This window comes from Leuresthes tenuis, unplaced genomic scaffold, assembly GCF_036924035.1.
Source record: "Leuresthes tenuis unplaced genomic scaffold, fLeuTen1.0.hap1 SCAF_16, whole genome shotgun sequence".
NCBI classification, from domain to species: domain Eukaryota; kingdom Metazoa; phylum Chordata; class Actinopteri; order Atheriniformes; family Atherinopsidae; genus Leuresthes; species Leuresthes tenuis.
The window spans coordinates 28,882,895-29,027,073 of record NW_027325370.1 but is presented as its reverse complement, the minus strand read 5'-3'; the positions used below and the strand labels follow the sequence as shown (position 1 = coordinate 29,027,073).

Genomic DNA, 144,179 nt, shown 5'->3' with positions numbered 1-144,179 from the left:
TATGCCGCTTCCTGTTCAGTTCATGCGAAAAGGCCAGGCCAAATTCATTGACACTCAGTGTTGGAATGTTGCTATTCCAGCAATCTCAGTGAGAAGGGATATATGCAGAGGATGTTTGACCAATGAATATTTCAAAACCCAACATTTGAACTATCTAAGTAACTTCTAACTGTCATGTATGGTGAGGTTAGGTGCGTGGCGTGGCGTGGAAAAGTTGGACCCGGATGCAGATATTTCAAAGTAAAACTGGATTTATTTAAACAAAAAAAAACAACACAAGTCGCAGCTGAGCTGACTTAAAAAAAACTTAACTATAACTATGACTATGAAATAAAAACTTGACTATGACAAAACAAACAAATACCTGACTATGAACTATGACTGTGGATGAAGACCATGACTAAACCTGCCATGAGTAAGAACAACTCGGACAAACCTGAAACATGAATGACGGTGAGGATCTGAGTGCATGGGGTAACCTAGAAACTAAATACTGAAGGGAGGTGATTAGTGATGGAGTGCAGCTGAGGGGGAAAGCACAGGTGAAGTGAGTGAACTTATGACCAAGAGCGACTGAGGGAAAACAGCAAAACTAATGACTTAACAGAACTTAACACATAACAAAACAAACAGACATGACATAAGGAAACTATGGAAAAACTAATGATATAACCAGAAACTTAACCTAATAAAATTAACAGACATGACAGAGCCCCCCCCCCAAGGATGGATCCCAGACATCCCTAAACCTGGGTGAAAGGAGGGGGCTCGGAAGGAGTAACCAAAAGAACAAGAGTCTCCAAAACAAAAATGTCCAGACTGGGTCTGGCAGACGGCCAGACCACCAGCGACGTCGGACCTGGAGACGGTCTGGTGGACGACCAGACAACCAGTGACGTAGGGCCTGGAGCCTGAGACGGACTGGCGGACGACCAGACATCCGGCGACATGGGGCCCGGAGGCGGAGACGATCTGGCGGACGACCAGACATCCGGCAACGTGGAGGCGAGCCCCCCTGGGCCCCTTGCAGAGCAGGGACTGGCACAGCAAGAGACTGTGGTCCTGGAGACTGTGGCGACTGTGGCACTTGAGACTGTGGCGACTGTGGCACTGGCGACTAAGGCCCTGGCGACTGTGGCAACTGTGGCCCTGGAGACTGTGGCGACTGTGGCACTGGCGACTAAGGCCCTGGCGACTGTGGCAACTGTGGCCCTGGAGACTGTGGCGACTGTGGCCCTGGAGACTAAGGCCCTGGCGACTGTGGCGACTGTGGAAACTGTGGCCCTGGAGACTGTGGCACTGGCGACTAAGGCCCTGGCGACTGTGGCGACTGTGGCCCTGGAGACTGTGGCACTGGCGACTAAGGCCCTGGCGACTGTAGCAACTGTGGCCCTGGAGACTGTGGCGACTGTGGCCCTGGAGACTATGGAGGCTGTGGCGACTGTGGCACTGGCGACTAAGGCCCTGGCGACTGTGGCAACTGTGGCCCTGGAGACTGTGGCGACTGTGGCACTGGCGACTAAGGCCCTGGCGACTGTGGCAACTGTGGCCCTGGAGACTGTGGCGACTGTGGCCCTGGAGACTAAGGCCCTGGCGACTGTGGCGACTGTGGAAACTGTGGCCCTGGAGACTGTGGCACTGGCGACTAAGGCCCTGGCGACTGTGGCGACTGTGGCCCTGGAGACTGTGGCACTGGCGACTAAGGCCCTGGCGACTGTAGCAACTGTGGCCCTGGAGACTATGGAGGCTGTGGCCCTGGAAACTCTGGAGCCGGTCAGACAATGAGGGTGCAGTAGCACCTTTTTTTCTCAAACAATAAAACACATTTATGTGTATTCAAAAATAATCTACTCAAATCTAATCAAAACTCATATTCCACTTCCAAAACACAAATATAACACTTTTGTGGATATCACAATAGACAACAGTTTTCAAACATCCTTTAAGCATTTAATGAACAAAAACAGTGTTAATGGCTTCATTTTTCTCAAAGACAACCTCTTTATATACTTATGTGAGCTATTGTATATTATAAAGACGTGAAGAATAAAAAGCACCTATTATTGTGAGATATGGTTCTGCCTACTGCTGTTAATCCTTGTTGAGCCATAAAATAATAACATCCAAAGTCCTAACTTTGTTCCCAACTAGTAAATACATTGTAACCTGCATATTCTTCAACTATAGTCATAGAACAGTACTAACACCTAGTGGTTGCAGAAAGCAAATGCAGAACGTAAACATCTTACAATGCAATCAACCCACAGCATTTCACAAACTATTAACTTGATGGGGGTAAGGGAAAGCCCTGGATGGTGGATCACCTCCAAAAAAAATGTACCTTATCCAGTTAAGTCTTAAAATCATAAAAGAACCAGAATAAAAATGGAGGTGATGAGTTATGGTTGATGGGGTGAAAATAATTATATTATTATTGAAAAGAAGAAACTGAAGAGGCTTTGTTTGTTGGAAACCCATGTTCTAATTTATGATCAGAAGCGGAGGGACAACTGGTTGAAAATGGCTCCTGGTATATTAAAAATTATGGTGAGGGGTCAGAGACTGGGACTCCGAGGGATAAGGTAAGAAATTGAGAGGGGTCTGGCTGCAGATCTGCATTGCCAGGACCCTTCGTTGCAGACCTGCACTTTGAGGTCTCCTGTACTGTGAGGACCGGAAGTTGATTCGGAGCCTTTAAAATTAAAAGCGAGTATACCAGAAGCACGTATTTTTCGTTCCCAGTGTGAAGTGGTAAAGTGACAACAACTTTTATTCACTAGAATGTTACGTTGCACACTATATATTTCCCTGTAAAGTTATATTAATTTGAAAGATTAAGGTTTTTAACTTTTGGGTAGTTTTTAGCATTGTTATCGTATCGATAGTGCTCACTTAAATGTGTCATTTTCCTACTCAAAGACCAAGAAAACTGAGTTATATCATATCAGATCAGATTTGCAACTTTAACCTAAATGTAGCCCCGATACTGAAGAAACATTTGTACACTTTACACTTAAACATCAGTTTTTCCACTTAAGGAGCCCTTCTATACATGGATGGCTGTGATTGGCTTCACTCTGTGAAGCCTCACATGAATTAACATTTGCTAAATGGTTCAGTCAGTTTGAGGATGGTCCTTGGTCTCAGAGGTTGTGAGTTCAAGCTGCAACTGATGCTATGCACATTGTAATGTCATCTGTCTTGTTGTCTTCCTATTCTCATGCTTGTTGCCAGAGTTGTCTAAAATTGCCTGGCCCTGACCATTGCTGTGCAGCAGCTGTAATTTTAATTGTTTTACCTTTTTTACCAATTACTATAACCATGGAAAAATGTTTGCCAATTGGCCCGAGGTGTCAAAAGCCCTTCTGGCAGGTGAGGTACCACCTTTTTTTAGATTGAAGAAGCGAATGGTTGATGACATGACTGAGGTCAGTTTGCAGTGCTTTTTTTTCTCAATCTTTATTAGTAGTTTTCAGTAAATCTTTTGTCAAGTTTTCCCTCCCTTGACGATGTTTGAGAACTGACTTTGTGACGTTTGCTTGTATTTAATGCAAAAATAATACTTGTTTAGGCTAAAGAGGCAGAAAGAAACTGCTGCTCCAGTTGTACAGGAGGTGGAGGCAACTGAAGAAGAGGTAGGCTTGATCTCTATCATCTCCATTCAATGTTGTTAAATTTTGTGAGATGACCTTTCATGCTCTGACAAAAAAGCTGACTTTTTTTTTCTTTAGACCAGTGCGGTGGTCCGAGTGGTACATCACTGCAAAAAAAGCAGAATGGGTGCAGGCTAATAGCACTTATTTGCAGCCAGAGTGGAGATCCCTGAGATTGTAAGCATGAACAGCACACAAACTGAGGAGGCTGCACAGGAAATGGCAAAGCTGTTTGATGACACCATGGATCCAAATGAGGAGGACAAAGAATCAATTGACTCTTCTGTGAAGAGATAATGGACAAAAGACTTGGCATACTGTGATTACAAAGAGCCTGAATTATAAGAAAAAAACAAAGAAAATCGACCATTTTATTGGTCAAGTGTAAATTGTGGAGAAAGGTGGTTATTGATGATCACTATATATGATGATCAATAGGAGAGTCTCCGCATGTAGTCAGTCAGTTCTGTAGAAACCAATCAGAAAGACTCAAACTGCATTTGTCCGTGTCGAGTATTCATGGAGCCTTTTCCATATGAATCTGCTCATTCTGCAATAAAAACACACAAGAAAAACAAAAAGACATTTGAAAGTTTGTTTTGTGTCTACTATTTTCTTCTGTAAGAGAGGTTATTGGTTATCTGGGTCATGTAACTAACTATTCAGTAATTCACTTTGAATACACAAAGCTAAGTTCATTTAAAATCCTAAACCCTCACACCCTCCATTGGCAAATCCATGCCGTCCGACAGCACAAGTTAAGAACATAACACAAACAATATTAATAGAATATTATTAGAATATAGAATATAATATTATAATTGCAAACACACATAAGATTTGCCTAACATGTTTTTGGACAGTGGGAGGAAGTCGGAGTACCTGGAGAGAACACTTTGAATTCAAATTCCGTGCATTTTTTTTAATATTACTTTTTCTATTTGAAATTTAAATTTTCATATAATTTAATGCTGGGATAGGCTCCAACCCAGTCCCCCTCACACCCACAGCCACATGACCTTAAAATGAATTAAGTAGGTACTGAAAATGGATGGGTGTTTTTTTTATTATTATTCACACAGATAATATTGATTGATAAATAATTTAACAAAACTTTATATTTTCTTTCAAATGATCAATAGCTTCCACAGCATAATGATAAGGTCTTTTTTCTGCCTCCTGTCAAAATTGACATACCAAAATTAAATGGAGTATACATTTACAACTTCAAGGGCTGTATGTATAATCTTGGTCTCAAAAGAAAGCTAAGACATGTGAGAGTACAACAGAAGTGTCAGAATCAAGCTATATGTTACTGGGTCAGTAACTTAGAGTGAAAACCACCTTTGAATCATAGGATAGTAGCCCAAATCATCTATAAATTAGTAAAGTTGTTGGCAGAGCAGCGCGTTACAGCGGTTACTCGTTGTGAACCCAGTTGTATAATACCCAGTTGTATAATATGGAGGAAAAAGACAAGAGACGTTCTGTTCCTTTTCAGGGGATTCACACACTGCATCTCAAATCAGCTGCATGCAGGAGGACTTATATTAACCACGTCCATCAGACAGGTGGCTTGTCAATGTCCATCATGAATTAAATCACAAATAATGTTTGCTCATCATGAATGAAAACAAATAAACATTCAATAATTGAGAGCACCATTTAACAAAAGTCATATCTAATGAGTACCTGCAAAAGTAGATCCTAAGCAGTTTAACACAGGTATGTCCAGGTGGCACCATATATGCCATTTGATCTTTCTCAGGTACCAGACTGGAAAACTAATGATATTTCACTGATATATCTCTGTAGTTTTTCACTCATTTTGAAAATCCACCAAGACCTCTATGCATTCTATACAGTGCATCCTTGAAAGTCTAATAAGGCGGTTCGCAATACATTGGTCAATTTTGATGGTCTATCAACCAGTCAGAATCAGGAAAATTGAGGAATTGCGTCAAATTTATTTGTATAGCACATTTCATGTACAAAACAACTCAAAGTGATTTATATAAAATAAAAGCATTGTAGTGGGGAGCAGAAAAGCATTGAAAATGTGTAAAAAAAAGAAAATAATTCAAATGAATTAAAACAAGCAGCAGTCTCGATAAGTTAAAAGATACCGAGCAGATTTCATGCATAGACACATGAGAAAAGAAATGTTTTTAACCTGGATTTAAAAATGTCTACATTTGGTGACAGTTTAATCTCCACTGGCAGTTTGTTCCACTTGTTTGCAGCATAACAGCTAAATGCTGCTTCTCTGTGTTTAGTCTGGACTCTGGACTGGACCAGCTGACCTGAGTCCTTGGATCTAAGAGCTCTGCTGGGTTTATATTCTCTGAACATATCACAGATGTATTTTGGGCCTTCTGGGATTTGTAAACCATCAATAGGCTTTTAAAATCTATTCTATGACTGACTGGAAGCCAGTGTAAAGATTTTAAAACTGGTGTGATGTGTTTCTCATTCACATTAGATTAGTAGGGCTGTAGCGATACACTAATCTCAGGATACGATACACGGTATTCAGCCAAACGATTCGATACGATTTAATACATATCATTTTCTGAACGATTTTAAAGGGACAGTGTGATTTGACATGAATTGGACTGGTAATTCGTCCTTTGAACTGGAAGGACAACTCTGCCAGACAAACGGAAACTTCTTCAACTTCTTCAGCGTACGCAGACTCATGTTTATGTTGTGAATATTGCATCATCAACCTGCTTGTTTTAATAGCTAAATACCATATACACAAATCCAAATTTCTCATTGCAAACCATCTTTTTTCATTTTTGAGAAGGAGCTCAAAAAATACATTACAACAATCCTACATTCTATAAACAGAAAAGCTATCAAAACCACTGAGCTATACACTTTATATAACATTTTTATGAACTAGTTTATCACTGTTTTGTATAATGTGACCCTCCTGGCATTGTTTTGTATTATGTTAAATGTTCTGTGTTTTCACTAATTGTAACATCTGACTTTTCAATAAATTTTGCTAAAAAATAAAAATAAAATTGATACTCACGGTTAAAAAATCGACACTTTATTGGGAAACAAAATATCGATATATATCGGACTATCGATAAAATCGCTCAGCCCTAATATAAAGAGGGCGTACTACACTCTAAGAACCCTTTTGCCTTCATGTAAACAACAAAGACCTGTGTGATTCGTTTGATTTTGTTTGAGACAGTTCCCCCGCAATTTTGAGGAATAAAAATTGTCCTCCCCAATAAAAAATACCCTGAATTATTAAAAATTTAATAAATATATTTTCAAACTTCACATTCTTCACATTTTAGATTCACATCTAAGAAGATATGATTGAAATGGTGGAACAAATAATGTTTGACAAATATATTTCTGACTCCACATTCCATCTTTTGTCTCCTCCACTACAATGCAAATGAATGGATAGTTTCTTACACAGTCGCTGATGACATCAGCAGGCTTTTAAAAAAGCCCCCCCACCACCACCTTAATCTTTCTCTCAGCTCTGAAAAGTCCGGGCTGGGGGCCAGGGTTACCAACCGTCCCTTGAAATCGATTTGAATCGACCCCTATTTAGAAACAAAAGCGCCCGTCCCGTATTGAGCTCTTTGTCCCACAGTACTGCGAGAGTAAAAAAATAATCAGTAAAATACAAGTACTTTTTGAATGATATGGCGAGCCTCTTGAAAACATGCAGCATACAGAGCAAAATATACAGTAGTAGCCAACTCGGAAATTAACTCGGATTGAGCATGGTAAAGAATCTTCTTTATCAAAATCAGTAAAGCAAAACACAATAAAATAACCAAAACAAACTGCTGGAAATTATAATTAAAATACACCCCATATATATATATTTATTTATATTGACACATAAACATAGATACATACGGACATATGCATGCATAAACATATACACAGAAAGACAAAAAAACATATAATCGTAATAATAACAAAATAGAATAAAATAACCAAAAAGGCACTATCAAATCAAGTTAAATTGTTCAAATATTGAATGTAACTTGACTGCATTTTTACTTTTTACCAAATACCAAAGATTTAGAATATACATGAAAATCAATCTCCCAGTGACTAAGTGTGGGTTTAGCTTTGAAATGTCTACACCTGAATGAATAAAGAATCTACCGATTAATATCTAAATATTCATGTTAGGGTCCAGCAGGAGAAAGGGGACACAGAAGCAAAATTGTTCAGGTAAGGTAGTTTATTTAGAAAACTACTTATCAGGAAACAGGAAAACAAGCAAGGGCTATGAAATGTTACAACTAAAAATCACTCCTGAAACAGAGCAGACAAGACAGACAGAGTTGTAGTCTTACACACTTCTCTGTGGCTTCCCACCTGATGCTGCCCCCCCCCCCCTCAATCAAAAAACACAAAAGGAGCAAATCCTCTTGTGCAAAAAAAATTTAAAACAAAAACTTTAACTGAACAAAAACATCAAACTATTAAATGTGGTTTGCTGAATATTAGATCTCTCCCTTCGAAGTCTCTATTAGTGAATGATTTGATTAGTGATCATCATATTGATATATTTTGTCTTACAGAAACCTGGCTGCAGCAGGAGGATCATGTTAGCATTAATGAATCAACTCCCTCTGACTATTTAAATGTTCATGTTCCTCTAACCACAGGCAGAGGAGGAGGAGTGGCAGCTATCTTCAGATCAGGGTTACTAATCAGTCCTCGACCCAAGATTAGTTTTAGCTCTTTTGAATCTCTGATTCTCAGTTTTTCCCACCCAAAGTGGAAATCACAAAAACCTCTTGTGTTTGTTGTTGTGTATCGTCCACCTGGCCCTTATTCTGAGTTTCTGTCTGAATTCTCAGAGTTTTTATCCCAGTTAGTGCTGAGTACAGATAAAGTCATTGTAGTGGGTGACTTCAATATTCATGTAGATGTTGAAAATAACAGCCTAAATATTAACTTTAATTCTATATTAGACTCTATTGGATTTTCTCAAAGTGTTCACAGACCTACTCACTGCCTTAATCATACCCTTGACCTTGTGCTGACTTATGGCATTGAGAGTGAACAGTTAACAGTGTTCCCTCATAACCCTGTCTTGTCTGACCATTTTTTAATAACTTTTGAATTTACATTACTTGACTACACGGTTTCTGAGAAGAATTCTACATATAGAAGGTGTCTGTCAGAGAATGCTGTAACCAGATTTAAAGAGTTGATTTCATCATCCTTTTCTTCACTGCCATGTGCTGATATGACAGAGGACGGCTACCTAAATTTTACTCCAGTAGAACTTGACTCTCTTGTTGACAGCACTATAGCTTCAATGCGTACAACACTGGACAATGTTGCCCCTCTGAAAAGGAAGGTAATCAGTCAGAAGAGGTTGGCTCCTTGGTATAATCCACAGCTGCGTGCGTTAAAGCAGACTGCAAGAAAGCTGGAGAGACAGTGGCGTTCCTCTAATTTAGAAGAGTCTCAATTAGTCTGGAAAGATAGTTTAATAACGTATAAGAAAGCACTTCGTAAAGCTAGAACTGCTTATTATTCATTATTGATAGAAGAGAATAAGAATAATCCCAGGTATCTTTTCAGCACTGTTGCCAGGCTGACAAAGAGTCCGAGCTCTGTTGAGCCATGTATTCCTTTAACTCTCAGCAGTGATGATTTCATGAGATTCTTCATCAATAAAATTGTTTCTATCAGAGAGAAGATTAATGGAATCCTTCCCATTATTATCACTGATGTATCATCAAGTAGAGCAGCTAATTATCGACCTATATACAATCTCCCTTTTTTGTCTAAAGTTCTTGAAAAAATAGTTGCAGTTCAACTTTGTGATCATTTACATAGAAATAATCTGTTTTAAGAGTTTCAGTCAGGATTCAGAGTGCATCATAGAACAGAAACAGCACTGGTGAAAGTTACCAATGATCTCCTGTTAGCTTCTGATAGCGGACTTGTTTCTGTGCTTGTCCTGTTGGATCTCAGTGCTGCATTTGATACGATCGATCACAGCATTCTGTTACAGAGACTTGAACATGTTATTGGGATTAAAGGAACTGCATTAGGCTGGTTTAAGTCATATTTATCTGATAGATTCCAGTTTGTTCTTGTAAATGAAGAATCTTCCTCACACGTTGGAGTAAGTCATGGAGTTCCTCAGGGTTCTGTGCTTGGACCGATTCTTTTTACTTTATACATGCTTCCATTAGGTAACATTATCAGACAGCATGGCATAAATTTCCATTGTTATGCTGATGATACTCAGCTGTACTTATCTATGAAACCAGATGAAACCAATAGGCTGGTCAGACTACAAGCCTGTCTTAAAGACATGAAGACCTGGATGACTCAGAACTGTCTGCTTTTAAATTCAGATAAAACTGAAGTTGTTCTCTTTGGACCTGAGCGCTTCAGGGAGAAATTGTCTAGTTATATAGTTACTCTAGATGGTATTTCCCTGGCTTCTACTTCTACAGTGAGGAACCTTGGAGTTATTTTTTACCAGAATTTATCATTTGACGCACATATAAAACTGGTTTCTAGGACTACCTTCTTTCACCTTCGTAATATTGCTAAAATCAGGAACATCCTGTCTCAGGGTGATGCAGAGAAACTAGTTCATGCATTTGTTACTTCAAGATTGGACTACTGTAATTCCTTATTATTGGGCTGTCCCACATATTCTCTGAAAAGCCTCCAGCTGATCCAAAATGCTGCAGCCAGAGTTCTGATGAGAACTAACAGGAGAGATCATGTTTCTCCAGTTTTAGCTTCTCTTCATTGGCTCCCTGTTAAATTCAGAATAGAATTTAAGATTCTTCTCCTCACATATAAAGCTCTTAATGACCGAGCTCCATCATATCTTAAAGATCTCACTGTAAGATATTTTCCTAACAGAGCACTTCGCTCCCAAACTGCAGGTTTACTTGTTGTTCCCAGAGTTTCTAAAAGTAGAATGGGAGGTAGAGCCTTCAGTTATCAGGCCCCTCTCTTGTGGAATAAGCTGCCAGTAAATGTCCGGGAAGCAGACACCCTTTCCACTTTTAAGATTAGGCTTAAAACTTTCCTTTTTTCGATAAAGCTTATAGTTAGGGATGGCTCAGGTAATCCTGAAACATCCCATAGTTAAGCTGCTATAGGCTTAGACTGCTGGGGGACCTCATCTGTCAAACCTTTCCTCACTTTGCTCTCTTTTTCCCCCTGTTTAATTTCACAATTGATTTTATGTACATTATTGTGGTTATTAACGTATGTTTCCCTGTTCCAACAGATATCCTTTGAATGGCGTTATGGTGTTTTTCCCCCCTCTTTTCCCTCTTTTCTGTCTTCTCAAACCCCAGCTGGTCGAGGCGGATGGCCACCCTTCCTGAGTCTGGTTCTGCCAGATGTTTCTTCCTGTTAAAAGGGAGTCGTTCCTTTCCATAGTCGCCACAGGCACGCTCAGGACGGGAGATTGGACTGAAGACAAGTTTCGGTGCAATCTGTTGGTTTCCTTAGCTAGGATATTAATTTTTTGAATTGGCTCTATATGAATTAATTGGATTATGATTACAATGAATTGAATTCCAATTGGCTTGAATTGGACTATATTACTTAAGTGCCTTGAGATGACAATTGTTGTAATCTGGCGCTATATAAATAAAATTGAATTGAATTGAAAGAGCAAACAGCAAATATTACACTTTTTCATGCAAGCTATCTATCTATCCATCCATGTTCTTATTCCTCAGGACAATCCAACATTGAATGCTGTGTCATACCACATACCTGGCAACCCAGCAACATGCTTACATAAGTATTTTTCCAGCATTACCATTCTTCACCACTATATTTAGTGGTAACATTAATTATACATTAACATTATATTCAATGTTTTGATAGTAGGGTAACATTCACACAGAAAAGTGTTTTGGTCATTGGAGCTCATCATTTGCAGCCCTCTTAAGTGCACATCTGAACACAATTAACTTTTTCTGACTGCACACAATATGGAAAACTTTTTTAATAAATTTGTATGATTGTTCCAAAAGATTATGCTGTCTGAGCTCTCAGGAACACCTGAATAGAATAGAACCACCATATTTGTCACGAACATGCTTGGCTGTGTTGTTTTGCTGTGGTTTCTGAATCTTAGGTGGGCCTGGGCAGGTTTCCTGGGAACCTGGGGCATAGTCTGGATTGCTCCCTCTTCCACACCTGTTCCTCATTTACCCTCATCAGGACACTATTTTAGGAGCTGCAGTAGCAACCAGCCTTTTCTCAACACTCTGGTAGTAATTAGGCCGACTCCTGTGTCATATTGCAAGTTTAAGTCCTAGCTCTGACCTTGCCATCTTGTTTCCTTCAGTGCAGTTTCCTTCGTCCACTCTCCAAGCCTTGGATTTCTATGCCCGGACTAGCATCTATTGTTGCCCTCCTCCCACTAGCCTGTTCCACATACCTGCCTGCTCGCCCCGCTGCCGACTCAGAACCTCTGCACCACAGCTAGCACCCTCCCCTCCACTTTGGATTCCCTCCTGGATCAAGTAAGGACAAACATACCCATTGTCTGGACACATTCCTTATTCGGAACCTTACTAATCAACTCCCTCGTCTCTCAGAGTTCCATGTCTACCTGGATCCTCCATTTGGCTTTCAACACCCACCACTTTAAATAAACTCTAAATCTAACTCTGATTCTCCCTGAGTCCTGTGTCTACTCTCGAGTCTGTTTTTGTGACTAGATACCTAGTCGTGACAATATTGTTATTTGTAACTGAAATCTATGCCTCTTTCAGTGTCACAAGAAAATCTGTGTTTACTGGAACAAAAAGGTGCCATTCAAACTTGTTTTTCTATCTTTGTGGTGATTCTTCATTGGCATAATGCTTTCGCTAGCCCCAGACAGTAATCCTGACCAACACAGCTGAATGCTTGACCCTAAACCTAAACTTATCAATAATCTAATTCCAACCCTAAACATAAAAGCAAGTGTTGACCCTCAAAAATCACTTTTAACAACTTAAAACAAATCATTTATGGACCTTATGACTATGGAAAAACAAGCATAGGCACAGCTGACCTTCTTGTAAGTGTTTTTAAGTACCCCCTCCTCTTTATTTTGCATGTATATTCAAAGGCTGTGTGATAAAAGCAACACATTAATTTACATGTTTTACTGTCTCTGCTCACACTGATAAAGTGTGATAAAGTTTAAAGTTACATGTGAGCACAATGTGTATATCAGCTGTTAATTTACAGGAATTTTAAGGCCATTATTTGTTTGTTTTTTTTTCCACCAGAGCCCACTGGCGTGTAGTGCATCAGATTGTTCAGCTCCTAAATGTCCACTGCAACATCCCAATTTCATATAGCTTTGATATTTCTATGGTATTATTTGATATGGAATTTTAATATAATCTGTTGATCATTAAGTTGATGAGAAAAATATTAAATCTCTTGGATTTGTACCATCAGCAGAAAAAAAAATCATTAGGTTTTCCTTTTTTTTCATTTTCTATACGGTGTCCCAACATTTTCTGATTTGGGGTTGTAAATACAATTGAATAAAATTGTTGCATATTAGTGGGTGCAGAAGGATTGTGCTTAAATGAGAGTACATGACTATCTACTCTGTAAAATACTGGCAGAAGGGTTGCAAGCATTTTGCTCTTAGTTCTTGTAACGAGAGGTGTTAGGACCCAATTGCTGCACACTGCCAAGTTCTCAATATAATTTATCGCCGACAACAGTTCTAAATGAAGGGAGCAGGAAAAGTGCTCCAAGTCCAAACCAGATTAACAATCCAAGCAGGCAGAAAACTCCACAGGAATCAGGCCAAACAAGGAAAGCCAGCAGTCAAAATCAAAGAAGCTTAAAAAATGCTGAGTCAAGTCCACAACACAATACTCATACATACAAAGAAATAGGGTTATCATTTCTGTACTCAAAAGGTACATTAATCCGAAAAGTACCCTGTAAGATACAGAAATGGTCCTTGAGGTAATAACTGTGGACCTTTGTCTAATTTTAAAGATACAAATTTATGGCTGATAGCAAAAGGTACATTGGTGTACTTTTAACTTTTAACAAACACTAAGCAACTCAGTGCTCACAAAATCTCAATCTAAATATATAGTTTTATTGTTAGTAATTGTAACGGCGTTGTAATAGGGAAACAGTAACTTACTGATTACTCGTTACTGAGAAAAGTAACGCCGTTAGTATTTATACAGCAGAGCTGGTTATTCCCATCACTGTTCAAATGCCAAGAGGCTGTCGCCCTCCTGTCGTTACTCCAAATGACCAACAGAGGTCAGTGTCCCAGAAACCTCGGCCTCTTGAGTGGATTCCCACAATGCATTAGAACTTGAGACGGCGGATATGTCGACCACTTCTCCTCCTTTATCGAGCTTGTCCACAGATGAGCTAATTAGAAAAATAACTGAAGCTGGAATACAAATCAATGTAGAGGAGGCAAGGAAATTTAGGGGTAAGTAACATTCCTGTTCATACTACTGGAGGTAATTGACTTTAACTAGCCTAACTCAGGCAATGTAAGTTAGGCAATTAATAGAACAGAAAGAAGGGACTCACCTGCTGAGTAACACACATTTCCTTACAAGGAAAGCCTTGTCGGAATGGTGCAACGTTTGCATGTCGCAATGGCAGGATGTCGAAATAGCCGGATGGCAGTTGCCGCCCATAACTACTCGGTTTGGTGTGTGTTAGCTTCATTTCGGGATTCTAGACTCCATGTTGTGGTTTTGGTTTAAGGTTTTGCAATGTGTAGAACTTATTATGTTTTAATCACTTTAATAATTAATCGCTTCTTGCAAAGTAATTAAATGCAGATAAATGTTAATACAGTTCAGTGGATTTTTTTTAGTCAGAGTACATACAAGTGTGCAGACTTTTAGCATGTATCTGTCTGAATGTGCTGCAAAGTGAGTGTCAGAAGACCCATCCAGACATCTTGACTGTCAAAGATTGCATGGCATGAACCTTCACCTGGAGAAGTCCTGAAATTATGGAAGGAGTGCCTGTGGAGGCTGTACTCAACAAATACCCATACTTAAGGACACCTGCCGGGGTAAGTATTGTGTAAATACACGGAATGTTACATTATAAGTATTATTAATCTGTATTTTTGGATATAGTGAAATTGAAGGCTTATTAATTGTTGTCGCAGACAAAAAGTAAAACTAAATTCTATGAGTTATCGTTTGTTAAAGGGGAAAGGGTATTTTTAAACCTAGACATTATTTCTGGCATGAAATACATTTATCTACTCACCGAGAACAGTTTGGCGAAAGTCGGGCTCAACTTTTTTAGGCCTGAAAAGATCCTTTGGCCAAAACGTTGCTCCTTTTCAAAAACCGCTATAAAAATAGTATATTTTGATATTTTTCCTACTTTAAACAAGCACTTAAAGATTTATTGGATTCAGGAATGAACTGACTCTTCTGATAACTGATAGGCTTGATTTAATCATAGCTTTTATCCATCCATCCATTTCCTATACCGTCAATCCGTCAGTCGGGTAGCGGGTGGGCTGGAGCCTATCCCAGCAGTCATCGGGTTAAAGGTGGGGTACACCCTGGACAGGTCGACAGTCCATCACAGGGCCACATAGAGACAAACGAGACAAACAACCATGCTCACACTCACTCCTACGGACATTTTTAGAGACACCAATTAACCTAACATGCATGTTTTTGGATGGTGGGAGGAAGCCTGAGTATCCAGAGAGAACCCACGCATACACGGGAGAACATGCAAACTCCACACAGAAAGGCCCTAGGCAGGGATCGAACCTGGAACCCTCTTGCTGTGGGGTAACCACCACACCATCTTATTTTTTATTTATAATTTTTTAGATGTCTTCAGCTGGTATTAGTATTTTGTTTGTTTCCTTTTTAAATTAGTGAGATGGAAAGAGGGTAGGTGTACCCATAAAATCCTCCTGCCTACTGGGAATTTCCAATGTAAATTCGGTAGATTTATCCAGAAAACAATATGGCTAACTGTGATTGGACTCTCATTTGAAGCCTTTACAGAATAACTGATTTATGGTATTTTTGATATATATATTAAACTGTTACAAGTAATGTAAGTGGTGTTGTGACTTTTGTGGAGTCCAAATTACCTAATGTGCTATACTTAATAGTTAAAGATGAGAAGTCACGAAGTGGCAAAGATGAGACAGATTCAGCTGGTTCGCGGTCCAATGATGGTTTATTGCAGAGTTACAATTCGACCATACATGAGAAGTAGCCCGGGCTAAGTCTGAAAACTCTTCTGAAAGTTCCCCTCTTTTATACAAGTTGGGCCTGTGGATGCTCCTCCCCGGGCCCCTCCTTTCGTATGGCGTGTTTTCCCTATCTTCCACCGTTATGTTTTAATCAATTAGTTTACCCGTGGCAGGGCCCTTCGTCCTGTCTTTTTTAAAACCTTTATTCATGCAATAGTCCTTCCCACTACTCCTGACTTCCCCTCTACATCCATATTTCCTGTTTTACTATGTTTGCATTGATGCGTGACTCGACACTGACCTTAGGTACTTTCCATGACCTTAATGCCTGACTCGTCCTTACACAGAGCTAAACTTTGGTACTTTCCATTGGTACTTTCCAGACATTAATGCCTGACTTCCATTGGTACTTTCCAGATATTAACTTTCGTAAGCATGCCTTTTTATTCTAAAACTTTTTTTTATTCTAAAACTTAAATTGACTTTTCACCTGTCACACTTCTTACAATAGATTGTTTTTTGTCCCTCATATGAAAAAATCAAGAAATTATTCACCTAATTTTACAGAATGGATATGTACTCACCAAAGAAATTATTTTAAATACATTTTTTTTTTAAAAACTTAATCTGACGCGCTGCAAATCATCAAATTTCAAACTTGAGGACTAGTTACAACTTGGAATTGCTTTTCTTACATGGTTTTCTTCTTTGTAGGGGTACCCTGCTACAGCTCATCCAACCATACACCTGACTGAGAAGGACTGGAAAATGGCAATCACTGCAAGAGGGGTCAGTGTGGTTAAAGTAGATGTGTGTCAATGTGCAGGCCTTGATAAAGCCTTCATAACAGCCTTCAGTATGTATTTTGTTTTCAACACTGCATACCAACCGCATATGAGAAATACACTCACCTACCTCCAGAGGCGTGTTGTTGGTATTGTGGAAGAGGGAGACAAGCCCCTGCCAGTGACAGTACTTCGAGTGATTAACCGTCTGTGCTAGATCATCATGCCTCAACTGTACCAATGCCCAAAGTGCACTCGAAGGACAGGTACTCTCATGAAGTTCATTCAACATGTTGGACTTGTTCATGTATACGAGCCAAATTTTGGCACACCTGTGGTGTGGGAGATTGTCAGTTAACCTTTTCTCGATTCCATTCTTTTAGAAAACATGTGTATAGGAAGCACATTTTGTGGTTAATTCAAATGTTCAAAAGAAATTTAACAGTGATTAATGAAAATGGTTTAATATGTAAACAAATTGTTTTAATACATTTTTCTGAATGATTGTAAAGTGTTTTGTCTCAATTTTATAGGTATGTTTTTGCCTCATAAAGGTAGAAAATAGCATGTCGCTCCAGCTGAACCTCATTAGGTACAAATTCAGTGCCTTTCTAATCAGTACATTTTTGTACCAGGACATAAAGGTACATTTTTGACACAAGGGGTGCAGAAATGTTCCTTCAGAGGTACAAAAATGTACTTAAAGTGCTCCTACCATGATAGGGTACCACTGGAGCAACAAAGCATTTGTACCGTTTTAGCTAAAGGCAGAAGGCAGGTAACTTTACCAGGGCATAGACTGAATGAATGCATCCGAAACAGACACAGTTTGCAACAGGTGATCAAACCAGGGAAAAAAGGCTGGAAGGTCTTGCATAGGCACACCAAAGGCAATCTGACAAGGAGTGAATTAACTGCCCTGATGTATCGCAAAATTCGGAAGTCGGAGACAGCAGTCACAGGCCCCAAGCTGTCCGGCATGTTTGAATCGGTGGGCAGAGCTATTGGCTCTCAGACTGTGGTCATTAACCGCATTATGGAAAACATCTTGGTGAAGCTGGTGGCTCTGCAAAGTCGTATGGATCGTTTTTGTGACCAGAATGGACAATAGTCGTGTCCATTGAAAACGACTACTCGCCCTAACCAACAATCATAATCTAATCTACATTCCTGCTCTCCTGGCAACGGCCTTGGCCAATGCCGCTGCTGAAACAACTCTCCTGAAATCACTGCTGTGAGACGCTCTGAACTACTTCTCCCCCTCCCTTCTTCTTGGACACCTGGTGATGGTTGACTCCGACTGGGACCCAATCAAGGACTCCATGGCAACCTGCTGTGGTATCACGATGACATCTTGTGAACTGAAACATTGGTTGAGAGCCAGACATAGCAACTCTCTGGGCTTACCCCCATCCCACGTCTTCGTATGTCTTGCGTTTTTCATGTGTGAAACGAGCAAATGTTTGTTTATGTTTTGAGTTTTTATGTTGGATGGTGACCTATGTTACGGTTCTTGATGTGCTGAGGTTTTTTTCCCTGCCCCACATTGTACTCCCATAACTACTTGAGAGATAACTAATGAGAAAAACAACCATTGTTCAGCAACAACCTGTCACTGTACAGGCTTTAAAAATGGTGCCAGAAAGCTGAATGTGTGACTGACTACATTATCTTCTTTGTGGAGAGTATTATTCTCACAAGAACAGCAAGGTCTTTCCCCAATAACAAATGCTTGATCCCCAGACACCTGAAAAAGTTGCTGAACATGAACAAAAGGAGTCGTAAGGTAAGGAGACAGGGAGTCATTGAGGACTGTTCAAATTCTGCCTCTTTATGGCATTGTCTGTCTAAGTGGTTCTTTGAGGTCTACTGTCTTGCTGGGAAGTGTCATCAGGCTCTATCTCGGCACATACAATAGTCGGCTCAGGAGTGTCTTGTTCAGGCTCAACCCATAGCTTCACAAATGATACATGACGCATCATCACCTTTTTGACTTATTACTGCGTAAGGGTGATGTTCATATGGTGTTGAAAGTTTGTTTTGCTTCGGCTGCCGTAAAAGTACTTTGTCGGACCTGTTTCACTGTGCTTTCTTTTGGTCTTCTGTCTCTGTTTGCATTTACACGTCCCTTCTCCTTCTTCACAGCATCAGCCTTACGAACAGCACCATCCTGTAGTGTAGGTTGCAGCTGTGATTCTGACGGTTCAGGAGGTTTGGTTCTGATCTGGCGGTTGTATAGTAGCTCAGCCGGACTGCGCCCTGTAACACAGTGAGGGGCTCTGCGATAAGCCTGAAGAAATACGTCCAAGTCGCCAGTGCGCCAGTCTTTTCCGTCAGCGTGATCTGCACGTATGGCCTTACAAAGTGTTCTGTTCTGCCTTTCAACTTCACCATTTGCCTGAGGACAATATGGCGTGACACATGGATGTGTGATCCCATGTTCCAATAGATATGTTTTGAATTCCTTTAATAGAAATGGAGTGCCTTTGTCTGTCATGATGCATTCAGGCAGTCCGTGTGTTGCAAATGAGTGTCTCAGACCATTTATAATGTTCACAAAGGTGTTGTTCTGAAGGATATCAACACTCACCCACCTGGAGTAATAATCAGTTAGTACCAGCAGAGGTGACCTGATGGAAATGGTCCACACAAGACCATTGCAAACATCTGCCACGATCTTGCTGGGAGCTCTGTGGTAGTGGTAGGAACCTCCTTGACTGTTTTTGGTATGCATGACATGACTTCACTAGCTCCTCTACTTCTGTATCAGTTCCTGGCCACCACACTTTTGTTCTTAGTATCAGTTTCATTTTTACGATTCCTTGTGGACCATCATGTGCTAACATTAGTGTCTGTCATCGTGCAGCCTGAGGAATTACAATTCTGGAACCCCATAACATTATTTTTCCTACAGTGGAAAACTCAGTTTTAATTGTTTGATAAAGGGGTTCATATTTACTCCAGTCACCGGTTTTGACGCAGCTCCAAACAGTATCTAGAGTTGGGTCTGCTGCCGACAATTACTCCATTTGTCTTTGTGTAAAAGCATGTGGCACTGCATGTTGAGCCACCCAGTAAACGTGGTCCTCCATAGTTTTGTTTCTGTACTGGCTGGTTGACTGTGAGGCGTGATAGCGAATCAGCTGCGTTCTGTGGGCCTGGCTTATACACGATCCATTTGCAGGATTGCCTTGTGAGCCTCCTCAATGGTTCTGATGTCGTTCATGTTCGCCAGGCCAAGGGATCCTCTGTGTCCAGTAAAAAGTTTTAAAAAGTATATCTTCTCGTGTCCACCAGATGCAAAATCATTTTATCTCCACCCAAAACGCTCCATCACTGTGGCATCTGATGTGTGATACTCCAGGGAGCCGATGGGTATCCACTACCTGGGGAACATGCTTTAAAAAATCAGCGAAGAGGTCTGTACAATAGCTACATTCTAATAGTAATGTTGAACCCCTCTTCTGTCCTCATTAATATAGCCTAAGTGTGTTTATTATTGTTTCTTTCAGGTAAGTCTGTCGCAGGTTTACACCAACCACAGCCTCCGGGGCACAGCTGTCGGTTGTCTCTCTGCTAGAAACTCGCCAGATCATGTCGGTGATGGGGCATCGTTGTGAGAGCAGCCTGCAGGCTTACTGTGCTCCGTCAGTACAGGAAAGACAAGAATGGAGAAACATTTTGTCATCTCCCAATGTCCCAAGCAGTGGTCGTAGCGAACCACAAACTTTAAATCTCTGTCCATCAAGTGCCACGATGTTGGACATGCCAATATCACTTTCAAATTTTACAATTCATGGAAATGTAGCATTTAATTTTAAATAGTGCGTTAATAGTTAAGCCATTGCGTGTCTTTCTGTCTTTCTGTCTTGCATACTTGGACTACTTGCTTGCTTTCCTTTCTACACATTTGATGATCAGAGTGAATGGTTGATAATATTTGCTGTAATAAAAACGATTTATTTAGGAAACTATCTGTGAACTTTGATTCTTTGAAACAAAATTTTGCATCATCCTCTGGACACACACAAGCGGTAAGTAGTGCACTGGCCTTCTGAAATTATACTTTGTATCACGTAACATTAAGCAAACATATCTTTTCCCTTCACTGATCAACTGCTGCGGTCGAGTCACTCTGGCCGTGTTGCTTGGCAATGCCTGCATAGGGAGATATCAAAAAGTCTGCTCAGCTGTGACTTGTAAAAAAAAAAAAAAAAAAACTCATGGTTTTAACTCTAAACATTTAACTCTGCATTAAAGTATTAATGATTGATTGAATATTTATTTATTTCGTAAGTGACCATGGTATAAGTGGGATAAGACCCTGAGGTGTCTTTGCGGAGGCGTGAACCGTCCGACGAAGCGGGAACGCTCACCTCGGAGGGCATTATCCCGCTTATACCATGGTCGCCCATTCTGAAAATGGACACTTCGTCAGGCATTATCCCTTACATGTCTACCAGCTGGTCATTTATTAATATGGACAGTATTCCCTCAGCAGCACAATCGTTAACTGTAAACACATGGTCACCTTCACTATCACTGAGTCCTTCTTGCGTTACTGTGGTCGTTACTTTGTGTGTTCTCTTTGTCTTATACATCTTTGCAAAATGTCCTTCTTTCCCACAGTTATGACACATTTAGTTCTTTGTTACTGTGCACTCACGGCTCATGTGTCCTGCACGTCCACGCCTGTAACATTTGATAGAGTGAACGTGGTGACTGATTTTGAGTTTTGGAGAATCTGGGTCTCACATGTTTATCTCTACCTTTGTCATGTTTCTTTTCCACAGTGTTTGTTCTTGAGCAGCAGTTGTCTCTCTTGCTTTTTGGGAGCTCTCTCCCGACGTCTCAGCTGATGTAGACATCCCTCACACATGTAGTAAATTCACTCAGCTACTATAAAAAACACACAGGAAACATGCACTCGCTCGCTTCAGTGAGGAGGTGCCGCTCTCTTTGTTCAACAGTGACCGGGAACCATCCATTTTCTATATTCGCTTAATCCGTCGGTCGGGTCGCGGGGGGACAGGAGCCTATCCCAGCGGTCACCGTGCGACACCCTGGACAGGTCGCCAGTCCATCACAGGGTCACACAGAGACAAACGAGACAAACAACCACACACATGCTTACACTCACTCCTAAAGACAATTTTAGGGTTTTAGGGACACCAATTAACCTAACATGCATGTTTTTGGACGGTGGGAGGAAGCCTGAGTATCCAGAGAGAACCCACGCATACACGGGAGAACTCCACACAGAAAGGCCCCAACCAGGAGTTGAACCTGGAACCCTCTTGCTGTTGTCACGATCTATGCTTTGACTCATGTCTTGTCTCGTCATTTCCTGTTTTATTTTGAAATATTAACTTCCATCTCGTTTAAGGTACCTTGCTTTTCCTCCTGTGTCAAGTGTCTGATTGTCTTCCCTGATTCCCAAAGTGTTTCCACCTGTTCCCCATGGCTCCTCATGTGCTCAAATAGTCTGCGTCTCCCTTGTCTTGTGCCAGTGTGTTGCGGTAAGTTCACGGTAAGTTCCATACCCTGTTTTGTTCCTCCCTTTTGGAGTGATTTTGCTTTGTAACCTTTTTCATAGAGGCTTCCGTTAGCGGAGCGTTGCGTTCGTTAATTGTTTCATAGCCCTCCGCCAGTGGAGGGATTTTGTGTTTTGTTTTAGAGATCTTGTCACACCTCCGTTAAAGGAGAGCTTAGAGTTAATGATTAAAGTTTCATAGCCTCTGTTTAAGAGTGAACTTCTATTGTTTAAGTCCGCCTCATTAGGAGAGCATGCGAGTTTATTTTGTTATCTTTCATAGCCTTTCTGTTTTCCTCCCATAGTGGAGAGAGATTTTGATTTGGATAACTTTCATAGCTGCACCCTCCTCAGCCATAGTTATTGAGGAGTGCTTCAGGAGTTTTCACAGCCCCTTTGTTTGCTCTGCTTGGAGAGCCTCAACCTGCTGTATATAAATAAACACTCTACCTTGAAACCGACCCTGCACTTGTGTCCTGTGTCCTAAGGCCCTGACAGATGTGAGGCGACGGTTTTATACATGCTTACATTTAGTTAGCATGGCACTACCAACGGTGCTAACCACCACACCACACCACCGTGCAGACCCTTGACCAGGAACACTCGCGTTTAAAAAAAAAAAAAAAAAAAAAACTACGACGCATGTGCGTGTAAAGATTGTCTACAGTGACAGACATCGCACTCTAACACATGGCTTAACGGTTAATTTCTCCATCCTTTCTGTCTGGTAATCTGCTGTCTCCATCAAGCTTACAGTATGGTTGCTCGTGAGATGACGTCACGACAGGAGCCTATCCCAGCGGTCACCGTGCGACACCCTGGACAGGTCGCCAGTCCATCACAGGGTCACACAGAGACAAACGAGACAAACAACCACACACATGCTTACACTCACTCCTAAAGACAATTTTAGGGTTTTAGGGACACCAATTAACCTAACATGCATGTTTTTGGACGGTGGGAGGAAGCCTGAGTATCCAGAGAGAACCCACGCATACACGGGAGAACTCCACACAGAAAGGCCCCAACCAGGAGTTGAACCTGGAACCCTCTTGCTGTTGTCACGATCTATGCTTTGACTCATGTCTTGTCTCGTCATTTCCTGTTTTATTTTGAAATATTAACTTTCATCTCGTTTAAGGTACCTTGCTTTTCCTCCTGTGTCAAGTGTCTGATTGTCTTCCCTGATTCCCAAAGTGTTTCCACCTGTTCCCCATGGCTCCTCATGTGCTCAAATAGTCTGCGTCTCCCTTGTCTTGTGCCAGTGTGTTGCGGTAAGTTCACGGTAAGTTCCATACCCTGTTTTGTTCCTCCCTTTTGGAGTGATTTTGCTTTGTAACCTTTTTCATAGAGGCTTCCGTTAGCGGAGCGTTGCGTTCGTTAATTGTTTCATAGCCCTCCGCCAGTGGAGGGATTTTGTGTTTTGTTTTAGAGATCTTGTCACACCTCCGTTAAAGGAGAGCTTAGAGTTAATGATTAAAGTTTCATAGCCTCTGTTTAAGAGTGAACTTCTATTGTTTAAGTCCGCCTCATTAGGAGAGCATGCGAGTTTATTTTGTTATCTTTCATAGCCTTTCTGTTTTCCTCCCATAGTGGAGAGAGATTTTGATTTGGATAACTTTCATAGCTGCACCCTCCTCAGCCATAGTTATTGAGGAGTGCTTCAGGAGTTTTCACAGCCCCTTTGTTTGCTCTGCTTGGAGAGCCTCAACCTGCTGTATATAAATAAACACTCTACCTTGAAACCGACCCTGCACTTGTGTCCTGTGTCCTAAGGCCCTGACAGATGTGAGGCGACGGTTTTATACATGCTTACATTTAGTTAGCATGGCACTACCAACGGTGCTAACCACCACACCACACCACCGTGCAGACCCTTGACCAGGAACACTCGCGTTTTAAAAAAAAAAAAAAAAAAACTACGACGCATGTGCGTGTAAAGATTGTCTACAGTGACAGACATCGCACTCTAACACATGGCTTAACGGTTAATTTCTCCATCCTTTCTGTCTGGTAATCTGCTGTCTCCATCAAGCTTACAGTATGGTTGCTCGTGAGATGACGTCACGACAAGAGCCTATCCCAGCGGTCACCGTGCGACACCCTGGACAGGTCGCCAGTCCATCACAGGGTCACACAGAGACAAACGAGACAAACAACCACACACATGCTTACACTCACTCCTAAAGACAATTTTAGGGTTTTAGGGACACCAATTAACCTAACATGCATGTTTTTGGACGGTGGGAGGAAGCCTGAGTATCCAGAGAGAACCCACGCATACACGGGAGAACTCCACACAGAAAGGCCCCAACCAGGAGTTGAACCTGGAACCCTCTTGCTGTTGTCACGATCTATGCTTTGACTCATGTCTTGTCTCGTCATTTCCTGTTTTATTTTGAAATATTAACTTCCATCTCGTTTAAGGTACCTTGCTTTTCCTCCTGTGTCAAGTGTCTGATTGTCTTCCCTGATTCCCAAAGTGTTTCCACCTGTTCCCCATGGCTCCTCATGTGCTCAAATAGTCTGCGTCTCCCTTGTCTTGTGCCAGTGTGTTGCGGTAAGTTCCATACCCTGTTTTGTTCCTCCCTTTTGGAGTGATTTTGCTTTGTAACCTTTTTCATAGAGGCTTCCGTTAGCGGAGCGTTGCGTTCGTTAATTGTTTCATAGCCCTCCGCCAGTGGAGGGATTTTGTGTTTTGTTTTAGAGATCTTGTCACACCTCCGTTAAAGGAGAGCTTAGAGTTAATGATTAAAGTTTCATAGCCTCTGTTTAAGAGTGAACTTCTATTGTTTAAGTCCGCCTCATTAGGAGAGCATGCGAGTTTATTTTGTTATCTTTCATAGCCTTTCTGTTTTCCTCCCATAGTGGAGAGAGATTTTGATTTGGATAACTTTCATAGCTGCACCCTCCTCAGCCATAGTTATTGAGGAGTGCTTCAGGAGTTTTCACAGCCCCTTTGTTTGCTCTGCTTGGAGAGCCTCAACCTGCTGTATATAAATAAACACTCTACCTTGAAACCGACCCTGCACTTGTGTCCTGTGTCCTAAGGCCCTGACAGATGTGAGGCGACGGTTTTATACATGCTTACATTTAGTTAGCATGGCACTACCAACGGTGCTAACCACCACACCACACCACCGTGCAGACCCTTGACCAGGAACACTCGCGTTTTAAAAAAAAAAAAAAAAAACTACGACGCATGTGCGTGTAAAGATTGTCTACAGTGACAGACATCGCACTCTAACACATGGCTTAACGGTTAATTTCTCCATCCTTTCTGTCTGGTAATCTGCTGTCTCCATCAAGCTTACAGTATGGTTGCTCGTGAGATGACGTCACGGTGCCATATATAGTGGCGCAAGTCAATGCACCAGTAGTTGCAATCTTCTCCGTCACAGAGGTGTCGCTACTACTTGAGGGTTTACATTATAGTCTGATATAGTACTTAGAATATTGTTATAGGACTTTTAAGTGTATTGTGTTACACTTTTTTTTTTTTGTTATGGAATAGTGTGCTTCAATGGACACACTTATCGTTATCGTAGCCTTTCAGGCTTTCATGTATCTGTCCCGTAGCTTACAGAACTCTGTCTTTCCCCAAAGTTCTGCCAATCTTCGTCCACAAGTTATGGGAGTTGACGTGGTCACTATTTTGTTTCAGTGCAGTGTCGTACAGGTGCCTGTACAGGCGCACTTCCTTGCTGAGGCTATTTTCAAATTGGTCCATCCGGTTTGTTGTTCTCCGCACGCGCCAAGTTACAAATTTTGACTGGTGCACGATTACGCACCGTGCCAGGCGGAAATACGTCATTTTGACGTCAGGCGCCATCCGCGCTGTGAGAGATGCGGCAACCATTAAAAAAAAAAAAAAAAGCATCTCTCTTGCAATTTCTTGGAGCACTGGGAATTTTAAGTCTTTTTCCCACAGCAGCCTTCGGAACAGCATGTTTGACGAGTATTTGTCACTTGATCACAGAAATTGTCTCTGTTGTCCCTAAACTCACATGTAGCTGCTAGCTTCTTTAATCTACACACAAAATTGTCTATGGACTCTCCTTGCATTTGTTCTGCTTGTCTGAACACATGTCTTTCATTGGGGGTATTTGTCTGTGGTGTAAAATAAGCATTCAACTTGTTTACTGCATTGTCATAGTCATCCTCATCTGCTGTTTCATCCACAGTGAAGAATATGTGTTGGACCTCAGCTCCTGCTAGGTTTAGCAACAAAGCTCTTTTCCGTGGGTTGTCTTAAATTCCCAACGCCACTAAATAGAGTTTAAAACTATTTAGCCACTTTTGCCAGCAGACGCCGACATTAGCTGGGTCACTCGCAACATCAAAATTGGTAGCGCCATGCTAACTAAATCTAAGCATGTATAAAATTAAAAGAATCAGTCCAAGCACAGAACCCTGTGGAACTCCATGCTTTACTCTGGTGTGCGATGAAGATTCTTCATTTACAAGAACAAATTTTTTTAAAAATTCAAAAGACGGATCGAAACACACTGTAAAACTTTAACATCTGGTGCCATAAATTATTTGGGACGTGTATTAGCATCTCCTTTAACACATCACTTTCTACTTGATTTTATCAGATCTATGGTGTGCTATTTGCTTTGCTATAACAGCCACTATCTGTGGTTTTGCTATCTTGTAGTTAAAAAGCACTGGATAAACATTTATACTTTTTTTTTATATAGATTGTCTTTCAATAGGACTCTTTTGTTGTTTCTGTTTGCTTTAATATTGGAAGCTTCATTTGAATCTTTTTATCAAAATATACACTCTGGGGAGCACACCAGATTTTTTTATTTTATTTTATAAAAACATCTCCTCCCGATGTCTCTAAAACTGTCCTTAGGAGTGAGTGTGAGCGTGTATGTGGTTGTTTGTCTGATTTGTCTCTGTGTGACCCTGTGATGGACTGGCGACATTGAATATCAGTATTTGTATTTCAATTTCCATTCTAAAGTCTTATCCATTGGGCCACTCGATCCACGTTGCCAAGGCTGGCTGTAGATCAGAGTTTCTTCATGGTCTTTGACAGTTGTTTATATAATCGTATAACTCAAAATGGCATTTGTATCACTATTGCAACAAATTAAGGATATACACGTATCCTTATCTCACAGGCTGGAGATGGAGAAAAAAAGTTAAATAAAAGCTTGACAATTATATTCTAGAAACCTAAGACACAACAACAACATGAATAAAAATGTGATTGTAACAATGACATTTGCGGTCACAGAATGGAAAACTATTAAAGCATTCAAGGCCCCAGTACAATATAACCCAAACCTGCAACATAAATCAGAAAAGGGCCTAACTAGGCTATTAACAAAAACAAAACATAAATCTACAAATCAATACAAGGTAAATCAAGCTGAACAAAGCTATAAACACACCATCAAGTAATGTCTAATGTGAATTTATTTATTTTCTTTTGTTTCTTCCAAATTCTTCATGTAATTGCATATGTATCAGTAGTAAGCAGTAAATTTTTTTTTATGTGTGTGTGTGTGCGCACGCATGTATCTGTTTATTATTTTCTATTCCTATGAATTGAGATCAGGTCTGAAGGGTACTTAACTTTCATTTACTGAATTTTAGTAGAATGCTAATGAAAAAAACTTATCTTAAAAATCATTTTCTAACAAAGGAACACAGAAAATTTAACCTACAACACAAGCCATAAAGACTAACCAAATAAGAACTCAACAAATACAGATCACATTAGAGATCACACAGCAACCCAGAAAAAAACCCAGTAAAGCTTTACAGATGTTCAAAGAAATCACAAAAACAAACTAAAACCTCAAAAACTCACAGACGATCACCGTGAAAACATCCTATTCCATCATTTTAGCTAAACAGCTCCATCATACCAGTTTTTCCATTTACAAAATCCTTCTTTTAATTTCCGCACTGCCGCTCAAAGAACTCCTTTCTCCCCTCTCACTCTCAAAACCCAAACTAACATGTCAACCTAAAAAGAGCCCAAACTCTTGACCTTCATTCACTTACATCAGCTTTCTTTACTAACATTAGCTCTCTTTTTTATTTAGTTCAAGACACTAAGGTTATTTGTTAATGGTGATTTTATGTGTGTGTGTGTGTGTGACAAATAGAAATCACAAGGCAACACAGAAGAACAAAGCAAAATTTACAAATTTTCACAGAAATTTATTCAGCCAAATACAATCCAAAAGCACATAAACCACACCATGACCACTATGACCAGACCATTTCAAATTTTAGCTACACATCTCTGTTAAATCATTGTCTACTCGCAAAATCCTTCTTTTAGACTCCCACACTCACAACAACCTCTGAAAACCTAATATCAACCTGGATAGTGTAGTGGTAAGATTGTCGCCTTTCATGTGGGTGACCTGGATTGAAATACTGACACCCCTGTATGAAAGGTACTTAGGGAAGACCCCCTTACCCTACCTGGGATACGGGTGTAAATCGATTTGGATAAAAGCGTCTGCCAAATGCATAAACATTTATCAAACTATAACTTGTCACGATCTACATTCTGTTTCATGTCTTGTCTCGTCATTTCCTGTTTTATTTTGAAAAATCACTGACTTTCCCTTCTCGTTTCAGGTATCTTGCCCTTCCTCCCGTGTCATGCGTCTGATTGTCTTCCCTGATTCCCAAGTGTTTCCACCTGTTCCCCTTGGTCCCTCATGTGTTCAAATAATCTGCGTTTCCCTTGTCTCGTCGCCAGTATGTTGTCTCTTTTTGACTACCTTACCAGCCATCTGTCTGTCCCCATGTCCATAGAAACCACGAGCCTGCAGCGAGCGTTTCTCCTGCAGTGCTGTCTTGTTTGTAGTTTGTCCATAGCCATAGTTTATTTATTGTGTAAGGTAAGTTTCATAGTCTCGTGTGTTCCTCCATTTTCAAGGAGAGATTTTTGTTCTAACCTGTCATAGTTGCCACTGTTAAAGGTGAGTTTCTTTAAGTTAACGTAAAATTTTCATAGAGCCTGTTTTTGTAAAGAGTGCATCTTTTGTTTTACTCCGCCTCGTTAGGAGAGCGCGTCTTTGTTTCGTTAACTATTCATAGCTTTTCTGTTTTCCTCCCAGCGTGGAGAGGTTTATGTTTTGTAAATTTCATAGCTGCACTTCTTCTCCACCATAGCTACGGAGGAGAGTGCTTAGGTTTTTATAGCCTGTTTCTTTTGCACTGCCAGGAGATCGCCCTGTATTGCCGTGTGTGTGTTTATAATAAAACCTTCTGAACCCAAGAGACCCTACATCTGTGTCCTAAGTCCCTCGAGGCACCTGACATAACTAGACTCCATTTCACTCTTTCAGCAACACATTACTTGCAACATCTTTCTTTCAATTTCTGCACTCTGCGCTCTGTTTTAAAGAACGCCTTACTCGTTTCTCACTCAAACACAGTGCCCTCTGAAAAAGTACATCCGCTATATTTCATTTACATACATTTACATAAACCTTCTTAAATTACATTAGCTCTCTGGTCATTTTGTTCAATAATATGATTATTAAGGCTGTCTGTACTAAATTTAAAAAGGGAATGAAGAGAGTTATGGGATGGAGTGACTTGGAACCTTGATTTTTCACACGATATATAACTTTTCCAAATCCACACACAACGGTGGAATTTCACACACAGAAGCACAAATTAACACAATCAAACCAGTTTGACAAGTCAACAGTCAGTCATTCCCCAATTATTCACAATTTTAAATTGTTTAGTTTCTTTTATTTATTATTTTAATTTTCTGGAGAAAATTGTTCGTTTATATAATTATATGTCGTTTTAGTCAAAACATTTTTAGTGATCTGCTTTCTATTTACATTTCGTTTTATTTTAATTTTTTGACAATGTGCACTGCTACCAGTAGAGCAGTAAACACAAGAGAAGAACTGTTGGCACTCTCAAGGATTGGACCCGGAATTAAACATCCAATTCCGACCGAGCTAAGAAAGCTGTACCGTGGATACAGAGCTGGAGCAAAACTAAAGGCAAAGAGGTACAACAAGAGGTGAAGGTACAAGCCTTTTCTTTGTACAGTATGTGGACTGTCCAACACGTAAAGAAAGGACATTAGATCTGTTCTATGCTAACGTGAAGGAAGGTTACAGGGAAGTGTCTCTTCCACCACTGGGTAGATCTGATCACTGTGTCACAGTTTACTCATCCTACCATCAATAATTTTCCATTGATCCTGCTTCTGCCCCACTCAGCCTGTCAGCCACACACACCTCATCAGTTCACTCCACTCACCTGTGCACACAGCTGCCTCTCATCACATGCAATCAGCCTAGCATATAGTCACCAGCTCCACACTCTATCCTTTGCCAGATTGTTCTTTGCCATGCATGTCTTTCCAGCGTTCTCCTGCCAGTTTTACCGGTACCTCACCTGTCCCTGATTCCCTGCTTCGTCTGCCTCCTGGTAATTCGACCCAGCCTTCTGTCCCTGACCAAGAACTTTGCCTCTCCTTTCTTGATTCCTGTTTGCCGGTTTCTAAACCGTTTGTCTGTCTGCCAGAGTCTCAGTAAAGCCTTGAACTTTTTACCTTCTGACTCCTTTGTACTGCAATTGGGTCCATACATCACCCGTTACACACTGCATGGTATATCCACAACCCACATACAGACCTTGTGTACAAAGACTTCCTGTTACTACCAGAACTTTCAGGAAGTGGTCACCAGAGGTGAGTGATGCTTTGAGAGACTGCTTTGATGTCACAGACTGGGCTGTATTGCTGGAGGAGGAAGAAATGGACATTGACATGGACAGGAGGGTCAGCACCATCACAGACTACATTAACTTCTGAAAGGACACTGTGATTCCAGTGAGGACTGTAAGGTGCTATCCAAATTATAAACCATGGATCACCAGTGACATCAAAGACGTCCTGAATCAGGAAAAGAGGGTGTTCCAGAACGGGGATGAAGAAAGGTGGAGGAGTGTACAACAGGAGCTTAAAAAGACACTACACCAAGCTAAACTGGAGTACCAGAAAAAAGGTAGAGAGATAGCTGGAGAACAATAACACCAAGGAGGTATGGAGGGGCATGAGGACCATCACTGGATACAGGATGTGGAAGGTGATGTGGACAGAGCCGATACTTTCAACCAGTATTACAACAGGTTTAATAGTGGGACTTTTTCCACCCCTGCTACTGCTCCCTTCACTCCCACCACTTCAGCTGCTTCCTCTATACTGCTTCCACTGCCCAGCTGTACTTCCACCTCAATGGCAAGACTCCTCCTCTGCCTAACTGCACCTCCACCTCTGCAACAACTTTCACCAACAGGCTTCTCCTGTCCAGGTGTGCCTCCTGCTTTATGGCAGCTTCCACCACCAGGCCTCCTGAGCCAAGCTACATCTCCACATCTATGGCAGCTACCACCTCCAGGTCTCCTGAGCCCAGTTGCACCTTCCCATCTGTGGCTGCTCCCACCGCCTGGCCTCCTCAGTCCAGCTGCACCTCCACCTCTGTAGCAACTCCCACCACTAGCCCTCATTTATCCATCTGCACACCCACCCCCATCTCTATGATTGATAGCAACATCACTCCTGTTGCCATCCCTCCGCTACAACCTGGGCAGCTCCCTCTGTGTCTAATTATAGAAGAGTTTGGAATTGAGCTCAAAAGACTTCAGTCAGGGAGGACTGCAGGCCCAGATGGAGTATTTCCAAGACTTCTGAGGGACTGTGCTGGTCAACTAGCAGTCCCTCTTCAGAGACACTTCAATATGAGCCTTCAGATGGAAAAAGTCCCGGTGCTGTGGAAACTTCTTGTCGCATACCGGTGCCCACATTAGGACAACCAGTAGAGCTGAATGACTACAGACCGGTGGCTTTGACATCTCATATCATGAAGACCTTGGAGAGACTCCTTGTTCATCGCCTGAGATTGCAGGTTGCTGAGGATCTTGACCCCCTCTTGTTTGCCTACCAGAAACACATAGGAATGGAAGACGCGATTCTATACATGTTGCATCGGGCATATGCTTATCTGGATGTACCTGGTTCAGATGTGAGAATCATGTTCTTTGACTTCTCCAGTGCCTTCAACACCATACGACCTCCCTTACTGAAAGATAAGCTTCTAGCTATGGGTGTGGCCCCCTCCTTGACAGAGTCAGTTATTCTATTCAATTCAATTCAGTTTTATTTATATAGCGCCAAATTACAACAATTGTCATCTCAAGGCACTTAAATAATATAGTCCAATTCAAGCCAATTGGAATTAAATTCATTGTAATCATGATCCAATGAAATCCAATTAATTCATTTAAAAATAATCCAATTAATTCATATCGAGCCAATTCAAAAACAATATCCTAGCTAAGGAAACCAACAGATGGCACTGAAACTTGTCCTCAGTCCCATCTCCCGTCCTGAGCGTGCCTGTGGCGACTGTGGAAAGAAATGACTCCCTTTTAACAGGAAGAAACCTCTGGCAGAACCAGACTCAGGAAGGGTGGCCATCCGCCTCAACCAGCTGGGGTTTGAGAAGACAGAAAAGAGGGGACAACAAACACCGTAACACCTTTCAAAGGATACCTGTTGCAACAGGGAAACACAAGTTAATAACCACAATTATGTCATATGTACATAATATCATTTGAGAAATTAAACGGGGGATAAAAGAGAGCAAAATGAGGAAAGGTGTGACAGATGAGGTCCCCCAGCAGTCTAAGCCTATAGCAGCTTAACTATGGGATGTTTCAAGATCACCTGAGCCATCCCTAACTATAAGCTTTATCAAAAAGGAAAGTTTTAAGCCTTATCTTAAAAGTGGAAAGGGTGTCTGCTTCCCAAACATTCACTGGCAGCTTATTCCACAAGATATGGGCCTGATAATTGAAGTCTCTGCCTCCCATTCTACTTTTAGAAAGTCTGGGAACAACAAGAAAACCTGCAGTTTGGGAGCGAAGTGCTCTGTTAGGAAAATATCTGAGCCTGCCAGACCACAGTATGTCATGATGGGGAGATGTGTTTCTGAAACACTGCAATGCAGTACTGGGGCTCCACAGGGTACTGTTTTGGCTCCTTTTCTTTTCACACTGTACACATCGGACTTCAGGTACAACTCGGAGTCCTGCCACATACAGAAGTATTCTGATGATATGGCTGTTGTGGCATGTGTGTGTGGTGGACAGGAGAAAGAGTACATGGACCTTGTGGGGACCTTCAATGTCTGGACCAAAAAGAACTGTCTGCTCCTGAACACAACCAAAACCAAAGAGTTTTGGTGATGGACCTCAGGAGATCTAAAACTCCATGCCAGTCAGTCTGCATTGATGGAGGAGAGATAGAGAATGTTCAGACCTGCAAATACCTGGGGGTGTTACTGGATAATAAACTGGAGTGGTCAGCAAACACAGAAGTAGTGTACAGGAGGGGCCAGAGCAGTCTCTTCTTTCTGAATCGGTTGCACTACAGACAAAAACTGTAGGCGCCTGGACAAACTGGTGAAAAAGGTTAGTTCTGTAGTATGCAGAAGGCTAGACCCTCTCAGTGCCGTAGTGGCGCAACAGATGAGGAATAAATTATATTCTGTTTTGGAGAACAATAAACATCCCCTCCACAGCATCCTGGCAGGACAAAGGACCAACTGCAGAGAGAGGCTCATCTCACTGCGTTGCAGGTTCAGGAGGTCTTTTATCCCTAGGCTTTTTAAGGCTTTTTAACAGTGACTGCTGACATGTTCTTGTCAAATTTATTTATTTAGTAATTTATTATTATTATTATTATTATTATTATTATTGTTGTTGTGCTAATATACAATCATTATAAATATTTACACTTTTTGAGCTACTCATTTGAACTTCCCCATTTGAGTAAAGTATTTTTCTTTTCTATTCTGATCTATTCCATTCTATTATATAGAACTTTATAGAATTATCAGTATCCATCTGCTCCTTGACTTGTAATTAATAATCAGTGTGTGCCTCGGTCTGTGGTTTATCGCCCCTCTGTGCACTAAAGACTGACCTTTGGCACTAAGACATTACTCATTCACTCAAGTCACGATTTCTGGCTCTGCTCTCTGGTCTGTGCCTGAGTTGGTTAATTCCCTTACTCTGATCACTCTCTGCTCTCTGTAATCAGCCTGCAATCAACTCACCTGCACTCACCTTTTCTCCTCCCTTTATAAGCAGGTCTGCCAGCCCCATTACTCTGCCAGATTGCTTACCTGAACCTTAGCACAGTATCATTCCAGCGCTATTCTTTGGATTGGACATCTGTGTATGTTTTTTTACCTGACCTTGATTCTGCCTCTGGCTTTCTCTGACATTGAGTACTGTGGTTTATCTGGCTCTGTTCTTTAGATTGGATTTTTGGATGGATTGATTTCGGATCTGGTTTTCTGTCTGTCTTTTGGATCTCTGGATTTTTGGACCTGTTCTGTTTCCCCACTCTCTTCAGACCTGTATATGACCAGTGTTGGTAATAATGGCATTAGAGTATAACGGCATTACTTTTTTATTTTTTTCTGGAACGCCGTATAACAGCATTACTAACGGCATTATTTTTTTCAGTAACGAGTAATCTAATTGATTACTTTTCCCATCGTTGCAACGCTGCTGCCATTACTGACAATGTGAAGTGGCGCGTTATTACAATTCGGTCGAATGAAGCACAAAGTGTCAGGTTTTGGCCACACATCAGTAGCCTGGAGAGAGCAGGGGTGGTGATGATGACACCATTGCAAATGCGATGATGATTGGCTGGGTGGGCGGATCATGCCTTGCTGACGCTGTCTTACTGCACGCTCTGACTGCCAAACACAACAAAACAGCGACAATGGTGATGAGCCAGGGAAATTCAAAGGCAACGTCCTCAAACTGGAAGTATCTGCACTACTTCTCACTCATTGAAATTAAAGGCAAGAATGTTTCTGTAACATGCACGCTATGCCCAGGAAAATACTTTATCCATGTCTGCATCAAGCAACTCGAATCTTATGAAGCACCTCACATCAACACATGCTAACATGGCAGGCTGCAATCTATTGAGTTCAAATAAATACCAAATGTTCTGTAGGGTTTTTATTCTTCACTGGATAGTGTAGTGGTAAGATTGACACCTTTCATGTAGGTGACCTGTAGATGACCTGGGTTCAAATCCTCTGCATGAAAGGTATTACCTCCAGTGGGGGGTTGTAAGGCAAGACCCCCTTATCCTACCTGCCTACCTGTAAGTCGCTTTGGTTAAAAGCGTCTGCTAAATGTATTAACATAAGCATAAAGTTGTTATAGAACTTAATAGCATGAAAACATGACACATGAAAAACAACGTCAGTTACTTTGCTGAGTAACTAATTGCTCTTACAATGAGGTAACTGAGTTACTAACTCAATTACTTTTTGGAAGAAGTAATTTGTAACTGTAACTACTGACTTTTTAAATGTAAGATGGCCAACACTGTATATGACCCAGCTTGTTATATTGGACTTGTTATTAAGGATTTCAGATCAGATCGTTTGGATCTGTGTCCACGATCACCTGATGATCAGTCTTCTACTTCTACTGGCATCTGCTGTTCAGACTTTGGTCTTGGATCCTTCTGCAATCATTCATACATTTTGTTGTACAATAAACTTTCAAAACGCCTCACTGGCATTTTTAAGTCCCTCTGGCCATATGCGTGACACAGTATTAATTTATGTTATCTCTCCCATTCTAAGGCCTCTGAGTTTCTAGAGCATAGAGACTTAATTTCAGTCAGTCAGTGAAGGAGGCTACACACACTAAAGGCCACACCTTAGATCTGGTGCTCTTGTCTGGTTTTAAGCTACTAGATATACCTGTCACCAATCATAAAGCAATTGCCTTTAAAGTCCCTCTTTATCACTATCTTTCTTATGTGTGCACTACGATACACTCATATTTTTAATGCTGACTCTGCAGTTAAATTTAGCAAAGTCTTTAATTCTATATCCTTAACCCACTTTGAACCACTGCTCAGACCAGAAGCACAACCAGGAAACAAATCTAATTATACCACTTGGATCAGTAATTACACTCTAGCCGTGAAACGACTCTACAAAATTTGAACATCAGTTGAATGGCAGCAAATCTGAGGAAACACAATGCCCTTAAAAATCAAGTTGAAAATCAAATAAATCAATCATGCTGTAAGATGAAAGATCAGCTTACTTTATACAACTGATATCCAATAACAATCATAACCGTAGAACACTGTTTAATGTAATCAAACCTGTTATCAACAGATTCCCTTCTTCCTTTCAAGAATCTGACCCTCAACTACCTGAAAAATTCTCCTCTCATTTTTTGAATAAAGTAGAAAATATCAGAACTGATACCCAGCCTGATTCTTGTAGAATTTTTACTACCCACGTTAATTATGTTACTTTTACAGTTTCTACAAATCCCTCTCAACTGCTTAAACAAGTACTCACCACAGTTAGCCCTATTATCTTAAATACTTTTAATGCTTCTCCGGCCTCTGGATCTTTTCCAGAAAGTTATGCATGCAGTTGTGCAGCCACTGCTGGATCCCACATCTCTAATAAATTACAGACCCATTGCTAAGCTTTCCTTTATAACTAAGGCCATTAAAGAAGTAATATGTGCACAGTTTTAGAGCCCTCCATAGCACTGAGACAACCCTTGTTAAGGTGACAAATGACCAACTTCTAAGTGCAGATAGAGGAGAGTGTTAAATTTTTGTTTCTCTTAGATTTAAGTGCTACCTTTGATACTGTTGACCACAACATTCTTCTTCATCACCTGGAGTCTTGAGTTGTTTCTCCTTTTTCTGTCCCTCTGGGTGGTTGTACCTCCTCATACAGCGGCTCAGCTCACTTGTGGTGTACCACAGGGCCAGTTCTTGACCCCCTTCTGTTCTCTATTTACATGCTGCCTCTTGGCCAGTTTATTCAAAACCATCATGTAAATTACCATTTTTATGCTGATGACACATTCCCAAGGAGCCCACTGTCCTGACCCAGAGTCTTGCAGCTTATCTTTCTGACATTAAATCCTGAATAGTGTTGAGGATTTAAAATGACCTTTTACTATACATATTTATGCATTGTACTTATACAGAGTTGATCCACTCCTTTTTGAAAGGGAACAAGCATTGACCCTACGTTGTGAAGGGTTAACCCCTTAACGTTTTTATGTCCCGCAAGCAGGACGTTGCATACTTCAGGACAAATCTGGGGTTTTCCTCAGCCACCCTTTATATGTACCTAAATATGTTATATATTGTTGGAAAGCCAAGGGTCTTGCGATTCCAATGACGTCTGCCAATCCAGGATACAATCTGAACTGTGGACACAGTGAACAACTCCAACAAAAATGGCCCTGTTACGTTGGCAAGGGACCAGTAAATGTACTCCAGTAAAATAGTTAGTCTACAAGTCTTATGCTCACTAAGACACATAGTCTGTGGCAGCAAACTTTCAAAATTTCTGTCAGATGCATATTTTTCCGTATATTCTTAATCATAACTTCAGTTAGCATCCATGTATTAGCCACACCGTGATACCAAAACAGCTCTGTGGCCGTATTCACAAAGCTTTTTATCTTACCGTTAGGAGTGCTCCTAACTCGCGCTAAACATTTTACGTATGAGTTTTTCCTGAAAAGTAATTCACAAAGCCGCTGAGGCTCACTCATACTAAGGATAAATCACTAAAAGTTAACTAAGAGTGACGCACCGTTGCTATGGATTACGTTGATTCTCGTGCACGATTGTAAAAGCGCTCAGTATGGTGATTGGTTGTTTGAGTGCAGGTGGTCTCAGTGAAACTCTTCCGCAACATCCCACAAATGAGCTCAATAAATCAACGGAAAACAAGGAAACAGCCTAGGCCACAAATTTACTCATATCAAATAGTTATGGACAGTGCAGTTAGCACGGACACAACCAGCGCATGTTTAATAAGTTAAACTTACACGTCGTCTCCTTTGTCTGCGGCGCAATGCTCTCCTTTTTTCCTTCATGAAACGAAGAAGTATCGCCTGCTGCTCGATTCTTCGTCTCCTGATTCTCGCTGTGTGCTCTTCCAGCCTCGATCTTAGACACCTGATGTGATCGGCCATGATTAATACTGCCGTCATGCAGATCATAAACACGATGGTCTCTTCGATCTCCATGTTAGCTTCTTGGTGGTGTTGTTTTCTTCTCTCCTTACTTTTCGCGGGTTTTGTTGTTGAGTGTGGTGCGACAGTAACACGTCACTGTTGCAGACGGTTGTGTCACATCAGTCCCGACCAAGGTCCCCGACTTATGTGCGAATGCAAAATGAAACAGTTCCCCTGGGGAAGGGCAGTTCTTATAACTAAATTAGATGTGGACAGTTCTTAGAACTGCGTTCTTAGAACTCTCTGTTCGAATGCGCCTACGGTCTTGCACAAAACACAAAAGTAGACCCTTCTTCTACCACTTCATGGAGATTGCTTTTGTGAAGGCATCTTGCACAAAGAACATGGCAGAAACAGAGGTGAGGTTCCTTTACACCAGAAGGCATTCAGGGAGACCTTAGCCTCGGAGTTGGCAGAGACGGGGTCTACCACCTCGGTTGAGCCTGGGACATTTCTTGCCAGTCATCACAAACCTGTGCACATATATGGACACAGCACAGCTGGGTGATGGAGGTGCAGGTGCTGCCCGACCAAGACCCATGTAAAGTGTGCCACAAGTGATGTGCCCCTATGCTTTGAGCCAACCAGAGACTGCTACAATGATTGGCATGTTGCCAACAGAAAATAATATAAATACCAATTGTGAATACTGTTCAGTGTTGTTTGCTATGTCATTATTTATGTATATAAACTAATTGCATTTAGACCATACTCTTTGTTTGGATTTTTATTGTATGCACAAAGCTCTGGTTATAGACAAATGTGTTCATGCTTCTGTATGTTGAATCATTCAGGAATGGCAGCCTTTTTTCCCAAGGCTCTCCAAATGGCACACATTTTGCACAGCATTGGCACGCTTGGTCCTATTCTTAAAACCTGTACAAAATACAAATTATTTGTTGTATTATAGTAAAATTTGAAGCGGGACTAGGTAAGACTTCAGGCTGTAATCCCATTGTGTTTTCCAGTCTGCAGCCCTATGTTAAAGTCACCTTTTAGACATATTTGGGTAAACAAAATTTGTCAGTCAGAAAAATCCATCCCTTTCACTATATTCAAGCTCATATTACTCTGTGACAGTAGCACTTCTCGAGAGTCTGACTATTGTGGGTGGAAATTCAGCTGCAAATGGCGTTTAGCGCTAAGTTTGAGCGCTAAACGGAAATAAAAAAAGAAGGACGTCAGAAAGACAGACAATTTAAAGTATATACCAAAAATAGATAATTTCTTCACTCCAGTAAATGCTACCAACTGTTCTGTTAAGGCAGCTTCGGTCATCAAGTACAGCTCAGCTGGCCAGAACATTTCTTCACTACTGGGTGTTTCTGCTGCTTTGTCAAGAATTGCTACCGCCGCATAAACTGATAGGTGTGTCCAACAATTCAAGCAAAAATGCTACTTTATGGTTTTCTACCTCTGTATATCAAATAAAGGCATAAAGTAAGTGTTTTCTCTCATGTGCCTAATTATTAAAAGTGTAATGTAATTTTTTACATCAGGGGTAGCATATTTTGATAGTTCAATAACATCCTATCAAATAAGGGTTCCGCTACTTCACAATGGTGCTCCTGCTACATGCTATCTATCTTAAATCAGCCAAAAGCATGAAGAAAGTGGGTTTTGAGGATGTTTCTCACCGTGCCTCTGCATATCGAAAACGGACTACGGGTAATACGACACAGTAGGCAAGGATAATATGACACAGTCCATGCAATTATTTATTATTTAATTTCAAGAGAACGGTCATTGTACAATCGACATGCTGAATGTACTTTTTAACTAGGCCAAAAGAGGAAATAATGTTGAGTTGTGATAGGTTGTTTTCTATTTCAAAACAAGTTCAAATTATACAGATGTTTCTGCATTTTATTTATTTTTTTCCTTGTGGTGGCACCATGAAAATGCTGTAAATTGTTTATTGTTGTTGATAGAAAACAGGCAGATTTCAAAATGTTTATATTGCACTATAACTTGATTGTCTTATTTGTGGACTTCAGCATTACCAGCAATCACTCTCCCTCTACTTATACACAGCCAAGACTCCACCATTCTGCCAGATGATTCCCACAGATTCCATGTGTGTGCTTACCCGACCAGCCTGTCTTCTGCCTTCACCGCCTTGCTTCCTCGTCCAATGAATATTTTGTGTTCATCTTGGATTTAATATTAAAAACCCTTGAAGCTGAAATTGTACCCACCTCCCTGTAACTTCCTAACTGCAGCCATAACAGAATCCTCTGGCCCTACAAAATGGACCCTGCAGTGATCGAGCAATTCAAACATGCCTTGTCAAATCAAGGAGCGCTCATCAGCCAGCATGATGCCACACTGAAAAAAGTCATGGAGACTCTACAACAGCTCTACTACCAGTGTGACGCAACTCGATGGCCGACTCACCTCGCCAGCACTACGACCACCGAAAGTTCTCCACCGCCATCAGCACTACCTGCTGCTCCACGTGTTCCTCTGTCTCTCCTGCCTCGTGTGCCTTTCATCCCAATGTATAATGAAATATTTTATTTTATATATAAAAATATTATATTGTACCTAGGTACACCAGGTATACTGGGGACCTAGGTACTTGCTCCCAATTGCTACACCAGTGTTCATTAGTATTCAGTCAGCAACCGGCAACTTATGCTTCAGACCAATCAAAAATAGCCTTTATTATGAGTCTGTGTTTGGATAAAGCCTCCACATGGGCATTAGCCATCTACCAACACAACCCCCTTTTGTCCTCTGATTACTCAGCCTTCACTTCTGAGATGCAAAAGGTTTTTGATCACTCTGTTAAGGGTAAGAAAGCGGTCAGCCAGTTATTATCATTGAGCCAGGGCAGAAACTCAGTTTCCCAGTATGCACTGGACTTCCGCAGTTTAGCTGCTGAGTGTGGGTGGGATCAAGCAGCTTCACAGGGAATATTTTTAAAGGGCCTGTCGGAAGAAATTAAGGATTAATTGGCCACTAGGGATGAAACTACGTCCCTACATCCCTTCGGACGTCCTTCGGACGTTGATGAGCCATACTTCCCTAACCTCAACCTCCTATAAGAGCAAAAGGATCCAGGCCCAAGGTATGCTACGCTGGTCACACGACACCCTGCCCATTCAAGTTTTGATAGACTCTGATGCTGATGATAATTTAATTGACGATGAACTTGTTGGCCGGGCTAATATCCTTACTGTAGCTCTTTCAAAACCCAAAGAGGTCCTAGCTATAGAAAGCTGTTATATAGAGTTACTCATTGTACTGAACTCATTTCCTTGGGCTGCCTTGGCTTGAAATTCATAATCCACATATTGACTGGTCCACTGCTTCTATAGTTAACTGGAGTCTTTTTTGCCATGCTAACTGTCTACGTTCAGCCATACCCTCAAGTGTTTCCAGCTCTCCAAGCCCCCCTGAGGAGATTGATTTATCAGCTGTCCCCAGTGAGTATCATGACCTCAAGCAGGTATTCAGCAAAGACAAAGAACTCTCTTTGCCCTCTCATAGACCTTATGATTGTGCCATTGACTTACTCCCTGGTTCTCCTCTCCCCTCAAAAAGCTCTATAACCTCTTCAAGCTTGAGAAGGAGGCCATGGAGAAATATATCCAAGATTCCCTAGCAACCGGCCTCATCCGCCCGACATCCTCTCCTGTGGGGGCTGGATCTTTCTTTGTTGAAAAAAAAGGACGGATCCCTGCACCCTTGTATAGACTACACAGGTTTGAATGAAATCACAATTAAGAACATGTACCCTCTACCACTAATTGACTCAGCTTTTACCCCCTCCATGACTCTGTGGTCTTCACAAAGTTGAGAAATGCTTTTGCTTTTGTTCCTACGCTCCACTTCTGGTTGGCAGACATGTCACACTTCACCTCTGACGCAAAAAAACGTCATCCTTCTATGTAAAATGTTTGCGCTACAACAAGTTGAATCAGTACGAGTTCTTCACCGAGCAAGTTCCCGCCCCGTGTCCATGCCCCGCGTCCCTGCCTCACCAGCAGTCTGACAAAGTGTTTCCCTACACCAAACAACTTCAGATCTTTGGCCAAGCAATGTTGGTGGTGAGGAAAATGTTTCATGGGGTCGAAGTTTGCATTGAGGAGTTAGCAGGCGTGGTAGTACTGGAGGGAACGAGGCTGGGAGTAATATGAGTGTTCTGTCTTTTTTATCGAGCTCGCCAAGTGAACGCTGTGCTTTCTGACACGTTGCCTTCACAAAGTGTCCGCGATCACGCAGCCAGTAGCATGACAAATCTCGATGGACATGTCAGACGTGGTTGAAGTGTCAGTGGGAGAGCTGGGGGAAAATGTAGTGACGCAGTTCATGCAGCCGCAGCCATGCAGCTGCAGCCATGCTGTGTCCGTTCACTGACCGGAGCGCGTGTTGGCGCACTTGGTGGAGACATGACAGGAGCGCATTTAGAGGCAGCTCAGGCTGTAGCTCAGGAGGAAGAGCAGTCGCCCACCAATCGGAAGGTCGGTGGTTCTACTCTGGCTTCCCCAGGATACATGTCGAAGCGTCCTTGGGCAAGACACTGAACCCCATGTTGCCGTATGAATGTGTGTGAATGAGCACGTAGTTATATGTATCTTAAGATGTGTATCTTAAGACGTGCTGTATGAGTGTGTGTCTGAGTGGGGTGAATGCGGCATGTAGTGAAGCGCTTTGAGTGGTCAGTTAGACTAGAAAAGCGCTATACAAGTACAAGTCCATTTACCATTCAAGATTTCCCCAGTGGTCTGATGTCAGTGAATTCGAAAACGCATCAGGACAAAACATACTACTAGTGGGTACAGATGAATAAATACACCTGTGTGTGTTGATGATTATAATTCATTCATGGGGTCCATTGACACTTCAAAGAATGAAGACCTAACTCTTTCCCCACACATCAAGAAAGTGGTATAACAGAATTTTCAATGCTTTTCTTAGCATATGTATGGTGAATGCTCACATAATTAACTGAAGCTGTATTCCGGCTCCTCACAAGTCTCTGAAGGTCTTTGTGCAAGACATGGTAACTGGTTTACTGGAAGGCTACTCCAGGAGAGACAGCCATAAAGGGAGGAAGAAGTCATCGGGAGAAATGCCACAGAGACTCACAGAACGTCACTTTCTGTATAAGGCTGATGACCACCCAGATTGTGTCGTATGTTCTGATCGAACCCGGCCTATAGGCCGCCGTCAGACAAAATACAGGTGTAGGCAGTGTGGGGTGAGTCTTTGTGTGGTACCATGCAATGAAAGGTATCACACCATAAAAAACTACAAACAGTGTCACCTGGATGGACAGGCATAGGGCTATTTTGACCTCTAAAGGCAAACATGAGGTTATTGCTCGTGTGCATTTTTTCATCCATTTATTAGAAATAATTTACAGTGTTGGTTTACTCTTTACTATTTCCCTGAACATTTTGCATTGTCTAGCACATTGAATATAGAATATTGAATATAGCACAGAGATTAATAGCGGCACATTTAAGGGAAAAAGGCTGTATTTCATCATTGAAACATGAAAATTTCATAAAAATTCTATAATCCAACATAGCCGCCACCCCATGACATCATAATATGCAAATTAGGTGTGTAAATTTGCTTCCTACATGAATTTTGGGTCATCCTTAACATTTCTCTAATTTACAGAAAGTCTCTGTCTCTTATCAGTTTTAAGACATGGCCTTTTGAAATGTATTTGTCAAAATCAAGGATTTTAGAAAAAAACCTCTGGCGCCTAAAGGGTTAATACTCACCTTGGCCACTTGCCTTTTTGGACAAACTAATGCTCCTGCAGTGTTTCAAGCCTTGATAAATTATGTTCTCAGATACATGGTGAATAGATTTGTGTTTGTTTATCTCGATGATATTTTGATTTTCACTACAAGTGTAAAGGAACATGTGGTGCATGTCAAAACTGTGTTACAGAGGTTAATGGAGAACATGCTTTATATTAAAGCGGAAAAATGTGAATTTAGTGTTTCAGTTGTTTCATTCCTGAGTTTCATCATTGAGCAAGTCCAATTAAAACCTGACCCAGCTAAAATCAAAGCCGTCATGGAGTGGCCAGTTCCCACCACTCGCAAATTCCTCCAGAGGTTCTTGGGGTTTGCAAACTTCTACAGACGATTTATTAAGAACTATGCCAGGTTGGCAGCCCCACTCACTCAGTTGACTTCTATAAAGAAAGCTTTTGTGAGGTCCTCAGCAGCTCAAGCTGCCTTCAATAATCTTAAGGAAAAGTTTTCTAGTGCCCCTTTTCTAGTACACCCGGACCCAAGTCTGCAGTTCATCGTGGAGGTTGACGCCTCTGACATGGGAGTGGGAGCCATACTATCCCGGCGATCCCCAGACGACCACAAAATCCACCTCTGTGCCTTCTCCTCTAGACGCCTCTCTTCAGCTGAGCGAAATTATGATGTGGGGAACTGGGAGTTGCTAGCAGTCGTGTTGGCCCTGCGGGAATGGAAACACTGGCTTGAAGCTGCAGTACAACCGTTCATCGTATAGACTGATCATAAAAATCTTGCATATTTACACTCTGCTCGTAGGCTGAACTCTCATCAAACACGGTGGGCACTTTTCCTAGGAAGATTCAACTTCACTCTCACCTATCGCCCTGGCTCCCGGAACACCAAGCCTGATGTCTTGTCCCGCCAGTTCTCTCCCCTAGTTGATGAGCCCCATGAGGAAACCATCGTCCCTTCTTCCTGTGTGATTGGAGTTGCCAGGTGGGATGTTGAGCAGGAAGTTCAGGATACCCTCCGGGGGCATACAATTCCTGAGAATTCAGCAGAGATTCTGGTGACCATCCATGTCTGCTGACACCCGAGAATTTGTCTCCGCCTGCTCCGACTGTATGTGTAGCAAGTCATCTCACCGTGCTCCAGCTGGGCTCCTCCGTCCCTTGCCAATACCACATCGCCCCTGGTCGCACGTTGCTGTGGATTTCGTTACTGGCTTACCTCCATCAGATGGAAATACGGTTATTCTTACCCTGATTGATCGTTTTTCTAAGTCAGTCCATTTTGTACCCCTGCCTGAACTTCCCTCAGCATTAGAAACTGCTAACCTACTTGTGCTCCATTTGTTCCGTCTTCATGGAATTCCCCAGGACATAGTTTCTGACCAAGGTCCCCAGTTTGCCTCCCAAGTCTGGAAAACATTCTGTCATGCTCTGGGAGCTTCGGCCAGCCTCTCCTCTGGTTACCACCCACAAACCAACGGCCAGACGGAACGAGCAAACCAGGACCTAGGAGCATCCCTACGATGTGTGGCTTCTCATCTCCCAGCCTCTTGGTCCACTCACCTGCCTTGGATTGAATACGCCCACAACTCCCTGGTCAGCACTGCCACAGGTATGTCTCTGTTTATGGTCTCCCAGGGTTATCAACCTCCTCTATTTCCAATTCAGGAGTCTGAAGTTGCAGTCCCCTCAGTCCAGGCCCATCAGCGCCACACCCGCCATGTCTGGCGGGAAGCCCGAGCAGCTTTGACACGGACAGCTACAAGAAATCAACGATTGGCAGATTGACATTGGACCCCTGCTCCTAGGTTGGACAAGAGATTTGGCTTTCTTCACGTGACCTCCCTCTTCAGACTGATTCACGCAAGCTTGCCCCCAAGTACATTGGGCCATATGTCATTGAATGCATCATCAACCCTAGTGTCGTTAGGCTTAAACTTCCTCCTGCTTTAAGAGTTCATCCTGCCTTCCATGTGTCTCTGCTAAAACCCATTATGAAGAGCCCTCTGAGTCCTCCAGCTGAGCCCCCTCCACTCCCCGGCTCAAGGTGTGTTTGTGTTGTGTTTTCAAGTTGTGGCAGGAGGCAGGCTGGTCTCACCCAGATAGCACACACTTGTCCAGCATTACCAGCAATCACTCTCCCTCTACTTATTCACAGCCAAGACTCCACCACTCTGCCAGATGATTCCTTCAGATTCCATGTGTGTGCTGACACGATCAGCCAGTCTTCTGCCTTCACCGCCTTGCTTCCTCTTCCAATGAGTATTTTGTGTTCATCTTGGATTTAATATTAAAAACCTTTGAAGCTGAAATTGTACCCGGCTCCCTGCAACTTCTTGGTACTAACCGCAGCCATAACAGGGTATAGGTGTTGTTAAATAAATATTGGATGCTTTGAAAGTGGTTGCTTATTTATTTTTTTGTGAAAATGGAGGACACTTCCTTCCCTCACTATGTAGTGTGTAAATTTTGCCAGATTATATTGATGCTGATGTGTTTTGTTTTCATAAAGTGAGTAAATGTGAGTGAGTGGCCTTGACAAGAGGATATAGTGGTGCATTTGTAGTTCTATGAGCATTTGCACATCTGTACATAAAAACGCAATTGATGATAGTTAGTTATTGAAGTATTGAGCATATTTATATTACTGTAATTTATTCTGTATTTTGCCAGATTATGGTGATCCTGGGGTCATGATCATGGGGCCTTTGAATATTGTTGCCCAGGGTACAGCAAAGTGTTGATCTGGCATTGTTTGTATGGCAATATAAAAGTTTATTTTGCAAAAGGGTGGTACCCTTTTTTCTGATCAGATTGTCTGGCAGAGAGAAGTCCACAGCACAGTGTAACTTGAACCTTGAACCATATAAAAAATTCTGAGCTAGATTTGGAGTTTGTATATCTTCTCTCAGACAAACTAACATGACAGCGGCCATATTTTCTTTAAAGGGGAACTCCGGTATTTTTAAACCCAGACCTTATTTCTGGCATGAAATAGGTTTATCTACTCACCAAGAATAGTTTGGTGAAAGTCGGCGTCCTTCGGAAGATATTTAGATTCCTTGAGATCCGTGTATATCCATATAATGGGAGAGAACGTCCACAATGAGCTCCTTGACGTCACCATCATAGAGGTATGTAACCTGTACATACCTCTATGTACCACACTATTTATGCTGCATGCACTCACTGCTTATTTTACTTCTGGTTAGATGTGAAACTGCATTTTGTTGCTCTGTACCTGTACATGTGTAATGACAATAAAGCTGAATCTAATCTAATCTAAAATCTTACTGCTCATCATCAAAGCCTTTGATGGCCTTGCCCCGAAACACATCTCAAACTTTTTGACCTGGTATGTGCCCTCCCGACCACTGACATCCAAAGACAGTGCTGTTCTTGCTATCCTGATGTCACAGTTTGTGACTAAGGGAGATCAGACTTTATTTATTAGAGTTCCCATCTTATGGAATTCTCTACCTGCTGCACTCACAGGCATATAACTTATCTTGAGACCTAAATTTCTCCTTAAAACTGCGTGTGTGTATGCATATGTATATTTTTCAACAAATACCCTACACTACAAGGTGTGTAAACCCGACAAGCAGTGAGTCATAACATACTGGAACAGCTTTGTTTGTCCAGTATGTTATGTATAGTCCAACTCGTATTGATAAAGACTCTCAGGGTGTTTAACCCTAGAATACTAACAAACACTTTTGAGTGCGTTGAGTCTATTTTGTTCAATAGAATATACCCCCCAAACATACTTCTCATCAAGACATATTCAAACCCAACAATACATGGCAAATTGAAGTACTCTCTTTTTATTTCCAGCTATACAATGCCTCATAAAACACCATGGGGGGGCCCTATAAAAAGACTCTAAAATTAGTGAAAAATTAGGGAACTGTTAATGAGATTCATAAAAAAGTTAAATGGATAATGCAGCTGGGAACTTGTTCTTCAGTCCACCCATTCCTGGGACATGGGTGAAAATCCCCCAACATTAGTGCTCTAGGATTAATGACACTTACCTGAGGAGAGGAGCATAGGAAACCAGAACACCATTTTCATGTGCGGCATGTATTCCTAAACCCCAAAATGTCGTTCTGAACAATTATAAAATCCAACACCCCATCTCACTTTTTCCTGTGCAGTAGCTACTACAGGGTTTTTCAACTCCGGTCCTCGGGACCCACTGCCCTGCATGTTTTAGATGTTTCCCTCCTCCTCCACACCTGATTGAAATGATCAGCTCGTCATAAAGCTCTGCAGTGGCATGACAAGGAGCCATTCATTTGAATCAGGTGTGTTGGAGGAGGGAAACATCGAAAACATGCAGGGCTATCTTCAGCACTATTATTTTTTTTTGTCTTGCCTCCCTCATATCTGTGTCTTTCTCGTTTTATTTCATGAGGTAGTGCTGAGGTCCTGAAGTGATTAACACAGGAGCTCCACAGGGGACTGTTCTGTCTCTGTTCTGATCTGTCTATATTTCCTTTTATCTGTTTTTTATCCTCATGAGCACTGAGAGCAGACAAACACACAATAAGCAAACTATATTGGTAATCCTACCTGTAGTAAATTAGAAGGCTGGATAAATATTTTGGAGAAAACGGCTGCCTGGTGAGGCTGCATGGTGGTTAACACAGTTGCCTCACAGCAAGGAGGTTCCTGGGCCTTTCTGTGGGGAGTTTGCATGTTCTCCCTGTGAATGCAAGGGTTCTCTTCTGGCACTCCGACATCCTCCCACCATCCAAAAACATGCATGTTAGGTTAATCAGCGATTCTAAATATACCTAGGAGTGAGTGTGCATGGTTGTTTCTCATCTATAATTGGTATACATGTATACTTGATAGTTTGGTATTTAATGAAGGGTAATTCAAAGTTCTTGCAGAAACACAATTGTTAAATTTTTTTCTTTCTCGCCTCATTCATTCAAGCCTAAGCATTTCACTGTTGGTGCCTTTCTTTTTCCTTGTCATTAGACAGAAACAGAGAGAATATTATGAACGATCCAGCAATGCACATTACTGTGGCAGAGACTTTGTTAAATGATGTCAGCTAGAAATATTTGGCAGAAGGTGTTGATGCCTGTGGTAATTAAGCAAATGCAAATTAGATATGTCGAGCCATTCCAGATGGAACAAAGCAAATCTTTCTACTGGGAGTATTTGAGGACAGAGTCCAATTATGTTTTTAGCTGCAGGATCATAGGCATGTGATTTCTGTTTGTAGCGGAAGAGGATGGAATGTTAATTAAATTAACTGTACATTAGCTTGAGAGGGGCTTTTTGTGTCGTGGGACTGTATAGGACAAGCAATGGTATCAGACATATGATAACCAATATATACTTGCTAGAAAACCAAGGGCATACTGTGCCCATTCTTGAGGGTAAGTGAAAGAAAATTAATTAAATTGCACAAAAGAGCTATAGCCTCTCATTTTTAGAGAACACACATGGAGATTTTTTTTAATAAATTAGTCATTTGTTTGTGTTACTCATCATATTTTACTTTTGTGGAAAACATACAAAAATAGTGCACAAAATCAATATCTTTCAACACTTTTAAGAGGGAATGCTTTGTGATCAATTGAGGGAAAAAAGACTAAGTTCATTAAATGCAATGATTAACAGAGCAAAATAGAGATAAAATAAAGATTCTACTAGACTACTACAGCTAAAAACAAATCTAGGGGCTACCATGTAAGAATTGTAAGAACTGTATCTAGAATGCATATACAATTTTGAAGTTCTGTATGAATGAGACTGTGTGAATGAGAAAATAAGAAACACATGTAAAGTACTTGAAGGAACTAGGCAAGGTTAAAAAGGCACTGTATAAGAACGGACAATTCTCAGTGGTAGCCAGTTAAGACACTTTAGATAGTTTTGGCTTATCGTGGACATGGATTTTGTCACAATCACTTCAGGTGAAACAGGAGTGTGATGGTTAATTGTATTGATTTTGTGTTAAGAGGAAGGAAAAGAAAAATCACATGGGCAGAGTGCAGAGCTCAAAGATGTGCGTCTCTAACTTGTATACCAAGAGCTGCTGATTGTTAACTGCTTTCTCTTTGTATAACACACACAGTCATGCCCTTTAATCATTTCTGACATTGTGAGTTTGTGTGTTAACCCTTAAAAGGGTAAAAAGTCAGAAGGCAAATGTTCAAAACAAAGTATTTTTAGTGTAGCTTGTGTCAATAATAGGGGGTTGACACAAAAAAACACTAGATCTGCATCAAACAAAAAATTTAAAAATAATTAACTGCATATGCGTTATTCATGTAAATATGAATGTCTGGGATACACAGGCCCAATTAAAACTAATGTAACTCATCCTTGATAAGTAATTGTACATAGTCTAAATTGTAGTTATTAAACAGTAGTTATTAATAGTTATTAAATTGTTCAGTTTGACTGAAAGGAATTGAATTGTAGATACTTTCTATACATAACGGCTTTATTTTGATTATAATACTATTTTAAGATTTTTAGATATTACAAATTGAGTTTTGACTAATATAATATAATTTGTATCAGTATAAGTGATTATGTTTATCTTGAATAACCACTGACAATTGTGTCTTTAATGCTAGTTTTTTTTTAAAAAACTGTCAAGAGTCTGTATGATTCAGTCTGTATGATTCAATTAAATGTTGTGAGAATTTACCATTAGGTACGTGCGCTTCTAACCGTGAGACTGGGCTCCGCCTTCATCGTACGTGTGATGTATCAGATTCCCTCGGCCCCATCACGTACAAAGGTCTCTTGTACGCATGCGTCCAAGTGTATAACGCTGCCACCATCGTCCAAACACCATATAGCTTGAGGTGTGTGGTATCCAGAGCGGTTACAATCAACGTGGTGCTGTTTTCTCTGAAAAGACCAACGTGGGGGACTGTCTTACACGCTGAAATCGGCCCTTGACCAGGTACAGCTAAGTCAACAAAATCCTAAGGTGAGTCAAGGTGTGTGTATGTAGACTAACGGTGTCAGTGTGGTGTTTCGCAACAAAGAAGTTTCCCTTGATAGAATGGTTTGTCCTTTTTTATCCGAACTTGTAATAATTGACAAAGGCTGTCGCGTTAGAAGAGCTAGTTTAGTTTCTTCATTAGCCTCTTGCGAGAATGACTGTATCTCTTCCGTATCGATTAGTGTTAAATCCTTTTACAACGATACTACACAAATGATTACATTAACGAGCTTTATAGCACCGCATTCAACCGACGTGATTCCATTCATGAAGGCCTCATGATGAGTCCTGCTATTTTTGCACCCCACTTGAAATCAGTAAACCTACGATGTAAGTTTTGATCAGACCTATTACAAACACTGTTGCTCGAGGAGCTGACGAATTACAACACAGTGAATTATGATACTGCTCAAGGGCACAACACTTGGAAGTGTACACCTCTGCTACATAATGTCAGCCTCAGTCATTTTTTTAGTTTAAACAGAAATGTAATAAACGTGGAACCTAAGCATAGTGTCATGAACAGCAGACGCATTCACAATCACCTTTCGAATATTTGACCATTATCAATTAAAAAAAAAAAAAAGTGGCAAAAACATACATTTTAAGTGACTTTCCAGCAATAAATGCTGAGGCATACCAATAATAATATAAGTCCTCCAACCCTGGTAGCTCAGCAAGTTTGGCACAGAGCCAAAACCACAAGCTTTTTGACATTGGTATCATAAGCCTTGGCTCTGATTTCCACTTCGGTGCAGCAGGGTATTTGACTGTTGCCTAATGTGTTATCTTTTCTGCATAGAGCTGCATAAGTTACACATGCTAGCTCTGCAGGTCGGAGTTCAATGGAAAGATTGCAGACAGCCACATGCACAGGGTGCTCTCATGCTGTCTACATTGTCCCAAAACAGCAGCTTGTTTATTCATAAATGTGTAACCTGGCAACACAATCTAATTGTGGTGCAGAAAGTGAGTGAGTAAAATGTGATTTTAAATTAAATTTTTTTCCCATGCACATGACAGACTTCAATCTTTCCTTTGACTTTACCAGTTCCCGAGGTTTTGTCCCTTGAACTCTGATGTTTCTGAATGTCACAGTGTAACAGTTTCCTTGACAGTCAGCAGAAATTCATTGGTAACTGGCAGATAATCTGGAGTCAATTTTTGAGGTTCATATTTTCAAAGGTTTCAGACCTCCAGAACTGTCTTGTAAAGCTGAAGAAGGCAAGAGACTTTTTTTCTTCTTCTTTAAACCTAGCCATAATGTTGCTTATCAATAACTAGCAGTGGGAAACACTGTAAGGGAGGTTAATTGGCTCGAGTTGGTCTGTCCCAAGAAGCTGTTCTAACTCGCAGAACAGCCAATCAGCATCAAATCTGATGTCTACGGTAATTGTACACATTTTCATATAAAGTTTAATAGCTTTCTGTAAAATGTAAATCCTTCACTGTGTAACAGGAAATTGCTGTTATCCACTCATGCAGTAGCAGTCATATTTCCTGGCCTGAACACATCTACATGTCAGTATTAAGTTATAGTCATTGCACCACTTCCTGGATGTTGGAAGTTAGTCTGATGTCACACGTGATCTAAAGCAGGGATGTCCAAAGTCAGACCTTGAGGGCCACTGTCCTGCAGGTTTCCCTGCTTCAACACACCTGATTCAGATGAAATTGATCTCTTCAAAAGATTAAGTTCTGCACAAACCTGCTAATGATGCATGAGAGCAACTCATTCTTTCACAAATGTTTGTAGAAGCAGTCTGCATGCCTAGGTGCTTGAATTTATACACCTATGGCCATGGAAGTGATTGGAATTTAAGTATTTGGATGGGTGAGTGAATACTTTTGGCAATATAGTGTATGTCCCCTTGTCAAAGGTATAATCTGCCTCTTAAATTTGTCAGAAAATGTTCTCAGAGGTACCTCTTTACTGTGGTTATCTGTCACTAATTAAGATATGCCAGGAAAATGTAAACGCTGCCAGACACAAGCTTACCTTCAGGTGCTACTGGAGGATTTCCTCCTGTTAAAAGGGAATTTTTCTTTTCACTCTCTCCTCATGCACACTCTGCACTCGGGATTGAATCGAAGAGAAGTTTCGGTGCAGTCTGGTTTTTTTCAGCTTCAGTCCTGAATGTGTTTGCTCTTAATAATTAATTGCTGTGTGTACATTATGCACTGTTGTTGTAGAGTTTCTTCACTTCTGTGCATACCTATATTCTTGGACTGCCAGATTGTTATGTATATTTTACAATAGTTTGTGGATTGGGCTATTTAGAACCATATTAATGCGAGTTCAGACCTTTAAGGTTTATGGGGTCATTAATGCTAAGCTTGTAAATACATGTAGGGAATATAATGTATTGTAATTAGACTATGTCTGAATTAAATCCAACGCAAGAAGGTGTCGTGTCTTGTCATTTTAACTGCACAGTATATTTTGGGTAAAGTTCCATAATCAAGAATTGCAGGTATCCTTTGCTTCCCTGCTCACTTTGAAGAGAATGTGTTACTGCTGAATGAATGGCCTCATTGAGAACTCTTGACTGAGTTGTTCTGCTTTACTAGCACTCGCATGCATACAGATGCATAACTGTGCTTTAGCAGAGAAGTGGAACCTCAGTGGAAATGACAGCACAGATATTCCTAAATGCTGTTATATTTTAGCATTCTTGCAAATATATGCACACAGTATTCTGTAAGTTATAAATGTTCTTTTGTTTATTTACTGAAGTCATCTGCACAAGTAGAATCTTTGCATGTAAAATCTTACTTTTGTCATCAGTTTAGATAATACAAGGCCACAGTCTGATCCATTGACAGTCCAACTTTTGACCCCTCCCCCCAAGTTGCTGCTTGTGAAGCCTTGTTTTTATCTCTACATCTGACCTATTTTCAGTTACGAGGGGCACTTTTTGTATCCATTATGGCTGTGTAATGTTTTAACAGTGTGCAGAATGTGGTGAGCAACACAGTTGGGACAATTGATTGATTGATTGATTTAGCTTATTAAAGTATTTTCTTAATTATTCCAATTGATTAATTGTGTAACTGGATCAGAAATACGTTTGCAATAATAAATGTAAATAGTAAAAAAGATAGTCTACCCCCCTGCCCAAACTTCAGCTTGCTTATGTTTTAATATTGGTGTCCTTCTCAACTAACAAGCCTACCAGTTTACATTAAGTTAGCTAATGTGAAACGTTACCGTGTGTGTGTTCTGGTCAGTGGACTGAACTGATATGTGAAGTGGATGCTTTCTGCTAAGATTCTGTTGCATTGCCTTGACGCTATTGTGGTTAGCTAATTCGGTTTTACAATGTACTGGAGCTGCAGCACATGGTTATTTAGGCACTTGAGTAATTCATGATTTATTCCATTGATTACTCAAGTAATTGAATATTTTTGTTCATGACTTGCCTACTGATTTAGCTACATTAAAATTCTAACATGAAACTTTACCTTGTGTGTGTTCTGCTCTGTGGACTATATATTTTTTTTACTGGGTGCTGTCTGCTGAGATGCATTGACTTTGTGCTATTTTGGTACACTAATTTGATTTTACAATGGACACACTGTGCAGTATTTTCACTTTGCGTTTGTTTTGAAATGGTCCCAATCTTTTTCTCTTATTGTGTTTGTCATTGTTTATTCGACAACCTTAAACACTCAAAGAGCCATTTGGACCAGTTTCCCGCAGAAAGGAAGCAACAAAATATCTATTGATATCTAAAATGAAGACATCACTGCATATATTGTTAACTTTATGCTATGTATAAATATATAAATATGGTGAGTTGCATTTATGAAATCAATGAACTGCTACAGAGAAAAACATTTTTATTTCTGCATGCAACAAAAACATTTTGAACTCTGGAAAAAAAGTTTTTGTTGAAGTGAAAACAAATGATTCTGACACATATATAATACTAAGCAAAGGGTCCTACTAATCATGAAAAGGCTGTTGAAGAAGCGATATGGTAAGATATTCTCGTCATAGAAATAAAACGCGTTGCTGCATAAGAGCAAATTTTTTTGTGATTAAACACCTGCTGGCAATAAGCATGTTGATGATAACTGTCCATGCGAATCTAATATAATGCTATACTACAAGCCACATTTACCAAATTGAACTGCCAACCTTTTGATTGGTAGTTGACTTCTCTTGCTTCTTAGCTACTAGCTGGTAAAGTAGTAGTTTCCTACAAAAATGGTGACTTATTTGGGACCTGAGACTTATTTTTGTCATTAGCTGAATGGAACAGATTTTGATTTATTTATTTATTTTCCAGCAGCAGAATGGGGGGTGGGGTTGTCTTAGTTAGTTAAAGTAAACTTGATCTGATCTTCAGGGTGAGGGAACTGAATTTTTGCTTAAGTATGTGAAAGTGCACATGACTGCGTGTTTGAAAGGTAATTGAAGCTGGATATGGCCAGTATGTGCGAGCAACATGAGAGGACCAGCAAGTCTTTTCCAGATTTACTCTGTAGCCCCTGGATGACATTTCCCCACATAATTTATGCACCAAAGGTCAAAATATATTCAAGGCTTGGGTTGTCGTGTCTGAGCTAGTATGGCATTTTGTGGATTTGATCTCCCCCACCCTCCAGAATTTCAAGGGGAATCAGCTGTTATGTTGGATGACATTAAGCTTTTTGTATTGGAGTGCTCAGTGCTGAATGACTGTCTCCAACAGTTTGTGATTTTACCTTACACGGTTTCCTACCAAATAAATAAACGTACACTAAGGGGACTTTCACACCAAGATCGTCCGGGGGGCCTTGGTTTGATTGGGCAAATTTCACACCTTCATTTGGTGTGATTCACTTTCACATTGCCCTTCTGAAAGCGGACCAAACTGCCTGGATAATGTCACACAGTTGGAATAGTTGTTAGTTTGAGCACTGACCAGGAAGGAAAAAAGCACGAGGGAGAAGAAGCCAACTCATCGATTGAACTATTACATACATCACATTCTAATCCTTAAATGTTCATCAGAAAAATCAAACCGTACAACAGGGAACAACTTACAGTATTTTTCTTCTGTCAACAACAGTAACATTAGCACATCTTGTAACTTGACATTTTGGTTGCTTCTAAAGGTGTCTTTGTCAGCCTCTTCAGCTTGATAAGAAACTCGATTGCATGGCTGTGCCGGTGCAAAGCTCAGACAGATTTGTTGTAATTATGATATCCCTTGAGTCCCTTGACTGTCAGAAGGGGCAAACGAGCGAAAAACGAGACTTTAAATAGAATATAGTTGAGGATGAATGCTTCTTTTGTTTTCTTACACAATCTGTTTTGATTTTTTTTCCCAACAGGTGCTGATCGTGTCTCCTGAAGTTCACTTGTCCCCGTGCAGCAGTTTTTTGACTGGGTTTGCAGCTTGTCCATCGTCCTTAGCAGACATGCCTGCAGCGGTGGGTGGGCCTGTGGGGTACACCCCACCTGAAGGTGGCTGGGGCTGGGCTGTAGTGGCGGGTGCCTTCATTTGCATTGGCTTCTCCTATGCCTTCCCGAAATCCATCACTGTATTCTTCAAAGACATTGAGGTCATCTTTGAAGCCACACCCAGTCAGGTGTCCTGGATTTCTTCTATCATGTTGGCTGTCATGTATGGTGGAGGTAAGACATCCTGAAGTTCTGAAGGTTTGTTTCTCAAGGCCAGCAGAGTAAGGAATAAGCTTTTGTTTTGTCAAGGAAAATTTTTTATTTTGTAGTCGAGGTATCTTTATTTTGTAGCTTTTTTTTTATTAGTTCTCCAGTCAATTAATTTACTTTTTGGGGCCTTGATGTGCTCAAAAAGTCATGAAATTTTGTGTGCTACCAGAAATTGCAGCTTTGTTTAAAAAGGGAGTTTGTTAAAATGTAATGACATTACATTTTAACAAACTCCCCCTACATATTTGACTATATGGCTCTTGAATTTGGTGATTACTGCGTCACAACCCAGTTTTGTAGGCCATGACAAAAAACAGGAAAGGACAAGCAAGATGCGATCAATATGAGTTTAGTTAAGCTATAAATAAGCAACTAAGGATTAGCATTTCAGTAATATAAGGGTGGATGGGTGATTAGTGCTAGTGGTGAATTAAACAAAAGCAGACATCAACCTAAAGAATGCGTGGCAGGGATGAGAGAGAGAGAGAGATTGCTGGAGCCTGGGCCTTTTTATAGCCTGGATGCACTGGGCCCATGTGATCTGGAAAACAAAATCTACCCACTTAGGCTCCGGTAGAGCCACCTATGGACAGACATTTTAAGAAAAAAGCCGGTGTTAGACCTCAACTCTGCCTTCAAAACAATCATCCCCAACACCTATTCAGAGAATTTTACTCACTTGACATCAATACCCACTGTGCAACTGGTTACTGAACTTCACCGACAGACTACAGGCAGTACGAGTTGCAAAAGATTCATGAGACATCATCATGAACACTGGTGTTCCCCAGGGCTGTGTGCTAAGCCCTCTGTTTTTCATTCTGGTAACCCTGTTGTACTTGGCACTGCAAGATGGCACAATAGCAGTGGACTTCATCAGCAATGATGATGATTCAGCAAAACAAAGGAGATCCCCCTTGACTTTAGGAGTAAACTCATACCACACACCCCACTCACCATCCAAGGCAGCGCTGAGGAGTCTGAGTTTCTGGGATGTATATTCCAGACAACTTGACATGATCTACTAACACCACCTCCCTTGTCAAGAGGGTACAGCAATGCCTACACTTCCTGCGCAGAATGAGGAGAGCTAACATTCCTACTTCTATCCTCACTACTTTTTACAGGGGTATTTTTGAGAATATCCTCACCAGCAGCCTCTCAGGCTGGTATGGCCGCTGTGTGTATGTATTTCATAATATGTATGTGAAAGAGAGAGCTATATAAATATTGATATGTATGTGAGAGAGATGCATGCATATATATATAGATATGTGTAAGAGAGATGGTCATATATAGATGTGTGAGAGAGATGCTCATGTGTGTAGATGTGTGAGAGAGATGTATGAATATATAGATATTTGTGAGAGATACAGATTTAATGGAGAAAAATGCTCAACATTAGTCTCCATTAGTCTGGAGTCTAAAATGTATAAAGCTGAACAATTAAGTCCTGTATGAGTGCATTTTCTGTAACAGTACAGTAATTTTTTTGTTTCTTTTTCGTTTGTTTGTTTCTTTTAGACCTACAGCATGTACTGTTGTTTTCACTGCAAACTTAGGCTTTATATGATAATGATGTTTTTCTCACCTCTTTTTTTCTTTAGGCCCAATCAGCAGCATCCTGGTGAACAAATTCGGAAGTCGACCAATCATCATCCTTGGTGGCTGTCTGGCTGGGTCGGGACTGGTTGCAGCTTCTTTTTGTAACACTGTGGGGCAGCTGTACTTCTGCATTGGAGTAATAGGAGGTTAGTGTTTTGTTAGTTTATAGCTCTGCTCTGTCCAGCTTCCTTGCATGCAGTCTCTTCTTGGTCATGTGAGTTAAGGCTGGACGATAAACCGATCGTAAAATTAGATTGTGATTAAATGTATCTGGATATCAGTGATTAGCATGCAACATTTTCAGTCAATCCATCCACACACCCAGCTGTATATTCCTCACAACAATCCAGTCCATTAGCTGGCGGTAATGTGCCTCTAAGCTGGTTTCAAACTGCCAAGAAAACCCTTAAAGGAAAAAACACGACTACTTACCAGCGGACTTGGGAAGGAAACTGAGCAGAAATGTAGGAGAGAATGACTGTAGTGGAAGTCAAGTGAGACTGAGACTGAACTTAACTTCCCAAAATGTTGAAGTAGATGACAAAAAAGGTCTCACTACATCAGTATGGAAGCGGTTTGGATTCAGTAAAAATGATGAACAGATTTATTCAATGAGCAAACTTTGTTGTCAGTTGATGAATGCCAAAATAAGAAACATGACTAATTTGTTTAATCACTATGCAGAAAACATAAAAATTCCAGCCAAAAGCATCATCTCATCATTTGTGGCTGCCACCTGCATGAAAATCATTCAAAACGAAGCAGAAATTAGTTTAGTATTTCATAGCAAAAGACATTAAATGTAGTGATGTGTCGAGGCTTCGAAGCGTGCGTAATTGTAATGAGTAATTTAGGATATGTTTTGTGAAGCGCGTATTGAGGCGTGTGTCGATGACGTATGTGGTGACGTTCGAGGCCTCGCAAACCGGCCGTACCACATGACCGCTTCATGAAGGCTTACGTGCATTATTGTTCATTGTTAGCTGCCTTTTTGTTATGGAGCCATCCAAAAAGAGATGTTCTCCTGTCTGGGAGCATTTTGAGCTGATTTCTCCTAATAAGGCAGGCACACAATAATAATTGTGTGAAACAGAATAGAAATACTTAATTAACCCCATAGAGAAATTCTTGTAGCTTTGTTACAAGAACACAGAATGAATAGCATATATATTAAATATGATAAATACGATTATATTAATTATTATTATTATGGTGGACAACATAGTGTGAAGCCACGTTGTCATTTCAATCATCACCTGCTTTACATTCATTGTCCACTTGATGGCGCAGTCGAGCAAATGAAGCGCCATGAAGCTTCGGCCCATTTTTGAACTACTTGGATGGAAAACTTCAGTGCTTCATGAGGCTTCGTCTCGTCATCACTAATTGAATGTGTACGGGTCTTGTGACCCAGACTTTTTATGGAATTTGTGATTACAGTTAAAGATTTCAGTTTTACATTCATCTAGTTCTATTCAGTTCCTAGGGGAGAAAACTTTGTTTGATCAAGATCGAGATGGATCAATATAGAAAGTAATACCGTGATATTTTTTGCCATATATCCCATCCCTAATGGGACTTATAGAGCTATATCAAAACTGAAATTACAGGACAATAAATGTAATGTTATCCTCTGAAACCCTGAATTTAACAAGAGATGGGAGATTATGTCGTTAAGAGAAAACCTACAATAGCAGAACCAGCTTTTCAATCTGTTCTTTTGCAGTGGAAATTTTCCCCCATCTGGAGACAAATGGTAGCTCCTAAAGCTTGAGAAGTTTCTAAATCTTTAAAACTATATGCTTCTGACTTCATTTCGTTAATAATACTTAAGGGCTTTTCAACAACAATTATCGTCCTCTGATAACTTTCTGTCCTGTTAATGTCATTACTGATATTTCTGAGTACCTTGTATGTGAGCTTTCAAATGTACATTAAACACTTTCTTTGAAATCAGACTGTCTTGGGTATAGTCTACCCCATTGTAGTCTCTTTGCGCTTTCTTAGCTGATGTCCTCTGATAATTGCTGATGTATCATCATAGAAATGTAGTAATTATGTATAGAAATGTATTGACTCATAGAAATGTATTAATTAAATATGCCCTCATAGCAACAGTTACCATAGCAGAGTGGTTGATTGTCCAAACTCCTCTTGTCCATGTAGAATTTTGTGGACAAACGGCCTTATAGTTTTCTATTTCTTTGTTTGCACAACTTGCAGTTACAGCAGGTCATCAACATCCATATTTAGACCAGGGTACAGATTGAGTGCCAAGTGCAGACCTGACATCACTATTTACCGAATGTTATTGCTCTGCTGTGTGGATGCTCAGTTTATTGCTACAGTTACTATGCTCGGCTTGGACGGCCTTAAGGGAGCTACATTATGTGGATGGTGTACATGGGGTCTGATTTTAAGCTGTAGTTTACATTTTTATCTAATTTTTTTTCTTCAAGATGATTTTCACTGAAATGACGTACCTGCTTCTTGCAGCCAAAACAACCGAATTATGAACTCATTGATTGTAAACCTGAAGGATGGGGCCCCATCGATTTGACACATATAAAAATGATTAATTATCGCTGTTTAGAAAGAAAGTGTCCCTCTTTTTTTGGATCCCTTTCTCTTTATTTGTATGACTGGTAAATGTACGTTAAAAAAAAAAGTTCATTCTGAGCCCCTTCATACTCTTTCTTTTCTTTTAGGTTTGGGACTAGCATTCAACTTGAATCCTGCTCTCACCATGATTGGTAAATACTTCTACCTACGTCGGCCCATCGCCAATGGCATTGCTATGGCAGGCAGCCCTGTGTTTCTGTCCACTTTGGCTCCTGTCAACACGTGGCTGTATGATGAGTTTGGGTGGAGAGGCAGCTTCCTCATCCTGGGAGGTCTTCTGTTAAATTGCTGTGTGGCTGGTTCACTGATGCGACCCATTGGACCCAAACCTCAGCCATTGAAGCCCAACCCTGAAGAAGGTGTGAAAGGTGAAGTTGAAGCACAGCCACAGCCCAAGAAAACAGTCATCCAGACCATCAACTCCTTCATTGACCTGACACTCTTCAAACACCGTGGCTTCCTGCTTTACCTCATGGGCAATGTTGTCATGTTCTTCGGACTGTTTTCTCCACTTGTCTTCCTTTCTAATTACGCCAAGAGTAAGGACATCAGCAAAGAAAAGGCAGCCTTCCTTCTGTCCGTGTTGGCTTTTGTTGACATGTTTGCCCGGCCTGCCATGGGCCTACTGGCTAACACCAAGTGGGTCCGCCCCAGGGTGCAGTATTACTTTGCTGCTTCTGTTCTCTACAATGGCGTCTGTCATGTACTGGCACCACTGTCAGTGGACTACACAGGATTTGTGATCTACGCCATCTTCTTTGGCTTTGCCTTTGGCTGGCTCAGTGCAGTGTTGTTTGAGACCCTGATGGACCTGGTAGGAGCACAGAGGTTTTCTTCAGCTGTGGGTCTCGTCACAATAGTGGAGTGTGCGCCTGTGTTGTTGGGACCACCACTAACAAGTAAGACATCCAGCATGCAACACAGCAAGGAGAGGGGTGTGTTGGCAAGGGCATTTACAGCAGTGGGGACATTCTGATCTGTTGTGGTCCTTTTGCTCATCTATTTTCACATTTCACTTTGAAAGGCAAAAGCTATTGATTGTCAATGGCCATTAGTCTACAAAGTATTGGCCAGATTTACCATTCAATTTTGGCCATAAAATTTCAGAAAACTAGCACGGGAAATGTTTTGAGTTTGCTGTTGAATATGACAAAACCATAAATCTCAGTGATCCAGGAATTAATTAGATTTCTTAGATTTAATTGAAGTTCACTTTTCACTGAGGAAATAATAACCTGTTCTTTGTCTTCTCACCTCCAGGCAGTTTCTATGACTACTATCACCATTACAACTATACCTACATCACCTGCGGCATCATCCTCATGGTGTCAAGTGTTTTCCTCTTTGTGGGTATGGGCATCAACTACCATCTGTTGGATAAAGAGAGGAAAGAGGAGGAGAGAAGGGAAAGGGAGGACCCCAGAGATGAGTGCACCGCCATGTTAGAAGCTCCCTTTCTATCAAAATCAGGCAGTGGGGCAAATAATGTCGAGTTGGCTGCTGTCACACTGGATGATGTTGCAAAGATGGATGAGGACACTGCCTAAGGACAAAATGGATAAAACTGACTCAAGAGGGACACACACACACACACACACACACACACACACACTTGACCCGCAACACTCAAGCGCAGCAGTTACAACCACACAGTCTTCATAGAGAAATATCACCCTTTTACGCAATCTTGAAGCCATATAAACCAACTTGTCATTAAAATTTGAGACCAGTTTGGGTTTGGCTGACTGCAAATCAGTATTTCATCATGGTCAGACATTTGGTTTCTGTATTTTATGTGCCTTTGATAAGCTTGAGTGTTAAGCACAGGCACCACTTACATAACACCAGATAGATGCAACTGTAAGGTAACAGTCCAGTAAATGACTTTATCTCAGGGTCTTAGAGTGCTGCAAAGGTCCACAACCTCACACACTGCTCTTTAAAGATCTGAGGCTCGGATTCTATCTGTATATTTTCTTACAATACTAATAAATGCTCACGTTAATATTATTAGGGGTAGTTGCAGTATATGCTGTGAAAGAAGTAAAAAATTTACGGTTAATTTATGCTTGAGAACACAAATTGAAATGGGTCTAAAAGAATGAAGCAAAATTTCACTAGCTCAGGTAAAAGTATTGTTTTTCTTGGTAGGAAAGATGTTTTAATGAAGAATTTCAAGTAACAGAATGATCAACTTTATGATCATGTATGTACTCACTCTGAATTATTTCACGAGTAATTTTTCCCTCTTTTTTTTTTCATTTTGTCTTACAGCAACCTTTAGTGTTTTTAAAATTGTAATGGACAAGTTATGGTTATCCTATTGTAGAAATTCCTCTAAAGGATTACACTTTATCTCTTTAGTCAATGACGGTTTGGCAAGATGGTTTTAATTGATTTTAATATACTTTGATTTAGAAGGGGTGTTAGCTAATAGTCTTATACTGTAACTCGGTTTCATAATTTCATTTGAAATTCAGCCACAGCAGTATCAACATGTCCTGAAAGTTTGTCTTGAAATGTAATAGAACATTTCATATCATCATAATTCTAACTGATAGATGCCCGTCAATGAGCGATTTCGTTCACTGTCAGCATGAAACACTTTGTCAGGAATGTGTGTTTTTTGTTTTCTCCTGTTGACGGTTGAGGTTTCGATTAGAGGGAACAGAAAACATGATGTTAACTTGCAGTTTAACGATGTACAGAGTCAAGAGGTTGAGTCACAGATGGCATAAAAAAGCCCAAACTGATAAATATATAGTATGAGCAACTTTATAATCTTGGATACTCTGAAAGTGAATGTTTCTATAGTGGGAAACATCTTTTTTAGTAAGTTGCTCAAGAAGGCCCTCATTTGGAGGTAAATGTCTGAGGAATAAAGCTACAGCCAGAGGTGAACATTTCTCAATGGGAATATAAAGGTGTTTGTTTACAGTGTTTCATTTAGTTTGAGTTTATGGCAGTTAAATATGACCAAACTCTTCAGAAGACTTTTTTTTGTGTGTATTTTTATTTTTTTTTATTGTTGTGTTGAACTAAAGTCACCTTGTTATTCAAGGCATTGTGGGTACCAAGGTAAAACGGTTTTCTCTCGTTCCTGCTGAAGTATCCATCTGTCCACATGCTTGAATCTGAAGCACGTATGGATGGGTCTGCATTTCAGGGAAATGGGGTATGATCTGCAGACCGATCTGCTGTCTTAGTATGTCTACATTCACCTGCTATAAACCCACTTTTTCAGTAACGGCAGACTGGCATAACATTTGTGACATGATAGCTACATTTCAATACAATATACTGTTATCACACAGGCTAGTTTGTCAGATACTAATTGACGGAAATCTGTAGTTAATTTGCCTTTGAGACCAGCATTTCAGATGAACATGTGACACATGAACAAACAACATAATTAAAGGTTAGTGTTTTATAGTTGAGATTTCCTAAATGGTACTATACTTAGCCACAGCACCTTTATTTCAAATGAACAAGTAATTGTTGCGTTTCCTGGAAAACTAGTTTTTTGTTTTTCATTTTTTTAGTTTTAGTGAGTGTTTTTAATGTTTGTATGCGTGAAGTTTCTGACTGATACTGATGAATAAATGGCTTTTAAGACAAAACTACTTGGATTCACTATTAAAAGTTGCTTTAATTTTAGATTGCAGTCAGATGCAGTTTTCATATTAAAATATTTATGTCTTATGCCTTTATGCGTTATCTGCAATATTTTACTAATTTATCAAAAATGTGGTTTTGTATGCACAAAAATTTTTTGTGCATACACTTGTATGTGTAGATCAGGTTTTACATATTTGTACATCTCCTGCTCTCAAGTCTGTGAATTGCATTACATTTGTGGATTATTGTCAATTTGGGTACCACAGCTGACTGAAAAATATTTGCAACCCATACAAGACTATGCACAAGTGCACACAACAGTCCACAAATAACGACATGCACAAATGGGTAGTTTCCTCTTTGTTTTAATGTAGAATCACGTACAAAAATGCAGAATATTTAGACTTGCTTAGCTTGAGAAAATGTACAAAAATAGGGTGCAGTTACTCGCTATGCCAACGGGTGGCGATATACAGACAAGGACAGCGTTGCAAAATAGGTTAATTGCAAGTGAGGGCTCCTGGGTATGTGCACAACTTTAGTACTTTACACTCAGAAGAAGGCTGTTGGTGGGTGGGTTCTCTAGCTTCTAACCTGTCTTTGGAATTTCTGCACACAACACAGATGGCTACCGAACACTCAATGAACGCAGGTATATAATCAAGTCCCCCAACCCAGAGATGATGATTCTGCCATTAATTCACCATTAATGGCAATCTCCATTAATGTCATGAGATTATTTCTAAAGAGACCGAGATGATGCAGTGCAAGTCAAATGTTTGTGGTTGGAGGAGTTGGCACTTTTGAAACTGCTTGAGGAAATTCATTGTATCAATATATTTTCCACCTTACTGTCTATGAAAATTGAATTATTTTGGGACTATCTAATGTACGATTTAGCACTATATGATACCTATCCCAGTTGTGGAGCCATTGATACAGTTGTCTCCTTGAGGGTGACTGATTTGTATATTGAATGCAATGTTGTCTTTTTTATTTTTTTGTCTTGGACCTTGAGTCTTTAATAAAGTTTGAATTGAATTAAATTAAACCTTGTAGCACGACAGCACTCACAGACAGTGATGAAGTGTTATACAAAGTGTTATTTGCCTCTCAAAATCAGTTCCAGTCAGCCCTGGCTGGTTACTCCAGAACTTGCTTCTCTTCTGCATGTTGTTATGATGACAAAGAGTGCCTGTTCTATAGGTAAAATGATCAGTAGCTACATAACTGTCAACCACCCTGTCAGTCAACTCACACTAGGATTTCCCTTCAGCTCCATAAACCACATACTGTGTGCCCATTGCGTCATGAATAACATTATTCTGCTCATCAACAGAATAAGTCTAATTTAGTTGACCTTAGGATACCTTTGGACAAAGAGATCAATGTTGTGCCATTTTTAAAGAAGAAGACTAAATGCAATTAAAAACAGATTTTTTTTTTACTGTAAATAAAGTTCTTGATTGTAAACAAGAGAACACACATTAAGTGCAAGAACAACGGTGTACATAAATGCAGTTACAAAGGGTAGTATATTCAAATTACAGGAGAATTCTCATACACTCTGTATTTGCAGAAGACAATAATTGACATGTTTGTTTCTTTTCACAGGTTGTCTTATCAGCAGTATAATAATCTTTAAGTGAAAATTAAATTAAAGTGCACACATTCAACAATTAACTATAAATGCTAAAATAATACAATAACAATGCATATTGCACATTGACTTTAAAAATAAAGACCAAAAAATAGTGATGAGGTTTTTTAAGATCAAATCAGGTTTAAACTAGGTTGACAAGCAAAGATATAGACCAAAGTAAAATTTATACCAAATGAGATATCATGTTAAACTTTAATTTAAGGTAAATGAAGAAAGTCAGAATATTATCTAATTATGTTTATCTAATATTATTTCTAAAAAGTTTACTGTGAAGTCCCCCAAAAATGCTTATGCATGTAGTATGCATGCTTATGCCATACTACAATATATCTACAACACGGAGAAAGTCATCCAGTTTACTGGCCATCATAGTTGTTGCAAAATGAGTAGACATGTCAGCAGTTTGAAATAATTGTCATTAAATTAGTTGACTTAAATTCTTCCTTTTTGATAAAGCTTATAGTTAGGGATGGCTCAGGTGACCCTGAAACAATTCATAGTTATACTGCTATAGGTCTAGATTGCTGGTGGACCTCCTACGATGCACCTTTCCTCCCTCTGCTCTCTTTACTATCCATGTACATATGACATAATTGGTGTCATTAACTTGTGTTTCTCTTTCTTAGCAGGTATCCCTGGCCTGGTTTTATAGTGCTTGTTGCCCCCTCTTCCCTGTCCCCAGCCAGTCAAAGCAGACCGCTGCCCTTCCAGTTTGTACCTGGAATTAAAGTATTTGACAGTTAGACAATTTTTTATCACACATACAATATAACTTGTTTTTGCTCTTCTTTCCCATTTTTTACATACACACTGTTCCATTACAAAGGACTTCATTTTAGTGATATCAGAACCATACCTGGGTCTCAGTGGCAGTGGAGAGGATGTCTCTGTGGATCATTTTTGCATAAGTATGGAGCTTCAGGTGATCCAGCAGCAGGCAGAATGCCAGCAGCATGGCCATGGGTAGGATAGCCAGGGAATTTGCTCCTGGATGGCCCACTCTTTAGACAAAGATGTTGTTGGTGGGTCTGGGTCTTTTTTCTTTTTCAAGTATAGAACATCACAATTTTAGCCATTAAAAGGCATGATCAGAATAAGAATCACCTGTTCAGCTCTTCACCAGAACCCTTCAATAAAATAAATAAATTACAGAGCAAACACAAATAAAAACCTAGCAGCTGTACAGACCACACATCTGTGATTTAAATTCAATAGATCAAACTCGGCTCAGCATCTTTGAGAACAAAAGACATGGGGGTGTCCATGTAAATTTTGAAGATGCTGTGGTTGGGGCAACAAAAATGGGCACAGCCCACATTTTCTCAACAGAAACAAACATTTACTGGCCATAACTTCTCACATGTAGGCCCTCAAAATAAGTTAAACTACAGAGTAAATCCCCTCTTATGGTATCATAGCGACACACATGTTCTCTGAGAGGTACTGAACCACAAAGTTTACTTCCACTGAGCACTGATGATAAACCTGCTACTGCAGACAGTGGGAATGGCTTATTTTAGTAGCTGTACATGCTTTAAAAATCTGTTTAAAGATGCTACTTTTGGTATAAAACTGTGTTTTTCATGTCCCATAATTTCCTACCTATTAGCTACCTCGACTGATATTACAAAATAAGAAACAAAGCAAACAAACCCTGTCATCAACACCAACCTTACCCTGTCACTGGTCTGCTGTTTGGGGGTTTTGCTGAGTCTGACTCAGCTTTTTCTCTCTGATGTCTGTTGCCCAAATCTCTTCTATCTGTCTCAGCCATGTCAGGGTGTATAGAAAAAATTATGAATTAATAATGCCCAACCATTATTTTTATTTAATGTTATATATGACAACAAGGATATCTGACTTCTATTTAACATTTTCTTCAGTTTTCCAGTCTAAAGTTGGAAATTTAATTTGATTTATTATTGTATTTGTGACATGTCTATTACTACCAGCTGATCATTATGTTACTTTGACGGTCCTATCTGTGGCTCAGTGTTTTCCCAGCCAGGGCCAGCCAGTTAAATGTATGGCTCATGATAATATTGTCCCTAAAAATGAGGGATCACTTCCAACTGTCTGTGGAAAACTGTAGATGAACGAAATGTAAGTATTTGAGAAAAAACAGCCTGTCAAGTATTTTTCTACTAGTTTGGTGTGTGATAAACTGAGCTTGGTTAACTGTGTATGCTAGTGTGAGCTCTCAGGCTAGTTATGCTATGCTCTTTCTTACATAATACTCCAACAGTTACTGAGTGTAGCTATTGTCCAAATTTATGTTAACCTGATTGCTCAAAGCCCAGAGCTGTGGGATTTGCGTTATTTTAAATTGGCACTCCCCGCAGGTTTGGGCATTTCGAAACTATGCAGTGTGGTGTATTTGAGTGAAATGGCATACTCGAAACAAAAAAGAGGAGATGTTTTCCTGCATTCCTGTTGTGTATGAGCCTAATGAAAATGTACCCAGCACACATGTTGCTAACAGCATTGCCATACAGGTTAGGCATGACCATCACATCGAACTATTGGGGCCTGAAAACCAGCTAACAAACAAGAAAAAACTTTCAGAGCATATTCAGATTTTTTTGGGGATAAGAGACAATTGAAAATTGACCAAGTATCAGTTTGCTCAGTTTCTTTAAGTCACAGGCTCTGCTGCTTCTGCCTCAGATTGCTGCTCGGCAGATTGGGCTCTCCAAAGCAAACTTTTAGAAGATATACAATATCTCGATGCAGACATTAAATGATCTTAGCTTCCTTAAGAAGTGCAGTCTGTTATGTCCTCTTTTGAAGATAGATCCTTATGTTGCATTTTCAATTTAGTCTACTGTTCATGTGAACACCCAGGTATTTGTAAATCTCAACCAGCTCCATCTGTTCTCCTACGATGGAAATATTGTTTGGCTTATTCCTGGTCCTTATAAAATCCACAATCATCTAATTTGTTTTGTTTGTATTCAAGATGAGGTTATTATTCCAGCACCACACGACAAAGTGAGTGACCAGTTCCCTGTTCTCAGCCTCTTGCCCGTCACTGATACTCACAACAACTGCAGTCTCTTGGTCAGGTAGTCACTTTTAAGATTAGGCTTAAAACTTTCCTTTTTGATAAAGCTTATAGTTAGGGATGGCTCAGGTAATCCTGAAACATCCCATAGTTAAGCTGCTATAGGCTTAGACTGCTGGGGGACCTCATCTGTCACACCTTTCCTCACTTTGCTCTCTTTTTTCCCTGTTTAATTTCTAAAACGATATTATGTACATGTGACATTATTGTGGTTATTAACTTGTGTTTCCCTGTTCCAACAGGTATCCTTTGAATGGTGTTATGGTGTTTTTTTCTCCCCCTTATTTCTGTCTCCTCAAACCCCACCTGGTCGAGGCGGATGGCCACCCTTCCTAAAAGGTTTCTTCCTGTTAAAAGGGAGTCGTTCCTTTCCACAGTCGCCTAAGGCTCAGGACGGGAGATTGGACTGAAGACAAGTTTCGGTGCAATCTGTTGGTTTCCTTAGCTAGGATATTCTTTTTCAATTGGCTCTATATGAATGAATTGGATTATTTTGAAATTAATTAATTGGATTTAATTGGATTATGATTACAATGAATTGAATTCCAATTGGCTTGAATTGGGCTATGTTATTTAAGTGCCTTGAGATTGTAATTTGGCGCTATATAAATAAAACTGAATTGAATTGAAAGTCAAAAATCAGACACTGGAGAACTCAAAGAACATGATTCACACTGTGCTGCCTGATTTGTCCAGATGAGAGTGAGCTCACTGAACCAGGTAGATGATGGCATCTTCAGCCCCAATCCCAGTATGATAAGCAAACTGTAGTAGGTTTATTTCGCGATAATGGTACATGTAACAAATGTGGTCTTTTTGTAGTTTTGGAATCTAACCAGTGATGACATGTTTAGCTGCATGTCATCCTTCAACCGCTGGTTGTCTAGATGGTGTCCAGCAAACAACGTCGATTACATAGATAATTGGCAATCTTTCTGTGGAAAGTCTGATCTGATTAGAAGAGACAGCATCCATTCCACTTTGGAAGGAGTGGCTATCATTTCTAGAAATATGGCTGAATTTATTCGTCATCCAAAAATATGACAATCCAGAGTTGAGACCAGGATGCAGAGTTGTAGTCTAACACACTTCTCTGTAGCATCCCAGCTTCTTACAAAAGCCTGGCTACAGTAGGAGGCTCATGTTAGTATTAATGAATCAACTTCCTCCAGCTACATAAATTCTCACATTCCTTCAAACCACAGGCAGAGGAGGAGGAGTGGCAGCTATCTTGAAATCAAGGTTATTAAATCAGTCCTGGACCCAAGACTAGTTTTAGCTCTTTTGAATATCTGATACTCAGTTTTTCCTGAAAGCAGAAATCACAAAAACCTCTCTACTTGTTGTTGTGTATCATCTACCTGGCCCTTATTCTGAGTTTCTATCTGAATTTCTATCACAGTTAGGGCTGAGTACAGATACGGGTGACTTCAATATTCATGTTGAAAATGATAGCCTTAATATTAACTAAAATTCTATATTAGGTTCTAATTGGATTTTCTCAAAGTGTTCACAGACCTTCGCACTGCTTTAATCATACCCTTGACCTTGTGCTGACTTATGGCATTGAGAGTGAACATTAGAGTGTTCCCTCATAACCCTGTCTTGTCTGACCAATTTTTGATAACATTTGAGTTTACATAACTTGACTAAACAGCTTCTGAGAAGAATTCTACATATAGAAAGTCAGAGCTCCGTTGAACCATGTATTCCTTTGACTCTCTGTAGTGATGATTTCATGAGCTTCTTTACCAGTAAAATTGTTTCCCCTTAGGTTTTCCCCTAAGACTTCAACTTGAGTTTTCCCCTTAATCGACACTTCCATATTGGATTTGATCAATTTGTCTTTGTTGATAGGATATGTACTATGTACTATGTATGTACCTCGTTGCTATGTTCGTTGTTTATTTAATTATATGTAATTTTAGTTTAATCTAAACATTTTTAGTGATTTTTAGTGATCTGCTTTTTATTTACATTTCGTTTTATTTTAATTTTTTGACAATGTGCACTGCTACCAGTAGAGCAGTGTACACAAGAGAAGAACTATTGGAATTGAACATCCAGTTCTTACCGAACTAAGAAAGCTGTACCGTGGATACAGAGCTGGAGCAAAACTAAATGTAACGTATGAAACCCACAATGCTTACTAGGACTCAGGTACGTTACAGTAAATTTATAAACTTACAAATAGAACATTTATTCCAGTGTTAAAACCCTTGTAACCCTCTTAAGCACAGCAAATAAAACACCTTCCTGCTCACCGGTGAGTCACCTTAGCTGAATTAACAAAAGAATAGAGCATTATAACCAAAGCTATAATTCCTGACTTCCAAAACTAAAGCCACAAAAAAATAACTCTGGTGGTTATACAGACTATCATTTTACCTCTGAACCACCATTCACTGTGGACTGGTAACAAACAAAGAATAAAAAAACATTTTCCCCCACATTATGACACTGGACTTCAAACTTCAAGCTGGAATTGGTTCAGTTTTGGACACATAACCATGCGATTCTGCATAGAGACAACCGCATAACATGCTTTTCAGTCTCAGTTCAGACTCTGCAGTCTTTTCACTCGTCCGAGTTATTGTAATTATTGCAAGAGTCTTTAGCAGGCTAATGTGTCTGCAAACTCCTGAGTGCTGACTGTGAAGAATGTCATGTGGCAGGGAAATACTCACTGCCCACCGTCAGTCTCGCTGGCTGAGTGATACTCACAGACCACCGTTGGTTTCGATGCAGGAAGGAGCGAGGAGGTGAGGGAGATGGAGCATGAACAGCCTGGACCGTGACCTGAGTACGAGCGGTAAGCGGAAAGGCGGGGGTATTATCCTGTTTTTAATCAGAGATGGGTTAACCCCCGCAATGTGACCGTTAAGGAGCTGTCCAGACACTGAACTGCTGTCAGTTGGTTTCTGTGCGTTCTATGCGCCCAGAGAGTTCCCATATACAGTTGTCATCGTTGTTTACATTGCACCGAGGGCGGTACCAACAACGGCGTGTGACGTCATCCATGACGCTGTTGCTTGGATACAGACTCAGCATCCTGAGGGGTTAATTGCAATCACAGTGTATTCGAACCACGTCTCTCTATCCTCCTGCCTGACTGGCTTTGTACAGTATGTGGCCTGTCCAACACGTGAAGAAAGGACATTAGATCTGTTCTATGCAAACGTGAAGGAGGCTTACAGGGCAGTGTCTCTTCCACCACTGGGTAGATCTGATCACAGCATGGTCTATCTACAACTTACATACAGATCTTGTGTACAAAGACTTCCTGTTACTACCAGATCTTTCATGAAGTGGTCACCAGAGGTGAGTGATGCATTGAGAGACAGCTTTGCTGTCACAGACTGGGAATGTTCTGCTGGAGGAAGAAGAAATGGACATTGACATGGACAGGACGGTCAGCACCATCACAGACTACATTAACTTCTGTAGGGACATTGTAATTCCAATGAGGACTGTAAGGTGCTATTCAAATTATAAACTATGGATCACCAGTGACATCAAAGACGTCCTGAACCAGAAAAAGAGGGTGTTCCAGGATGGGAATGGAGAAAGGCGGAGGAGTGTACAACAGGAGCTTAAAAAGACACTATGTCGAGCTAAGGTGGAGTACAAGAAAAAGGAAGAGAGACAGCTGGGGAACAATAACACAAAGGAGGTGTGGAGGGGCATGAGGCCCATCACTGGATACAGACTGAAGAACTCTGTCTGTGGAAGATGATGTGGACAGAGCCAGTAGTATTGTTGTTGTTGTCTAATCTTTGTAAATGTTGTAAATATGAAAAAAAAATTTAGCTAGTTGACTAATTTGAATTCCCCCCCACTGGGGGATAAATAAAGTATTTTTCTATTCTATTCTATTTTATTCTATTCTATTCAGGAGTGGAAGAACTGGAACAGAGAGGTGCAGAGGAGAGTGCTGGGGGCAAGGCCTTACTCAAAAGATCCATCTGAAAGGCCTTCACCACATAAAATGGGGGACTCATTGGGGAAGTACATGGTTGAGAATGACCCACAGAAATGTCCTGATGGGCCATATCCAAGATCAGCTAAGAGTAAAAGGTGTTTTTCCAAAGCATACTGTTTTCGTGTACCGTCCAATGGAGAGAAAGTAGAGCGGGATTGGTTGCTGTACTCCAAAAGAACTAACAGAGTCTATTAAAACAATAGACTCTGTAAGCTTTTTGGTGAAGCTAGAGTTGTCGTCTTGTGGTAGGGTATAATAAATTGCAGTGTCTTTCAAAAACATTCAGATATTTGATTCAATATCAGAATGTGTTTTAGGTCAAATTTCTGCCCAGGTCAAAGCCTCCAAGTACTTAGGATATTTCGGGGACACCCGATATTTCAAAGAAAGAGCAGGCCTCAGTTATCATATGGTATGTTCATACAGATGAGAAGAAGAGGGTCACTATCAAATAGTCTTTTGTGGGGTTTACTGCTGTGAAGGACACACCTGGGAAAGACCTCACAGATACACTGACAGGAGTGCTGGATAATCTGGGGTTGGAGTTGGCTAATTGTAGGGGGCAAAGTTATGACAATGGCTCTAATATGAGGGGGTGTCCAAGCTTTAATACAACTGAGGTGTCCAGAGGCTCTGTTCATCCCCTGCTGTAGCCACAGCCTGAACCTTTTGTTATGTGATGCAGCCTCATCCAACAGAGAGTGTCTAACCTTCTTTGGCACTTTTCAAAGATTGTACACCATCTTTTCGTCTTCTGTGAGGAGTTGGAATATTCTCACAGAATTTGTTGACATCACACTGAAGCCTCTGAGTGACACCAGGTGGGCAAAGCTTGACTCTGTCAAAGCTGTACATTTCCAGTCTAAATGCGCAAGAAAAGCTTGAAGAAGTGGCAAAATCACTGTCGGACGAGATGGTAAGCATGGAGTTCTTTGGGTGCCTCTTGGTTTGGTATGATTTATTGTCAGAGATCCACTTTGCAAGCAAAGCACTACAAGCAGCAGATGTCTCAATTTAAGTTCAGTTAAGATTTTATTTGTCATGTAGATACATGAAATATACGAAATTTGTCCTCCGCATTTAACCCATCCAGGTCGGCACCTGTTGACTCAGACAGATGCCATACACTGGAGCAGTGGGCAGTCAATTACCGTGCCCGGGGACATTAGATTGATTGATTCTCTGAAAGAGTTTTTGCTTAAGTATAGAAAGGGGGGCTTTCAGAAGTCACTTGAAATTGCATGGAGGTTAGCCATTGAAATGGATGCTTCTCCAGAATTCAAACAGAGACATTTTAGGAAGCAAAAGAGGTTCCAAGATGACAATTCTAGTGCTGGCCATCACCAACTGGAACCCAAGACACACTATAGGTGCATGGTTTTCAATGTCATCGTCGACACAGTCATACAAGAGTCGTCTGACAGGTTCTGCAATCTTCAGCTTGTGTCTGAGAAATTTAAATTCATCACTAAAATGGGGCACATGACAAAAGCTGAATTGGATGAATCAGTTACCAGATATGCCCCGACTGCCTGTGATGTTTCCAGGGATATCATTCAAGAAATATACCCAGCAAGCCATCTATTCAAGGGTTACAAGGCTCTTGAGAAGTTAAATTTCCTCATACGGGAGAATCTCTATTTGGTGTTGGCAGTCTTGTGTCTGCACACCCCTCACAAAGTAGATAGTTTCGCCTCTTACCTCTGGTACTCAGCGGACAGCGACAAAAAGTAGCTCATACTTGCTGAGTTAGCTAACTAACCAACCTGCCGTTAATCTGTTTAGCTATACTCACATACGGCTCCATTAGATTAACCACTGAATATCTTTACTGGTCATAACGCACGCGGTTGCTGATCAGAGGCCTGAGGGCACCGGACAGAGCCAGAAGATATCGAACTATCATGCTGTCGCAGATGAAGGAAAGAGACGTGGACGAGCTGCGCGCTCATTGTTAATTCCCATATGTTTTAATAGTCTCTCTGTCGCTCTCTCTCTCTTTGCCTCTCTCTCTCACACACTCTAAAACACACACAGATATCCGAAAGACATCATGTAGAAAAGAAAAGACAGAGAAAGAGGACGGACCCGGTGTTGTGCCAAAAAGTGACTGCCTTAAAGAAATTGATTGTGCGACCGCGGGAACGCGCGCTTGTTAAAGCCGTTTTTGTGCCTAAATCTGACCTCGGAAAATCCCACAATCCCACAAATACGTTCAGCAATATGTTGACGATATTAAGTCATTTGTAGCGGATTTTATGAGTTGCTATAATTGATAATAAAGATGTACTTTTCTAATGAAACGCATTAAACTGCAGTGCTTGCAGTGAAAAGATGTGTACAACAATTGCTTATGAGGATCAGAACAAGACTAAAATATGATTTTAGAGGCCAGTTACATATTTTGACCGTATTAACACGATCCCGAAGTCAGAATTCAGGGTCTGTACATACAAATGACAGCATCAGAGCAAGCGAGACAGAATACAAAGTGCCGTCCAAAAAACAGACAAATCCCCTATAAATAATGATAATAAAAAAAAGTTAAAGTATAGGCTTTTACTTATCAAGAATAAAAATGAATGAATGAATAAATCATCTGGTAATGACCAGATCTTAAAATGAGTAGATCCAACTTCAGATTAATAACAACACATGACAAATTGTACCATAAATCTGTTTAAGAAGCAGTGTGTGGAAAACTAAGTGGAAAACCACCATGATTCTTCTCTATTCGCTGTTCTGTTGGGAAAATGTTGTCATGTTTGTGATAATTGTCTTTTTTCATGACCCAATTTCAACCAAGTGTTGGACAGATGGCCTCTCATGTGACTGTAGAGAACTTTGGTATGTGTTCATGGTCAACTCAATAACTGGAAACTGCCCAGCTTAGTTATTGTTGAATAGATATTAACAATGTGTAATATGTCATGTGTTGTTGCTTATCTGAGATACCATTTACCCAATATCATGAACTGGAACATACAAGATGTTTCTTTATTGTTATTATTTTCTTTTACTCATATGTAAAACCATATTGTTTCTATTTTTACAGGTGTCTATACTCTGTGGATTTCTTAACCTTTGCACATTTAAAAATCCCCCATCATTGTTGTGTGGACCTTATCTCTCACTTGTGTTTTGCTATATTATCTCTCAATTGTTAATAGTGATTGATTGATCAGTTGCATCAGTCTGTGGTGATTTTTGTGTTTGCCTTTTGAAGAGAATAGTTTGAGCTTTTCGTAGGTATTAGACATCAATTCCTGTTCATATTATTACTATAATGACTAACTGTGTGCTTCTTTGGTATCACTTTGGTTGCTTTATGGTCATTTTGAATCTGTAGTAGCTTTGTGTTAGTCTATGTCCCGTTTTGGTCGTTACGCTATTATCTTTCTTTGCAGTTATGTAGAATTTTTGTACAGACCATTTGGTTATTTTCAGATTGGTGTCTTTTTGCAATCGCTTCACATTTGATGTCTTACATTGTGGATGTTGTCTGATTATTTTTCAATTACTCTTTGTTGTCAGTATGCTAATTTAGTGTATCTATGTGCCATTTTATGATTAGCCTACTTTGTGTTAATATGGCTGCTTTTGGTTATTTGTGTGGTTTTGTTTTAGGTATTTTTGTGTTTCTGGATTGTAATTTTGTGTTTCTTCTTGACTGTCTGTGTCACATCTGGCCTCCCTGTGGGCCTGTCTCTCCAAGTCCTCTTCCATAAATAGATTTTTATTTGACAAAATACAGAGACAAAATGGAAAAACTGTTAAGTTTCAGCAATATGTATTACCGTGGCAACCAATAGCCTATCTTTTATGCCTAATTTTTCTTTCAACACTTTTCCCCTCAAGCACAAAACTCAACACAACTTGAGAGAGGTGACACACTGAAGTGTAAAGATTCAACACAGATGGGGCAGTGGCATTCTACTTGGTAAACTATTCAGTAACTGCTCATGTATTATATTTACAGTAATCCAGACTTAATGTTTTGAATCACCACTTTTAGCTAAATGCCTGAGGTGTTGAGCTACGATTAGCTATAATAAACCCACTGAAAATAATGTGGTATCATGTTCAGCTCACGACAGTCTCTTATGAATATGGCTGTACGAATGAAGAATATACACCTACACACTGTCAGACTAAATGACAAAACAGCACTTGTGCTTGATTCATTTGAGGACTACTTGGACAAGTGAAACATTCCAGCTATCTATCCCGATCTTAACTCTCTTGTCGTTACGCTGGTAGTTGCAGTTTATTTTACACAAGCACGAAAGCTTTGCTATTAGGACGATATGCTCGTACAGACTACATTCTCCAGCGTCCTTTGCGGATATGCCACCTCCTCCCTCACCTCCCTTTCACTGTTCTGGGCCGCGAGGAAGTCGCAAGATGGCTGATGTCGCTTGGAAGTAATGTTCCCCTCTGCAACATGAAGCCGTGAGTGTAGAAGAAAGTGAGGGAGGCACCATCGGGCTTTTATTTTTATTTTATTTTAATTGCTTTTGCTTTATTTCGACAAATATCCATCTCATTCCGCCTCGGACTTGTCTTCGGGAGTTGACGCGTCAAATCACGCCGGGGACCCTGCCAACTGCTAGCCACTCACAGCTAATATAAGTACAGCTAGCCAGGCTCACTAGTTTGATATATATATATATATACATATATATATATATACGCACACATATGTTTTTTTTTAATCGATATTAAGTGACCGATTAACTACCGTTTACATATGCTGATTTTTCCTGGAAATAGCAAGGAATAAATGGGGTAAAAAAAAGCTATAAATTTAAAAAGCAAAATCACATCTTAAAGCTTCTATTTGTAATATGTCTGCGAACTGGCCATCCAGCCTGTGGGTTGCTAACTAATACGCATTATTGCATCCGTTTGTCTGTCCGAACCACAGGATTACAGTTTTAAAAACATTTCTCAGCATTATTCCGTTACTTGCTGTCTGCTATAGTTTTTAAGCGTGTTGTGTTAAAGCCAAATTATGGGAACAGTCAATCTGAAGTTTTTCTGGTTGTTGGTAGATAATTACACTGGCCTTGCTGGCATTTCACCAAAAATCCAGAGGAATATAAACCAAACTGAGTAGTCACGACCAAAACTGAAAAATTGGCCTTTCGACATTTAAAAAATAATCTTTACCGTCCACTTTCACAAGAGTGTATGGTGGTTCGTTTACCCGACCTGGGAGACAGATAAATTGTTTGCTTGAACTAAACAGTTTTTCACTACATTGGAGACCAGTTAGCTTGCCTGGAGAGCATAGCTAGCAGAGTCTCGCCCCACAACGCATTACAAAGACGGCGTACAGAACGTATTCAGAGCCCAGCCAGACTCCCGGTCAGACACATAGGCTCAACAACACCGTCATGGGAGTGCAGGGTTTTCAGGAATATTTAGAGAAGAGGTGTCCCGGGGCCGCAGTTCCTGTGGACCTACTGAAGCTTGCCCGTACAGCGGCCCGCCAACCCCCTCACCATCATCACCCACACCACCACCCACATCATCATGGGCCCATGCCTCCCCCGCCCGCGCCTGCCAGGATCCTTATCGACGCTGACTCAAGCTTACAGCGGCTGTATGGTGGCTACCAGACAGACTGGGTTTGCGGAGGGGAGTGGAACGCCATGTTGGGCTATCTGGCTGCTCTGTCACAGGCCTGTCTGTACCAGGGTGGCCTGGAGTTGGTCGTGGTTTTCAACGGCACTCTGGGGAAAGAGCGTTGGCCAGAGTGGGCTCGGCGAGCTCAGGGGCAGCGACAGACGGCGCAACTGATCGTAAACCACGTCGGCAGCAAGGCCACTCCGCCTCCCCGGGCATGGTTCCTGCCCCCTGCTTGCCTCAGCCACTGTGTTCGCCTCGCCATGTTCCGCTTCCGAGTTCGGGTGAGAAACGTGATCATGTTAAATGTTATAATGACCCGCTGTTCATTTTACATGTATCTTATAGTGCTACGCAAGTATTTAACAGCTTGTATCTCCCACCCCCTTTTTAACTTCTTTAAGTTTACCTGTGGCTGGTCTTTTCTGGTGGATGAGAAAGATGAATGCATTCAGGGCAACTCATTTTGTTCGATAACTTATAGGCAGCTGCCTATTAACCACTTACATTGTTGTTCAAAATGCATCATAGGATAACCTAATCTTGCGTATATTTTAAATATGGAAAGCCTTTTGAGAATGAATTTCATATACTTATTATTGGACATAGGTTTCCTGCAAAAGTTTGCCCAAGTTGGACATTTGGTCTCTTTAATTTGACATTTTGTCACATTAGTTGGGACATTTCGTCACACACATTATTTCACTATGAATGTCTCTTCCAATACAATTCTGACCCACCCAATGGCACTGACAGCATTCTGAATGTCTTTAGAGCAGCGGTTTTCTTAAATGACTGTTTTCCATTTTGATGGCATTAAGAGGTGGCTCAGCTGTGTTGTAGAAACTAATGCAACAAGGTGAAAGTAAGATCATTTACATGACACTTAAATTATTGTTAGTTCAACCAAAGCTGGACTTCTAAAATTTATGAGAACATGTAACTTTGGCTTGAGCTTTTTAAAACCGCACTAACTCACTCAGAATTACTCCAAGTGCACGCTCAACTCGACCCAAATGAACCTTGGCACTCTTTACACGCTCTACTGTTTAGTCTGTTTTCACCTTTTTATAAAAACAGTAAAGCATAAATTGATACAGGTGAACTGCCGGTGTAGTTGGTCTTTGTCCCATTTTTTTTTTTAGTTTCTTTTGTCAAACAACTAAAAGTGATAGAAATAGTGATTGAATAGCATTCCATTAAGACTGTGTCAACTTGTTTTTACTTAAAGCATTGTTGCTCTGCTTGAATACAATCCAGCTTTTATAACTACACCACCATCAGACAAATCCACCATACATAATGTACTTGATCTCCTACAGATAATGTTTTCAGAATTATTTTCCAGAACATGGCACTCATCTTGTCCAGTATTGGATAATTCTTTTATAAAAAGTGATCCTACTCGAACTGCGTGTATAGTGTTTCAAAGTCTGATTCATTTAGATGGTCTAGTCAAGCTGTTGGTTATTGTGCTGATTAAGACAAGATGAGATGGGAGGATGATATATTTCCTGTTACTGTACAGCAAATGCTGCTTCTTCAAACTGAGGTTTGTGAAAAACAGGGCGTTTAGCTAGTTACAGTAATCTCCAGTCAAACCCAAAATTATTCATACCGTTGGCAAATATTGACTTAATGTTACTTTTATTCAACCATCAGGTTTTGTTTTTTTTTTTAAATTGGGAATGACACAGGCATCTCCCAGAAGATAATAAGACGATGTATAAGAGGAATCATTGTGGAATTTTTTTTCTCAGCTTTTATTTACATTTGAACAAAAAGTGGCATGTCCAAAATTATTCATACCCTTCTCGGTAATCAATAGAAAAGCCTTTGTTGGCTATTACAGCAAACACACACTTTATATAATTGCTGGCCAGCTTTTTGCATGTCTCCACTGGTATTTTTGCCCATTCATCTTTAGCAATGAGCTCCAGCTCTTTCAGGTTGGAAGGTCTCCTTGCCATCACCCTGATCTTTATCTCCCTCCACAGATTCTCAGTTGGATTCAAGTCAGGACTCTGGTTGGGCCACTGCAAAACGTTAATGTTTTTGTCCGCTAACCATTTCTTCACCACTGTTGCTGTGTTTTGGTTCGTTGTCTGAAATGTTCACTGGCCAAGGCCAAGTTTCGATGTTGTTGAGAATCTTGATGTATTGCTCTTTTTTCATGGTGCTGTTTACTGTGACTAGGTTTCCTGGTCCATTGGCTGAAAAACACCCCCAAAGCATTAGGTTCCCACTACCATGTCTGACAGTGGGGATGGTGTTCTTAGGGTTGAAGGCTTCTCCTTTCTTTTCTTTTTTCTACGCCAAATGAAGGATACATCATTGTGGCCAAACAATTAAATTTTGTTACATCTTCTTGAAGTCGGTGAAGTCTTCTTTGTCCAAATGAGCGTTTGCAAAGGCCAAGCGAGCTTTTGTGTGCCTGATCTGGAGACGTGTCATCCTCCTTGGTCTGCGTCCATGGAACCCAGCAGTGTGCAGTGTCCGTTGGACTGTCTGCCTTGAGACGTTGCCACCAGCAAAGCCCAGATTCACCAGGATGGCCTTGGTGGTGATCCTTGGATTCTTTTTACCTCTCTCACTATCCTCCTGGCAAGCACAGGTGTCACTTTTGGCTTCCGACCACATCCTCTGAGATATTCCACAGTGTGGAACGTCTTGTATGTTTTAATAATACTTTGCACTGTAGCCACTGGAAGTTTAAAATGTTTAGATATGGCTTATAGCCCTTTCCTGACTTGTGAGCAGCCACAATGTGCAGCTTCAGGTTCCTCAGTGAGCTGCTTTGTCTTAACCATGACTGTCCACCAACCAGCTGCAGAGAGCTGCTGTCTTTCACCTGTTGAGTTGATTAAAGCAGCTGTTCCCAATGAATCAGGGTAATTAGGATGCTGTAGAACAGCTCAGACTATTTGGAATAGTATAGAACTTTGGATTTTCCCATAGACTTTGACAGTTTGCAAAGGGTATGAATAATTTTGGACATGCCAGTTTTTGTTCAAATGTAAATAAAAGCTGAGAAATATTTTTTTCCGCAATGATTCCTCTTGTACATCATCTTATTATCTTCTGGGAGACGCCTGTGTAATTTCCAATCAAGAAAATACTTGCTGGTTGAATAAAAGTAACTTTAAGTCAAAATTTGCCAGTGGTATGAATAATTTTGGGCTTGACTGTAGCTCAGTGATTTTTCAAAGGTAAAGTTCTAAGTTTTAGTTACTAGACACAGTATTGAAAATAAGATTTATAAAAATGTAATATTGAGAAAATTTTGGTATTCTAACAAATTAATAGAAATGTTAACCTGTGTAGACAAATAGAAGCTAACATGAAATGAATAAAATGCTAGAACTATTTATAAAGTAGGGATGCGGGAAAAAAAGTTACTGCATTAAAACCAAGAATAATGTTTAAAAGACTCACATCTATGTCTGATCAAAGTAATAAAGTATTTTTATATATAAATTAAACTTAACAATAAATTAATTGATAATAATTAGTTGTAATTTGATCAATTAAGTTAACTTACTAGTATGACTGAATCACAACATCCAAAAATAAGAGATTTAATGCAATTGTGTGGTATAGCATACCACTATATGCACTATATGTATATGCATCCTTTTTTATGAACAGGACTGGAGCGGGGAGAGACAATAAGAACAGAGCAGAGGAGATAGGAAGTGTGTCAAATGAGAGAGAAGAGCTGTAATTTTGAAGAACAGGAAGGTATCGGACAGATATGACACAGTTAAGACAAGTTATCATAGTTCAGTGTGGATAACATTCACTGTAGCATTTGAGTTCATCAGTTAAAAAGTTGGTAGTCATTTCATTTCAAAGTTACAGGCTGTTTTATACATTCACAGAGGTATCGTTCTGTGTTGCTCTCAGCCCCCACAGACGCCCATGTTTTCAGCACAGATGGGCCGTCTTCCAAAAACCTAACAATGCAAAGGCTTTGGTAATGGAATTACACATTGATCGAATGCTGAATAGTTTAAAAGAGTAGGCTGATTTGAGTCAAGTTGAGGCTTACTTGCATGGGTAAATTGAGCTTGAATCTGGGTGTGTTAGTCCAGTTTGAGAAAACTTGATTTGATTTGCGAGATGACTCTAAATTGAGGATGGGAGTATAAGCGCTTGTTGTCTCTGTTTTATCCTGATGATGGACTGGTGACATGTCAAGGGTGTACCCTGCGTCTTGTCCAATGGTAGCTGCGATGGGCTCCAGCCCCACCATGATTCTAAATTTGACAAAAACAGGTGTAGAAAATGGAAGAATATGAACATTCTTGCTATTTAAACATACCTAAGAAAATTAACACAATTGTTGTGGTTTTTCTTTCTTTTTTTTTTCTTCAGCCAAAGTAGAGGGAAAAAATTGGAATCACTCAATTGTGAGGAAAAAAAACAGGAAATGCCCTTGCTTTCCTAAAATATCCGTGATGAGCTGTTAAAGCTGGCTAACACGGTTCTAACCAGATAGCTGTCTGTGGAAATAAGATGACTCGATTTGGAGTGTGGTAAAAGATGTTGGTTGTTCCCAATTAGATATGACTGAAATTTGGATTAAGTACCAACAAAATGGCAAAGTTTACAGGTCAACTAAGGACAACGTCAAAGCTAACAGGTCAACTAAGGACAACGTCAAAGCTAACAGGTCAACTAAGGACAACGTCAAAGCTAACAGGTCAACTAAGGACAACGTCAAAGCTAACAGGTCAACTAAGGACAACGTCAAAGCTAACAGGTCAACTAAGGACAACGTCAAAGCTAACAGGTCAACTAAGGACAACGTCAAAGCTAACAGGTCAACTAAGGACAACGTCAAAGCTTCAGGAGAAAAAACTCGAAGCATTATGCCTTGATAATAGAATATGCAATCCAAAAGAAATTAAAAACAAATGGAAGCCAATGTTTGTGAATAAGGTGTAAGAAATGGCCTGAAAGAAATGGGATTTATATCCAGAGGAAAAAAAATGTAAGCCATCACAAACACCTAAACAGAAAAAAACAATGTTATAGTGAGGTGAAAGGGATATTCAGTTGTGAATTGGAAAAGGAAATTTTGGCGTCACTTTTGTTTTGTGCCGGTTCAATGTAATAATTAAAAAGATTTCTATGGGAGCCATGTACGTTTTGTTGTTATTTAAATGGAATGGAATGGAATTAAATGTTAAGAAAAACAAAATTAGATTCCAACTAGATTCAAATATCACCTGAAAAAATGTCTTAGTCCTCATGCTATCTCTTTTAATAACAAAAAAATTTAAATGACTTAGTCAGCATATAAAAGGCATGCTCAACTGGATTTAAATCATCAGTTGACTATAATCCGGCCATCCAGTTTGTATGGCTAAGTATTGGTTTGCATTTTGAAGTGTAACCTCTGTATTTCTGTTCATAAAGTCTCTGACATAAAGACAAAGACACACCTGCCTCCTGAAGGCTGTTTCTGATCTGTTGGACAAACGTTTGAGAATTATTCTTTACCATAGTGCGGATTCTTTTGTCACCAGCATTGGAGCTTTTCCTTGGCCCTGACAGTGCCTTTACCATTACAAAGCTTGCCAGTATGCCCTATCTTCTGAATAATAATCCAGAGAGTTGATTTTGGTAATCCTAAAATTTGACCCTCTCCAATTGTTTTATTCTCATTTTTCAGCCTCATAATAGCTTCCTCAACTTTTATTGGCACAGCTGCTCACCTCATGTTTAATAATGGCAACCACAAACTCCAGTTGTTGAAGCATGCTTGGATATCGTATCCCTGCACTGATGGTGCACATCTGAGTAATCACAAACACCTGGAAATTCACTGGTTCCAAACATTATAGTGCCCTGAAATGAAGGGGATGATGGCGCACTCACCACACAAATATTTGTTTCTTTTTCCACAAGTGGATTCTCTTGTCTCTTACCCTGTTGTTAACCATCACAACTAAATTCAGAACACAAACCCCAGATCTAATCATAGCTTGATTTAATTCCGAAACCCAAAGCTATTTCTAAACCCTAAATCATTTTGAACCTGTGGGGATCCAATTCAAATTTTAGTGGATGGAACTTTAATCCATGAATGTTTCCATTTATTTTTTCTTCATTAAATACCTTGAATATATCACTGTTAATTATCATTACTGAAATCATCAATGTCATTTTTGTAATATTTTCATCATTACTGCAGCATTTATTTGTTTTATGGTAATTACCCTAATGAGGAGAAAAACTTTGCTTTTAACTGCATGTGTAGAAAATGTGTTTCTTTCTCCGTCCACCTTGTCCTTTTGAAAACATTTTGATTTCAATTGAATATCAAAAATATTAGGCTGAAGATTGTAGAATTGACTTTAAACTCTAAATCTAAAAATCTAAATGAGTGTTAGTGTTGATGAATGTTAATCTAAATTAGTATTGTTTTTTTATAAATGGAAAATGTGGTCTTGATATTATGAAAGTGTAGTGATAATGAGATCTTTAAGAACTCATCTTTAAGAAAAGGCATTGATAAAGATTTTGCAATAAAAAAATTAAAAAACTTCACCCCAAAGAGAAATGCTATCATGAAGTATGGCCGGGCGATATGGGAAAAAGTCATATCACAATATTTTTTTTTGACCCATAGCTTTTAGTATCCACTTGAACCCCTTATTTTCCACTGTGCTTATTGGTAGCATGTCTTTGGCAATGAAATAAGCTACTGCATCTGTAAGACGGTGTTTCTTAGATCGTTTGTCATACGCATGGCGCTGGATGAAGCAGACTGTGGTCTTCTGTTGCTGCTGCACAGGCCTTGTTATTGGGGAAGAATAGCACTTGTTCCGGGCTGTGTTTGTAAAAGTTTGCATTCTCTGTGCTCAAACGGGTGGCGCTGCTTCAGGTGATGAAAAAGATTAGCGGTGTTCTCTGTCTTTGTCGGAACACGTGCTCGACATAATTTGCAGTGCACACTATTCTGTTTCGTGTCGGACTTCAAGAAACCAAAATAGCTCCACACCACCGAACTTTTTGGGCCCTTCTTATGAACCATGTCATCCCTTAAGCCTCGGTGTGTGTCTTCCATTGTTTCCTCAGAAGGAGCACTCGTTTTCTTTTTTATGCGGCTGCAGTAGCACAAACACGCCACGGCTCGCTGCTGGCATGGCTCTATTCCAGCCACGTGATTGGTTCAGCGCGGTGCAACTCTCGTTGTCATTGGCTATTCGTATTCTCTGTGAAAAGTTGGACGAATGTAAACTATCGAAAAATATATCGACCATGTTTCATATCACTATCGAGGAAAAGTTATTCCTCGATAGCCAACGTTATCATTTTATCGCCCTGCCCTAGTGAAGCTACTAAGGCTTCATATTCAGGTCAGATCACACACACCATTGTGAATAATATAAACAGAAAAGCTTTCAAATAACAACAGTAAAGCAACCATTCACTGTGTGGCAAATATAGCTTTAGTTATGGGCATGTCAAGAAATGGCAGCAGGGGGTATTTACCTAGACCCTCCCTAAAAAAAAAATCGAAAAAAAAAAAACGTACGAAAAACCCTTTTGGCAGGCACATATTGTGCCCGAAAGGGCCGTTTTGCACCATCGCCTACAAGTAGGTAAAAAAAATAAACTCACTCTGCGGAGCAGGGGGTGCGTGCCAAGAACTTCCCTGAAACAAAATTGCGAAAATAATAATAAAATTTACATTTTACATATAAAATTTGGCTACTTTAGCTAGCATTTTGTTAACAAGCTAAAGTCGTTAAAAGCCCGCTGCCAAGCAGCGGGTGTATATTAAGGCCCCGCTCTGATATATATAAAAAAAATCCGAAAACAAAAAAACACGGCCGAAAAAACGTGGAAAAACATGAAAAAAGAAGGCGATTTTTATAGTATCTAGAAAAGTTTCCCTTTTCTTTTTATTTTTATTATTCCGCACGCTTTTTCGTCCATTAATGCGGCTCGAACCGCAATGTGAAGCCACGCATGGCATACATCAACACGTGCGTCTCCACGATACCTCGATGGGCATTACTTTTATTGTTCAAAAGTGTTACCGTGGCAACGCTAGGTGCCGAAAACCGGAAAAAAGGTCGAAAATTTGCGCGCTTATCGCTCGGCTATACTTTATCGTAGAGACATTGTTCAAACTTTCAAAGACTCAGGCTGATGGGTACTAAGTGCCCGTACAACCTCATTATGCGAATTATTACGCTTTTTGAGATTTTGAACTTTGAATTTTTAAAAACCGTCATTTTGACTTTGGCCGCTTGTTGCTAGGCAACAGGTTGTCGTAGAGACATCATTAATATATTCCACGACTCGCCCCACTGTGGACTACAACACATTCAAATCTCATGAAGCTGTGATTGAATTTTTTTTTTTTTTTGTCGAGTCATCCCAATGCATTTCTATAAGGATTCTGAACATTTTGTTACTACGAAAACGAAAAAAAAAAAATCTGTTAATTTGGCCCGAACCGAAACTCGCAACCCACGTAATGCATACGTCATTACGTGCGTCTCCGTCGTGCCTCGATTGGGCCTTACTTATCTCAATCAAAATCGTTACCATGGTAACGGTAGAAGCCAGGAAGTGAAGAAATTTGGACGCTTATTGCCTGGCCCAACTTTATTGTAGAGACATCATTCGTGCGTTCAAACACTTGGGTCGCTTTGTACTAAATGGTCATTAAGCCTCATTACGCTAGGTGCTCCGGTTTTTGCGATAGCAAAGTTTAGATTTAAAAAAAGGGTAAATTTGATTTTGGACGCTTGTTGCTAGGCAACAGGTCATTGTAGAAAAATCATTAAAATGTTCCCCAACCCGGGACGCGTTGTACTACAACATATTTCAGTCTCATTAAGCTGGCTATTACGGTTTCTGAGAAATTAACGTTAAAATTTGCCCAACCGTTAACATGAGGCTTGTTACCATGGCAACACAAATCCTATGCATTCCTAAGGGGGAGCCTCAGAGTGAATGCGATATAACCAGAGCCACCTCAGACATAACCAGAACCAACTTCGACAGAACCAGCAGATGCTAACATTATGCTAAAATGTTAACATACTAGCATCATTAGCATTTTGCAGGGAAGCCTAAAATGCTAACATTACATCACATAGACATGCTCTATTAGCTGATGCTATGAGGTTATTATGCCGATTTTTGGAGGACTTTTGCTCGGCCGCACTATAACGTAGAGACATCGTTCAAATGTTCAAACACACGGGATGCTTTGGACTACAAGATATTACCGTCTCGTTATGCTGGCTGCTATGGTTTTTGAGATATGACACTTTAAATTGGTCATAATTTTAATGCTAATGATTGACATGCTGATTTTGGAGAGGCTTTGCTCAGCCAAACTTTATCGTACAGACATCGTTCAAACTTTTAAAGACTCGGGAAGGTTTGGACTACAACATCCTAAAGTGTCATTGGGGTGGCATTTACAATTTTTGAGAATTTTCTACGTTAATTCTATCGTAACTTTAATGCTAATGAACACACATGCTGAATTCGGAAGCCTTTTGCTCGGCCATAGTTTATCGTACACACATCATACAAACATTTAAAGACTCGGGACGATTTGGACCACAACATATTGTAACCTCATAAGCAAAGCAGCAAGGGGGCAGAAATGGGCAGTAGGGCATGCCCATATCAAAATTTCCTGAAATTTTCTAGTTCTTGTTGTAATTTGTAGAAACATATGCCTGACTGTCAGGGAACCTTTTTAAACGCGCCTAACCTGAATCTTGAGACAGACATCTGATGTAAAGTAATTAGCTCATGGCAAATTAGCATTTGACAGTATTGCCAAACAATTTTTCAACCATTACAGTTACAAGTTATTGAAAATATACACAGAACACATTTTTACCCCCACATGAATTATTTATTTTTTTAACCAAAGTTACAGACTCAGGGTGGTACAGGGTACCACCAGCGGATAAAGGAAGAAGAGAAAGACATTTTTTAGTCAGACTAGTTGACTGGTAGGGTCAAAAAGAGGCTTTTAATAGTAATCTAATGAGCATTTCCACTCTTTCTAGATAACTAGTAAAGGAAATTGTAGATTACTAGATAGCCAGTCTGCTGAAATTGTGTTGACTTGATGATATGTTTTAGTTTGTTTTTGTAGCTCACTTGTTAACTAGTTGAGTCTAGAGGCCCACTAGGGTGTTTATAATGTTGACTAGTTTAGACTTTGTTATTATTAGTGTGATACAGCACCTCAATAGTATGGCTTTTGCTCAAGCTACATGAACAACATTGCCATATGTTTCCAAAAAACTGTCTAGTATGACTTTTTGTTCAACTAGTGTGACCAAATGTACATCTAGTCTGGACAAGGGACAAACTAATGCAGGAAACTTAAATCAGATATCAAGGTTTTGAAATAAATGCTTGACATTATTACAAAAAAATGTACTTAGTAACTCTTGACATACGTTGAATAGCTACCGAGTAGAATAGCTCCCTTGTGCCTTACAGGAGTACAGTAATTATTTAATGTATTTCACTTGTTTGAGAATAGGAAATTTTAATTAGTATTTGTCCCGTATAAATGCAGCATGTATTACTAGTCTGCTGTGTGTAAAATGTAAAGGTGAAATGAATGTTTCCAATCTAAAACTAATCACTGGACAAACTTAAGTAATGGGATTGTGAAATGTTAACAGATCACCAATAATGCAGTTAAGTCACTGAATGTCAAGTTCACCGAGCATCTGTCAAGTTTTCTCTTTGATCTGCCTTCTCATGTGCTTGCATGCCGGTTGTTAACTCGGTTTTTCAGTTCCAATAGTCGTGACACAATGTGAAGCAGTTTTCACATGACATCTTTACTGTACCTGTCCTACAGTCGTTGGAAGTTAGAAACTTCCAATGAAGCTAGATTATAAAGCACTAGGTTATTTGATCAAGTAGGTCTGTATTATTATATAGTTGTCACGCTGATTAACAGGGACGTTGATTAACGATGTTACGTTAGTGGTTGTGGCATAATCCTGATGCTACCCTGCTCTTTTAGCCAAAACCATGAACAGGCTTTACCAGGTATGTTCTAAATCTGTGGTATTGGAAGAAATTGTTGCCATATGGTCAAATGTTTGCAGGACCAGTAATTGGAAATGAACTGGGGTAGCTTAAAAGCAGTTACAAAAGGCCCCAAAGAAATGTTTTTGTAATTACAGGAAGAATAAGCAACAACAGTCATCTTCTTGTACTGCAGTGACTTTAGATATGTTAGCTCTCCGTCTCACAACATTGCTAGTGTTAATAATAGTGAAATGCCATCATGAATTATCGAAGCATCTTAGAATAAACTTTTTATCTTTCAAAATTGTCACTTTGAAACCTGTCAAAATTCTCAGATATTCAGTAAATAGAAAATAAATTTTAGGTGCTTAGATTGGATTAAGTTTGAACTGGATGCCGAGGTTCTCAATTCTGCTTCTACAGGTTGTACAGACTTTGGAGGACCACCACCAGGAAGTGCTGTCTCTGTACAGGGACTGTGGATTTGCTGGCCTGATTGCTCAGGATTCTGAGTTTGCCCTTTGCAACATACCAGCCTACTTTTCTTCGCACACTCTCAAACTGAGCTGGAATGGCAAGAACCTGACCACACACCAGTATCTGCTGTCTGAGGCTGCCAGGCAGCTAGGGCTTAAGACACAGCATCTGCCTTTGTTCGCTGCTCTGCTGGGTGAGGAGCAACACATTCACACATATTTCAGTGGGAAAATGTAGCATGTGTCGTACAATTCTTATTGATGCTCTCTTGCTGAGAAGCACACCCCTTCTTGTGTATTTTGGCTCTGTTGTACCTTTTTATTGACACAACAAATACTTAATACAGTTACATACTTGCAGGAAATCATATTCTGCCTGATGAGGACCTGGCTGCCTTCCACTGGAGTCTGCTTGGACCAGAACACCCATTAGCTTCCCTTAAGGTATTGACTATATCTATATCCAGAGTCTGTTTATACGGCATAATCTTGAAGCCACCCTGCTCTTTTAAGCCAAAACCATGTGCTTGATCTACTTGTCATGAAATTAGCACCGTTTCAATCCAATAGGTCTTTCACTGTATGTCCCATTATGTGTAAATGATACTATTGAGAAACACTGATCAGCCATAACATGACCACTGACAGGTAAAATGAGCAACACTTCTCATCTTGATCTAATGCAATGTTCTACAGGGAAAACCTGCATTCTGGGACTGACATGGATTTCACTTTGAAACCTGCCTAAACATTTCTGCAGACCAGTCACCCTCCATAGCCATCCAGCATGGCAGCACCACTCCCCTAACGAGTAGCTTTCCGCACTAAGACACACAGGGACAGAACTAAGCCTTGCTAAAAGAGCTTAAGAAAGTGCTAAAAAAACATGTCAATGAGCCTTGGATGTTCCCCTGACTTCTAAACTCTGCAGATAACAATCTGATGGGATCTGATAGTATCCATGAAAAGCAAGCCCAATGTGATAAGACATACTTGATTTATCCCTGTTGGGAATTTCAGTCGTCCACCAGCTCACAACAAAAAACAGACAAGACAGACATGAATTACATTACCACAATCTATGTAAGGGTCTAACGGCTCCTCCTGAAGTTATAAAGAGTTATGCACTTAAACTTAAAGTGATGAGCTGGTGAGATTATTGCACAGGTAATGATAAATAAAAGCAGTGAAATATATAAGACTGATGTTACACACTTAGGTTAAAGAGTCTAATGGCAGAGAGGACAATCTCCTGAGCCACTCTTTTCTGCATCGCAGTAAGATGAACTGTTCACTATGACTGCTCGTCTGACCATGCAGCATGTTGTGGAGACAGTGATCCTTATTGTCCAGCACTACTTGCACCTTCCTCAGTGTACACCTCTCTACCACAGAGCTCAGTGAGTTCAACTTCAGTCCAATTACAGAGGAAAGCTTTTTCACCAGTTTCTACAGCCTCCTCCTGTTCTCCTACCTCATACCGCCTCCCCAATAGACATGTATAAAAGGAGGATATTTGTCACAACTGCCTGGTAGAACATGTGGAGCATCTTCTTATAGACACCAAAGACCTCAGCCTCCTGATAGAATACAGTCAGCTCTGTCCTTTCTTGTACAAAGCCTCTGTGTTCTTGGACCAGTCCAGCTGGTGGTCTAAGCGGAAACACATAAATATTAGATCTCCACCACCTCAATGTCCACATTCTGGATCTGCACTGGCTGAGGAGAAGGACCAGTCACACCAACATTTCCTTGGTCTTTGCAGTATTCAGAAGCAGACAGTTCTCATCACTCTCTGAAGGTCTCCGTCACCTGTCTTTACTCATCTTCCTGTTCATTGTTGAATGCAACAATCCACGTAATACTTCTGGATGTGGCTGAAGTTGTACACAAAGCCTGTTGTGTCAACAGTCCTTGTCAGAGACACAGTTCCTCAATCAGTGGTCCTCCTGTCAGGTAGTCCACGATCCAGCAGATTACGTAGGGGTCCACGCTCATCTTTTCAAGTTTGACCTCTTGTAAGGAAGGTCTGATGGTGTCTGAAGGAATTTGAAAAAGTCAAAAGAACATAATCCTACATAACCTCTGGAATTATCTAGGTGGGAGTAGACACGATGTAGCCTGTACTGGACTGCGTCCTCTGCACCCAGGTACACAAACTAGAGGGGGTCCACTGCATGTCCTACTGGAATTCTGAATACCCTAAGAAGTAGCCCTTCCAGTATCTTCATGATGTGCAATGTGAGAGCCACAAGCCCAATCTTAGGCACCAGGACAAGTAATGACGTCTTCAGCAGGACCGGGACCTTCCCCAGCTGTGGGCTCTGGTTGAAGATCGTTTGGAAAGGTGCACACAGTTGGTGAGCGCAGTTCTTAAGCAACTTTGTGCACACCCCATCAGGTACAGCTTCTTTCGCTGGCATCAGTCTCCAACGTTCTGCTCTAACCTAATCCACAGTGAAGAGGAGGAGGAGGAGGAGGATCAGCAGTGTTGACATTTGTTATGATGAAGACCACAGAAGCTGGGCAGTGAGTTGCAATGGAGGTGCAAGTACCATTACCAGGTGTGGGTGTTCTTTCAGGGTTCAAAGGCTGCTGGGAATGATTGTGAGAGGGGTGAAAACATAAACAGTGGCAGGGTGACCAGTAGCCGGTTTGTCAAATCTGTTGAAGAACAGATTGAAATCATTGGCTCTGTCCACACCACCAGCTGTAGTTTGGCAGTCACTGTTGTAGTCTGTAATGTATCTAACCCCCCTCCAAACGTCTCTGATGTTGTGATGCTGCAACCTTCTTTCTGTGGTCATCCCTCTCCTGGCGCAGTTACTTCTTTAACTCATGTCGCAACTCCTTGAGCTTGACTTTGTCACCATCTCTAAAGGCTTTCTTTTTCTTGTTCAGAAGTGGTTTGATGTCACTGGAAGCAGTGAACAGTGTCTGAGACAGTATCTCTGCAGAAGTTGATGTAATCTGTAATAGCATCTGCTGCCCTATCAGTCAGTGGGTCTACATGATGAGATTAACTCGATTATAGCTATAGTTGGGTTATGCTCCTTATCTGAGGGTAATTATCTTTGGACATATGGCGGTGAATGAATCGAATCACTGGCACAAAGCATGTCATATCCCAGTATGATAGGTGGCGCTGTACCCATTTCAACTACCGCTAATAGAGCCACTTCCTGTTAACGTCTTCACCACCAACAACAGCAACAAAATGAAAGCATTCGAGAAAGATGGCGAATGAAGAGCAAGATGAAGCTATGTCCCTCTCCATTTGTGATGAGCTGGTTATGGCACCAACGCGATGCACAACAACAACAGTCATATCGTCTCCTTCGACTTCCAGGTGACGATCGCGGGGAAAAAATCTCGAGCATGCGCAGAACGCTCGATCCGATCCACTGTTCAGGCACGTTCAGTGTACATTTGGATCGAATTATTTCGGAGTCTTAATTCGATTCTAAGTAACCTGATCTGATTGGATTTCTTGTCAGATTAAGGTGTCTACATGAACTGAATAACTCAATCTTATTGTAACTTAGCCATGAATCCGATCTGATGGCCCGCATGTAACCGCACTGTGTATGACTGTTGGCACTGTTCACCTGCAGTCCCACCAGGATAAGCCAGTCTGTGCACTCGAAGCAGTCCTTGAGAGTCTGACTGGCTGATGGTAACCACCAGCTGGTTGTTGGCTACCTCATAACAAGAGGTTTGTCTTGTGGCTGTTAAAACACCAGATACCAGATTTGCCAAGAAGTGATAGAGGAGAGGACTTGTAAGTGTCCTTGATGTTGGCATAAGTCAGATCAAGTGTTTTAATGTCCCCTGTCCAAGTAAAAAAATTGTGTAAAGCCTGTAAGGTGACCGGAGAGGGTGGTATGATTAAAGTCTCCTGACATCAATATGATGTATGATAGTTTCAGGGTGCTGGGTCTGAATTCTCGCCACAGTTCTGTGCATGATGTCACATGCCACGTCAGTGTCTGCGCTCAATGGAATGTAAACAATGATTGCAAAGATGTGAGAATACTCTTGGTACATAGTAAGGCCTGAGTGCAACAGCCAGGAGTTTCTTTATCCTGACTGCAGATTCTGATATAATGTGACCGGAGTTGCACCACAAACAGAGTCAGCCCGCTACCCTTCTTTTGATATATTATTTTTTTTTTTTTTTAAATTTATAAAGGATTTTATAATTGAAAAGCTGGAAATGGGGCAGAGAGCGAGCGAGTGAGCGAGAAGGGAAAGACATGCAGCAAAGGGCTGCGCAAAGGAGCTTAAGCCTGTATATGGCACGCCAACTCAACCCACTGAGCTAACCGGCACCCTGCCACCCTTCTTTTTACCACATGTTGTGCAGCCCCTGTCTCTGGAGGACTAAAACTGTCATAATCCAAAATAAATACAAAAATATATAAATAGCTAAATAAATACGCTTGCATAATAATAAGTGTTACTGAAGTGAATAACAAAGTGTTTGAAATAGAAAAAAAAATTGTAAGCAATTGGATTCAGCATTTGTGACTTAACTGTACTAAGTCCACATGCAAATGGGATTTTCATCCAGAAAAGTCAGACATAAGCCATCAATATCACATAGAAATAAGAATACAAGGTTCCGTTGGGCTAAAGAGAAGCATTGACATCTTTATTTCTAAAGCACTTTTCTTACAAAAAAAAAAAGCAATACAAAGTGCTTTACATAGCAAATAAAGTAAAAATGAAAAAAAAACGCCACTTTACCCATCCAATTCCCCAAACCACAAGCTCACGAGTCCCACATAGACATACACAAATATACACAGGAAGTGCTGTCTTAACCATCATTGACAGTTTGGGAAACGAGAACACTGGAAGTTTGAATAAAAAAAGAGTAAAAATGGATAAGATATTAAAATAGAATAAAATAAAAAACACTATAAGAATGGAATGGATTTTTTTTTTTTTATATATATAAAAGACATGGGCAAGGAGAGCTCTGTAATGGATGTCATTTTTCTATACTAACCATGCCCATTCGGTGCCTTCTCCCAGTATATGTTCATGTAGCACTTCCACAGTATTGTTCCCCCCTCAGCATGAATGTTCTGCTCCTAAGGTGCGAGCACATCAGTTGGTGCTGCCCCCCTGTGAGGTGGTGATCAAAGCTGTCTCGGAGTATGTCTCCTCCATCAAAGACCTTGGGAACCTCGATGCCATCGCCAGAGATGTCTTTAAACAGTCACAGGTAAGACATGGGCACGCTAAACTTCTTTCTTGGCTATTTTTACATTTAATTTGAGATCAGTTTAAACTGATCTGTCATTTTACTTGATCCACGTGGAAAATATTACACAATATTACATAAAATGTCTAGAAAATATCCTGACATAAAAAGACATGTTTTGAGCTAATCAGTGATCAATCATCATTGACATGATTTATAAAATTATTATGGGGGGTCTGGGTTGGAACCCCAGTCACCCACATGAAAGGCGGTAATTTTACCACTACACTGTCCAGTTGCAGCCAGGAAGGCTATTGGATCAATCATACCTCTTCTCGGACAAGATAATGTAATCACAAAATCTCTCATCATCAAAAGTAACTGTTGCTAATTTGGAAAATTGGAAAAAAATAGATTTATTTCTTTCTTATTTCAGATTTTTTTGAATGCTGTAGACAGGGCAACAAAATTGAAAGACAAAACTTTTCATGGGATCTATTTAGGTGAATAAAAATAAAGATCACTGCCAGTTTAATTCTCGAGGTTTTTGAGTATTTACTGATCTATTCTGGAATTTAACCTGATCTTGCAAAGTCAGGTTGGCCAGGGTTGATTGAGTTGGCAAGGTCAGGATGGAAAACATCATCATGCTGAGATTTTTCCAAGACATTGCTTCAGTCTATATGTGGAGAAACTGGTCCCTCAGACAGAGGATTCTGACCATTCACAGTCCCAGCATGTGAAGTGTCACTTTCTTTGCTTTTTAGTCACGAATGGAGGACAAGGTAGAGCGGTTCAAGAAAGCTGTGGAGTACTTCTCAACTGCATCCAAACCACGCTCACCTGGCATGGGGCCCTCTTCTTTCATTTGTAAGTAGCAATCAGAGCTTCTTTTTGTTTAATTATTTTGAGCTTGCTGAATTTGTTTTAGATAAATAAATTGAGCAGAAAGCATTTGATTTCTTCTGTAATCCTTACATTTTTCTTTATATTCAGTACCAGGGTTTGGACCAAGTCCATTTGGGGGACCACCTGGCTACTTTGGACTGATGCAGCCTGGAAAGAATCAGGTAGATTCCTTCACTTTGTAATTCTTCAGTCTCTTTCGTATGATTGTGTGTGTGTATGTATTACATTATATAGTAATGCACTTTTTGTATACTTAGTTATATTTAAACTAATGTAGATATTGTATTTACACTATATTTATATACACTTTACACAACATTACATAAGCAACATAAATAACAATATTTACTGGCTCACTCCCATTCATGACCTGGTCAGGTGCTGAGCTGCAGCTTTCTCACAAGAGACTGCATTTCAGCCTATTGCATCTTTTGCTTGGTAAAATTTGCAGCCCCTATATTTGCTCTTTCTTCTCTCTCTGTGCACCAGGAACAGGCAACCTCAAGTTTCTGTATGTTTTTCAAGGTGCTTTCTCAGGAAAAAGTTACTTGAAAAAGCTTTAAAGGAGCAGTGTGTAAGAGCCGCTGTTTGCTAGATTCTGTAATTTCCGATTGCGCGTTGAACGCAACACACTACTCAACACATCCATCACTCAAATGTGTCACGATGTCTTCTCCATTTGAGTGAAACCACCTTCTAAAGTTCTGAGGTTTATTTTGGAGATATAAATTATAAATAGATGTTACATTTGGTTATATATTCTGTGAAAATATAACTTACAGTGAATGTCACTCTTAGTTGTTCTGCATTATATTAGTGTTTTGTGGACCCCAGGTAGATACCTGCATAGTAATAAAAGCTAATATTAGCCACGTAAGGCTAAAGGCTGTTTGTATTTCATCTGATAGAGGGATAGCATTAGCAGGCAACACGTTTTTCTCACCATTCGCAGAGTGTAACACTGGAATGGTAAGAGAGAGAGGAAGAGGACGAGTAGGCAGGGCAAGGCGAGGGAGAGGCAGGACGGACACAGCCGCTGCCTCAAGTGAAGAGGAGGAGAGGATTGAAGATCATCTCCGTAACATGATGCTGTGTAATTTCTGTCCAGCTAACAAAGCTACTTAGTAGTTTTGGTGCATAAACTCACATGAATCAACAGTTTTCAACAGGGACACAGAGATAATGTTTGTTTAATCAGGTCAGCTGATCTCCGTAACATGCACGGGCTACAGCCACCAAATAACACTTATCATTTACATTAGTAACACTAAGTTGAATTAACTTTCCAGCAGAAAAGAGGCAACTTCGGCGTCACTTTTAAAGCCTTTCTCCCCCATCAACAACCTCCATTTGGGAAAGGCGACGCCAATATTTACTCGCGTTTTACCCCGTCTTCTGTCTCTAATCCTTTTGGACTCATCATGTTTTCGTTTCTTTGAATATGACTCATGGTTTGTTTTGCAAACCCTATTCAGATAACTTTACAAAATAGATTATATTCCGACCGCTTCCTCGCCTCATTCTACCTCTTCTTCTACAGCGTCACATCTGGTTTCTCTCGTCTGCAAAGTAGCAGCGAATCGCGCTTGCACCACCCTTTGTCCCTTTATAGGCCACTGTAATCAAGTGGTGTCCTTCCGGGTAAGCCATTGTGTAGAGTGCACCGAGATATAAGTAAATAAAAAGGTGAAATCTAAAGTAATAAAAATGTAACGACGTGTTTCATAGGGTGACTATATAGCACTAACAACATAGTTATATGTATTATATTCCATTTCTGTTAATAAATCACCATAAATATTACACACTGGTCCTTTAACGTTACTCTGAAAATGCTTGAATATTCTAACACAAGTGCTCAGGATGCAATAGCATAGTCCAACAGTTTTTCCATCCTTGCATATTGATTTGGTGTATCTATGCATTTAGAGGTTTAGGGCTGATAAGGCCTCAGTGTGTATGGGTTATTGGCCAAAAACTGGTTGATGTGCTACATGCAGATCTTCAGACTCTGACCCTGCTAATTTTTTGCATTTTATGTTTCGCTATTTCTCCTCTTTCCTCCTTGTCCAATCCCAGTTCCCTGCCACCCAGATTCCAGGATTAAAACCACCCTATCAAAATACTCCATGTGGACCTGGCTCCACCCCTCTGTTCCAGGCACCTCAACAACCATCCCAGGATTGCAACGACTCTTTAACGGGCAAGATGGGCTACTCTGACTGGTCAGCTCCATATGATTCCACACAGGGGGGGAATCGGTTACCCAATCATCACACCACCACCCAGTCTGGACCATCTCCATCTCCTTCTTCATCATCAGATGGAGATGAACCCAATGACGGCAACTCAAAGTAAAGTCTTAATTACATATTTTACATGTTTAGGACAACAAGGATTATTGAAGTGCTCCGACTTCTAACTACTCAGAAGAAGAGCTTAGGGTTGTTTGTGTGTTGGCGACTTATACTTTGCAATAATACCCTGGTTTCACTTAAGCCTTTTCAAGCTGAGAGTCATGCACCTTCGTATCACTTTAAATGTCTCGCTGTGTTTATCACGTGCTAATTAGTTTTTTAAGGGAGCGGGTTTTGAAACTAATTAAGCATGTTATTATTAGCATTACAACGAAATTGTCAGCAGCAACTCTGTCGGATCGTACTAAAAGCAAAAAAATATATATAAACATGAAAAGGAATGAAATATAAATATAAAAGGGCATATTCAAAAATAATGTATCTACCAAATATCCAGATAAAATAAGGTGCAGGAGTGACTGAAACATTCCGCATGTGTGCCAGTATGGTTTTTGGCTGTGACTACTGTGGAATGGAAACTGTCTTTCATTCTTTTTGTACGAGCCTTCGCTGCTCTGTACCTCCTGCCAGAGGGCAGCAGTTCAAAGAGGTGGTGACCAGGGTGGTAGCTGTCTGATAAAACTGTCCTTGCTCTGCTGACGTAGCGTTCGGTGGCATTGTCCTCCAGAGGTGGCAGCCGATGATCTTTTCTGCAGTCCTTACCACTCTCTGGAGACACTTCTTATCTGCAGCAGAGCAACCTGAGTACCACACCGTCAAGCCATCCGTGAGGACAGACTCAACTGCTGCCCTGTAGAATGACACCAGCTGCCTTTTCTGCATGTTGGTCTTCCTGAGTACTCTGAGGAAGTGGAGTCTCTGACGTGCCCTCTTCACTATGTATGTGGTGTTGATTGATGAGGAGAGGTCGTTAAAAATGACAACCCCAAGGAACTTAAAGAACTCCACTCTCTCTACACACACCCCGTTGATGTAGGGTGGGACTGGGTCCAAGTCACGCTTCTTCCTGAAGTCCAAAACCATCTCCTTGATTTTACTAGCGTTCAGACACAGGTAATTATCTGAGCACCAGGCTAACAGTCTGTGGACCTCATCCCTGTATGCAGACCCGTCCTCGCCCAAGATAAGTCCAACCACGGTGGTGTCGTCGGCCAACTTAATGATGGTATTGGGTTGGTGGACAGATGTACACATATGTGTACAATGTGTACAGGAGCAGACTCAAGACACAGCCTTGGGGAGAACGGTATTGGGCAGGGGTATCGGGAGGATTTTGGCCCGTACACGCATTCGCCGGTATGTTAATGATGTCCTCATTCTTTAATATTCCTCCTACGAGGTTCCGAACGGACTGAATCATTGTCATTCGCTTTTTGCTGTAGTATCCACACATTAGACAAGATGGCCACAGGTACTTCCGTGAAGTCTGACGTCAGTGAAGTTTCATTCAATATATTCAGGATTCATTCAATATATTCGGTCTCCTTCCATATACTCAAGAGTTTCATTCAATATATTCAAAGTTTCATTCCATATATTCAACGATTCATTTCCTTAGTGGCATGCCATGATATATGTTTGTATATATATATATATATATATATATGTATATGTATATATATATGTGTATATAGTGCTTATATGTGTGTGTATATATGTGTGTATATATATATATATATATATATATATATATATATATGTATCTGGGTTTCCGTTGTCCAGTTATTACCGAACTTTGGAATTTGCCGAAGTCACACACACACAAGCGAAATGCTATTGCTGTAATGACAGCGCTCTGCGGTTACAGAGGTTTAAACTTCTCAACAGCCTGCAAAGTTCTCATCAGTTTTCAGCGACATCTACCCAGAGTGGACTGAACTGGCCAAGATCTGTGATCCCCATCTTCTCTCTGCAGAATCACATCAAAACTGCACAGCGAAGTAGCCTGGGGGAGAGAAAAGTCACAAGACTGATGCGCATGTTTTTAAAACAGCTGCAGCACATTTCACACACGAAAATGCGTAAAAAGTAAAAGAAAAAAAAGAGAACGCGTCAAGAGATTTTTTTCAGTTTGTTTGCAGACATTTTATTATTATTATTACATCAAGTTGCATGCTGCGTTATAATGAAATAAGCCAGTCCAGATGTGTTTTATGTTTGCAAATTGTTGTTTCTGAGAATAGGCCTTCAGTTTCTTTATGTTCTTTATGTAGGCTATGAGCGCAGGCTTGTGCAGTATTTATTTTAGAATTGACGGGGTCAATTGACTAATTTAATTTGATATAGTTTGTATAAAACGGCAATACACTTAAGTTAAGTAGGCAAGAATAATACAGTAGCATATGCAATATTGCCCATTCTCCATACCGTACTGTCATGTTGTAAAAGAACAATAAGTCTTACAATAACTATACACTATTATTGATTACTTATTATTAACTTCTTCATTTTGTTTTCCCCTTTTCTGGCTATTTTTATGTGAGCAAATTCATTGTGTAGAAAACACCTCTCCCCTAAAATCACAGAGTCTTGGCTATAGGCTGCAACTTATAATATTATGAATTAACAAACGGTGAAAAATGATCCATCCTACCCATCCTGGGCAACAGGCACAGGAGTAAAACATAGACATCCCTCTCCACAGCAATATTCTTGAGCTCCTCCTGGGGGATGTTCCCAGACCAGATGGGATATATAAACCCTCCAGCGATTTGTAGTTCTGCCCCTGAGCTCCCCCTCTGAATGGTCGAGCTCCTTGTCCTATCTAAGGTTGAGCCCAGCTACCCTCCAAAGAAAAATAATTTCAGCTGCTGATATCCATGGCCTCACTCTTATGGTCACTACCCAAATTTTGTGACCATAGGTGAAGGTTGAAGCGAAGGTCGACCAATAATCAAAAGGCTTTTGGCTCAGCTCCCTCTTCACAGTGATGGACCAGCATAGTGCCCTCATTACTACTGATGAAGCCCCAATTCATCTGTCCATCTCTCGCTACAACTTGCCAATACTCGTAGAAGAATTCGTGGAAGAGCTAACCTTCATCCCAGCCACTTTACACTAGGCTGTGAATTGCTGTTGAGGGTCATGACGTGAAAAATGTGGAACCCTGAGGTTCCCAAACCAGCCACCTTCATCTCCCCAAGTAAGTCTCAAGATCCTGTCCATGAAAATCACAAACAGGATCGGTAATAAGGGACAGCCCTGACGTAGTCAGTCAACACGCACTGTAAATGAGTTTGACTTTGTGCCAAGAATGCAGACACAGCTCTGTTTTGTTTACAAGAAACCAAATAGCCTGTAAAAGAAAATCCTGTCTCCCATACTCCAATAGAACCCCCAACAGAATCCCTTGGGTAAACTTCCTCCAAGTCCACAAAACACATGTCCAAACTCCCATGACCCCCTCGATAACTCTGGTCCATGACCTGGGCAACAAAAACTACACCGCTCCTCCTGAATCCAAGGTTCAACAATCTGTCGGAGCCCTTCCTGGCAAGGCTTAGTAGTATAATTGCTCCTATGATTGGAACACAGTCCCTAGTATGCCACTCTACAGGTGTTGTCTCAGAGCTCCATGACTCAGACATTCAAGAGACATGTCAGGCAAGACAGCCCCTGAATGTCCTGAGCCTTCAGCATCTCAGGGTGAATCTCTTTCATAACTACCTTGACAAACTCTGTTAAGGTGATGGAATCTTCTGGTGTGTCCTGCATCCACTGCTCAATGATATCCTCAGTTCGAGTCAGCAGTTCTCCAACCAGGCCAAGCACAACCTGGGACAGACCCGTCTTTCCCTTTCTGAGTCTTAGTCTGAGTCTTTTCTCCCCTTGAGCGGTGAGCTCATGTAAAGGTGGCATCGTGTTGCTTCTGGCCAGCCATCAGGCGCCCGCTGGCCAGCTCCCTGCCCACCAGACCTGGCCCCAGGGGGAGTTGCCCCGATAGTGGTGCTGCTCCATCAAGGTCTTTTAATCACTCTTAGTTTGACCAGTTACACACACAAAAAAACAAACAAACAACCAAAATAAAATAAAGTGTAAAATTACCTGTAACACTGCTAAGTGGTCTTTGGTGTTGATCAGTCCTCTGAAGTTTGATCTTTTGACTACCGATGTACTCTGATAGCATGATATCACCAAACTGATGTTGACTCGTACAAAACTATGAATAGAATTTGTCCTAAAGGGACAGCTCATCATAGTTGTAGGATCTCATCCTCTTGTTACGGTCCATTTAGAGCCTAGATAAAGCTGGCTCCAAATGGATTAAGCCTTGTATGACTGTTTACAGAACATTATTGCCTAACTGTGTAGATATTACCATAGTTATTGTTCATGGTGTGGATGGCCCTAAACTCAAACAAAACAAAACCCTACAGTCTAGCTTGCCTTAATGCTGCAATGAAAGTCATTGTATTTCTTCTTGGAGTTAAAAATCTTTTTAAAGCAGAAAATATTGCTTTCCAGCTTTGATACAGCATCCTTTTTAGTTACTAGTAGGGTCAGTGTTGTGTTTGAAATGGGGATGTTCTACTACTGCTGAACTTTAGTGCAATCTAAAGAGGAATGTTCTTTCAGCTCTTTTGTGTAAACAAAGTGACTAAAGCTGCGCACTTTCAAAACGTCTTTACAATTCTCCTCAACTTGACTCAAACTTGTGAAAGTTGGATGTAGAACTGGCCAAACTGCGAGGCCCGATGCGGTTACACACAACATTTCGTTTTAAGTACAATGATGCAATTGTATGACATACTTTGGCTCAATTGTCTGTATTTAAAGTGTATTAAGAGTTTTGTAATGTGACACAATGTTTATTCATCAGTAGCTGTTGTTCAACTTCTTTTACACATATATATTCGTATATATGCATGCATGTGTGTGTATGTATGTATATGTATATATATGTACAGAGAGAGAGAGATGTAGTTCTATAAATGATACGTATCTATCATACAGAATTGTGTTCTCCAGGTCATGCTGCTTAACTCTCCCATGCCCTCCTCTCTTCAGCCATTTGACGGACAAGCCTTCTCAATGGCAGGATCCTCCTGGAAGAGGGTCTTCAACCTCTGGAGACGGTTCCCTAGGCAACGGGAGTGGGTCAAACATTCCGTCACTGTTGTCGATGGCAACAAGGAGTCACATGGACATAACCACACCTCCACTGCCTCAGGTGAGAGATGCAAAATCCAACAGAAGAGTTGTGGGTTGTTTTCTATGAGGTTGCTGTGTTGGTTGTTTTTTTTTTTATATTTATCTGCTTTATTTATTTGCTTATTGACTTAATACTAGTGTGGACGTGTCTCTGCTTCCTCCTGCTGCTTACTGCTTTATTCACTTTCAAACCATTCCACTTCTTTCCACTAGTCTTGGATATAATTTTATTCTTTTTCTTTTGAGTGTATATTTGTAAACGGTATTAGCCCTCCTGCTTGCAGTATCAGTGAGCTGCACAGAGTGTGAGCGACTCTCTGTGAGGATAACACAGCTCGAGAAGAGGATTGAAACGCTGCAAGAAATTTGTACGAGTGAGGAATTTATTGACTCTATTATAGCTCCTGTGGCTGTGGAGCCTTCATGTGCCAAAGGACTAACTCAGATCTTTCTACGCGGGATCACAGCTGATGTGCAGCCTCACGCTGCAGACCTGGCTGACACACTTCCCTCGATGTGTCCAAATGACACTTGAATATCTGGTGAAGCTCCCAAACTGGACGGTTCGACTGACATTTCCTACTGGAACAGTGTTGGTGCCAAACCAAAATCACCAACTCCAGCCAGGACCTGGTCTCATGTTGTCCGTCGCAGAGGTAAACCCAGCACGAAATCTAAACCTCACCTGAAGTCCCATTGCATAATAAGTACAATACTTTGACTCCAAATATAATGTGTGATGATGAATGTAATGCAAAAATGAATAAAAACAAGAGAAATGGCCCCAAAACTCAGCCAAGGGATAACCAATCCCACAACCAAGGTGAGGACTATGGAAGGATTCGACACCTCCACACAAAATGGAATAGATACCATTCCAATTGGGGACTCTATAACACAGCATGTTAGAATGGCAAAGACGGAGAATATAACTTTTTCTGATGCATCAGTCAGGGAACTGATATCTTGCTGACCGTTCTGTCTACACATCCAGATGGCATGAAAATCATTATCCAAACAGGGTATTTTGATATTCTGAGAAGGAAGACTAGCTCTGAGATCCTGAAGAAAGACTTTTCTCTGCTGTTGGAGAAACTGTGTCACTATTTTAGGCCCCATTCCTATTGTCGGTAAAGGAATTTAACTTTTCAGCAGACTTCTTGGCCTGAACACATGGTTATCAAATGCATGCATCGCCCATGGGATTAAGTTAATTGACAACTTCAATATCTTTTGGAACTGTAAGGAGCATTTCAGACCTGATGGCGTGCATCCAAATCAAATTGGATGCAGATTACTAGGTGCACACTTACGTCATGCTGTTGGGACGGCAAACCCAAACATGACTGTACAGATAAGGGTGATGGACACAGCAGCAAGGTAAACAACCACCAGCCCTCCCTCCTCACCCTTTACTCCACATCACCCAAGGTCTCCAAAAGATGTCCCTATCCCAGCCAGGACTACAGCTACCACCATCCACCAGGAAACGCAGAGCACCCCCTCTTACATCATCTGTCCTGGCAGAGCAGGGCACAAGGGGATGTGCAGGATGTTCAAGGAGCAGCAGCAGAGTTCAAACAAAGATTAAATGACATGATGCGTTCAGGGTCCCTGCTATAGTAGTCTTACTACTGACAGCTGTTCTGAGAACAAGCTGGGACCCAGTAGGATTCCTGTATTAGTAAAAGAAGGAATCGAAAACAGTCTACTTGTTGGGTGAATCTATCTAATCTGTTAACGGTACCATGTACAACTCAGAATACAACAGAGACCAGTGTAAACTCCACAAAGCTAGCTTTACTTAATATTAGATCTCTGTCTAATAAGTCACTGTTAGTTAATGACTTCTTCATTTCACACAATTTAGATGTTCTTTTCCTGACAGAAACATGGTTAACAGAGAGCACAAGTGCTACTGTTGTTAATGAAACAGCATCCCCAAATGTTAGTTTTATGGATAAATGCCGAAATGAGAGGAAAGGTGGGAGAGAAGCTGCCTTATTTAAAGATACTTTCCAGTGTAAAGAGATCTCATTCGGTGATTTCACTTCTTTTGAATGTCTTAGTTTTATTTTAAAGGGTGTTCCTAAAATTCTGTTCTTAATCATTAACAGATCTCCAGGATACTGGAGTTTTTATTTACAAGTTTTATTGATGAATTTTCTGAATTATTGTCTAGCTCGACTGATTTTAACCATTTTATCTTGACCGGGGATTTTAACATTCACATTCAAAAATCAAAACAATTAGACAAAACATTCACGCCACACAGACGAACAATAAAATTAATGTGTCTAAAACCTACAAATAACTTGATGTTATGTCACAATTTAATATTGTTGGTTTAAAAATCCTGGAGGAAACAGTTCGGCATCTGAAATCAACAACTTGCACTATTGACATAATACCATCTGACTTTTTTAAATCTGTTTTTACCTTGGTAGAAAGTGATCTCCTACAAATAGTTAGCAGCTCACTGACATTTTTCCCAAGTCACTAAAGACAGCTGCGATTAAGCCACTCCTAAAAAAGGGAACTCTTGACGCCTCTGTGATGAACAACTACAGACCCGTCTCTTATCTCTCTTTTATATCCAAGATTATTGAGAAAGTTGTATTTAACCAGCTCAATGACTTTCTGAATGAAAGTAGAAGTCTCAATTACTTTCAATCAGGCTTCCTATGTCATCACAGCACTGAAACAGCCCTGGTCAAAGTGTTAAACGAATACTGATTCTGGTTATGTTTCAGTCCTGGTTCTGTTGGATCTCAGTGCTGCGTTTGATATTGTAGATCACAAAATCCTGTTGCACAGGCTGGAAAACTGGGTTGGACTTTCTGGAACGGTCCTTAACTGGTTCAGGACCTATTTAGAGTTATTTTGTTACAATTGGCAGCTATGAATCTGAGCGAGTGGCCATGACTTGTGGAGCTCCCCATGGGTCAATTCTTGGACCTCTTCTGTTTAACAAGTATATGCTCCCTTTGGGTCAGATATTACAGAACTTTAACATCAATTATCACAGTTATGCAGACGATACACAACTTTATGTGTCTCTGTCACCAGAGTATGTAACCTTGCAGTGTTGATAGACACAGATCTGACTTTCAGCAGCCACATCAAAGCTGTCACCAAGGCAACTTTTTACCAACTCAGAAACATCAGCAGAATTAAAGGTTTTCTCTCCTAAAAAGACCAGGAGAAACTCATCCATGCATTCATCTCCAGTAGACTCTATTATTGTAATGGTCTTTTAACTGGACTTCCCAAAAATAGCATTAAACATATTCAGCTCATCCAGAACACTGCTGCTAGTGTTTTAACCAGGACTAAGAGATCTGAACACATCACACCAGTTTTAAAATCTTTACACTGGCTTCCAGTCAGTCACAGAATAGATTTTAAATACATCTGCGATATGTTCAGAGAATATAAAGCCAGCAGAGCTCTTAGATCCAAGGACTCAGGTCAGCTGGTCCAGTCCAGAGAACAGACTAAACCTGGAGAAGCAGCATTTAGCTGTTATGCTGCAAACAAATGGAACAAACTGCCAGAGGAGATTAAACTGTCACCAAATGTAGACATTTTTAAATCCAGGTTAAAAACATTTCTTTTCTCATGTGTCTATGCATGAAATCTGCACGGTATCTTTTAATTTATCTAAACTGTTGCTTGTTTTTAATAATTTTCATTTCATTTTAATTATTTTATTTCTTTCTCTTTATATTCTTTTGTATTTTTAATGCTTCTTCCACACCCCGCTGCAATGCTTTTTTTTTTATTGTTTTGTACATGAAATGTGCCATACAAATAAATTTGACTTGACTTAAGATATTTGACACGCCCCCAACTTGTCCATCGAGCTCTTGAGCCATTTTTATTTTTGTTGTTACTTTTTTGTCTTGTTTTAGGTGAGTGCTGAGGTTCTTCGTGTAGCCGAACACAGGCACAGAAGAGGACTGATGTACCCCCAGATATACCACATTTTGACCAAGGTAAATTGTTTTTCCAAAATATTGTTTAAAATAAGATGACTTCACATTTGACATCTGGTGTCAGTGAAAATTGGTTATCAAAAGTCCTGAATTTATTTAATTTGTGGCAGGAAATCATGTGGCACAGTCCTTTTTTGGGCCATCTCACTGAAAGAGCTACTCTGAACAATTAGTAGTCATAAAACCACTTCCTAACCTATCAAAATGAATCCACAAGCAACCAAGAATTCAAGTCTTTCTTTAGAAAGCTTGGATTTATGTTTTCATCTTCCCAAAGCTATGTCATATTTGTCTGTTAGTGTGAACTTAAAGTTGTTTTTTTTTTAGTTTTAAGTGTTTTTTCAGTGTAAAAATCTAAATCAAACAATTCAGACATGATTTAAGTGCACATTCCAGACTTTAAAGTCATTTTCATACATTTCAGTTGCATCATGTATACATGCGTGATCAGTCTCTCTCTCTCTCTCTACATATATATAAATATGTGTGTATATGTAAACACACATCAGTGATATTATGCCTTGTATGCAGCAGGACAACTTACATAGTCTGTAGACTGACCAAAAGAATCAGTGAATAGAAATGTAGAGCAGATCAGTGAATAGATGAACCTCTTAAGAGCTCTTGTTCTGGTTGTCCTTACCCCTTTATTCAACCCCTCCTATCCCTCAGGGAGAGATGAAAATGCCAGTGTGTATAGAAGATGAGTGTAACTCCGAGCTGCCTCCTGCCTCTCTACTATTCCGTGCTGCCAGACAGTATGCCTATGGTGTCCTCTTCAGTCTGGCTGAAACACACCGCCGCCTGGAGAGGCTTGCTCTCCGCAAGAGGGCTCCCCTGGAAGGTACCCCTGGGATTGAGCAGAATATATAGAAGGGGCAAATTCCATTGGAATTTATTCTGTCTCACATAAATGGAAATATTTTGGACCATTAGCTCTCCTGCTGCCTTAGCTCTGAAACAATGTCTGCTGAAGGAGTAGAATGTGACTGAAGCAGGATGTTAACTTCTGTGACTAACTTGGATACTGTGTGCTTTTAATGTATAGGGCTAAATGTATGGATGGTGGATACATGTAAATACGACTCAATAACAACAGTTAACCCCCCTTTAACCTTTGTTAAGACACTAATAAGTGGCATTCAGAACATCCCTAGGAATCAGTGAGGTTTCTTTTTGTTGTATTTTCTGTTAATTACAGCACAGCAAAGATGGGCATAGATGATCTGTAGTGATGGCTGTATCATGAACTGTAATATCAGTGACAAAGCTGAAAGTATTATACAAGGAGGCAGAAAAGAGTTAAGGCGCAAACACCATGAGCATATGTGCTAACTGTGGCTTCATGGAATAATTACCTGTTTATGAGCATACATACATGCACACACATGTATAAGTATGTATATCAATCACCAACTAAATCTTAGGTCTTTATACCAAAGATGTATCTTTTTTTTATGAAGTTCCTCCAGTGATTGTCAAAGAATGGAGCAGCGGAAAGGCCAAGTCAGCGCTGACACCAGAGCTAGTTCCGGCTCTATGTTTCAGAGAGTGGACCTGTCCCAACCTGCGGCGCCTGTGGTTAGGTCGTGCCAGTGAGGACCGCTCCAGGAGAACCAGAGCTTTTCTAGCATGCCTACGCTCTGACTGCCCTGCCCTCCTCAACCCAGCGCAAGTCCCACAGCATCTGCTGCTCATGTGCTGTGTGCTCAGGTATTATGAGTTACAGTTAAGAAGATATATATATATATATATATATATATATATGTGCACATGTACCTACCTCTACTGGGTGGGGGTCATCAAGCACCATAGCACGTGGCTAGTTTTATATCTGCTGAGAAAGAGAAACACAAGTTAATGACAACAATAATGTGATATGTACATAAAGAGTAAAGATAGCAGAGTAAAGAAAGGGGCATCTTGGAAGGTTGTCCAGGAGTCTAGGCCTATAGCAGCATAACTAAGAAATGTTCCAAGGTCATCTAGTCTTTTAGGACTACATGTCTACCATTCCACAGACGCAGTCTGATAATGCTTTGAGAGACGGTAACTATAAAGTAATAATAATTACAGTGATAATATATTTTATTAATAGGCTCATTTCAGGATACTCAATGTCACTATATACAAGATAAAAAGAAAGTGTAAAACATAACAATCAAAATAGTGAAGAAAAGAAAATTATCAAACTGCAAAAAAATGTTAACAGTGAAGTCATTCTAGTCTTAGGATTAAAGGGAATATGCCTATCTGAAAAGGTTAGTTTTAAGGCGGGATTTGAACAGGTGAAAGAATTGGAATGTTTTATGTCCTGTGGCAGAGAGTTCCAGAGACAAGGGCTCGAGCGGCTGATGACCCCACCCCCCTCCACAATTGAGGAACTGTCGACAGAAACAGAGAAGTTGTTTATCTTTGAGAGGATGGATTTAGTGCCAATGAAAAGGACCTCAGTTTTGTTACTGTTAAGTTTGAGGAAGCTATGGTTGAACCAGAATCTAATGTCCTGTAGGCAATCAAAGGGTTTAGTGGACAGGTAAAGTTGGGTGTCATCCGCGTAGCAATGGTACTGAATGTCATATTTACGGAAATAATGCCAAGTAGTAGATAACGACCACGAGAAGTCCAAGCCTAAAACTATGGAGCACACCAGAAGAGAGAGGGGGTGATTGGGATGTAAATGTTTTGAGTTCGACCAACTGACTGAGCCACTTTGGTGGTGTGAAGTGGGAGAAAGCCAAAATGGAACTGTTAATACAGATTAGTGAGAGGAGGTAATCATGCACCTGAGATGCAACGTTTTTTTCCAGGATTTTGGAAAGGAAAGGGAGATTGGAGATGGGATGAAGAGTATTGTTAGAGTTGTATGTAATAAATCAATCGGCGAGATCTTGGTCCAAGTTTCTATATTCTACAACACAGAATGACACAAAGTAAATTATATATCATGAAGCTTCTCCGAATGAATAAAACAGACATCTTATATACCTAAGCAAACATTCCTGGACTATCCTTGAGTATAATAGACAAAGATAAAGAGTATCAGTGTGTCCTTGATTACATTGCCTTCTGTCCCTAGCACAGTTGTAATCAGATACATTTTAAATGACCAGCATAGCTTATTCTGTTTAAATGAATCCACAAGGTCAGACCGAATGTTTTCAGCAACAGTTTTACCTCACACCAGCATTTTTCCATCAGTTCTTGAAATAATTGGGGTCAGCACCAGGTTTCTTAAGAAATGAAGTTACTAAAGATGCACTGAAAATTCTGCCACTGAAAATGGCCAAAAATTATTTCTCGTATTTTGGCCAAAATACTTTTTACACCAAAACAGCACGACTGAAACAGGATGTTGTGATGACGCAACCAAAAACTGACCAGCACATGCTTGCCTGGGTTAGAGCCAACATGTCTGCGATGTGGGCATATTTCAGATAAAACCCATGGATAGCAGTTTGTAAAGTGTAAAGAACGTAATGATGAAATTTCAAGAGGAGAGCCTCGTTATTCCATGCGTGGTATATGGCATTTCTCAGACATGTTTTTACCTAAACTGTATAATCTCATTGCAACTCATGTCCATGAGCTTATAGGTGCAGATATTTCAGCCATCAGCTTTATGACTGACATATGGAGCTCAGACAACCGCCTCACCAGTATGCTCAGTCTAACCACACAATGGATGGACAAAGATTTCAAGCTGCAAAAGATTCTGCTCCGTTCACAAGAGTTTAGGGGGTCACATACTGTAGCAGCCGTTTCTGATGCATTTGCTAACATTTTTGACAACTAGCATATTGACTGATCTAAAGCGTATACTATAGTCAACGCAAGAAAAATGGTAAAAGTGAAGAGAAGAAAGCCAGCTGAAAGGAATACAGTGCATGGCCCACACACTACATTTGGCTGTCAACGAGAGACTGTTGACATGTTGGACATGCGCAGAAGAATTGGTGGCCACTTTAAACATTCTCAGCTGGCCTATTCCCGCTTATAGTCTGTCCAAGATCAATTTGGAATACCAATAAGACTGTTCCAACAAGATGTGAGTACACGGTGGAAAAGCAACTATTACATGCTGGAAAGCCTCTTTACAATTGCCCATGACATTCACTTAACACCAGTGGGTCTTAATGGAGAACATTCTCTCTCTTCTGGCCCCCTTTGAGCGACTAATTAAAGAGATCAGCTCATCTGTTATATCTGTGGCAGACGTTATTCCCTTCATTGCAGCACTGAAGCGTAAAAAGGTTTAAACGGGCCACAGAATTAAAACCGTGAAAAGTGTGCCTTTAGAGTCTGTCAACATGTTTTACTAAGATCTACTTGAATCCCCTGCACGTCATCACAACTGCGCTTGATTTGCGTTATAAAGATCATTACTTGGATGTGGGGATAAAGCGGTGCATACGAGAAATGATCTAGGTTGCGTTGGATACAAAGAGCCTGCTTGGAGACTGAGAAGCTTACACCGCAGGAGAGACACAGCAGAGCGCAGAAAAAAGGGCTCGCCTGTCTCCACCAGACAAGGGGCATCTCGTTGTATATTTTCGATGTGATCTTGCAAGTTCAAACAGTGGCAACTAAGGTCAGAGATGGACAATTCAGTTTTATGGCTAGAGACTCAATTGACCGTTAAACTGACATAGAAACAGTCAAGACTTTCCAACCTGGAGCTGACAGATGTAAACAAACCTAGAGGGAGTTGCTTCATTCAGCTGGGAAAAGTAATTTAGTTGTGGTCATGTTTCAGTCAGATACAAAAGGTCATGCAGTCATTGATGCGTTAGCTGGCCTGCCTAGGCTGGCTGGTACACCGTGGTCTAGGGATGGGCATTCGATTAATACATTATTTAATGTATCAAAAATACAAAATACAGCGTGTTTTTCCTTGATGAAATCTTTGTTACGAGAAGAACAACTTTTGTGGCAGTTAAACTGACGTTCAATGGTTAAACTTGAAGATGTGCACTGCAGTGCTCTAGAACAGATGAGCCTGCAGCTGCGAGCCGGCGCTCTTAAACACAATTTACCCTTGTTTGTTCCAAAATAATAATAATAAAAAAATCATGTTAAACAATTACTTAACCAAAAGCATAATACTTAGGTCTGACAGGTTTTGTCAAAATGTAACTAAAAAACTATCCAAAAGGCACCGAGACTAAAAAGAGGATGAGAGAGAGATAGCCTACCTAACAATTAATCAGGCTACCTAACAAAGCCTCATAAAAATAACTAGTAGGCCTCACTCACATACAACACCATACTGCACCAGTCTACTAATTTTTGTTGATAAAGATAAGCATCTTAACATGCTCTGGGGTCCGATGCAATGACCATCAGTCCAGCCGCCGAAAACACCCGCTCTGAGGGGACTGACGTTGCCAGGATGCATAGATGCCTCCGCGCTAACTTGGCCATTTGACATTTTGACATTTTTTGCCTGTCACATTCCACCAGTCTGTAGGGTGCAATCCAGGGGTGGGGCAGTCTCCCTCAGAAAGTTCTGCTTCGATGCCAGTTTCGCATTGAGTGGTATAGTGCTCCCCAAGGAGTTGTGCCATAGCAGGGACCTGGGACTGAGGCCTGCAACTCCAGTGTTTGCGCTCCCCTTGTTGCTTTGGTTGCTACAGTGCTGTGATCAAAGCAGCTAACGAGTTTACTATTTGCTGATATTACCTGATGTAGATACAGTGTAAATTCATCATTTATGGCCAACAGAAGTCCAGAGCACTCTCGTGGGACTGTTGGCAGCAACAATATTGGCTGCGTTGTCATGAACGGATGCAACAACTTGGTCTTCAAGTCCCCACTGTTCTACAGCTTCATTAATTTTATCAGCGAGTTGGTCAGCTGTATGCCAGCGGGGCAGGCTGTCTGTGAGCAGGACCACTGAGTTCATTTGTCAGTCATCACTAATGTAGTGGGAGGTGATGGTTTTGTAGCTCTCAGCCGTTAAAACGGTTCAGCAGTCTGTGATTAGCATGCTTCCGTTCTTCGCCGTGAGTTTCTACCAGTCTGGTGATGGTACGTCGTAACAGAATACGACATGCTGGTTCCAACAAATTCATCAGATCTCAAAATCCTTTGCCCTCAACAATACTTAAGTTCAGCATATCCATTTCAATGAACTTGCAGATCCCTTGGGTAATTTTCTCTGTTCGTTGTGCATCGCAGCTCGTCCGTGTCCGTCCTAACGCCATGTCGATGCGAGGTTGAGACTGCGATGCAGCGCCACCGACATTAACCAGGGTCGGATGCACGTTGTTCAAGTGCTACATCATTTGAGTGTAGACGTGTTGTACTTATACACGACTTTGTCGTGTTTGCAGTGAACTAAGTCATTTTTTAAAACAAAATGGTCCTACGCCACACTTCACTGTGACCGCTTCATGATTACTTTTGAACTGAACTAATCGAAGTCAAATATTTCTCCCAGGTGGTAAAATGTTTGCGCAATGTTTTATTGCATTGCTTCGAGACGCTATAACAACCAACATTTTATCGATTAAAAGAAGATAACGTGATCGACGAAATTCTTAACGATCAATTATCAATTCGCGGATTAATCATGCCCATCCCTACTGTGGTCCATTCTCCCAGTGGAATTAAACGGTTGATGACCACAGTGGCTGTATCTCCCACGAGGAAGATGAGCGATGTCAGAACAGAGCCTCATTGAGTGGGACAGCAGAGTCGAGGCAAAGTTTCAGAAGCTCAGCAGCCAAGTATTGGAGCAGGACTGTGGATGAGTTTATCTGGTGGAGCAACGTAGTCTAGAAGAATCTAGACCAAACCTAGACCATCTTTTGAACCACGTTCAACAGTAGGGGTAGCCAATAGAGGATTGAGAGCCATGGTGTTGTGTGCTAATAAAGCCACATAAACGTAAGATAATCTGATATGATGCCAGGATGGGAAATACACAGAGCAGCAGTAGAAAGGAGAGGTATGATCATCACAGAAATATAGATTGTAGGGGTGTGACGAGATCAAACTCTGCGATATTTGTCGTTGCCTTAAAAATCTGTCTCGCAAGATTTGTGAGCTATCCAAACTTCTATTTGTGACCTGTGAGGGCAGTAATGTGCCTTTGCTACGTCTAGCCTGCCAGAACCTAAAGAAGGAGAAGGAAAAGAAGAAGAAGAGGAGGAGAAGGAGGGGAAGCAGCCAGAATGACGCAGGAAATTACCGGTATTACTATTGAAGATACCCCCGCCACTTTCAAATCATTTGTTTGGCGGCATTTTGGGAAATGATAAATGGCAGTAGAATGACTGATAAGACACGGACAATATGCAAGCATTGTATGAACATAATGCCGTACACCGTAGCAATTTAGTTTCAATTTGTGGAAGAAGAAGTTTATCAAAGGATAATGCTTACATCATGCATGTAAAGAGTTAGAAAACATTTCAAAATGCATGTGCAACTCGGTTAAATATAAGTCTGTTGGTCCAGTCATGGTAGTTTTCTTAAAATCTCGTCTCATTCTAGTGTCTTGTGAGCTGAGTGTATCGTGTCACCCCTAATAGATCGCCTTTAAAATGAGTTTAAAAAGTCTGAGAGCAGCGGCAGTAGTTCACGCCAGTGTTCACTCAAACCAAAATCAAAATCCTGATTTTATAACCCGCAGGGTCATTAGACAAAAATCGCCATTAAAGTAACTTGGAGAGAAAATATGTGAGACATTCGGCGTATACAATGCTCTTGCACTGAGAAGGTAAGTAGGGGTAGGATGTCATGTTTTCTCACACAGTTTACAGCATCGGACATTCTTAAGTCAATAACTTGATTGTGCTTGATCATGTATGTAAACGGTTACAAGAACGGTGGTCCAGTTAAATGGCCCAGTCGAGCTGTAACTGTAGCTCAATTAAATTGTGCATATAACTTTCTCCAGACCACATGTGGGGGAAGCTGGTGAATCCAACCCAACTTTCTGATAGGTAGACGACTGCTCTTTCTTAGGAGCTTCAACTGCCTCAGGGTGGCTCTTAGTAATGGCTTGCTGAGATCTGTGTGTTTGTGTGTGTTGGCCTTTGTACTTTATGAGAATGTGAAAGTCAGGCTGTGATCACTGCTTAATGCAACAGCACACAAATCATCATGTGTCCATTCTTGGTTCCGTCCAAACGTAACTTTCCTTTTTTTCTCAGAGCCAGAAAAGGGCTTCGTTTATATCAGAAGTTCAATTAAAAGATATAAAAATAAAATGCTTCATGCAGAAGGTAAGATGATACGATTGGTGCCTTCTCCTGTCCATTTTATAATGAAAATAAAAAGGTGGTTATACTATATCAGACTTTTTTTTGAATAGTCATCCTGAGACACCCCTTCTCATAAGGGCGCTTTGACACTACACTTTTGAAAGCAGACCAAAGAAAAAAAAAAACAGATGGCTCCGACAGTATGGGCTCTAACTGATTCTCTTGAGTAGTTGCCTTAAAATACCGACGAACATTTCCTACAGTTTTTTTTCTTTTTACCTCAAATCTTTAAATCAGTTTGTAGTTTGTTTTCATCCATGTGTTCCTGTGTGCTCATGCGCCATAAAGTCCTTGCTTTTTACTTCCCTATTAGGTATATGATGCAGTGGCCTGGTGGACGGATCCTCCAAAGACATGAGCTCGACGCCTTCCTGGCGCAAGCTGTTTCGAGTCAACTCTACGAGCCTGACCAGCTACAGGAGCTCAAAGTGAGATCCAACTGTCTGTAATTTTGAGATTGATCTTAATATTGAATGTCTAAAAATACAGAATACAAGAATACAAAAAATACTTTATTCATCCCCCATGGGGGGAATTCAAATTGTCATGTAGCTCAATTAGAATATTTACAATGGTTGTATATTAGAACGAAAATAATAATGATAAAATAAATAAATAAATGTGAGAAGAACATGTCAGCAGTCACTGTTAAAAAGCCTTATGGCTGTGGGGACAAAGGACACCCTGAACCTCTCAGTCCTAGCAGGATGCTGTGGAGGGGGTGTTTATTGTTCACCATCAAGGAATATAAATTCCTCCTCATCTGCTGCTCCACCACAGTTCTGAGAGGGTCCAGCTTCCTGCCTATCATGGAACTGGCCATTTTCACCAGTTTGTCCGGGCGCCTACAGTTTTTGTCAGTTCACTTGTCCTTTTATTTCTGGTTTAATTGTTCTACGAGTAAATAAGTAATAAGGTAAATGAAAAGTCCATTACAGAGACAGCTTTGTTTGGTTGAAAAGAAACCTGTGGGGATTGACTGTTTTTAACTACCTTACTCGCTTTTTTATTTTTCATTATTCTGCTTATTTGTGGTATAGGAGAAAACAGGGCCAAGTTGTAATAATATTTGATTTGATTCAGTGATTCTAAATTAATTATTTGAAGTTGTCAGAGAGCCATGCTTTAAAACTTCAGCTAAAGGGAAAGGAAAAGTAATTTGCAATAAATTTGCAATAAATGGAACAACTGATGTAACTGATTACGCCACAGATCAGCCACAGTTGTATTGTATTGCAATACCACTCGTAGCCACACAAGCGGCTTTAGCTAAGCCCTGCTTTGTCTCTGGAATGTTTCACATTCATTAACACTTCTCAGTAGAATGATGCCACTTTTTTTTTTTATCTCTGTTGCCTGAGCAAGTCAAAAGCATCTGGAGTTTTGTCAGCTGAAGCCTGAACAAACTGTTGATGGAGCTTTTTCAGGATTTTGTATTCCATTTCAGTCGATTCACTCGGTACAACACGCTCTGACTGGAGACACCTCTAATCACACGTTCAGGCAAATGATGTGTGATGACGTTTGCGTGGCCTCACCCACTTGTGTATACAGTCATCATTGCTCAGTTCTTATGCTCTTCACCTGGCTAAGAACACCTCTGTTATTTCAGGCTCTCTAGCTACTGCTAGTTAGCCTTGTTGTTGTTAGAAGGCTACAGGCTACTTGGAATTAGCTTAACCGCTCTTGTTGGTGTTAGTCACTGTTAGCCTGCGTGGCCAAGGAGCGTTGATTTTGGATTTTCATTATGGTGACAAGCTTAGTTTCTCCCCATGAGCACGAAGCTAAAACAAGCGAAGCAAAAGTCTTCTGTCCTCAGGGGTGCGGCTTTTCTCTTTATGAGTACGACCAGCTCGAAACGTGCCCTGTCTGTCTGGGTATCGTCCACGCCCGAAGAGTGTTGGCATAGCCTGAGTCTTGTGCATTCTGTCGCAAGATTCGGCACTCAACTGTGGAAATACAGGTCAAGTTTCTGGAAAAAGTGCTGGGAAAGACAGCTGTCCCCCTACTCTCCGAGTCGAGGGACCCGGTTTCATCTGGGTCTGGAGACGCTCTTTCGGTAAATGTCCAGGCGCGTGTCCTTCGTGTGTCCCTCATCCACGGTGGTGGAGCAGAGGCACCTGTGGCTGACTCTTTCTGACGTCCCAGACAGGGTTGTTTATTTGCATGAGACGGTGTCCAGATGGGCTGTTGGGGCAATCACTTGATGCCATACAGGTTAAATTTGAGCTGAGGAAGAAACAGACTGAAGTGCTGTGCAGTGTTATTCCCAGACGCGATGTATGATCCAAACCTGTGCGTGTTCGCAAACCTACAGTACCACCGTCTTCCCCGAAGAGGCCAGCGTTCTCCGCAGGTAAAGACTCCCAGTCAGTGAAGCTGCAAAACCCTGGTAGAACTCCGCCGCCAAGCCTCCAGAGAGACTTGACTCCTCGGAGGAAGAGACCACAGCCCTCCTAGCCATCAGCCTCAGAGGATATAAGAGCCCAATGGATAAATTATATTTCATCCAGTTCAATGATGAACTGAAGAAACTGAGCCAACAAAGAGGGATTAGTTCCAACTCTCAATTCCTCGTATTTTATTTATTTACCAGAAGGGTGGAATGTGGTCAGAGTTTAGCACTTGCTAAGTCTCCACCCTTTCAAAAAGACTCTTAACAGTCAACTGTAATAACAGGGCTGAGAGAAGAGGCACTGTGCTTGACCAACAGTTATTTTGACCAACGTCTCTGTCATACATCTCAATAAGACATAAAAATTGTGTCATATTGTCAAAAAAAGGGCATAAAATGTCATTAACAGCTTTTCTGCTCAAGAATTCTTAATTTCAAGCTTAGTGTAGTTGCTAGATATCCTCATCTTACTGCATGTCTTTTTAAGTGTTACTTGCAAAAGCCTTTGGGTAGGCTTTTCGTGGTATGAAATGTGTCAATATATATACACCATGTGCTGAGAAACTAGTAATCGTAGTTCTGCCAAACTAGAAATAATTTTATCTTCTCTTCTGAATGCTGTCTTTATCATTTGTGTCTTGGCTATTAGGTTGAGAAGGTGGAGGCTCGCGGTGTCCAACTGGCTGCTCTCTTTATGGCCGGCGTTGACACTGCATTATTAATTAATGATGTCTGTGGCCAGCCGTTGCCATGGGAACACTGCTGCCCCTGGGGCTTTTTTGACGGCAAATTGTTCCAAAGCAAGTTAGCTCGTGCCGCTCGTGACCGGGCAGCCTTGCTGGACATGTGTGAAGGGCAGGTAAGAGGCAAAGTAGGCCTATGCAATGCTAAAAGTTGAACATGTTAAGTTGTGCGAGTTTTTAAAAACTGCGTGCTTTCTGCAGCGTGGCATGCTTAAACTTGACTTTTTTTTGGTACGAGGCACTTCCCTCAACTCTGTTCCATAGTGCAGATCCTCAGCATAATTTTAACTGATTGTCATAGCAGCACTGCATGAAACAGCTGTGATTAAAGTGACAAATCCCTCAGACCAATCAGTGGTCTACACATCACATTTTAATATTGGATCAGCTCACTTGGAATATCAACAGAGAATGAACCAAATGAGTACCTGCTGCTATCTACCACTGAAATCCAGGAAGAGTGCAAGAGTACAAGTAGAGTCAAGTCAAATTTTACCGTACCATGCAGTCTAAACGGAGCTCTGGAACCTAACTTTACAGACACTCAGACAGTGACCACTGAGAAATGTCGAGGATAAATGACATCTAATCATTGTTTGTATTTTGTATTCATATGCGTTACTTTACAAACAAAGGCTTTCTCACTGTTCTGTTCTACAGGAGGAGCTGGTGTCAAAGGTTGAGAAAATGCGTCAAGCAATCCTCGAGGGCATCAACCTGTCCCGTCCTCCTCCTCCTCCTCCTCTTCCACCTCCTACCTTCCTCTCCCCTGCCATGATGCCACCATTCTACCCCATGCCTCCTCTCTACCCACCCCGCCCCATGGGTGGCATGCCCCCTCATCCTCACCCGCATCATCCACATCACCCTGCTCAACATAGACCACGAGCTTTCCCAGGTACAGACATGTTTTCATCTTAACTGACTTTGAAGTGTCTAAAGCTGATTGTAGATTGCGATGAAAGTGCAATTTTGTCAACACTTAAATGCTGACTATAAAATTACCATAAAGAATACCTCCAAAAACAGTTTTTTTCTTCCATTGTGCAGCCTTTTACTGGTATGCAGGTGACATAGAGTGCGAGATGGATCACATGAAACTCTTTGAATTGAATGTAGACTTTAAAGGTATAATGGAAAAATCCCTTTTTCTTTTGGGGTATATTTGGGTGTCTGAAGTCATTAGCAAGTGTAAAATTCCCCAAAAACACAACCGTAGAATTTTTTTTTTTAGTGCCCCTTTGTTCGAAAGTTTTTTATTTAATGAGCCATTCTGATTTTCCAAATTACGAGTTAAGGTTACTCGTCAAGTATTTTTTTTGAGCATCTGCTAAGTATCCACCCCCCGACACTGTTAACAGACGGCTGTGAAAACAGGAAAGCAAGAGCCACTGTTCTTAAACAGCTATTTTGACCAAAGCCTTGTGCCATACATCTCAATAACACCTCAGAAAATTATGTGTAATTGGGGGAAAAAAAGCATAAAAGGGCATATTCTGTCACCTTTGAGATTGCCTTTACATTAAAAGTCTTTGAGGAACAAGGCATATTAAAGTGCTGCCAATTACACACAAGAGACAAATTCTCTCAAAATTTGGCTCAGAGTCGCTGGATACGATGAACACAAAACCTTTGTTTCTTGCAAGAAAGAGATAAGTCCGCACAACCTGTCAGGAAGCTGGCTTAGAGTTGTGCGACTCACAAAATGGTGCTATTGCTGTTTATATTATTTATGTTTACTGGCCACACAATGTTATGGGAAAACAAGTCTGGCTACACAGTGTTATGAGAACCAAAAGGTAGGAGGAAGCCTCCCCCCTTCACATAAATCTTTATTCTTGCAGCTTTTCTCATAACTTATAATGTATAACTAACGTATAACTTCATGATTTTTCTAACACATATTTTAAAAAAATGTAAAAAGATATTTCAGTATGATTAATAGATATTTAGATAAAACTGAAATAGAAAATAAATATATTTAAACAGATTAAACAAATAAATTACAGTCCTTCATAGCAATGTCCCAAATATAATCTGATTAAAGGCAGAAAAGGTTTAGGCTTTTATTTTAAACGAGTTACAGCAGACTGATGTGGTGCTTAAACCTGTTGCAGTATAATCTGTTGTAGGTATAGAATAATCAAAAATAAGTTTGTTTCTTCTTTAATGACTAAAAAAGAAATATATAGAATGAGTGCTTTGAAGATGAATATATGCTGTATAGAGCTGGAGTATAGCTTTAGTTTGCTATTGTAGACTGACTTTACAATAATTTCCTCTCAAGGCATTCAGTCCATTCCCCCTCAGGGAGGGAAACTGGAGATAGCTGGGATGGTAGTTGGTCAGTGGGCTGGGAACAAACCAATCCGTGGGAGAGGGGGCTTCAACATGCAGGTGGTGTCAGTGGGAGCAGGAAAAGGGTGAGTACAGTCATGATCAACTTGCTTATTACTGGAATTTTTCCTGCAAATTGAAGATACAAAGTTTGACCGCACACCTCCAGTCTTTTATCCTCAAGCATTGTCTCTATACTTTTAGATGAGTAGTTGTTCAGAAGTTGTGGTGAAGTCTAGTTAAACCTATATTTAAAGGGAAACTCCGGTATTTTTAAACCTAGAATTTATTTCTGGCATGAAATACGTTTTCATGGCCTGGGAACGCCTCGGGGTCCCCCCGGAAGAGCTGGAGGAAGTGGCCGGGGACAGAGACGTCTGGGTTTCTCTGCTCAAGCTGCTGCCCCCGCGACCCGACCCCCGGATAAGCGGCAGATGATGGATGGATGGATGGAAATACGTTTATCTGCTCACCGAGAACAGTTTGGTGAAAGTCGGCGTCCTTCGGAAGCTATTTAGATAACTCGCGATCCATATAACGGAGTGAATGAATGCGTACTATTGCACTGTTAGCACATAGCTGCTGTTATGTGGCTACTTGCAGCTATAGGAGAGATAATGGAGGGAATTCTACAGACACCTCTACTGGGATGACTTCATCCACACGCATGGCTGCAGCACAGCTCATTCACTCCGGTAAGAACGTCCATCTTACTCAAAGTCGTCGTCCACGTTGTCAAAATCGGATAAAAATCCTGCCATGTTGCACAAAACTAGCAGTAGCAAACTCTGTGTGAAGTTAGCCGACTGTCACAGATACAGGAGTAAATAAACTGTGCTTTCTACTGTGTGTAGAAATCCCTCCGTTAGCTCTCCTATAGCCGCAAGTAGCCACATAACAGCAGCTATGTGCTAACAGAGCTATAGTATACGTTCGTTCATTCATTCTTCTTAAAGTATTGGTGAAATAAAGACAGATAATGACTTATTTAGAGGCTGCATCGTTTTTTCCCTGTTCCCTCCGTTATATTGATCGCAAGTTATCTAAATAGCTTCTGAAGGACGCCGACTTTCGCCAAACTGTTCTCGGTGAGTAGATAAACATATTTCATGCCAGAAATAAGGTCCAGGTTTAAAAATACCAAAGGTCCCCTTTTAAAGAAAATGTAATAGAAGTTGTGCATGTCTGTTTATCTACGGTGGTAGTACTGCTGCATATATGAATTCATAAAGCTTAGTTCGCTTCAGAGGGGTCTGTTAGCATTGGTTTATTCTGAAGAAAGCAAGTTTTAAGATGTGTCATTGCCTCATCCTCAGGGCTCCAGATTAGCTACTTTTAGCAACATAAAACACCTGAAGTCACTCATGTGTCTGATATTTTAATTGAAGTGCAATGCGAAGTCCATGGATAACTCAGTTAAATGCCTTCCTCTTCTCAGAAGAGGAAAGGAGATACCACCTAAGGCAAAGGGAGGGAAAAAGGCAGCTGCCAGCAGAACGCAGGTATGACACCAACGGTGCACTAAAACATAACACAAACCTCTGTAGTGCTGTAGGTCAATGTTCAATGAAAAGCGAAAATTGGCTAGACCTAACGTCATTAAATCCCTTTGCCTTCTGCTTGCATCTTACTGTCCTCCCTCAGAGCTTGTCATCCCCCCCATCCAGCAGTCCCCCAAAGCCCTCAGAGGAGGTGGGCTCCATGCCAGAGGTTGCAACTCAGCAGCTGAACGGCAGCTCGGCAGCTTCCGCCATCGGCCAGCCCTTGGAGCTGCCCCCCTTGGCCCAGCCAATCCCGTGTGCCTTAGACAGCAGAGACAACCAATCAGAGGTTGAGGAGGAGACCCCCCATTGCCTTGATGACTGCCCATCAGATGGAGCGCTACAGAAGGAAGAGTAATAGCATCCTTGCCGGGAAGCACTCAGAGATATCTGTGTTCGACTGCCTTTCCCTTTTATTGTAGCCTTGTGTGCTAGCTGTACACATTATCACATGGAGCAGGGAATGAAGCAAGGCTCCTCCTTGTCTCCTCTGCTGCTCCATCTGATAGACGAAAGTGGTTAGCTGTTGCTCCCTTTTATTTTTCTAATGTGGTTTTACATTGTTTTATAAAAAAAAGATTTTTTTCATGAGTCTGTAACTGCCCCATCCTTAAAAAAAAAATCCCATTTATCACTCTCCTGCATTCAGAGCAAAATGAGCTAGAAGCCCTGTCCCAATCACACCCTAACACTCAAACAAGCCGCACTTCTCCCATGTACTCGGGGTATCTGTACAATTTGCATAATTTATTATGGTCCCATTGTTTGAGTCTCTGCACAGTGATGTTATACTAGCGGTTATGGTTGTTGATTATATGGAATCTTCATGGATACAGCTGCTAGGCCTGGTTGCCATTGTTGGTAGTTGTGTGTTGATGTAATTTGTTCCCACAGCTGTCTTGTGAGAGGTTTGTCTTTCATGAGTCAAGAGAGATGTTCAGAGTTTGACTCTGGGTATGTAGTAATGTTTTGAACAAAGTGGTGTATCATTCTTCTGTGCAGCCCCCCCCCCCCCCCGAAACAATACTCTGCACACTCAATGTTTGCATGTGTGCTTGCAACAAACCCCTTTATGAATTATTTTATGGACTTCTGCACCGTCTTGATGATAGTGTTCTGTCTTACCTTGACCTATGTAGCATAGTTGTGTGCTTAACTGTGCTGACACACCCCATGAATTTACGCACCTTAAGCCCTGAAGTATGCAAGATTGTCCTTTCCCTTTTTTTTCTCCCAAAGCTTTGATTGTACTAACCCAGCATAAGCACTTACTGTTGTATTTTAATATAATGGATCTGAATAAGCCCCTATACACTTGACAACGGTCTGTCAAGGGTGTCTCTTGCTCCCTAGTACATCTTTAGGACATGTAGAATTACATTTAAAGGTAGAAAGACGTCAGAATGTGAACAGAGTGGTTTCAGACAAAGAAGCACTTAGTAAATGTTCAACCACACTGGACAGTCCTCTACCAAATGATAAAGAAATTAAAAACTCTTTGGCAACTTCTTGAGTTGAGGCCAGAAAAGAGAAGAATAATACTGCGCACTTAAAGATGGAATTGGATAGTTAGTTTGGGTAACTGCTGTGAGGCAGTTACCTTGAGACTGGCTTTTCATATTCAGTCAAGAACTTTGCAATGAAACTAAAGATTCAAGTCAGAGACTTATGAATCATTTCAGATTTCTGAAATGTTGTTTCTGAAGTGCACATTAAAAAGGCTTACCACCTGAGGCGGCAGGTAGAGAAGGAGTATGAAAGCAAAGCTTGATACATCTCACTTCCCTCTCGTGACGATTGAGAAACTGTTGTTATTAATGATCGCTCATCTTAAAGAGCTGTTACCCTGCGGAGCTCTGATGTGTCACTGTCGACCAGCAGGAAACTTTCCCCTGACCTGAAGAACATCCCTCAGACGGGATAGAGACTCTATGGTCTACATTACTCGTCATATGACAGGGTAGAAGGAAGCCTCATAGCAGGCTTGAGTGTGCCCCTCATAACCTAAGACTTCTATTGAAATGTTTTTATTAGAGCACTTTTGTTTTTCGGGATTAAAATATGCCCGCTGCAGCAAGTCTCATCCGACAACAGAAATAGAAGTATGTACTTCTTACCAATAACTGGTAGCACAGCTGCAAAAATAAAGGTAGTCCAACAAATACTGCCTGAGATATGCTAGCCATGAACATTGTAATCTCTCTAAATTTATTAAGAAAAACTGTAACCAGCTGATTACATGCAAAAAGGCAAGTCAGCAGGAAGCACCTTATTTCCTCACGTCAGTGACTTATTATCTTATGTGTGCCACAAAATGGACATGAGAAAAGTTCTTATGAAATGCCGTTTCAAAGAGAACAACCCTGATTTTTATATATATATATATATATATATATATATATATAAACCATTACAGTGACACATTGACATTTGACCCAGCCCTGAGTGTAGTCCTACACTCATCTTTGGAGGGCCGGGCCGCCTTGTCGTCTTGTACACCAACACCAATTGAAACTAGAGGTTCCGACTTTTTAGCCATTTTCAGTAGGTTTTAAGCATACAGCTGTTGTAGGTGTTAATAAGGTTAAGAGTAGGTAACAGTGTTGAAACTTAACACATGACTGAAAAACATAAAGAACATGACAAGACTAGGGAATATAGTGCCACTGGCCAAGATAGTAGGTCTAGGATTACTAGGAGTCATATATTTTACTGATTTCAACTTTTTGACAAAACATATCCATTTTTAGCAGCAGTACATTCTTAGAAGATGACTTTACTGCAACGAGCCAGCCTTCGACCTGCTGTGCCCTCTCAATTCCCTCACCAGATAGTTAAAATACAAAAGCATGCAGACAAACATAAAACAAAGACGCCATAGACAAAAAGGCATTAGTTGCATTTGTTACCAGCAGCATTCGTGTTACTTTTGTGCTGAAGTGATTTTGTGCAGTTTCAGTTCAGTGGAGTGGTCGTCAGTTCATCAGAGATCATTTGGTAACACATTCTACTAACCAAGAATTCCCACGCTCACAAGTTTGCATGAACTGATCAAAGTGGCACGTTGAGGTATCAGACAGGCACACAATCGGCCATCTATACATACACCACATTGACACAGATTCATAGATATTCAATTTTGAGTTACATTTGTAGTTAGTATATGGGGGGTGGGGAGAGTAAACATATAAAGTAGTGTCCTTCCTTTGACCTTGTATGTTTTAGTTTGACAGTAAATTAACCCCTCCTGTCCACACACACACACACACACACACATATTAGTTCTCCCACACCTCCCTCTCTGCCTCTCAATTATTTAGTTTCTATTGACCACTTTTCTTTGCTTTTCTCTTTGGGCTATCCCAACTCCTAAAAGGTCCGACTAACAGTCAAGGTTATGATAACACTGGTAATCAGTTTTGTATGTATCAAGCCAGACTGGGAGGGAAAAGTGAAAAAAATCCCAACACTTTTATTCAACTGCGCGACAGTTTTTTTCTTACTAGCTTTATTGTTTCTACATCTTCTAGTTTTAACCCTTTACCATTGCTGAAATTAGTACTTAAATCCGCTTAGCCAACCAAGAGATTTGAACTGTAATGACTGCCATTCACCTTACATGTATTTTAGGCCATCTTTAGCCCGCTTCACCATTTGATGTGTGTTTAAGTAAATCTATCCCTTTTTCAAATTGAAACTTGTTGTCTACACTGTTTGATTCTCATGATATTCCCAACAACGCTGAATCTTATCTAATCATAGCTGAACTCTGCACCCCTGCAGGAAGAGATATTTTCACACATCCATTTATTCTCTATGAAGCCTCTGTAAACTCTCCCACATTACCCACCCCATAATTTTGTGTCATCGAGTATTGAATACATGCATATATAATAATAATATATGTATGTAATATATTTGTATGATATCTCTCTCTCTCTTATCATATATATATATATATATATATATATAAGATATCTTTTTTTCATGTAATTGTTGCACTCTCTCTATAACTTGCCTTTATCTCCCTGGACTCAGCCAAGTTGAGTCTCTTCAAACAGTAAGTGAACACAGAGGCTGTTAAAAGGGGCTGAATTTTCCTCCAAACACAAATCTGAGATTGATCCGCAGTCTTGGACATTTAGATTGAAAACTGCAATAAAGCAGAAAAATTCAAGCAAAAAGTTAATCAGAGTTGGTCAGAAGCAAATTCCATAAACAGATTTGATGGTAATTGGTTGAGTACTGTGGTGGTTTCAGTAGAAATCTTTATCGAAGATTGTTGAGTTATGGACTGTTTGTAAATAAAACAAGAAATTTGAATACATCAACTTGGACTGCATGTCTTTTTGTACAATTTCAGCAATACACGATGATTTGACTTTTAATTGTTAGCTCCAGCTCTGATTTCGTAGCCTTTCTTAACAGTAAACTGCATTTCTTTGGGTTTGAGGTTGTAGGTCAGTTCATAAACCAGGAATCTGAAGACATTCCTTTGCCTTTTAGATAGTTTTCAAATAATGGAGTATTTAATTAAATCATCACTGAGAGTAATTGTTAGTTGAACCAATTTGTAAAACCTCACATCAAATTGCTTGCATCATGCATAATAACATTTCTAGTATATGATCATGCTAAGAAGAATGTACAACCGCATATAATCAGGTGTTGTGAGGAAAATTTACCCTCTCTGTAACTGATGTAATTAGGTTATCATTAAAGTACATTTGAAAGTAGCCTGCCTCTGCCTACAGAAATGGGAGAACCTCTGAAGAGCTTGACTATGTGAAATGAACAAGTCCCAGGATAAAAGCGTATTGTGAGTGTTATAGAATTGAAACAGTATTATTTTCTGTTATACATAATGTGTCATGATCTGTTAGGTCTCTTGATTCTCACTGCAGTTTGTCTGGTTTTTAGTAAAAGTCAATACTTTCTGTCTGTACACTGCCATCCCTCTTCACCGTTACTACCACCTTCTTCAGTCCCAGAGGCTTCAGTGTACCACCCCCACCCCCACCCCTCACCCTTGCAGTCCAATTCTCTGCACTTTGGTTAGTCTTAAGTAACATTTGTCCTGACGCATCAGTGCACAGAACCACCTAAACCACCTGTGCAGCGCAGAAAAAAAAATGGGAGGGTCAAACGTATTCACTATGTAATTGTTGTAGAAATATTATTGTCACCATCATTGCTGTTAGAACTATGGTTGGTATAATTTGTGCATTAAGGATGGTTTGAAAGTGAGAAAATATTTTTTTTTGTTTGTATTTAGTTTTTTTCTGTTTGGGTTTTTTTTTTCTGACTGTTGGTGGTCTGATCTCACTGAGGGAGCGGAGGAAAGATTCAGAAAGAGAAAGATGGCGGTCATATTTGTACTGGTTGGGAAATTACTTACAGTGCTGAAATAAAATTTATTCTTTTAGTAAAAAAAGAAAAACTGTTGTGTCCAGTGTCGTGATTTTATTTTTAATGATAATCCTTATTTACATAGCATGTTTCTAAACATCTGTTTGCTTCGCACAAGTAATTGATGAAAATACAATTTCAATTCCCAAAAAGTTGGGTAGCGGTGTAAAATGCAAATTAAAAAACAATGTTATGTTAAAAGGGCTGTACTTTTGCAGCACCTTTCCCCTCAAAGCACTTTTACACTACAAGCTCTATTCAGCCCTTCACATATATACACGCATACAGCACATCTTAGTGTGTACAACGTTATAGACTACAAAGTGCTTTTTTTCTCTACCACGCATATATTCATACACTGATAAGCACATCGCAGTCAATGTGAGGTCCAGTATCTTTCCCAAGGACACTTTGTCATGTGGTCCAGTAAGGCAGTAATTGAACTTCCAATCTTCAGATCAGGAGACAACTACTCTTCCTCCTGAGCCACAGATATTCATTGGCAAATTTCAAAATCTAATCTTTTATTCACAATTGAACATAGAAAATATGAACTAGTACAATTGAGATGTTTTACAATATCATGAAAAATATTGGCTTATCTTGATTTGAAACTTCAAACATAGTTGGGGAAAAAAAGTTAGGATGCGGCAACAAAATTCTGAAAAAGTAGCTGGTACGTAAAAATAGTGCCAGAGTAACGTATTGCTTAAAATAGTTTAGATGGACAAAGGTTCAACAATCTCCAAAAAACTCCATCTACAGATTAGAGGAATTTTCTATTGTTTCTTCACATAAAGCTGCATAAATTTGAGTATTATATCATCTAGAGTGTACAATATCATCAGAAGAGTCTGAGAATCTGCAGACTGAAAATCAGTACTGGATACATGTTATCTCGGGGTCCTCAGTCACCACTTCTTAGGCTCAAGAAACCTTTCACAAGCATTTAGCAAAGTGACACGAGAAAAAAAACTTAATCAGACCAAAAACAAAGGACCCTATGCTTGGGTAACAAGCATTTTTGCCTCAAGTCCAAGTGAAGTCACAAGTCATTAGTCTATAAGTCCCAGTGAAATTGCAAGTCTATCATTTTGTCAAATCTGAAGTAATCAAATGTATGAATCAAACCTCTTTTGAGTTCAAGTCACATGAATCCTGGGACAAGAACAGCAGTCCACTTAAGTGGGCAAGTTGAACCCTAACTGTGGCTCAACTAAACTGTGCATGTAACTGTATTGATCCTTTGTTACCATCAAATATTAACTTTAATCAGCTATTTAACTTTTCACATTCCTAAAACTACAGGCTGAGAGGACAAGTAGGAGTTCCCTTTAAATCAGGGTTACTAAGCAGTCCCAGATTTAAGGTTAGTTTGAGCTCTTTTGACACTGTTTGGATGCTTTAAAGTATACTTCAAGAAAGCTGGAAAGAAAATGATTCTCCACTGCTTAAGAAAAATTTCACTTAGTCTGGAAAGATAGTTTGATAACATATAAGAAAGTTTGTACTGACTATCCAGTGAACCAAAGAGAGAAAGTGATGTAGAACGCAGTGAGAAAACGCAGTATAGAAAAAAACCCACCACCAGTGCAACAGTTGGAAAATGTCACATGGGCATTCATTGGGACACTCATGATGAATAATGTATATACACATATATTATTTTATTTTATTTATTACCACATAAGCCCACAGCCCTTCATACATACATATGTCCACAAATGTATGTATATATATATACGTATATACATACATACATATATAGCCAGAGCTATATGTGTTAGGGTTATAATTAGATTAGGTTATATATATAATAAAAGAAAAGTATGAGTCTTAGGGTTAGGGCTGGGTTTTTACTGAGGTTAGGGTTAGGAAAGAGGCTATGGAAAAGGTTATATAAGGAGAATATTATATGTAGGGTTATGCATATGAACTATTAATTATGCTTAGGTTTAGGTATATAAATGATAATACTTAGGCTTAGACCTATGAATAGTATTGGTACCTAGGTTTAGGCGTATGAATAATAATTGTGGTTAGTAGTAGACTGTGATGAAAAGGAAGTATTAGGCTTAAATTGGAGTCAAATATGATAATAATCAGACTAATTGGTTGTATTAATCAATTTGAATAAAAGGTAGCAAAGTGGAAGGGCTGGATTATGGGTGGAAAAAGATCTTTTCATTGAGGAAAACATCTTTTCATTGAGGCCCTGTGGATAAGTCATACCTAATTTGCTGATCCAGCCCCTCTCAGCTCTCCCCCGTTGGGCCTCAGTCCTGTGCGGGTTACATTCGAGGACGGAGACTTGAACTGACTCCCAGCCGTGGGAGACAAAATGCTGGACCACATGACGGTGAGTATTAGGCTGTTTGGTTATATTTTGTCTGTGGCCCTGAAACCTCAAGTGTATTGTTCTCCCTGTTTCACCCACATATTTGATTGCACACAATCATATATACACAATTCTTAGAAGTGACACTGCCCCGTGAAGAAATCTTAAAAACCGTTTGTGTCAGGGAATTATGAAACCAGTTTTGCTGTCTGAAATAGCTGTTTCAAGGAGCCAGCTTGTGTTCCTCCCGAAACTTGACCTTTGCCCTTACCAGGTGATCTCTTAGGTTTCTATTTTTTCTTAAAGTAGCAATGATTCTGTAGTCATTATCAGGTTGATTATCCATAATAAGGGTTTTAAAATTGTTTAATTTTTCCCACCAGGGTTACAGTGGACAGTGAGTAGGTGGTGACGAAGGGGAGAGCAGTTGAGACCTGGATGGGATTAGACTGGAGAAAGGTTTTGAAGCAGGATCAAAGAAAAGTCCTAGAATACACTCTTGTGGACAAAGTGCAAAACAACACCCTAGTGGCATGTTTGAAATCGTCCTTTTGTGTTAAGATTCTGTGAAATCTTAATAATTGGGATTAAATGAGTCCTGAAAATGTGTATTTTGGGTGAAAACTAGTTTTATGTAATAATGCATGTGTGTCTGTGTCTTTGAAATAAACTTTAATATCCAATTGATTGTTCTGAGTGAAATTTGGTCCTTTGAATGCTGTTGTGTCTAAGAAGTTAATTTAATAATTGTATGTTATGGATTTTAATTTTATAGAGGGATTATGGTTATTTAAGGTATCTAAAATAAAAAAAAAACACCAACAGCCCAAAACCAAAGAATAAGTTGGAAAATGTCTCGTGGGCAGGGTTAGGGTTAGGATTAGGGCTTCGGCTTAATTTTTAGTTTTTGTTGTGAACAAGCCATCTCAACTGTAGGGGTTTTCATTTTTTGGTCCTAGGCAATCGATGAGCTGGGTTTTCTTTTTACTTCTTCCTTCCCAGTGTTGGGCAATATCACCCTAAACAGGCAGCTGTTGTAACTGCGTGACCTCGTCCAGGTGAATTAGTTCAATTTCAAAAGCGCAGCGTGAAAATGAACTAAACCAAATGAAGGTGTGAAATTATTCGGCATTCCCCACCCAGTCAAACTGAGTGCCCCGGACTATATAAAAGAGACCTATTTCTGTTGAGATATGCATAATGTTAAAACTCTTAGGAGTGATACCTTCATGAGCATCTTCACTTATAGAAGTGTTTCCATCACAGTGACAGTTCAAGGAGGTTTTTCCCTTAATCAACACTTCTGTATTGGATTTGATCAAATCTATCTTTATTGACAGGCCATGTACCATAGACTTTTAAGGCAGATGAAATCAAACCTTCCCTTAAATTTTTTCTTGAAAATATACTCTTGACCCAGGACTGTAATTATAGACCTATAAACAATCTCCTTGTTATGTCTAAAGTTCTTGAAAAAAAATTGTTGCAACTCAGCTTTGTGATCATTTACACGGATATCTGTTTGAAGAGTTACTGGGCAAGTGTCTGTGTGAGACACATCAGGCGAGAGAGTGGCAGCGTCAGGCAGGGCTGACTGATCAGACACCTGTGTCTTTCAGTGATGTTGGAAAATTCGAAAAAATCCTAAACAGAAAAATTGTGGTGTTTCACAGAACCAAGGGTGATCGAGCTCTGTGTAAATTTGAGACTGATTTCAGAGATCGATCAAGCCCTCTCTTTCTGTTATTACTCCAAAACCATTACTATGGAATAAAAAACCTCAAAGGATTTTTAGGGTCGAGGTACATTTGCGTGCACTGCTACACCAGTTACAATGAGCCACACTCACACTACTGTCCTGGTTACTGTCCTGTGTGTTGCGACTCGTCATGTACAAATCAAGAGCTCAGTCCTGTATTTTGTGGCGATTGCAACAGAAGCTGTCGTAACCCGTCGTGCTTCAACAGACACAAAGAACCTCGTGAGAGACCCCGAGCCAGAATGCAAGTGAGTGATTGTGATCTGATTAAAAGGTGTCCGACGTGTAAGAGATTTTATCGCGTTGCGATGACTAAGGTAAAAAAAACCCACGTGTGTGAAGGTTTAAAATGTACAATCTGTGGTGAGAAACTGACCCTCGGTTCTACAGCAACTCTCGGTGGACATCAGTGTTACATTCAGCCTAGCAGCACCGACGAACGGCTTGACGAAAAACTGATCTTTTATGATTTTGAATCCTTAGTCGGTCAGAACGATGTGCATGTCCCCTTTCTGGTCTGTGCAAAAACGCTGAAAGGTGTAGAGTGGTCTGCCTACGGATTGGATTGTGTCAGGAAATTCCTCCTCCATTTCAGGAGACCACGCTACCGTGGATACACGTTTATTGCTCACAACGGACGAGGTTATGATAGTTATCTAATCCTTAACGTCATGGTGCAACTAGGTATGAAGCCCTCTCTCATCACACAGGGGAGTAAAATTCTCTGTTTTACAGACTGTGATTATGGTTTGAGATTCATCGATAGTCTGTCATTCCTGGCTATGAAACTGAGTATGATGCCGAAAGCGTTAGGTTTCAGTGATCATACCAAAGGTTTCTTTCCCCACAGATTCTCTTCAGAACAGAATTTGAAATATGTGGGGCCTTTTCCTTCACCGAGTTACTACTCTGTAGAACTCATGAGCCCCAGTGAGCAGGGAGAGTTCTACAGATGGTACGATGGAGTTTGTAAAGGCACCTTTAACTTTCGTGAACAGAGCATGCTTTACTGCAAAAATGATGTAGATATACTGTTCAAGGGGTGTGTCAAATTCCGCGAGCAATTCTTTAACGAGACGCGCGTGGACCCCCTGAAATGCATCACGATCGCGTCGGCCTGTATGAAGGTTTTTACCGCCAACTTTCTGCAGCCTAAAACCCTGGCCATACCTTCACCCGTTGATTACAGTCAGCAGAGTAAGACCTTCTCAAACGCATCCATCCAGTGGCTGGAGTGGTTAGCGTTTAGCAGAGGGATTGAGATTAGCCACGCGTTAAACACAGGGAAAAAGGAATCGGTCCTTATCACGTAGATGGGTATGCGGAAATTGACGGTGTGAGGGTAGCTTTTGAGTTTTACAGCTGTTTCTTTCACGGTTTCCCCATCTGCTATCAGCCTCAGGACACATGTCTGCTGAGGAAGGAGCCGTTTGAAAAGTTCTATGCAGAGACCCATGAGAGAGAGAGAGAGCTTCAGTCAGTGTATGGTCTTCGTCTGCATATCATGTGGGAGCACGAGTGGACTGAGATGAAAAAGTCCCATCCGGAGGTGATTGAATTTCTCAAGAGCTTTAACGCCCCTGAACCTCTCTCTCCCAGACAAGCACTGTATGGTGGTCGGACCTGCGCACTCAGGTTGAGGTACAGTGCGGGGGTAGATGAAACTGTGCACTACGCTGACTTTACATCTCTTTACCCCTATGTAAATTGCAGCTTTCCTTACCCCCTCGGCCATCCCAGAATCATCTGCAAAGATTTTGATGACCCTGACAGCTACTTTGGTTTCATAAGAGCTGTTGTTTATCCACCGCGTGGGCTGTTTTTCCCAGTTTTACCTTACAAGTCATCTCACGGAAAACTTGTATTCACTCTCTGTCGCACCTGTGCTGAAATGAATAACCAGGCAGGTGCATGCAACCACAGCGATGAGGAGAGAACACTAACAGGTGTGTGGGTGAGTGTGGAGTTTAGCAAGGCGTTAAAGCTTGGTTATCGTCTTGCTAAAATCACTGAGGTGTGGCACTTTGACAGGACCAGTAGCTCAATCTTTGTAGACTACATACACACATTTCTTAAGGGTAAACAAGAGGCTTCAGGATATCCCGCAGACGCAATTGATGAGGAGAGTAAGCGGAGGTACGTCAGAGATTACAAATTCTGTCAAGGTATTCAGTTGGATACCAGCAAAATAGAGGTGAACCCTGCTAAAAGACAGGTGGCTAAACTGTGTCTGAACAGTTTCTGGGGGAAATGTGCGCAGAGGAACGACCTCCATCAGACCACCATCGTCACAGACCCGAATGAATTTTTTAATTTGATGTTCTCGGGTAAATACAAGATAGCCTACTTCCACTTTCTAAACCCTGACATGTGCATGTTGCAGTGGACTTACAACAAACGATGCATCGCTCCTCCCAACAAGGTAAACAATGTATTCATTGCAGCATTTACCACCGCATATGCACGTTTAAAACTGTACAGCTGTCTGGAAGTAATGCAGGACAAAATTCTCTACATAGACACAGACAGTCTGATCTATGTTGTGAAAAAAGGTGAGACTCCTCTGAAACTGGGAAACTATCTGGGGGATTTGACCGACGAGCTGGGGGGTGACACAATTCAGGAATTTGTTGCAGCAGGACCCAAGAGTTACGCCTACCAGACCAGAAATCAGAAAAAAGTATCGATGCGCGTTAAAGGCATCACTCAGATGCATGAATGCAGCGAGAAGGTCAACTTTGACAGCGTCAAAGAGTTAGTGGAGGGATACTTGGCTGACTCCAGAGAAACGGTGATCGAGACCCCTCAGCGTACCATCAGAAGAGATAAAAAGGGGTTTCTGTTAAAAAATGTGACATTCCAGAAAAAGTTCCGGGTGGTGTATGACAAGAGACGCCTTTTTCCTGACGGTACAACTCTGCCTTTCGGTTATTAAGGTATTAAGGTGGTTAAGAGGGAAAAAAAAAAAATGCCGCAATTTTCTGATATGAAGGAGATTGATTTTGACCCCAGACTAAAGACTCCTTTTTCATGTCTGATTGTGGGGCCCAGCGGATGTGGAAAATCATTTTTTGTTAAAAGTGTTTTAAAAAAGTGTAACCATGTGATGGATGATGTACCGGATAATATTGTTTGGATTTATACCTCTTTCCAACCATTGTACGCTGAACTGCAGCGGTTGAATAAAAACATCAAATTTGTGGAAGGATTGACTCATTCTTTTGAAGATGAAAATCTGTTCCCTCCTGATTGTAAGCACTTGGTTATTCTGGACGATGTCATTTTTCAGGCTTCAGACCATCCTGAAGTGGTAAAAATGTTCACACAGTACAGACATCACAGAAATATGAGTGTCATGATGTTGACTCAAAATGTATTTCATCAAGGGAAATACAGTCGCACCATCAGCCTGAACAGTAACTACCTGGTGCTGTTTAAGAATCCCAGAGACAGATTGCAGGTGAATATACTAGCCCGTCAAATCTTCCCCTCAGAGAAAGCTATTTTCCTGGAGAGCTTTGAGGACGCCACCAGAGAGCCGCACGGGTATTTAATCGTCGACCTGACCCACTCATGCCCAGAACAATACAGACTGAGAACGGGTTTACTTCCTAGTCAATGGCCAGTTGTCTATGTTCCGAAAGCATAGTAATTTATCATGTCAGCCCGTATAAAAAGGAATGCTCCGTTACTCAGAGCTCTGTACCACGCCACACCTCAGAAACGTAAGGACATTCTCGGCCATTGTTCACCCGACTTTCTCAAAGCTTTGTGTGAGATTGCTCTGAATATTTTAAAGGGTAACATTAAGCTATCCCCTCCCCAGTATCGGAGTTTGAAAGCAAAAGAAAGTTGTCAGACTGCTGGCTGATAAGAGAACCGGTTTAAAACGTAAGCAGCTGGCTCTCAAAAGTCAAGGAGGTGGGTTTATTCTCCCCATCCTAACGGCTCTTGCACCCGTAATTGGGGATCTAGTGGCCGGAATCGTTAGAAGATAAGATGTCGCTCAGGACGGCACAAAAGATGTTTCTCATCTCACCTCATCAGTTCAAACACTTGAGTCAGTCAGAGACTTCTATCAGACAGACGGCGGAGGATGATTTGGATAATAAAATGAGAGCGATACTCGACGAGTCAGGAATGACCTCTTATGAAAAAATTAAGAAATACGACGCCCTGCTGCAAAGATACCTCACCCTAATCAAGCAAGGTCAGATGGAGGAGCCGCGGATGACTGTGACTCTCCAGCGAAACAGTCTTAATGATCCAATACCTGAATCAGATTCCCGTGAGACGGATCGTGTTCACGAGCCCGATCAGCTAGAATTGGATGCAACGGCGAGTGAGGTATTAAAAATCCTTCCAAAGCGCGATCGCAGAAATGGTGAATACATCTTGAGGAAATTATCTGAGAGAAATGGCTGGACCACCAGAGGAGAATTTGTTTATCAGGGGCAGTTTGTGAGAGGATCACATTTGGTTGATTTACTTAAAAACCTTCTGCTCCCTTTTAAAAGAAAAGCCCAAACCATGCAACCAGCAGGCTGGACAAGTTTTCTCAATGTCCTGAATGAACTGAACATACCTTTATCCTCTGTGAATAATCCGCAAGCCCGTGAACAATATCGTTGTCTCAAAACAGAGCCGAGCGGAATGAAGAAAATACCATCTGTAAAACCGAAGAAGAAGATAACCCTCTCCCCACATTTTTTAAGATCTGGACATGCTGAGCGAGACGAGGGTGCAGATGAACATAGTCTGCATAAAAAGATAAAACCTCCGCGCTGGGTTACCTTTTCACCATAAATTTCTGTAAGAAATTAATAAAATGATACCGTCATTTGTTCTCAATAAAAAATTTTATTGATTCCAATTTTCAGAGTCTACAGAGTCATCACTTTCATGCATTCACAGTTTATAGCACTCTTTGAACATCTGTAAAGAACAGGCTCCGTGATGAAATGAGGTAGCACTGTGCTTTCTGATGCATCTCTGATATTTTTTCACAAAGTTAGATACCATCACATCATTTTTAAGAACATCGTCACTGTAGGAGGATAATACTTGTTGCAGAGACATTCCGCACACCCGGTGGCAGAGGTAATAAACGCACTGCTGACTGCACACGGTGGACAAGGTGTTCTGAAGTTGGCGATTATGGTACGTTATCTTCAGGGATTGGTCTTTCAGAAATGACACAATGTCTGAGGGGTAGTGAGAAAAATCTGGCGGTAGCCCGTAAGAGTCGAAAAAGGTGGCTTGACCGTTCTCCTCCAGAGTCAGAGCTAGCCAGTGCTCCCCAGGCATGTGAGAAGGATGTGTGTTCACAATGAAGTAAGCCGGCTTTGTAAACGTTTGTGTCAGCAAGGGGAGTTGGTCACTAGCCCACACGCCACAAAATAGGTCTCCCAGTAGATGGTGCAACAGGCTCTCCAGTTGGTGGTTATTCATGCTTACTCTTTTAATAATAGTCCACCAGCACCTGTCTTCTTGAGTTGATCTCCAAAATGGAATCGTAACATGCGTAGACAATGAGGGTTGTGGTGTGAGGTAGCGGAACTCTAAACCTCGCCTCCAGTCTTAAATTCCCATTAGAAACCGGTGACAAGGCGTCGCTATCCTCACCAGGATTGAGATTAAAGATAAACAGCGAGTAACTGTTGTTAAATTCTTCACGTGTGATACTCAGAGGGAGATCTTTTAAATGACGACCTGTCGCTGTGAACAAATTGTAAAATTCCCGGACTGAAATGCCTTGGTTGAACTGAGGCTGGAACGCCTTGGCGGGAACTTGTTTACCATCCTGACAAAGAGCTAGATACTCTATATCCATATGTTTAAAGTTGAAGGGTGACAAGTCCCTTCTTCCCGTGAATGCCTCGTGGTGCACCATGCCTAAAACAATATATTTAGGCATCGCTCCCAAAAAGAGATTCTCCTGATTGCATATCCTCGAATTTTCAGGGATGGAGTATGTTTTTACATTCACTCGTGACAGTGGGTAGAGAGCGTTTCCTCTCATTAAGGCCGATGTGTGGCCTAAACGAACAGCGGGGGAGACGGAAACTTTTTTGATAAAAAGAGAGGCTCCTAATATCATTAATCGGTAAGTCGAGTCTCTGGTTCCCATGAGATAGAAGGCCTCACTGGCTCTGGTTAGTTTAACTCTCATATCCACAGAGTTCAGCAGGAGCCTTTCGCAGAAAAAAATATCCCCATGGAGGGGGCCCAATAGGTGTACTTTTCTGGAATTAGCTGTACAGAGAGCCCTCTGGTTTAGCCCTCTGTTTGGCCCATTATTGGTTACTATAGAGTCTATGGCGCCGGCTGTGTCTTTACAATAAAGACCAGCGCTGAACTGACTCTTTAACGTGTCTTCAGAAAAGTTTAGCAGAGTCTCGATCATAGCTCTATATGGGTGGGTGGCACTAGACTGTGAAATTAATCTATCACCCAGAGTAACATCGCATTGACTGAATAGTGTATTGAGAGGATAATTGATGAGACCCACGGGTGCGTCGTTCGCCAAGTTTGTGCTGTCTGCATTGGTGATCTTCACGCGTAGATGTAACAAGGTATCGTTGAGATCCAGATACTTTTCACCATCTCCCGGTATAAAAAACTCAATCGGACCATTCTCAGTAATAGCGGATAGAGGCATAATTTCCGTGTAGATCTTATCCTCGATAGAAAGCTGGGTCATAGGGACTGAAAATAAGTCCAGTTCTGCCAGGGTGCACTCAGGGGATTTGTGATGCAAAAGAGCCATGTTTCACTCTCTTTCTCTCTCTATTTATGATTCAGTGAAATATATCCCTGCTCTGTGCAGACTTCCTCCCTTTAGACTTGATCCTTCCAACTGACTTCTTTCTTTTGAGCGGCCTCACTATTTGTGACCTCCTCACACGTTCACCCGGCGGCCGCTTTCTTGGTCTTCGTGACAGAACCATGATACCCGATCCTTCTTGTCCTCCCGTCTCTGCAGGACTAGAGATCGTTCTCATGGTTTTGCCTATGACATCTGAGGCAATGTTTGTAGCTGCTGTTTTCAGAGGAGGCTTAGCTATAGCAAAACCTTTTTTAACAAGGGGGGCTACGAAGCGAAATAATTTTGAAAATATGGAACCTATTCCACGACCGTACATTACAGGTGCTCCATAAAAACCAGGCAGGGTACCTCCGACCTGGTTCTGGTAATAGTTTACGAAGCGGTGAGGATCATCCCTCATGTTTATCTGAACCATGTTGCTTTGTTTTGTTGTCCTCCTCCTGACACAGACACAGACACTGAGGTGACCTCTGACTGAACGTTTGCTTGATAGTGACTAATGAGTCTGTGATCAACCCGTTTTTATATATATATTCCCTCTTACTCTCTCTGTGATATCAGAGTGAATGACCATCATTTCATTACGCGTTGTGATATCACGGGTCGGAAGTGTAGTCTCACAACGGTTTTCCCATAAGTAAAATTTACCGGAGTGTTTTGATCCGTTTTAATCTCTATGTGGATGTTTTCAATATGCCTCTTTGCTACAGGTAGATAGTTGACCGGGTTAAAAGTATGCGTAATTATATCGCCAAACTTACCCTCTACTCTAACTGTTCGCAAGAGCGGGGCATAAGCATCGCCGACTATCTGAGGAGCAACCACATCGCTGTAACAGTAAAGCTGGTAGAAACCTGCTTTTAAATCCATCGGGTAAGGGGCACTCCTTTTATCAAATACGATCCATTTGCCAGGCTCCACACCTAGCATGTAGCTCAGTGGTGGATAAAAACGCAGGTGGTACTGGGCACCTGCCTGATACACGAGTCTATTTTCCACCGTGTTCATGACTAAATAAATATCAGAACCTATTTTTCTAAGGTGACCCTCAATCTCGGCTTTGAGCTGATTCAAATCCTTGAAATGTCCCCATCCTATATTCTGGCGGTAGAAATTTTCCAGCCCCGCTTTCCTCCATTCAAAAAAAGCCTGGTCCCTGGGGGCGTTATGCCATGTGTACGGATAAGAAATCTCCGTCAAGGCAACCTGCCACGAACCTTCCAAATCGATATGCTGGGCTAAATCCACGCGGAAACTGGAACTGGTATTATTCTTAAAGTCGTTGAGACTAGCGTTGGAGGGCAGGGTGATATAAAACCCCTCATCCTCTACCGTTCGGTTCATGGTGTAATGTAGCGGGCTAGGAGTAGCGATGGCACCCTTTATACCTCGTGAAGGTCACTGGCTCTGACCCAGCTGTTGAATTTCTCAGGCCAGTTTTTCCAACGGACAAAAACCTGTTTTACACCCCTGATGTTGCGTCGTTTTAATATCTTCTCCACTTGATACATCTTGTCTTTATTCAGTTTAACTTTTTGAATCTCCTCCGCGTAAAATGAACCTTCAATAGCTTCTCCATAAAAATCTTTGAGTTTGTACACAGGGGGAGATCGTGCAAGCTGCTCGGTCACTGTAAACACTTCATCTGTAAAACTTTGTTCATATTTCTTGTCAAACACGCCTCGCAGTTTAGATATTCTTACAAGATCTCCTTTTTTAAACTTAATCCTTGAGTCCTTGCAGCGTCGATCGCGTGCAGAGCCGTACAGGTTCTGAAAAACTTTAAAGGTGTTTTCTAGAGTCACCTCTACAGGCTTCATTTTGATGCTCGTGTGGTAACTGTGGTTGTAACTTTCCACGAGATCCTACAGGACGTCGAGGTATCGACGTGTGTTATTAGCAGTAAAATATCTCCACATCCTGGTTTTTAACGTGCGGTTAAACCTCTCAATCACAGATGCCTTTACCTCGCTCGGAGTAGCAAAATGCACAACTCTGTGGTTCTCTAATAATGCCTTAAATTTTTTGTTAAAAAATTCTTTCCCCGCATCAGTTTGAAGTTTTTTAGGGGTCTCGCTTTCTCTAAAAACGGATTCAAAAGCCTTTACCACCTCTGCGGCTGTTTTTCTCTTCATAGTGCGAACGTAAGCCTTTTTTGAAAACACGTCAATGACGGTTAATAGATAATTATACCCGTCATTGTACTCAGCCAAGGCCTGCATGTCGCAGAGATCTGCTTGGAATTGTTTTAAGGGGCTGGTGACAAAAACTCTGTTTCTCGGAAAATGTATTCTTGCAGGTTTATGTAGAGTATATGCATCTTGCTCTGATAAGAAGTCTTGCACTTTTTCGCACGCGACTTTCTTACCCGTTTCGTCCTGTACAGCTTTACGCAACCTCTCTACTCCCCCAAAACTACCAGGGTGGATAGGATCGTAGAAAACCTTTTTCATTAACCTCGTTTCAGCCATCTCACCTTATACAAACTCTGGCTTGTAATGACAGAAAACACAAAACGCAAGTATATTTCAACCTTTTCTTTTTCTCTAATGTGTGATAATACACACGCACACACACATACAAATGATCACAAAAAGCAGGAATGCTAGTAATATAGGATTTAAGAAAAGTTAAATGTTATAACAACATCACATGATTACAATATTAGTCTAAACACATCCAGCTGATGGAAAGAAGGAATGTAACACCCCTCTTTTAACCCTCCCAGAACTTTGTCATGGTTTGAAGCTGCTGCAATTTCTTTACATCTTCTCCAATCAACTGCTCGTACATATCGTGTATAGAAGTGTTGATTTGTTTCACCAGAGTTAGTTCGTACAAGTAAGCTTCTGCCACAGCCCTGACTCTGGCATCATCTTCACAAATGTTACGCGCAGTTAGAAGATGTTGAATGGAAGCAATGAATCGTTGATTATAAAGTCTCCGCATCAGAGTGTAGTAATGGTCATGAAAAAAGTCGTCCTCGAGGACATCCTTGCACTGATGTTGGCGTAAACTAGGGTGATCGACACTACACCCGTAGCATGATTCAATCATAAATTTTTTGATGGTCTCGTTCAAGAGGTGTATCACTGCAGTTTTCACAACTTTGATAAAACCTGAGGGGACCCATCCATCAAATTTGTCCTCACCCTCTCCTCCGGGATCCTCGTCCTCCTCTCCTCCGCCATCCTGAGTGTCTGCAGGGGACCCCTGGCCTGGTGGAAGCTGAGAGTCCTCCATTTCGTTAGATTTAGCTTCCTCCGTTGTTACGGCCACGGTGGATCCTATCGGGTAGAGCGTTAAGCAGCGGTCATCAGGCGCCGAATTTGAGAACTCGATCTCGAGAGAAGAGGAGGAGTTGGAGGAGAAGAAAGACTCAGACTAAGTCGCTGGTGAAGGAGGGTGATACGGTTCCAGGTAGTATCTGTCGCTGTCTAGTGATCCAAACTGCGGTGATGTGGATGTTGCCGAAGGGGTCCCTGTATGCATCAATAGCGATGGAGAAGCATTCTCCAGATCGCGGTCAGTGATCTCCTCGCACAATGTCTTCTGGACGCTAGTTCTCATCCTGTTCCTCGTGTTGATCGGTGTATGACCTGTGCTGGAGTGTGTCCTTATAAACCTGAAGGGGGTGTGGTTATTGAGGTTGAGGAGGAGGGTTCTCAGCGGAGGGAGGTCTACACAGCCAGGGTTTTCTTGACTGCTAGAATCTCACCCCAGTTCTGGCAACTGCGGAACAGCGTGGAAACTCGATCCGCTATATCATTCATCTTCTCCACCCAGGCTGCATGAGGTATTGCTAACAGCGTCCTAAACACACCACAGTCAGAGTTATAGCACTCAAGAACAAAAAGATCCCCGTCTTCATTCTCATTAGAATTCCGGTGGCTTGCACGGAAGAACCAACGGCCTGTAACGCCTGTTTTCGATTGCCACACAGCAGTGAAAACCATCCTTGTTTTGGCCAGCTCAGCATCATCCAGAGGATTCTTCAGTCTCGGACTCTCCAGTCTCGGCCGTTTGGCTGCAGACGTTGCTGGGATTTCTTCGGGTTCTTCTTTCACTGTTAACACCTCCTCAGCCGAGCCCTTGCCTCCTTCTCTATGACGCGGTATCGCTAGTTTCAACACTACCCAGTCGTTGGAAGTTAGCATACCCACAGTGGTCAGAGGTCCCGGCTTCTCACCACCCTCGTCAAGCTGATACAGACAGAGGTCACCTGTTTCATACATGAACACATAGCCCCATCTTCCCCGCAGTCCATAAGGCTCCAGTGACCATTCTTCCCGTAGAGACACGGGCGGCAGTTGCTGCGTTCTGCACAGAAACACCATCCTTTTCTTGGGAGCATTTGGTACCAAGGGCTGATCTTCAAATATCGTTACCGGAGTCTCACAAATGAGAGACCGCAGAGCACACGTCCTCTCCGGGGCCTGCATAGATTTCTCCTCTACACTCACTCTGCTTCTTGTCCTTGGCATCTTGAATCAGCTATATTTCACCCCAAAGTCGTTCTCTACACACTGACTGTCTCAGGGT

At 40.8% G+C, this 144,179-nt stretch overlaps 2 protein-coding genes across 3 annotated transcripts; both read left to right on the top strand.

Annotated features, from left to right (window-relative positions):
• The first annotated feature begins 50,867 nt into the window (after nt 1-50,867).
• LOC140271546 (monocarboxylate transporter 1-like) lies at nt 50,868-64,571 on the top strand. Of its 2 annotated transcripts, none has more exons than XM_072366806.1 (5): nt 50,868-51,008; nt 56,376-56,679; nt 58,323-58,466; nt 61,029-61,841; nt 62,203-64,571. In XM_072366806.1, the coding sequence occupies exons 2-5, from the start codon at nt 56,463-56,465 to the stop codon at nt 62,487-62,489; spliced, it is 1,461 nt and encodes a 486-aa protein (XP_072222907.1). In that variant the 5' UTR covers nt 50,868-51,008; nt 56,376-56,462; the 3' UTR covers nt 62,490-64,571. The 2 variants fall into 2 exon arrangements, with proteins under 2 accessions (XP_072222907.1, XP_072222906.1); XM_072366805.1 differs by having other exon boundaries at nt 50,868-51,035.
• Nucleotides 64,572-77,614: 13,043 nt separating this feature from the next.
• Nucleotides 77,615-127,633, top strand: fam120c (family with sequence similarity 120 member C). The gene is made up of 17 exons (XM_072367366.1): nt 77,615-79,184; nt 90,373-90,619; nt 90,787-90,869; nt 95,530-95,658; nt 96,405-96,507; nt 96,634-96,707; nt 98,626-98,900; nt 103,872-104,034; nt 107,930-108,013; nt 108,686-108,857; nt 109,477-109,726; nt 116,600-116,714; nt 119,331-119,540; nt 120,085-120,322; nt 121,712-121,847; nt 123,200-123,263; nt 123,406-127,633. Exons 1-17 carry the CDS (start codon nt 78,669-78,671, stop codon nt 123,658-123,660), a joined length of 3,114 nt encoding a protein of 1,037 aa, XP_072223467.1. The 5' UTR covers nt 77,615-78,668; the 3' UTR covers nt 123,661-127,633.
• Nucleotides 127,634-144,179: the final 16,546 nt, after the last annotated feature.

Excerpts from the sequence above, each read along its gene's own strand:
- LOC140271546 (XM_072366806.1), top strand. The coding sequence starts at position 56,463 with ATGCCTGCAGCGGTGGGTGGGCCTGTGGGGTACACCCCACCTGAAGGT. Across the intron at positions 56,680-58,322 it reads GGCTGTCATGTATGGTGGAG|GCCCAATCAGCAGCATCCTG; the intron begins GTAAGACATCCT and ends TTTTTTCTTTAG. Across the intron at positions 58,467-61,028 it reads CTGCATTGGAGTAATAGGAG|GTTTGGGACTAGCATTCAAC; the intron begins GTTAGTGTTTTG and ends CTTTTCTTTTAG.
- fam120c (XM_072367366.1), top strand. The coding sequence starts at position 78,669 with ATGGGAGTGCAGGGTTTTCAGGAATATTTAGAGAAGAGGTGTCCCGGG. Across the intron at positions 90,620-90,786 it reads TTTGTTCGCTGCTCTGCTGG|GAAATCATATTCTGCCTGAT; the intron begins GTGAGGAGCAAC and ends ACATACTTGCAG. Across the intron at positions 98,901-103,871 it reads CCCAATGACGGCAACTCAAA|CCATTTGACGGACAAGCCTT; the intron begins GTAAAGTCTTAA and ends TCCTCTCTTCAG.